Source organism: Barbus barbus (genome assembly GCF_936440315.1).
Source record: "Barbus barbus genome assembly, chromosome: 8".
Lineage (NCBI taxonomy): Eukaryota > Metazoa > Chordata > Actinopteri > Cypriniformes > Cyprinidae > Barbus > Barbus barbus.
In genome coordinates, this window is record NC_136736.1 from 29,174,729 (window position 1) to 29,296,399 (window position 121,671).

The following is a 121,671-nucleotide window of genomic DNA, read 5'->3' on the forward strand; positions in this document are numbered from 1 at the left end:
GAGAGTTGTGAGCCGGTCGACCGGGCCCTTTCTTCGTGTTCTCCTTTTTGCGCCATTTAGCTCGCCGGTTTTGAAACCACACCTAAACAGAAAAGGTTGCGAATTCTTTACTCAGTTTTATAAGCAGGTAGGCTAACACTTTATTTTAAGATGTAGGTCTACTTGTTACACGCTACATGTAATTACTATAATAATAACAATAAATTATGCATAATTATATGCAAGTAACCCTAAGCCAATCCCTAACCATATAGTAGCCTAAATAGCCTACATGTAGTTAATTAATATTACTCAGTACTTAAATGCACACCTTAAAATAAAGCGTAACCGGTAGGCATATATCAGACTCATGTAGGCTAATGAACATCGATAGGCAAAATTATAATGACAAATTTAAACAAATGTTTGAATAAATGCACCTGAAATCTATAAATATTTCGATTCTTTATCACAGTATGATCATGTAATCACAAATGACAGAATGGTGTCTTTATATTTAATTGTATGCATTTATTCAATTAAATAAAACAGCAATAGCCGATTTCTCTTCTTTTTTTTTTTTTTTTTAAGAAAGGACTGACAGTCTGACAAGATGCTAGGTTTCTGAATCGTCTTGTGTTTCTGTTTGCTATACAACCAAGGTTCTCCAAAAATATGCCACGACTTGGACAGAGAAAATGTTTTCATCGAAGCATATTTCATAAAGCCCACAGCCACAGATGCGCTTGCCTTAATTGTCAATTGATTCAATGTAATGGCTCACTCTCAGTCTTTCAATTAAGCCTGGTTCTTGCGTGGCTAATTTGGGCCTGTTCCCCTAAAGTTCATTTAGGCGCGTATAAGCGCTAGGACAGATTTGGCCCAGAAGAGGCAGAGAGCAGCAGGCTCGCACCTCACACCCAGGCCCCTCACATGGCGACTGCCGTCTGTTCAGCGCTGATAACAGGAGAGTTAGCATCCACCAGCAGGCTAAGACGCATACTAACATAGAGACATCGAGGCTATGCATGACAATAGCCGTGTATACACATAAAATGTTAATGTCGTTAAAATCTGTGAGCACACAAACCTAACGATAACGCAGGCTAATCTTCCTTAAGAAATAAGAATAATACAAAGCTAAGCTTTTAACTCCCCAAACAAGACTGCTTCTCATCCAGCGTCGAGTTTCTACAAAAAGAGAAAATGCAGACAAAGGCTGTACGTCCAACGCTTACACAGTGTCATTTTCAACACACTGGCCTAGTTTAATTTAGTATGAATTGGTAAAAACTGATCACAAGTAATTGTATTAACTAAAATGTGAATGTGTGTTTTAATATATCAGGCAGTAAAACAGGATATTAGTAGGCTATCGTTTTTAAACGTCAGTCAGAATTTTAGCAGAATGAAATTGTTAAATTGTTTATAATAATCTGCTTTAGAATTAACATACATTTACTGCTCACCTAGTGATCAGTCAACATGAATAAACTGTTATGATCTATTAATGCTTTTAGGGCAGATGAAATATTGGTTTAACATTTAACATGTAGACCGTACCATTATTTTTAAATCTCTATCCTGTTGTCATGCATTTTGGAAAAAAATAACTAGGCCTATTTAAATTTTTAGCATTTCAAATATTACATTTTCAAATACATAAAGCTAACACTAAAACAAAGTATGATACATAAAACGTGACTATAGCAAAAACTGTGTCTAATGAATAATAAATAGGCCATTATATAATAAGGGTCAATGAAAGATTTTGTTATGACAAAAACAAACCATCATTTACCTGAACACGTGACTCAACAAGGTCTAGACGTAGCGCGAGAGCCTCGCGCATGAACACGTCCGGATAATGGCTTTCGTTGAACGCTTTTTCTAGTTCCTCCAGCTGCCAGCCCGTAAAATTTGTACGCGTTCGCCTCCGTTTACAACCAGGGCTTTCCTTGTCGGGGTCTCCGGCATCTAGGACCACAGAGTCTGTCAGAACACGCGCATGCAAACATGAACATGCACATACACCCTCCAGCAGTTCCACTTGGAACTGTAGGCTATACCCAACATTTTGTTGACATCAATTATTTAAAACATTACAATTATAAAACTACCCAATGGTTGTCAAATAAAATACTACAATAAAATGTGCCTGGTGTAGGCTACTAGCATAACTAATTAACCCGTCAAATGTACTTTTAAAAATATAGGTCACAATATCCTTTTGATTGCTAATAATGATTCTTAAAATACAATGGGATTATTGTTTAATGTCGCATTTTATTTCACAGTATTTTAAAGACGTTTATGAAGTAGCTATTTTATTATATGCTTATTTACAAAGTCAAGAATTGCAAATGGAATTTACACATAAATCAAACGGATTTAAACACACGAAAAATAATCTGTGGTTATCATGAGAAGAATGGGGCATTATTATCAGTCCTAGTAAAATCGGCTTACTTTCCAGTTTACCTGAACTCATAGTGAAAGCTATTTATAAAGTGTGCGATTTAGAAAAAAAAAGCATTTCATATTTTTTGATGAGAGGCCTCGTGTAAATATTTTCCTAAAACTATTGACAATATAACTGTATAGCCTGCATGGAATAGATGAAGCCGTCCGATAACCATTCACTTACCGCTGAGTTTATACTGATTATCCCCGTTTACACCACAACCAGATCCGAGCAATGGGTTGGAGTTTGCAACAGACGCCGAGCATGATCCGTTAAGTAATCCGTCTATAGAAAAGGGTACAGCGGCCGCCGACTGTAGCTGGTGTCCGGAGATATCGTAAACATGATGGTGGCCGAGGTGATAGGGGAAACCCATTCCAACCATGCCTCCCAAAGAGCCTCCAAACTGGGCATGAGGATGCTCGAGGATCCGGCTATCCATCATTGCATCTCCGGAATCAGAGAAGCGTTTGTCTGGGCAAAACAAGCTCCAACTCTTCCCTCAGAACGCATGCAGCAGCCGTGAAGGGACGTACGGCGTTGACATGCTTTGCGCTCCCGATTTAGGAATAAGGAGACCGAGGCAGGCGCGCGAGGTTTTCGCTCTCTCCTACTTTGTCAACATCAACTCTCCTCTTGTCCAAATAACTAGCTCTCGCGCTAGGGAATTCGCGACCAATAAGGAACGTTAATCGTCGGTGACGTCAGAGTCACGACACAAACGTTTTCCATATCGATTGCTAATTATACCTGACATCCACCTCAATAAACAATGCCAGGGCTGTCACAACACGACATGAGACATCACAACTAGGCGAGAGGGAGGAGAAAGAGGAGGAGGCGAAACCGGCAAATTGATTGATTCCCGACTAAATTCTAAACAGCCGCTACATAAAAATACAATGATTCTGTTCCAATAGCTAATTGTTCTGCTCTGAACGTCACATTAGTTCTATAAAAGCAGAATAAACATACTAACAACAGACCCCGTGTCTGATAGCTACTTTTCAAGGAACGTCTGGCTCTCTCTGAATGCGTAAAATGATGCTCTCCTATTACGCGGAGGCATCGTGCCCTGAATAGAGTGGTCCTAGAACGGACCAAGCATGCATCACCCACCCTGTTGCGAGCTGTCAAGATGAATTTAAAACTACAAGCACCTCAGCCTTTCTAATATCTACACGCCAGCGCGCTTCGCATCGTTTCAACTCATTTCCACAGTTCTGATTACTGTGGCCTTGATCTTGGCAGGTGTTATGAAAAAAAATATCTGAAGGTGGAAACAAAAGTGAGTCTGACAGAATATCTGTGAGGGGGGAAGCTATATGAAAACAAACGTGTTTTCATAGGCTATTTCAGTATAGGGCTTTTATTATTGGGCCACTGAGTAAAAAAAAAAAACTGACATCACTGACATTTAAGCCATTTCGTGCAAATAATCAATTATGTTTTTATTCCACTGATTATTTGTATCTAAAAGAGGGAGCTGTGTTGTGAGAGGGTCATAAAATAAAATTATTCACTTTTAAAAGAATAAATTAAACACTGACTTCTTTTAAATGTAAAGGACAATATTTCATATAAGAAAGAATGTATGTGAATTATTGCGCACACACGTTAGTGTATACGGTGTACAGAACAATAATATTAAATGTGATTTTTTATGTATAACGAAGGTCCCCTGCCAATATAAATGGTATATGTAAACGCTGTCCAGCACTTGTCAAGTTTTTTTTTTTTTCTTTTTGTGGAGAGTGGTGGTGTGTGAGCGAGAGAGAGAGAGAGAGAGAGAGAGAGAGGAGAGAGATGGTTCTGAATACAGGATGGTAATCAATCCTGTTCATGTATAAAGTAAGTACACGGGTCTTTCCCTCTCCCTGCTCTCCTCCTCCATTACCGAGAATTAATTCCACTTTATTTATCCAATTTCTCCAGCTGCCAGAATGTTAATTTGAGTTGAAATTTCTCACCACTCGCTCGCTTGCGCTGACCCTCAGCAGCACCCGGATGACGTGTAGTAATAACCTAAATCTTTCAACAGAGAGGCACGATAATTGTTACCTTATTAGCATGCAAATTGTTTAATTAATATTATTAAGAAGAAGCATATAATCCGTTCGTCACTTGACCCCGCAGTCTGTTGGCTGGCCGCCTCTCTGCATTTCAATGTGTTCATTTCAAACCGGGGGGGGGTCTCTCTACAAGCTCTAGTCGTTTTCAAAGCACATGTTCCCTGCGTGAACGCGTGTTTGATGCTACTTGGTTTGTATCTCTCTCCTCCACTCTTTATCCCCAAACATTTCATCACTTCGCATACAGGAATTATGGAAATCGTTTCATTCTGCCCCTCCAAAGACATCCAAGTTCAATAATTGGCTTCTTGTCGTTTGCTTTTTGAAAACCGCTTCTTGAAAGGGCACCCCTCCAGTTCTGAGCAAGCTGTATCCGCTAGACGCACGCGGCTCCTGGGTAGACAACCCTTGACATGCGGCCCCTGCGAAGCGTTGCGAGGCGCCCGTTGTTTTTAATCCGGCAGAGTGAGTATGTCAGATGTGTGGTCTTTAATTAACTTGATAATAATACGTGCCCAAGCCACACAAGGTCCAGGGTTCAGTGCGTTTCCACTTTTAGCACACTTTCGCTATCTGTAGGCCTATATCTTATGGCGATATTATAACAAAATAAACTAAAAATTAACCTGTATATAGAATCAACACCTGTCGAAATTAATGCAACGCACTGTTTTTCCTGAAGATTTCATTCGCATGTTTATATGATCTATTCATTCGGCATATACTGCATTAAGAACACTTACACTTGGTCACAGTAGGCTATAAAATACTTTCATGTTTACACGTATGAATAAAATCCATTTAAATAAGTTAAAGGGTCCGGACGTGTTTATAAGTATAGCCTGTTAACTTCAATACAAAGTTCATAAACTCTCAGCACCATGAAGCTTGAAACAAGGTATTTTTAAACGATAATCATAAGGCTCGAATAAAACATTTTAATTAAAAATCAATATACTACTTTTGAAGGTTTTAATTACTAAATTAACTTAATGTGAATTCATTTGTAGCTATCAAAACTGAGCAGCACATTAGTCGATGTACAGATAATTAGAGTGTGGAACGTAAATTAATTGTTGAAAGTTATTTGATTCACAAACGGAACCAATTAAAGTGTAAAATGATTTTCCTTTCTGTGTTTGTGTTTCATTCAAGCACAGAGTTTGGTGTTTTAGTAGGAAACTAGGCTATCCCACCAGGCACATTTCCTTCTAATCCCGCTCAGCTAATCGTGCAATTAAAACTTTTCCGCGCACTAATTATCTGCGATTGTTGGGCTGACTGCAGAGAAAGCAGAAGCTTTAAAGCGATTGATTCAGACTTTGAATTCACTGCATTCCTGATTGAGAGAGAGGGAGAAAAACGTAATTCCCCTTCAAATTACCTTATTCAGCCTTGACAACCTACAATGCCCTTCAGAAATCTTACCTTAGTCTTCATTTATGAGGTTGAGCAAAATGGAATCATTTTAATAACAATAACTCAAACTTCTATTAGAGTAATAATTTCATTTCAATTAAAACTGACTTATCACCTTTTGCTAAAACGTGCTTCATATGCCAAAAATGATCAATGCTTGACGCACCCCGAGCAGGGATTGTCTAATCGAAGGTGCTTGTCGCTTCCCGTTGCCTCGCGCTGGTATGCACGGAAATAGAACTAATTTACTTGCCTCCCCAGGGAAATCCACTGAACAGATTAACATTTTCAAAATATAGTAATGATATCATTTGAGCAATGGCGATGACGCCAATTTTTTCGGAGCCTTTGTGAGAGTAATTTACATATTTTTACAGTCCACTATTTTCCCCCGTTAATCACTTTGAAACTGAAGGACACATTAATGTAGCACTTGCACGTGGGAGTGCGCGCTCCTGTGCGTCTTTGTGCCCATGCGCTCGCGTTCGTGCTAAAAGCATATTGATTCTATCCATCCCCATGAAAAGTGAGGAAAAGGAGCAGAAAAGACCTGTGACACGACTTGATTGATGATCAAGCACACAGGTATTACAGCTGTCAAAAACTTCAGCTGTCGTGTGGAAAAAGAAACCATTCGTTTATCGCCACCTAGCGTCTCGTGTTTTTATAAAGGCTAGTTTAACTTCGCCTACTGTAAAGTGCCATGGGGTCAAAACGCAAGACCAGGATCGGTGACAAATAAGGATGACCAAGACAACAAAAAAAGACACACACACACACACGTTTGTTTCTGTGAATTGTGAGGACTTTCCATAGACTTTTATTACTTTTATACAGACCAAACGATATTTTCTATCGCCTAACACAACCCTAAATCTACCCCTTACAAAACCTGTTTGCATTGTTAAACTTTCAGATAAACGTCATTTACTATTTTTAATAATTGTTTCCCTCGTGGGGACTGCACAATGTAGCATAAACAAGCACACACACACACACACACATATATACTGTATATATAATAAACAACAGATTTTAAAACACGTGCAAGTTTCTCGAACTGTATTTTGTGTCCATGTTGGTTTCATACATTTTTTCAAAAACGTTTACAGTATTACAAAGAATCAAGAAATGTAAAATGATTTAATAACAACCTAATAATTTTCAAAAAGTTTCAAAAAACAAATTTTAGATAAACTACTTTAACAAACAACCTTGCATTTTTGTTTTCTTGCCCTGAACAAAACCTGCCTTTTCATTAAAAAAATGAAGAAAAGAAAGGAAGTCACCGTCGGGGTTTTAAAGGAGTGCTCTCTTACATGACAACTTTTTTGTAAGTGGTTACAAAAACTCACTTTTAAAGAATGAATAGCCTAAATTTAAAAAAATAATAATAATAATAAATGTAATAAAGGGTTAAATGATAAACTTCCATCTCATATTTTTTTAATCTGTCAGTAAGATTTATTGATGGTGACAAGAAATGCTGGGAGACATAACAATCTAGATTATTGCAAATAGTTCTTGGATTACTCGGGATCACCCATCTCTAGCTCTCTCTAAATAAACAAATCTCATACATGTCATGTGACTCGTGTCATCCGCCTGGATATCAATCAGGGTCTTGATGTGTGCTGACCGCGGTCTTTCATGAGGGCCCTGAATAGTTAAAATCTCTTTGTTATCCACGCTGTTCTAATCCCCCGGTGGCTCACGGGCTCACGGTTGTTCGGGTCTGGTACAATGAGGCATGGGAGGAGGAGCGTCAACTATTATTTTCGGCCGGCGCGGCCATCTGCTGCGCGCAGGAAACCCAAAACCCCAGAGACGCCCCAGTATCCACACTGCAAACTAGCGAAGATGTTTTAATTAAGGCGAGGCAGGTTAACTCTGCTGCTTAATGAATTGCCTTCGTTGGCCTCCCCTTGTCGTCCAGACGTGATTCTGGTCTCGGCTTCCTCCAAAAACACTACAGTCTTCTAATCCTGGTCCATGAGTAGCCTACCCTGAGCATTTGGGATTCTTCCTTATTTAATTAAGGCACCTTATTTATATAACAGCCTCAGCAGAGGTTCTCAGACTTGGTGTGTCCGTGCAGGAGGCACCCAAAATGTGTAAATCTTTTTATATATTTATTAATGATGTCCACACTTTAGAATACAGTGGGGGAAAATGCCAGTAAATTTCACAAATAATTACACATAAATGGCAGGTAACATAATAAAACGTGAAATTTAGTGTACCAAATCTCGCCAAAATAGCCAAATATAAAAGTAGCCTATATTTTTAGTAAACTTTATATAATCAATACTAAAATATTTTTCAGTAATTTGTTCTGCAAACAATGTTTGCTCAGTACCAAAAGATGGTTCTCAGAGACGTTATACTCAGTTAAGCAAATTAAAGAAGATGTAAATTGTGCGACAGAATAATTAGACGAGCCTATCAATTAAATACATAATTGTGTTTATGGAACCCAAACCTAATTAAATATACTTGCTTAATTAGGCGACTTGCAGAGGACTCTCATGGTAATCACAGCGCTTCCTAGTGGTGATCCGAGTCATCCTCCATAAACTTTAGATCTTCCTATAAATTATGATGATATTGTTGATAGACTTTATAGCAATGATACCATATGATAATACTGCACACATTTATCCTGCTAAAACGTGGCATAAGAATACAATTAACAGCTGTGGGAGTAAGTATTTTGCCCAAAACTCGTTGAAACAAGTTCTACGGAAAGTCAAAGTTGTTTTACATTAAGCTTTTTCTTGAACCACCCACTGATGGATGCATTTGGCCGTCGTGCTCCGATCTAACTGGTTAATTAAAAACAGCTCATGTTTGCTCAAGTTAATAAAAGGACTAAATTATTCACTTTGGGGACCCGAGTCCCAGAGCGCCTTAAATCATCCCGGGACAATATTGTAACTCTCTCTGCGCTCTGATGAAACGCTGAGGGGTCCTGTCACTGGTCGGAACCCCCTCCTCACTTTCCATCTGTCCCTCTTTGTCCTCCCTATAAAGCGTGTGTATTTTAGCTCATTGTCTTTCACACATTTATTGACACCTTTTTTAATTTGGCGCTTCTGTCGGCCTTCTCAAGCCGCGGGTGCCAATCTCTTCCGCTCCATTAGCTCATTGAAACAGGAGTCTGGTTAAACAAAAGAGATGCAATCTGATCCTCTGTCCTCTCTCTCTCTCCGTCTCTCTCGGAGGCCATACATGTCTCTCTCGCACACCACGGGTTTTCGCGCCCTGTTTGTCAGGGAGACTGGTCTGTTCGTTCGCAAGCCAGCGGGGAGGGGGATCTTATTAGCATTAAAAGCCTACACCGTGAAATTCATTTATAATTGCTAGAGAGAGAGAGAGAGATAGCGAAAGCATATGCGTCCCGAATTACGTTTGAATAAGTTTGTGATATGTTAACATGGAATGGAATGCGACAGACTGCAATTATGACGCCTTTGTGACTGTCAAATTCGATTCATAAGAGGCTCGTTCCACGGCGAGCGCCCGTAGAGAAGAAGGTGCGGTGAATCTTAATGTAGCTAAAGAGAAGGCTTAGAAATCTCCTCTGGAGGAAACGAAAACAGACCGAACAACGTTATAAAGTCGATAAAATGGCCTGTTTCGTGATGCTTGTTCAATCTGTGTGAAATGGACACTTTAAACTCTTGTCTATCATTCATATCATAGTATTAGAGACGGACCCTGGTTGGTGGTGATGATGAACCAGGTGTGCAACCATCTGGCAGATCTGGTCCAATGCTCACTCTCTCTCTCACAACAAGTTTCTCCCCTCAACAAAAAGGTTTGAGATGTGCTAAATATGCAGTGCTGGACCAGGATTGAGAACTGTTGCACTATATTAAGCAAAAAACAGTTGACAACGACCAAGTGTAACATGTTTTAAGTGTCACACTCAATTGCACTACATTTGAAGGTCACAGACTTCCACAGAAATCCTTATTAAGATTTTAATCTTATTTTTGTCATATCTTTTGCAAGGCATGACCTCAGGTTCAAATTATCTTTATTATCTGGAATTTAGAACCTGTCAATATGCCAGTTTCTCTTTAAAAGTCACTTTTTTAATTATCCTAAAAAAGTGGTAGCACAACAATTAAACTATTTAAAAGCACCTCATTTATCCGATAATGATCGAGACCTAAAATGTTATTAATTAAAAAAGTTATTAATGTGACTGTCATTTTCACAGACTTTATCTGCATGTGTTCTGACGCCCACACCCCAAATTAGCAGTTGAACAATAACCAATTACATTCGGTTTTAAGAAATTTGCTGCCATCTACTGGTCATCTACTGGTCACCTTCACAACCAAACCACAGAAGCTTGACACTAAAAGCGTTTCCTTAAACAGAGGGTCAATGTCAAAGCAGAAGTCTGGACTGGATCAAAATCAGACAAACCTGAACCATTTTTTTATACAATACACAATGATATGTAATAATTTTAATATAATGTTAAATGTAATGGATTATTAAATGTATTCATTTTTAAGGGTTTTTCATTCTTCAAATCGTAAATTTAGAATATTTAAAGATAGAGAGAGCTCTTTCTGTTTGAGTGAAACAGTATCTTAGAGCATAACCACTGCAATGCATATCTTGCACTTGCAGTGCATGCATTTAGCAGTCTTATCTGTAAGTATTTAGTGGTGAATGCCTGTTAACTTCAGAGGCCCTGACAGTATCCGTTCAGTACCACGGACAGCGCCAGTGTGTCGCTTCTGCGCGATAGCACTGAGGACATCACAAATTCAAGCAGCCTGGTTAAGAGCAATACATGATGCCCTGTTGGTTTCGAGATTTATAATGGAGATATGGCAAACGAGAAAAGGAGGATTTCGTAAACTCAGCAGTTTATTAGTAGGCTATTGTTCTCCAGCCTCACCTGTTAGTATAATCAGTTTAACCACATTAAAACGTGAGACAACATGATTAAATGTAACAGTACAATATTGTTCCTTTCCTAATGAAAAATTCAGGCGCAGGATGATGACGACTAGACTGACTAGGCAGTGGTCCGTCCAATAAGAGCAGTGAACGGTGATTTTGGAAATAGTTGTGGGTGTCCATATCAGTGATGAGATTTCTCGAGCAAAAATGCATCGCTGCTAAAATCGTCAATACTACATCGAACACAAAGGCTTGTGATCCAAGGTGAACCATCGGCCAATCCATATTGGAGATAAAAACCGACTCTGTCCTATTTGCGCCTTGCATCTGAAAACGACAATTCTCCATCGCCATGATAAGTGCAGCGAGTGCTTTGTGGAGAGTATTGTACTATCGGCGAGAGAACGGCTGCGCGAGACACCGAGGGCCGCGGAGATAGAATGAACCCAACGCTGTTGCAGACTTCATCGGAACATGGCATATCAACGATTCACCTTTACATGACATGGATAAACATCCGTGGTATGTTTTATTTAGAGCTCTTTCTACAGATGCGGTGTATCTATCAGTAGTTTCCTAAACCGGTTCCAAAACACACAGATACCCGTTAGCAAGCATAACTGTGCTCTAAAATCTATTAAGTCGTAAATATTTTGTGCTAACGTTTTTATCAATATGATAGATAGAAAATATATTTTCACTACGCCGCAGTTGCGTCACGCGATGTTTTAAAAATAATAATAATTAATCTCACTTTTACGTTGTTATAAAATGTTTTGCCACAGGCCTGCATCTTTCAAAGGAAAGAGTTTACCAAATAAACATGGGGAGAAGTATAGGTCACAAGTTGTAAAAGTTATACCTACCAAAAAACAATATCTGCGCTTTATTTATTTTTTTAGGTATTGTGGGATAACATCTACTTTCATATGTGAATTAATTTGTAGAAGCTGTTAATTTCTCGTGAGGTTAAAAAAAATAAACAATTTAAACAATTTCCGTATGTTACATTTTTGGTAGTTGATGTTGACACACACACACACACATATACATATATATATATATATATATATATATATATATATATAGCCCGACAAATGTTATGTGGTTGTTTACTTTTGGATTTTGAATCACTTCAAAAACACGTTTGGCCAAGTTTCGTTTTCAAAACACGTTATTGATGTTTTACTCTACAAAAATAACAGCAACCAACACGTCATTTAGCCCACTTCCCCTCGTTGTTAGCCCAGACCTGAAGAGGTTTAGTCAGTTGAAACGTGCAAATAGTTAAGTGCAGGCCTCCAGGAGCGTGGGGTAAACGCTGCGTGCGCTTTTAAGGACGGAAAGTAACACTCAGTTCAATTGGCTTCACAGGTTCATAATTAATCAACCAAACGTGCACCTGTTCCGGAAGAATCGCGGTGTGTTGCTGTCGGTCTGAGCGATGGCCGCTCCGAGAAGAATTCATCTCACCGCACTCTCAAGCAATGTACGCTTTCCTCTTCCCACCGACCCCAATGCCAGGGACCAGCCTGTCAAACAGGGCTTACCTGCACCGGCGCCAGCTCCGCATCCCGCAACAAGACTGGAATTAAAACTCTTCCAGTCGGATGAACAACGCTGCCCGGAGTTTAGCTACCCGGATTTGATCAGCGCAAAAGTAAACAAGCATCGACTCTGATGTATTTTCTGAATTGATCAGTTGTTATGGAAATCATGATTTTTAGGCATTACAAGCAAAAATTAAAAACTGTATGCAAGAACAAAAAATACTGCAAAATATAAATGCTTTGAGTTTGCATTTAATAATTTTAATAATTAATTTTGTGGGGAAATGGTCTCAAGTTAAATACTTGCTTTTGATCCAGAAGTGTTAGCAGCAGTGTTAAAATGAGCATCTACCTTGTTGTTTACATTTAGAATTAAATTACATTTTTAATATGTAGGCCTATCATTATCTAACGGTGAATTCAGCAACTGAGATGTGTATTTTACCAGTATTCAGTTAAATTGGTTTTAATTGCTTTTTCAAGTTTTTAGTCAATTTGCCTACAAGTCCTTGAGGATTAAACCAGTTGTGGTAGATTTATGAAAATCAGTCTTGTTTTCTCAAGGAAACCACTGAGAAAAGGAAACCACAAACATTAGATGAGGTGGTGGAGGACACGGAGAGATTTGAACTGGAGGTGCTTGCAAAAAAGTTTGAAGCAAAATATGTGAGTGTGAATTCTGCCAAGATTATATTTCTAGCTTTATCATGTCAGTGCTGTGGAGAAAAAGTACATTTTAAAAGTCCCTGCACTTATGCATATGGTGTGATTCAACAGGATTACGTATATATGTACATTTTAGTGATTTGTGTGTGTGTTTAAAGCTATATATTGACATCCACCATTTTCTTGTTTAGGGCGGAGCTGCCAAAAGAAAAAAAGACAGGTTACAGGATCTGGTGGATATGGGCTTTGGTTACGATGAATCTGATTCATTCATTGACAACTCTGAGGCTGTAAGTTTAGGCCAGATGATAACATCACCTTTATCAAATGATTCCTTTTATAGAACACATGAATGTTTTGCTCAAGTCTCATTTTCTCTGCATGCCGCAGTATGATGAGCTTGTCCCAGCTTGTCTCACCACCAGATACGGAGGCTTCTACATCAACTCTGGAACTCTGCAGTTCCGTCCAGCCTCTGACGAGGAAGAAGAGAACGAGAATGGTTTTGAGGACAGCGGTTTTAAACCTAAGGTGTGTCCTTTCTTGCAAAAATGGCAGTTCCAGTTTGTCTGTACAGCTATCTTCAGCTGCATGCAAAAGATTAAGGCATGAATATATTCATTTGTCACCATACATTTGGTCTGATTCCTTTCTCAGAAACGAAAGCTTAAGCAAGGAAAATACAAGAAGATTGGGAAGAAAAAGAAAGAGGAAGACATGCTTGCTAGAAAGGAAGAGGAGGAACCCAGAAAGAGGTTTTTGCTGCTGGTTGGATTACTACTGAATGTTTACTACTCTCAAGAAAACATACATTTTTCACAACATATTTTATGAATAATCATAGTTTTCATTGATTCTTTCTTAAATACCCTCATTATTTGCCTTTTCCTTCTTCTCAGCACCCCGCCAGACAAATCATCTGCAAAGAAGAAGAAAAAACACAAGAAGCCGCTAAGTATCGATAAGATGCTGAAGAAGTTCCACAAGGAAAAGCTTCAGCAGCTACAGATGTTCAACGCTAGAGAGAGCGATCCGCATGCTCTCAATGACACCATGCAAGCTGAGGTTCAAGAGCCGCCCATATCAGCTGACCCTCTTCTCACACTCATTGGTTCTGCCAGTGCAGATGACCTCCTTCAGGCGGTCAAAGCAGCAGAGCAAGACTTTGACTTTGATGGACTCTTGGGGGAGCCACAGAACGTCTGCTCTCCAAGCCTAGAAGATAATGGAGAGGCTCTGATGGTGTCCGTCACTGAGAAACCCACCACATTACTTCCCGATGGTCTGCCACCTACATTAGAGCAACACATTAAGGAACTTTCCCAGGTATTGTTTGCACTTACAACTTTAGAGAAGAGTTTGCAGGAATATGCATTACTCATGCATTACTTATGCTCTTTAGGCTGTTAAGAAAATTGAAGGACAAAACAAGATGGAGATTTTGTCTTCAGAACTCAACAGTGTTCTCCTAGAGTAAGTTACATTACATTTATTATATAACAGGTAACATTTTGCAAAGCATACTTTGTATTTTAAGCCAATCTTATATTGATTCTCTTTGTATGTTCAGTGTGGAGGTGAACTCTAAACAGCTTAGTGGGAAAGTGCGCTCCAGAATCTTCTCATACTTGGCTTCACAGCTGTCCTGCAGCAAAGGCACTCTGGTTAAAAGAGCCAAAAAACTCCACAGTCTACAGCAGGTCTGTGAACTTACAACACTGCATGACCCTTCAGCATAGTGACATGACCCTACTTACTTCATTCCTTTCTTGTTCCTGGTCTTATTCTACATGATTCATCAGTGCAGGTTATTCCAAAATCTTTATCTTTGATCATAATTACAATTTTATAATAGATTTTTTAAAATATTATAAAATATACCGTTCAAAGGTTTGAGGTCAATAATGTTTTTTAAAGAAATTATTACATTTAGTTTGCAAGGATGCATTGAATTGAAAAGTGACAGTACAAAATTTGCAAAAAAATAATATTAAGCTGTTTTCAACATCGATAATAACAAGAAATGTTTCTCAAGCAGCAAATCAGCATATTAGAATTTGGAAGGAATTCTGATTTCTGAAGGATCATGTGACACTGAAAACTGGAGTAATGATGCTGAAAAACAGCTTTGCATCATAGAAGTCAATTACAAATGATATATATTTGAATTTCAAATAGAAAAGTTATTTTAAATTGTAATGTTATTTCAATATAGTACTGTCTTTATTTTTGATTAAAGAAATATAGCCTTGGTGAGCAAGAGACTTCTTTCCCGAGACTACTTTCAAAAATAATATATATATATTTTTTATAACCGACCCTAAACATTTAAATGGTATTGTGTGTATAACTGAAATCCAGTTTAATGTCTCTGTAAGCTTAATGTGCTGGTCATGTGTTTTATCAGGATGAACAGCTGCAGGAGCTGCTGAAGAAGCTGGAGAATGCGGTTGTCAGGTCCATGCCAGAACAGATCACCCGTTTCCAGAATCACTGCCAAGCTCACTCTGAAGCCAGAGCTGCCAAGTAATCAGTTATTTTTAATGTGCAAAACCTCGATCACTTTCACTGTATTTTTACTGACTTTTTAATTGGTTTGCAGTTTTCTAATAGAATGCAACTTCGGTTTGTATGTTATTTTTGCGTTTTAAGACTCGAGGCTGAGAAAGAGAGGGTGATTGATGGCTCTGATGAGGAAGAAGAGGAGAGGAGTGGAAAACGAGTGTTTGGGCCTCGCAAGAGGTTCAGATGGAATGAAGAAATCAGGTCGGGTCTCTCCAGTGTGTGTGCAATGCATGATTATTAAAGCTCTCTTGATTGCTACTAGTAAATGCTGTACATTCACATTACATAATCTTTGAATTTAATGAATACCAGATCTTGTAAAATTAAGTATTATTCAATTATGTAAGCACTGATCATCAGTATAAACAAATATCACTGTATGGACTTTTACAGGGAGTTGCTCTTTGAGATTGTCAATTTGAAGATGATAATTTATGATTCGGAGTCGCCCACATGCTCTAGTTTGGAAGAGTATCTAAAAGCATTCCTAGAGGCTGATGTTAAACCACTTTGGCCTAAAGGATGGATGCAATCCAGGTATACAAAGCAAATTATTAATACTCTGAAATCTCTAGGGCCAAGTTGTTCGTCATATACAAGTGACAAGTAATTCAAGACTGTTTCTCAAACACTGGAAAGCTGAGTTTTCAGCATCATTACTCCAGTACTTCGGTGTCACATGATCCTTCAGAAATCATTCTATGCTGATTTGCTGCTCAAGAATAATTTATTATTAATATTAAAAACAGTTGTGCTGCTTAATATTTTTGTGGAAACCATCATTCATTTTTTCTTCTGGATTGTTTGAATAGAAAGTTCAAATGAACAGCATTTGTCTAATGTCTTTTGATCAATTTAATGCATTGAAAACTGCATTAAAAATCTGATCTTTTGCTTATCAGACAAGCAAATAAAAAAATCAACTCTGTGTTCAGGCCTTAATAGGCATGAAACCTTGCTTGGAGAAAATCGTTATTAATAATTTGATAAATTTCTGTCGTGTTCTTAATAGGATTCTGCTTATAGAAACCCGAAAAGCACATGGCCACATCACTGGTGTTGTGTAAGTGTGATTCTACATTAGGACACTCTTCCTAGATACTATATTACTCAACCCTTCTGAAGAAAATTATTCATAATTTTTTCTAACTCTGTTATCAGAAAATACAAATTAACATATGGAACCTTCCTAGTTAAATACTTTAAACCTAACCAGAATTCATGTGAATAAATTGCCCTTTTTCTTCATTTTACAGGGCAAGGAAGAAGACAATAGGTACAACAAAACTAAAAAAGGTAAATCAGAAAAAAACTGCAAACCCCAGTCTTGGGGTAGAGTCTTGCATGTTGCTTTCTTTAGGAAAATATAGGTGGAAGTCTAATCCTAAACCTTGCTCTTTCCAATGTTGAATGCACAGGTCAGCGCCGCCCCTGAGGACAGTAAGAATAACCCAGAAATTCAGGGCCCACCAGCACTGAAACGCAAATGCCTGAGTGTACCTGTGAGCATGCAACCTGAAGCCACGCTGAGCACCACAGCCAAAACGCCATCAAACACACAAACCTCTGCCACCTACTCCACCCATCCATCTAATCAGAACCACAAGGAAGGTAACAAGATTGAGAACCATCATACCAGCACTCAGAGAAGTCCAGTGACCGCAGAGGGAGTTGGATCAGTCCAGATGATGTGGAACAGGTCTGTTATGGATTCAGATTCAAAGTGGCTCCAGACTGGAGAGAGGGCGACTCCAAAACTGACGCTGGTGGCGCCGCCAGATGGTGCTGAGGGTGACTGTCCATCGGTGGTACAGGGAGTGGCCAGGCTGCTCACTACAACCTCAGTGGGTGACACACCGGTTTCTATGGCAGCAGTAAGTCATTTAAAAGAAAAATGCAAAAAAGACACACTTTGGTTGCTGCTTAGATGTAGATCATATAATTTGTGATATCATAAAAATCCTTCCTAAATATTATTGTGTCCAATGTGGGATATTATCTTTTTTTTTTTTTTTTTGTAATGCCACTTTGTAATAATAATAATAAAAAAAATAAATAAATAAATATAAATAACACGCATATATTATTACAAAAAACTATTTTAATATATCTTCTGTATCTTAAAGTGCAATTTTCAGCATCATTACTCCAGTCTTCAGTCTCACAATTCTTTTTGAATTTTTGTTTAATTATTTTTAATGAATTGAAAGTTCAAAAGAACAACATTTATTGAAAATCTTATATAACAAATTTTAAATTTCTTTACTGTCTGTTTTGTTCAATTTAATGCATATTTTATTATATATAACAAAAAGCTTAGTCAAATACTTTGGAGCCTAAGAGGGGAAGGATTTGTTTTTAAAGCTTTTGTTTATAGTTGGACTGAATAACACTTATATTTTCCTTTGCTTGTATTTCAGGCAGCTGGTGAGATCTCCTGTGGAAACCCAGCGCTTCCCACTCCTTCTCTATCGCTCCTTCCATCCTCCTACCCCACCACAGTACAGCCGGGTGTTTTACCGAGCTTTGCCCCCCTGCATGCTCTCCCGTTCCCTGGGCTCAGCCCTGGCACCAAACTCCCTGGACAGCCTCAGGCCTGCAAAGGAGCTGTTTTTCCTGGCCCAGCAACTGGAACTTTCCAGCATGGTCTTGCACACGGTGAGCAGATATTGATCCTGAAAATAACCATGGAACTTGGTAAGCATAATCTCCGTTTGTTTAAAGGTAGAGTGTGTTATATATGCTCCAATTACTGCACAAAACAATTGATTCCAGAACTATTCTAGCATTTAAAAATAACACACTTCATCCTTTAAACTACATACAGGGGCTTAAAAAATTCATAATCTGTCTCATATACATCAAAGATTTAGTACTCTTGTCTTTGTGTGCAAAGGATAGAATGGATGAGCTGAAGCACAACTCTTGTGTTATGTTTAAAGCACTTTGCTCCATCGCTGTAATGTTACATTTGTCATCCTGGTGTTTTCTTCTTCCTCCTCCTCTTTCCTTTTTCAGGTAACTCCATGCTGTGCTCTAGCACGCTTCATCTTCTGTCTGTCCCTGTTTCTTCTCCTGCTCCTCTTCATTCTTTAACACCATGGCTCTTTGGTTTAGGTAAATCTACACACCTTTGGGAAAGCCCATAGGGACAGTTGAAACGCCCTCACATTGTTCATGTTCATCTTAATTAGGGCTGCACAATATATTGAAATAAAAACGATGAAAAGAAAACACTTTTAAAGTATATTTTACAGTATTATAACTATTATCATTTTAATATTTTATTTATAATAATTTTAATAAATTTTTCAAGTTTTTCCAAAATAAAATATTTTAATGTCAGTTTTTCCAATATTGTGCAGCTCTTGTTTTGATGTTTGCTTGCTCTATGTATCTTAAAGCTTTTTCTTTAGATGACTGTTTTAAGTTTATTTTTTAACTTTCTTTTGAAGTGTGACCAGTAATGCATGAGTCTGAGTTTTAGTTTAGATGATCATCTGTAGTGTTTCATATACAGTGCCCTCCACTAATATTGGCACCCTTGGTAAATATATAAAGGTGGCTGTGAAAATAAATGTGCACCGTTGAAAAAATTATGATATAAATGAAATGAAAAAAATTATCAAATTCTAAACATTCATTGAAGTAAAACAATTGAAAGTGGGTAGGAAATCTCATGATGAAATAAATGTTTTTCTCCAATGCATGTTGGCCACAATTATTGGCACCCCTAAAAATTCTGGAGTAAAATATCTCTAAAGTATATTTCCATTTTTTTTAGCACACCAGGGTGACTAGGAGCATGAAATTGTCCAGCCATGACTTTCTGTTCCACAGGATTATAAATACAAGGAACACAGAGGCCAAATTCCCTTAATTATCCATCACAAGGAATAAAACCAAAGAATATAGTTCTAATGTGCAGAACAAGATTGTTGAGCTTCACAAAATACAAAGTGGCTGTAAGAAAATAGCTAAAGCATTGAAAATCCCCATTTCCACCATCAGGGCAATAATTAAGAGGTTCCAATCAAATAAAGATGTTACAAATCTGCCAGGACGTGTCTATATCGTCCTAATGCATGCTGAGGAGGAGAGTTTGAGTGGCCAAATGACTCTCCCAAGAATCACAACTGGAGAATTGTAGATTAGTTGAGTCTTGGGGTCAGAAAACCTAAAAAAAAAAGTCAAACAGCACCTACATCGCCACATGTTGTTCGGGAGGGTTTCAAGAAAAATTCTCCTAGCTCATCCAAAAACGAACTCCAGCATATTCAGTTGTCAGACACAACTGGAACTACAAACAGGACTGGCTTCTATGGTCAGATGAAACTGAAAAATAGCTTTTTGGCAGCAAACCCATCAGATAGGTTTGGTGCAAACAGGAATAAAAATTGCCCCATGCCCACAGATCTTTAATGCCTGTTTTTCTGCCGGAGGTCCTGGACATCTTGTTCAGATACATGACATGGTTTCTATCAAATAAAAACAGATAAAGCAAATCTAAACCTGGCTGCCTCTGTTAGAAATCTTATAACGGGCCGTGGGTGGATCTTCCATCAGGACAATAATGCAAAAAACTAGCGCAAATATTTTTCACAATGAGATTCTTCCACCCACTTTCAATTGTTTTAATGATAAGTTCGAATTTTGTGAATTTTTTTGAATGAAAGATAAAAAGGATAAACAATGCAGATTTATTTTCACAGCCGCCTTTGCTCATATTTACCAAGGGTGCCAATATTAGTGGAGAGCACTGTAGTAAATACAAAATTGAAATTGACAAATACAAAGGTACACAATTTGGTTAAATGATAAACCATTCATTTCATTTTAGGTTGTTTTTTTTGTTGTTGTTTTTTTTGACATCATAAACTAGACTGTATGATGTCATTGTTCTAGTTTTGTAGTGTTTTAAAATCAACATGAAATCCAAATGGACTCCATTTACTTGTAATACATTTGCACGTTTCAATAACTTGTTCCGGTTTTACTGTGCCTTATTCATTTTCCAAATCGATAAATTCATTGAATGAATTTAAGTCCTGCCATACTTTAAATGATGAAATATTCTGTCATATGAAGGAATTGTCAAATTATGGAAGTAAAATGGGTCATGAGTGTCGTTTCATGTTGATCGGTTAAATTAAGCCAGCATTACGTCGAACAATCACATTAGTGTTATTTTGAGAGATAAAATAACATTTTGTTTTTATGACAGATGGAAGCCAGATCCACACAGATGGTCTAAACGCTCGGAGAAAACTACATTAATGGCCATTAGAATGAAATGGCTGTTACCTAAAGCAAAATTTGCTACTTTTCGTAAGATTTTGAAGACGGAGCTGATGTGACTGAACATGGATTTGAATTCTAATTTAAAAGAGCAGATTAGGAGACATTTCGTTTGTATATTTTAGAATCAAATCTCTTTCAAAACTAATGTTTATTTGGAGGAAAAAAACTTACTTCTTGAGAATGGACATAAGGACTAAGTCTTTTGGTTTTCACAGTATTGATTATAATTTGAATATGACCAGCCATGTGACCTCAGTGCAGTGATATGCACTTGTAATGCACTTACTTTTAACTTCTAAGGCGGATACTTGAGTAAATTCTTCTGTATTCATATACCTTCTTAATTGCCATTTCTCTCTCTCAGAGGAGATCTACCAGTGAAGATCCACAATCCTAGCTTATGAAATGAAACAAACGATATTCAATTCCAGGTGGTGTGGGTTTCCACACTACAGTGTTCTTTCCAAATACATGTTTGCAATGAAAATGTAAAGGAGCTCAGAATCTATTGTACTAGTCAAAGCCAGAGACTGCAGTTTTTCTTTTGTTGTTGTTGGACTGAGTAATGAAAATGATGCCAGTGTAATGATCTCAGGGCTGTTTAAGTACAGTGGCCGAGTTATTGAGTAATGCTGCAATATATGTAGAGAACATGCACTCGCTTTTGTTTTTGAACATATTGAAAAATGACTTTGAAAAAATATTTGAAGGTATAATGTGGAAATAAAGTTTCCTAAAATATTCCATTGTTGACATTGTATTGTTGGAGGTTAGATTTTTTTCCGTCGACATTTTTGTACATATGAATGTTGAGTGAACACTGTCTTGTCAAGCCTATGCAAAGTTAAATTGCTGTTCTTTAATTACCTCTATACAGTATGTTACCTCTGCTGAACAAATGTGAGATACTGAAGAACTTTATTTGATCTGATAGCTGTATATTGTTTTTACCATGTTATTCCTTTTAAAGTGGTACAGTATATCTAAACATTACATGTACAGCTGCTTTGTAAATCTGTAAAAAAAAAAAAAAAAGAAACTATACACTTTTTCCCTGAATTATTCATTAGTTGCAACATTTTAACAAAAGTAACCTGAAAAATTATAATGAAAACTTTAAAGACAACTGATACACTGACCAAAGCAGATGTTTAAATCATTTCCAAGAATCTAATCAGATAAATATGTAGATATGCTGAAGACTATTTTTCAGTCAAGTAGCATTTAAATGCTAATCTGGCCACTGCCACAAATTGAGCTGAACTAAAATTTTAGCATTTCAAATTTATTTTGAAATACTAAAACTTTGTAAAATATTAGCTTGGGTTATCTTAATAATTCACTATGGTTAGGCAATTTTAGAATATAGAAGTTAGATTTATGAGTAAAAGTTCTGTGGTTAGTATGTGATGTGTTTGTTGGGAACAGGAACAGACAACGGCCTACAGCAAGGTCACCAAATCAGACAAGGCAGCATTACAGGTTCCTGAAATCCGTTACCACCTTTATTTCACACAGAATGGCTTTAATGTAACCCAAATTCACTCTGGTAATGTTTAAATGCCTCTGCTGTATTTTAGAAATCATTTTGTTTCAGTATTTCAGTGTCAGACATACAGCTATCACTGACTTTCAATGAACAGTGACCTCTTTTCACACATATGTCTAGGTTACTGATGTTTAAATTTACAGTCTTAATGGAGTTCAAACTTTAGTGTGATGCCTTTGTGCATAAATCCGTGTAGTAGGCTACACATGGCAAAGCACAAGAAGCTATTGTTCTGTTACCCAGACTGTTAGACTTTTATCTCTCTTCGTATTGGCTGTCACTTATAGACACACTGTCACTGATATCACTTATAGACACACACCTTTTAATGTAGAGCTTCATACATTCTCACACACTCAAAGGTCAGACAGTCTGTTTCAGCTTCTGAAGGCAGTATGAAGGTGTACGTTAAGCTGTGCCTGAGCTTGTGTGTGTTTACACCAAGCTCTGGCGGAGAGCGATTCTGATGCAATCCTCGAGGACAAAGATGTTCTAGTGCTGACAGAAAGCAATTTCGAACGAGCTCTTAAACGGCACAACCAGCTATTGGTCCATTTCTGTAAGTATATCTTCTTGCATGTGTGTTTTTATGGCTTCCCTGTCATAAATCCAGCTCCATGAGGTGACAAATCAATACTTCAACTTGAAGTATAACAGTAGGCTACTTTTTTGTGTGTAAATGTATTGCTTGTTTTTCTTTAAGACCCCTCTGATTGTTTCCCTGAGATTTTAACATGAGTTTCAAAGAAACAAACCAACTCCAGATGAATAATGGTGGCGTGGTGTTCTGCTTAAATCTCAGGGCTGGAAATTGGAAAGTTGCTGGTTCGATCTCCATAAGAAATGAACCATGAACTATCACCATTGTGCCTTTGAGCCAATCATTTAACTTAAGGGGGTTGTTTGTTGCTTTGGATAAAAGTGTCTGATGAATGACAATTTACTCACTAATGACAAACTGGAAGGCAAATTAGAGTCAGCCCATCTGGGACTACAACAAAATGCTCTTTTGTACATTTTCTGGTGCGTATTTGTAACAAGGAGTAAACTGTTAAGGCTTTTTCTTGTACCTGCTGTAGATGCGCCTCTTTCTGGCCAGTCCCTTGGCTCCATCCTTGAGTTTAGAGAAGCAGCCGGTGCGCTGAAGGAAGCAGAGTCTGATGTGAGACTGGGAGGAGTGGATGTGAAAAAGGAAAAAGATCTTGCTGCATCCCTTAACGTCACAATAATACCATCACTACATCACTGGAGACAAGAACAACCCAGTGTACTGTCCTGGTAATGTGTAACTTTCTGGGCTTATTTACTGACCCTTGTGCCTTTCCAAACTCAAATATGGGGATGTGTCCCTTTTAGGATCAGTATTCCATAATGTTTGTTGTGTGACTCCACCCCCAGTTCTTAAGAGCTCCGCCTCCATCCTAACATGGCTTAAAAGAAGAAAAGGGCTGAGCGCTGACATCCTTAGTAATCTCACACAGCTGGAAAAATGTATAGGTGAAGATGAGCTTGTGCTGGGATTATTTAAGGTAACTCAGGAATTTATTTCAGTGAATCTGTCTGTTTTCAGCAGTTTTTCATTTTAATATTTATTGATGTTTTTAAAGTGCCAATATAAAATTTTGCCTATTTAAAAAAAAAAAAAAAAAAACGAATTAAATCTTATTTATCCTGCTTTTCAGTGATTATCCTTGTCAAAAAAAAGCAAGCTTTTCTCTTACAGCAGAGTGATATGCAATTGTTTTGCAAATTTGATCAAATTATTTTAAAGGACTCAGCTGAAATGAAGGATTCACTCTTGATTCAGCCATAACTAAAGATTTTTTCAAAGCAAGCATTTAAACATCATTACAAATGTTTTGCAGATTTTATTATTTTAAAAGAATCCGTTGAAATGAAGGATTCAGTCATAACTAAAGATTTTTTAAAGCATTAAAACATCACTATTAATGTATTACAAATTTTTATTCAATTATTTTAAAAGAAGCACTTCAAATAAAGGATTCATTCATGAATCAGTCATAACTAAACCGGTTTAAAACATCTTTACAAATATCTTGCGAATTTGTTAAAAATATTGTAAAAGAATAATTTCAATAAAGGTATCATTCATGTGACATAGCTAAGTATTTTTAATGGATTAAAATATCTCAAAAAATGTTTTGCAAATTTGATCAAATTATTTCAAAAGAATCAGTTCAAATGAAGGTTATGTAACACAAAGATGTTTTTTTTGTATTGTTGTATTACCCACTGTTAATGATGCTCGTCATTCTTTATACGCTACAGGATCTTGAGGAAGGCGTAGTGAAAGTGTTTTATGAAACAGCCGCTGACATTGCTGACCTGCCCTTTGGAGTAACAGGACATGATGAGATCTTCAGCAAGTATGAGATCAGTGGAGATACTGTTCTTCTCATCAGGAAGGTAACAATTTCGCTTAGAAATTCCCGCCTACATATTACTAAAATGACACAATGTCAATAATAGAAATATCCACAGAAATACTGTGGATAGCTACTATGATATTGTTTTTGTAAAACTCTCTGGTTAGGTTCTGTTTGTGATGATTGATGTGAGTGAGCCACGGAATGTCCGTGTTATGGAGTATTTCCGTGTGAGGTCAGAAGAGGCTCCTCAGGTCCGTATGGTCAATCTATCAGACCACGTTCAATACCAGCTGCCATCTGATCAGTTTGACACACACACTCTTTTAGAGTTCTGTCTGAGTTACCTGGATGGGAAAGCTAAGGTGAGTACAGACAGATAAATTATTATTACACTGTAATTTAACTTGAATTACACATAAATGTAAAAAAAAACTTAAAATCAAAATTCTAATAATTTTAATTAAAACAAAACTTTAATTAAAATGAGCTACATAATTAAATTTTAATTGAATAATTAAATTAATTTATTAAAGTTTAATTTAATAACTGTATATAATTACAATAATATGATTCAGTATTTATATAAATATAATATATAATGTATTAGAACTCAAATGGTCTGTATTATTTGTGTTTTATAGCCTAAGCTGCAAAGTGAGCCAATTCCTGAAAACTGGGACACACAGCCGGTGAAAGATGAATTTTGAAAAAGTGGCTTTTAACCATAATAAAAATGTCATTGTCTTGTTCTGTAAGTACCTCAAATATTAGAACGCTTCAACTTGATATCATAGGTTTGTGTGTTTGCACTAATAGTTGGCTTTAGTTTTGTATTTCAGTGTTTATCAAGCATTTGTAAATGAAATTAGAGTATGATTACACCTCTGTATTCTGACATTTCTAGATATATCAAGATAAGAGTAAAAACGTTAAACATGAGCATTTTGAACATATGAACACTGTATATTTTAATAGATGCACCGTGGAGCAGTGAAAGTCGTGCTCTGTTTCCACTGTGGGAGGAGCTTGCTGAACATTTTAGTGAAAACGTTGATGTTGTCGTTACCAAATTTGACATTATGGCCAACGATGTAAACCTTCATCTGGGAGACAAATACCCATCGATCAAATTATTTCCTGCTGTTTATTCAGCGAGGGTAAGCAGTCTCTTACGACTAACTGTTAACTCACATGTCTGAGATTGAAAATTTATCCATATTTAGGATAGCCATGTTATTGTTAGTCTTTGTGCTAAATAAATTAGTTGTATATTGTATTGTTTAGGACCACCCGTGACGATTATATATATAACTATATATGACTATATTTGATATAGTATTTTATAATCATCATACTAAAATGTTTGCCAGGTAGTGCCATATTCTGGCAAGAGGAAGCTGAAACCTATAGTAACATTTATGAAAAAAGAGATTGAAAAAGCCAAGATGGACAAAGCCAAGGTAAGAGATTTCCCTCTCACATTAATAGGCATGGATTGTTTTATTGAATTATTTATTGTGCACACTCATGCTGTGCTTGTGTATATGCTGCAGGAGGAGGAACGGAGGAAGAAGTATCTGAATGAACAGAAGGCTGCTAGAACTAAAGCAGCTTTATTGATTTGTTTGAAAATAAACTTTTATTTGAACATTTTAGGTATAAACCTAATTAAAAGTGTGGAGAAATATATCAGATTCAAACATCTACAAATAAGCCTGCACTTAATCTTAATATTGTCGTAATACAATTGTATTTGTGATATATATATATATATATATATATATCATTAGGAAAACCTTATTAGTATTTGGATGAATTTTTTGTTTTTCCAGAACAGTAATGCTGTGCTGGAGTCTGATGTGAGGGTGTCCTACCAAAACATGTCTTGGACCTGAGATGGAATGAGGCAACCAATTTCAGCAGCATCTGCCTTTGACCATGATGGAAGTGTACTGGTTTGCATAGCTGGGATATGGCCAGTAAGGTTGTGGGGGAATTTGCAGTCAGTGAGGATGGTCCCTGTAAGGAGTGTTAAATCTTGACCACAGATATCCCTGCTGATCTACAGTACACATTCCTCAAGGACAAACAGTACACTACACTGACCTCAACTTAAGAGAGAAAGTGCCCAGCATTAGTCATAGCATTGCAGTCTAAAACTTCCAAAAAAAACATCAGCTCAGTTATCCACACAGTTAGGCTGGGTGGGAAGCTATTGACCAGAAGTATGGTGATTGTGAGCGAATGGGAGTTGAGTGTGACACAGAGAAGTGCAAAAAGTCACTCACCTACATGGTTAGAATCTTTATATGGATCAGAGTCCATAACATCTTACGCACCCAAAATTGGCGAATCTCACAACCAAATCAGAGGCACAATAGAAAATCTCAAATTACTTGTCTGTAAATTGTATGACACCCATAGTAAATGTTGTATTGTCTTGTATATGTTTTATGTTATCAGTTGTGGAATCCAACCATTAAGTACACATTTGAGGAAGGTTTAGCCTACTTTGAGTATTTCCATTTTATGCAACTTTACACATTTACTATTACTCCACTAGGTATGAAATATATATTGTACATTTTAATCCCCTGGAACACACTACAAACACGATGATCTTATAGAACATGATGCATTGCTGTGTCTGTCGTAATTGAATAATTAATTTTGGAGACAGTGGCTGTAAAAAAGTGGCTGTTTTTTGTTTTTTTTGTTTACAGTCTTGCTTTAATGGACATTAATATAAAACAATACTGCAAAAACAGTTTACTGTCAAGCTGTTATACATATGTTGGTATTAATTCAGTGTTTATAATGCTAATACTTGAACCGAAACTGACATGGTTTCTAGAGAGCAAAGGTTTTGTGAAAAAATAAAAAGACAAAAAACAAAAGTGTAGAATAAACTGTTATAAGGATTTGATGATTGTACGTTATTCTGTGCCGTCGTTCATTCAGGTTGGATTTCAGTTTTAATGTACTTTTTAAACAAAGCAGCTGACATTGCGATAGCGACAAGCTAGTGGACTGCTGAGTCGCTTTCACTCCAAAATGACGGAAGCGTAGGACGGCTGCTGGGCGTTGGTGTTGCAATGGAATATTCTATTGGTTTTCACTTGTCAATATAAGTTATTTGATAATATTTAGACAAAGTATGACTGATGGAACCCCTTCACTACTTACATCTTTGTACGTCGAAGGGGGTAAACATGAAACAAGCCCACTTCACTTTTAAAAGCCCTTCAAAAATCATTAATTGGCAAAATATCTATTAATTTAAATTAATATAATTTAAATATTTGCAATATATATATAGTTAGAATTCTAATTACTTCATAGGGCAACAAACAATAAAAGACACCCTTTTTAGTCCCAGGCACTGTTTACAGGTATAAACTCTAGACCCAACAATAAATAATTACCGCAAAATTCTTAAAATACCACAGCAGTGGTAGCTCAATATATTATCCAGAGCAATGAATTTACAACATTGCCTACAAAAGACTCCTCTGCCTGATGGAAATTTGTGGGTTATGACATAACCTTGGCCTCACTTCCTCACGTCCCATTGTCTCGTTTGAAATCCAAAGGTGATGGAGCCTTTTGTTTTTCTTATTGCATCTTATTGCATGCAGGAAGACCCTTTACCTGATCCCAAAAAATAAAGAGTTACAAACTGGGTGTGAGAAAGACTACGTAACCTCTTAAAGAGATTAGGTTCTGTAAACTCTAAAATCCTTTAATTGGGAAAACGCTTAAGACACGTGTGGATCAGATACACTTACTAACGCTTGACAAGCACTTTGATTTACAGTAACATACAGAACTCTAGGCCTGTCTTTTTAATCTTAAATTGCAAAGTACAGACAACAATACACATCCTTTATTGCAGTCAGTTATGCAGGGATTATGTAGGCCTATTTGAAACTACAATGCCAAGGCAATAATTTTTATCACAAAAATTGGGTTTAATCAATGTGTCTAAGACTGTTTGGGGAAAAAGAGGCTTTGTAAATCAATCAACTCTCATATGCATTATTACCCTAACAACCTCACAGTTCAGCAAGAGTGCAACTACTGCAGTGAATGTTTACATCTCAGTCCGTTATGCAACTCTAAACTGCACGTGTTATTAGGCTTACCTTCTCCAGAGGATCCGCACATCGTGCCTTTGCCAAGCCCCTTTCCCAACACCCTATAAAGAGCTAAACTATTCCTGCATGCTATTTCTGCAGTGGCTGTCTGAAGAAAGAAGTGGATGTTGGGGGCTCTGGAAATAACCGGTAGCCCTAAACATGCAAAAGATCAAGTCCCTTTTCTGTCTTGCTACACCTCCAAAACCGAATTCTTGTCCTACGTGCTGCTCTACCTGGTGAAGATGCCTTTCCCGCCTGTAAAAAGACCACGGAGTCTTCCCAGCTCGGGCAAAGAGAAACTTTCAGGACCATCGCCTGTCATTCTGGTCAAGACCGCGGAGGAGAAAAGTTCTGTGAAGGACCAGCTCAAGAAGACCACGCCACACAAAAGCAAGCTGCCCACCAGTCGAGGCCATTCTGGCTTGAGGATGGAGGGTAAAAGCACTTGGATTACGACTCCAAGACCTGCTGATCCTTCAGGTTCCTCGACCCCAACTTCTTCTAAAAGTACTTCTGGCAATAGTACCTACACAACCAATTTGGCAACAACCTCCTCAGTGAAATCCTCTAGCAAGATGTTGTTTCCTGTCAGTGTTTCAGCAACAAATATTCCCTCAAACTCTTGTAGTCCACAGGCTTCATCGGGATCAGGCCATGGACTGAATAGTGAATCTAACTTCTCTCTCAACTTGACTCCTGAGGCCACCTTGCTCCTGCAGAAACGTAGCCGTGAGAAGCAGCTCCATGCCGTCCGTGGCACTGTAACGACACCGCACCAGAAAAACTGTCTGCCTGCCAAGCCAGGTTCTCGATCCAACATCCCACTGGTGAAGATCTCTCTTCTAAATGAGCATCACCGATATGATGACGTGGAATATGAGGAAGCTGAACAGAGTGTGGATCAGAGCGTTCTTCTGAAATGTTCTGAATGGTTGCGAGGGGTGGAGAATGCTGCTGGAGCTACAGTCCTGGGTAGAGTGGACAAAATCAGCCAGAAGAGCATCTAACAGATCAGACGCTCCTTGTCCTGTTACTTGTGCTGACTTGAGAAAGGTGGTACTTGAGTAGTGGTTGGCCGATATTGGTCCTGCAATGGCTGATGTCGATCCCAGCAACTGAAGAGCTGGGTGCCTTATGGCTGATAGATACAATTTATTACTTAAAGTTTAATGGCAGAAATAGATGTAAATATAATTGCAACATCTATTTTAAACAAATTTGAACATCCGATGTTTACATTTCACAATGACAGTGAAAACATAATTTGTTGTCAAGGCTACTGGTATATTTTAGACCTGACGCATAGAAAAATAAATGTCCGTTTAATGGACAGAATAATTGGCTGATGTTGTGGAATATAGCCTTTGCGTTGCTTCAAAAGTGCATGCACTAACAGCCAAGGTCATAGGTTTGATTCCCAGTGAATGCATGAATTAAAAATAAAATGCATTGCTTAAATCTATGGATAGAATCATCTGCCAAATGCATGATGTCATGAAGTCATTGGTCTGGGTAACATATCAGTCTATCGCCATTCTTGTGGTATTTTAGGGAGTTCTGGACAAACTTTGCAGTAATTCTTAAGTGGACAACCATAACTAAATCAGTGTTAGATTTTTCACATTTTGGCTATTGGTTCACAATGGAAGGAACTGTTTTGGGTGTGATCTGACCTCTAAATTATACAGAGTTTAAGTGATATATGCAACCTCACAATGTTATGTATATATTTTTTAATTGTATTGCAAATTTTCTCTTGAAAATAGATTTGCACACTTTAAATTTTTATGGGGATTTTTTTTAATGCATTAATTTAAAAACACTGTCTATAAAGCATTAAATAGAATAAAACAAAAAGATAATTTGCATCATACCACCATTCATTGCGGTCTGTAAGAATACATCAAGCCTTAACTCAGTCGAAGAGCACACATGACTCAGAGATATATTTGCTGTGTTACTATAAGTGGCTTAAGGGACATGGTTTAGACAGACTTAGCAACTAACAACATCGCTCACTCGTAGCACTTCCTGATCTCATTAACAGACAGGTGCCTTCACTTTTAACCAAACAGCAAACACGGCTGGGCACCGGTGGTTATGGTTCTACTAATGCATCAATCCCAAGTAGACATGATAGGAAGTAGAGCTAAGAGCTACTCCAACTTTTTCCCCGTTGCAAGTTGCTTTAGACAACATTTACTAAAATACAGTAAAAACAGTTATATTTTGCAATATTATTACAATAGAAAATAAGTTTTTACACTATATTTTAAAATGCAAATTATTCCTGTGATGGTAATATTCAATAAAATCACACTGACCCTTGAATGGTAGCTTAATGTTAGAATCAAGTGTCAAAAGCAAGACAACTGCTGTAAAAGTTACCGTTTAAATGCTAAAACTATAATTCAATTAAAGAAATCATAAAATATAATTTTTTGGCAAACACACTGACTTGATTATGACTTTGGGGGACATTTAAATAACATTTATGGATGTTATCAAGTTACTACTGTATGAAAAAACAACAAGTAGTCTCGTGATATCACCACAACATTCATTCTGAAGATTATTTTCTCTGGCAAAGACTAGAAAGGAATATTTGAAGCCAAATAGGAAGTTTTGCATGCATTTTACATAGATGAATAGAATCCAATGAGCTAAACATCCCTCCCATTACAACTCACGATGCAGAGAAAGAATTTGATTAACAAAGTACTTTGAATGCTGCATAACCTCAAAAATAGGTGTGTATCTCAATCTCCTTTGTGTAACCCAGAAATTTACAAAAGGAAAAAAACCAAACACCCTCCTCTTAAGTGGAACAAAGCATTCAAACTCAAGCTATTTGCTGGAGGACTCCTGACAATCCTTTCACTTCACTTATAAGCTACTTAACTTCACCTTAGCAAGGTAAGCCAATTGTATATTTTATATTGAAATAAAATTACCTAGCTATAATTTAAAGATAATTCAGCTTTGAGACTTTGACGTAACATTAAAACAAACATGATGGATGGTATTTCAGATGGATGAGCTGGATGAGACTCAGATGAAGAATCATGTGGACAGTCTGAAGCAGCAGCTCCAGTTTAACAGAGAGAAAACATCCGTCTCGATTCCCGAGTGAGTTTCAAACGTAAAAGGTCTACTGCTTTGGTTTGTTTCAAACCAGTGATTTCCAACTAGGGGTTTGTAAACCTTTAACAATTGTCATAAAATTGTGAAGAAATTAAAAATAAATACATAAAAATAATAATTATCTTTTTTTTTTTTAAATGCACAATTGATTTTTTTATCTGTATAGATAATATTCATATTTAAATGCAAACCATTGTGTATAAAAATATGAATACATCTGTTGTGAAAATATTAACAATTATAATAATTTAAGTATGTATTTTGATTTGTGAAGTTCCAAGTTTAGTGAAATAAATTAAGTAAATAATAAGTCTGCGTTAAGTTCTATTCTCCTATTATCCATTTATTTCCAGGTTAATTAAATGGATCGAGGAGAAAATGAACGAGGATCCATTTCTGAATCCAGATGTACTGAAGGACAACCCGTGGGTGGAGTCAAGTAAATGTGTTATAATATAGTGCATATATAATATAATCACTATGGCAGCAGAAGTGACTCCACCCACGGTCATGGTTACACTGCCCAACTTTGACTAGGATGAACAAACATGCAAATCAGCAATCTGCTTTCTTGTTTACGCTTATCATGCCACGACGTTATGAAATAAAATAAAAAAACTGTTGTTATTTAGTGAAAACATGTATTTATAAAAGTGTAAGACAAATATACATGAACACAATAAAAAAACAAAGAGGAACCAGTGCTTTTTTTTTTTTTACAGATTGTAGATGCTTGTGTTTTTAACTTTACAGTACAAGGTTTAGAACATTTGTGATTTTTCATGTATTGATTTAAGATGGTAAATTAACATGGGCTTCATCCTCTTTCTTACTCATATCACTTTAAAGTAACTCCCGAATGTAAATGTTTCTGCGCACTGCATTAGACACACCTTCATTGAAACGAAACCATACGTCACTGTTACCCACGGCTTTACCGATATGCACCACTCCAGCTCCTTTGCCATCTTCCCCTGCAGAAAGTGAGATCAGTTCATTTTTAAGTTATGCAGAAGACCTGTACTGTGATTTATTGCACAAGAGTATGAAACGCATATATCAGGAGTGGCGAACGTCGGTCCTGGAGAGCCGCAGCCCTGCAGAGTTCTGCTTCAACCCTAATCAAACACACCTGAACAAGCTAATCAAGGTCTGAAGGGTTACTAGGAAGCTACAGGCAGGTGAGTTTTTATTAGGGTTGGAGCTGAACTCTGCAGGGCTGCGGCTCTCCAGGACTGGATACATTTATACATATACACAAATAACACACTTGTCGTGGTGACCACAGGCTTCTCCTTGGGTGCAATGGCTCGTCCAAAGAAATCCAATTCAGGCTATAAACATGGAAAGGATAAATAAACGAGTCATCACGTGTGAGCACTTCGACCCTGGTCCACTATTAACCCAATTAATCTTGGACTATTATGAAGCATAAGTCAAGCATATGCAAAGAGAGCCAGTGTGAGAATAATCATATAACATGGTGACACAGAATCACTGTAAAATGGATAAAGGGGAGAATTTACTAAATACTTCTAAGCAAAAACAAACATCTCTCAGGTTTGGCATTTTAAATTAGGTTACAATCAATCTATAACTAGCACTGCAATTTGTAAATATTATTGCATGGTTTTTGGCACATTTGCAATCAGTTTTTTAATGCATATAATATTTACTTTTATCATTTTTTTAATTTTTATAAATTGTAAATATTATCTGCAATAATACAAAACTGACAAGTCATAAAACAGTTTCAAACAATGCCAGAACGAAGTTGTGAATCACCAATTCCAGTATTGAATTTTCTATGGTAATATTCAATGATGGACTGCACTTAAGGAAAATACATTTTAAAATGGGATTTTTATGAGTATAGGAGGTTTAAGGACAGATGTAAAGGATTTAAGGTGGTTTAATATAGATGCTTTACCCTGCTTTCCACCACAGTCTGTTTAACAATGTTCTCCAGCCTCTGCTGATGGTTCCTGCTTGTTTGTTTCTTCACTTCTGTTTTCTTCTCCTCTGGCACCTTATTAACTGCCTCTGTCTGAACACACAGAACAAATACTTTGCAATCTGCACAATCCGGTTTACGATTGTCTACAGCTCTGCATATTATACGTTGCATAGTTGTAACCTTTGTTGGGACTTAACATCTGTCCAAGTATACATGACAATACATAAAGGATTAAATACATGTCTTTCACTACTGTCTAGTGTCCATACTAGATGAAGTCAAGATACAATTATAGTATATAGCTCTGTTAGTCCAACTTCACAAAAAATCAGACTTGCTATGACAATCTGGCGCTTCTGAATCAGCGACTGTATGTTTTGTTATTAGTTTACGTTTTTGCTATTGACTGTTCAAATGTGGAGTTTTGCACGTTGTGTGTGTGTGTGTGTGTGAGAGTGAGAGAGACAGGGTCACATCTCAGCACATCAGCTATCTTAATCACGGTTTGTGTGTGTGTGTGAGAGAGAGAGAGAGAGAGAGAGAGAGAGAGAGAGAGAGAGAGATGGTCACATCACAGCGGAGTGTACAGCCCATCAGAAATAGTCTTAATTGCGGCTTGTTTGCAAACACATACGAGCATCATCACTGTGTCTGTCACGCGACTCTGTTCCCCTCTCAGGCTTGAACTGATGGTAAAACTAACTACATTATTAACCATTACTTTAATTTTGAAAGATGAAGCTCGCGATTATGGAAAGGGGCGTTACATTTCCGATGCGGCTTGTGGTGTTCGGCCAATCACAATGCACTGTGCCAATTGGCCAATCAGAGTAGACTGTGCTTGTTGGAAGGAGGGACTTTGTAGAAAACTAAGTGTTTGAGAGGGGCGGGGCATAGAGGACTTACAGTAACGTACAGTATTTTAAAAATTGTGTTTTTTTGACAATTAAAGCATGTCAACACTGTTACACCACATACACAAAATAATGATAGTTAAAAAAAGCATCATATGACCCCTTTAATATATTATGTAATTTATAAATATTTATAATAATATTATATTAATAAATATTATTTATATTATTATGTAAAAGTGCATATTTGTGCACAGGCTGCGTGTGAATTTTACCTTGTGTGGGTTTCGTTTCTGCTGGGCTTTCTCCACCCTCCTCATCCTCTCCAGTTCTGTCTCCCTGGCAATCAGCTGCTTCACCTGATAGGTTAACTGCCTCCGGGGAGGCAAACCCAGAAAATGCACCACATCTTCTACATTGCTGTGGAAACACACAGGTCATTTAATGTACAACAATCAGAATAAGAATCAGCTTTATTCGCCAAGTGTGCGCAAACACACAAGGAATTTGTTATGGGTTTTAAGAAGCTCTGGTACATACATGTATGCATACATACATACATACATACATACATACATATCTGACATGAGAACAGAAACATTTAAATAAGACTTAACAATAATAATAATAGTGTGTAAGAATCTGGAACAGAAGATTTATGTACAGATTTGTGCCTCATTTACTCTATATATACAGCTGTTTAGAAAAATATGCATATATATTTACAAAGTACTAGGAAGGGAGTCAATAATTAGAGATGGGGAATGAGTTACAGGCATGAATTACAGAACAGGTAATTCCTGTGTTAGTTGTTTAGGCTGGAGATGGCATGGGGGAAAAAACTGTTTTTATGCCTAGATGTTCTAGTGCACAGAGATCGGAACTTTTTCAGTTGACGAAGAAAGTACAATCTCTGCTGAGCCTTTTTCACGATGGAGTCGATGGGAGTATCCCACTTCAGGTCCTGGGAGATGGTGGCGCCCAGGAACCTGAATGACTCCACTGCAGTCACAGTGCTGTTCATGATGGTGAGTGGGGGGAGAGCAGGGGGTTTTCTCTTGAAGTCCACTATCATCTCTACAGTTTTAAGCGTGTTGAGCTCCAGGTTGTTGTGACTGCACCAGACAGCTAGCTGATCAACCTCCTGTCTGTAAGCAGACTCGTCACCGTCCTGGAAGAGTCCGATGACTGTAGTGTCATCTGCAAACTTCAGAAGTTTGACAGAGGGGTCTTTAGATGTGCAGTCGTTCGTGTAGAGGGAGAAGAGCAGTGGGGAGAGAACGCAGCCCTGAGGAGCTCCAGTGCTGATGGTGTGGGTGTTGGATGTGAGTTTTCCCGGCCTCACTAGCTGCTGCCTGTCTGTCAGGAAGCTGATGATCCACTGACAGACGGAGGTGGGGACGGAGAGCTGTGTCAGTTTATTCTGAAGGGTGTCCGGGATGATGGTGTTGAAGGCGGAGCTGAAGTCCACAAACAGGATGCTTGCATAAGTCCCTGGTTTGTCCAGATGTTGGAGGATGAAGTGCAGTCCCATGTTGACTGCATCATCCACAGACCTGTTTGCTCTGTAGGCAAACTGCAGGGGGTCCAGCAAGGGACCAGTAAAGTCCTTCAGGTGAGCCAACACAAGCCTCTCAAATGACTTCATCACCACAGACGTTAAAGCAACAGGTCTGTAGTCATTAAGTCCTGTGATTTTTGGTTTCTTGGGTACAGGGATGATGGTAGAGCATTTGAAGCAGGAGGGGACTTCACACAGCTCCAGTGAGCTGTTGAAGATCAATGTGAAGATGGATGATAGCTGGACAACACAGGCTTTGAGGCAGGCTGGAGAGACACCGTCTGAGCCTTTGGCTTTCCTTATCTTCTGTTTCCTGAATACTTTGCTTACATCTTCACAGATCTTGATTACAGGCTGAGAAACAGTAGGGGGGAGGGAGGGGGAAGGTGTCGATGGCTGTGTTGTGAGATGGTCAGAGTGGGTGTGGGTTGTCAGAGCAGACTTTTGTATTTCAAATCTGCAATAAAACTTGTTCCAAGTCTTCAGCCAGTTGTTGATTGGCCTCGGTGCTGGGGGAGGGGTCTTGTAACTGGTGATGGCTTTCAGGTCTTTCCACACTGATGTAGAGTCGTTGCTTGAAAGCGTTTTTTTTTAGCTATTCAGAGTAGTTTTTCTTCGCCACTATTATCTCTCTATTCAGTGTGTATTTAGACTGTTTGTACAAGGCTTTGTTCCCACTCCTGTGAGCATCCTCTTTGGCCTGGCGAAGCCGTTTGAGTTTTGTACTGAACCAAGGTTTGTTGTTGTTAAATGTTAAGTAAGTTCTGGTGGGTACACACGTCCTCACAGAAACCAAAGTAGGACGTCACGGTGTCGGTGAGCTCATCCAGATCAGTAGCTGCAGCCTCAAAAACACTCCAATCAGTAAGTTTGAAGCAGGCCTGTAAATCCTGCTCTGCTTCAAGCTTCAACAGTCCATCTCTTTACAGTTTTTTCTACAGGCTTAGCAGATTTAAGTTTCTGCCTGTAGGCTGGTAGAAGATGAACCAAACAGTGATCCGAGATTCCCAGTGCTGCACGGGGGACAGAGTGATACGCATCCTTTAAAACAGTGTAGCAATGGTCCAGTATATTGCTGTCCCTGGTGGGGCATGTGATGTGTTGTCTATTTAGGCCGTTCGTGGGTGAGATTAGCTTTATTCAAATCACCGAGAATGATAACGAAAGAGTCCGGGTAACAGTTCTAGCGCGGTGCTCACGCGCGCGTCAGGAGGACTGTACACACTCACCAGAATAAAAGAGGCTTGCAGTTAATAAAGAGAGCTTCCAGATTTGGGCAACACGTCTTCTTTAAAACTGTCACATCTGTACACCAGCCTTCATTGATATAAAAACATAATCCACCGCCTCTCGTTTTCCCCGACGACTCAGTGATGTCGTCTGCTCTGAATAGCTGGAATCCATCTAGATGTAGCGCGCTGTCCGGGATAGATCCGTTCAGCCAAGTTTCCGTGAAACAAAGCGCAGAAGAGTTTAAAAAGTAATTTTTTGTGCGGGTGAGGAGTTGTAGTTAGTCTGATTTATTTGCAAGGGAGCGGAGATTCGCCAGGTGAATACTCGGCAGCGGAGTCCTTAAACCGCGCTGTCTGGATTTCACGAGCGCACCAGCGCGCTTCCCTCGCCTGGAGTGCTTGTATAGAGACACAGCTCCTACAACTAAAATGTCCAGTAAAACGTCCGAATGTTCAAACGTCAGCAAAAGGTTATCTGGTGTGCTATTTCTTATGTCCAAGAGTTAGTTTCTAGTGAAGCTGATCGGAAAAACTTTGCTTAAGACAGGACAAACAAACAAAAACAGAAAAAGTACCAAGGAGCAACAAACCGAAGCGGCCATGTTCAAGTAGTCCATGAAAACAGCTAAATATAATGACAGCACAAACCGTTAAATAACATTTTATTATTGGGCACTACTCCAATGAGAACCCAAACAAGGGAATCTAACAAGGAGGGATATAAATGAAGATGAGATGGTTTAAAGAGTGGAAAGCGGGTGAGCTAAATAATCCGTCTTACTCAGAAGGTAAAACACTCTTCCAGGAATAGAAGCAAATTAAACAATATGTGCAATACACACAAGCAGATGAAAATCCAAAAGCAGGATTAGTTGTGCAGGGTATTCCTGGTCACGTACACAAAGTCATTTCTCTAGGACAGACAAAAAAAAAACATGCTGCACATGTTTGTTCGTTCCCATATATACAGTGCCTATAGAAAGTCTTCATACCCCTTCATTTTTTTCACATTTTGTTATGTTGCGTTATTATGTTAGACTGCTTTAAATTACTTTTTCCCCCCAACATAAATCTACACCCTACTCACTATAATGAAAAAGCAAAAACCGGATTTATCACAACTTTGCAAATTTATTAAAAAAGAAACACTGAAAAAATGACATTGCACAAGTCTTCATACCCTTAACTCAAAACTTAAAGCACTTTGGCAACAATTGAAGCCTCAGGTCTTTTTGGGTATGATGCAACAAGCTTTGCACATCTGCATTTGTTTTTTTTTGACATCCTTCTCTTTAGATCACCTCAAGATCTGTCATGTTGGCTGAGGACCATCGGTGGACAGCCATTTATAGGTTTCTCCAAAGATGTCTGATTGGTTCCAAGTCCCAGCTCTGGCTGGGCCACTCGAGGACGTTCATAGAGTCGTCCCTAAGCCACTCCTGCATTGTCTTGGCTGTGTGCGGAGGGTGATTGTCATGTTGGAAGGTGAACTTTCAGCCCAATCTGAGGTTCTGAGCGCTCTGAAACAGGTTTTCATTAAGGATATCTCTGTATTTAACTGCATTCAGCTTTCCGTCTCCTCTGATCACTTCCACTTCAGGCCCTGCCGCTGAAAAACACCACCACTGCATGATGCTGCCGCCACCATGCTTCACCGTTGGGATGGTATTATGCAGGTAATAAGCGGTGCTTGGTTTCCCTCAGACACGAATAAGGAATTTAGGTTCATCAGACCAGAGAATCTTTTTTTTCATAGAGTTATTTGGGTGTATTTTTGTGAAGTTTCCAATCATGGTTTCATGTATCTTTACTGAGGAGAAGCTTGAGTTTAGTCACTTTGCCATCAAGCCGATTGGTGGAGTGTCACAGTGATGTTTGTCCTTCTGTAAGTTTCTCCCATCTCCATATAAGATCATGGAGCTCAAACAGTGTGACCATCAGTGTCTTGATCACCTCTCTAACCAAGACCCTTCTCCTTCGATTGCTCAGTTTGGCCAGGAGGCTAGACCTAGGAAGAGTTCTGATTGTTTCAAACTTCATCCATTAAGGATTATGGAGGCCAAATGCTCCTGTGAACCTTCAACACAGCAAAAATGTTTTGTAGTCTTCCCCAGATCTGTCTCAACACAATCCTGTTTCTCAGCTCTGCAGGCCATTCCTTTGACCTCATGGCTTAGTTTTTGCTCTGATATCCATTTCAGCTGTTAAACTTTATATAGACAGGTGTGTGTGCCTTTCCAAATCATGTCCAATCAACTGAATTTGCCACAGGTTAAATCCAGAAATATCTCCATAGAAACATCTCAAAAACGATCCAGTAAAACTGGAATGCTCCTAATCTAAATTTCAAGTGTCAAAGCAAAGGGTATGAAGACTTGTGCAATGTCATTTTATCTGTGTTTCCTTTTTAATAAATTTGGGATAAATCCAGTTTTGACTTCGTCATTATGGTGAGTGGGGTGTAGATTTGTGTGTGTGGGGGGGGGGGGGGGGGGGGGTGGAAGTCATTTATAGCAGTTTAACATAACGAAATGTGAAAAATATTAAGGTGTATGAAGACTTTCTATAGTCACTGTATATGTTATTGCTGTTTTGACACTAAAATCAAATGGTTCTTCCATTTCTAGAGAACAAGACAGCAATGAAAGGTTGCCAGTGAAAGCTGGATAAATTCCAGATACTTCAACATCTCTATGCTGCTGATATGCCATTGCATCTCCCATTTGAACATCAAAAACAATTTCACATATATGGAAATGTTTTCTGTGTATTGGCAGGATTGAGCAATAAAGATTTGGATTAAATTGACAACATGGTCTGTCAAAATATCACAATAATTACAAAAGCAAGAAGTGATCGTTTCTTCCATGCAGGTCTCCTCTAATGGAAGCTGGTTTATAATGCTGAACCATTTCTCCTCAATGCAATGAAAATGCAGTTAGCTTTCATGGTCATTCAACATTTGGCATGGGAATAGTACAGTCCTCAGTCCGTCTTGTTATTTTCGAGTGGCATGGCTTCAGTGTGGTTACTCAGCGCTTTCTGAAGCAGAGCTTGATAAGAGATGGCGGGAAGATACAGGAAGGCATAAACAAGCAGAAGTAGCAACAGGGCGACCAGCAGTGGAATCCCCCAATCAGAGGTCACCACAGTCTCCTTGCAGCGGGCCTGCAGGAACGACTGCTGCATGATTCTACCGCACCAATCACAGAGAGAACACAAACACACGTGTATATCAATAAGAAACTTCTGAAAAATGTTATGCGTCTAGATTATATCTCCCTATCTGATCTAGACTAGTAGGGATGGATTAATTTTTATTCAATATTATTCCAAAAAGCTGTTATTTTGAACTGTCTGTTTCAATGCAAAACACTGATTCTGGGGTCATAACAAAAAAACAAATAATAATAATGTTGACAGAAATCTCTACAGCAAAGAATTAAGTAAATATTACTCTATTACATACTATTAAATTTAGTGTAAATTTTTTACTAAAAACAGTAATAAATGAACAGTAAAGAACTTTTATTCAGAAAGGATGTATTAATTGCATTAGGAATCCTGAAAAAATGCATCATGGTTTTCACAAAACTTTTAAACAACACAATGTCATGCGACACTGAAGACTGGAGTAATGGCTGCTGAAAATTCAGCAGGAATTAATAAAATATTTAAATATATAAAAATAGAAATCAGCTTAGTATTTTACAATATTATTATTTTTTGATCAAATACCTGTACATGCCACCTTGGTGAGCATAAGAGAGTTTTTTTTTTTTTTTTTTTTTTTTTTTTTTTAACCCAAACTGTTTGAACAGTAGTGGATGTACCATCAACATTTCATTAGACATTAGCCATATCAGAATCAGCCACTGAACAACTAATACTGATCAAACATTACTAGACTATGCTAGACTGTTTTACAGAAATTCAAACTAACAAACACTGCAAAAACTTGAATGCTCAATGAATAAGAGGCAGACGTACAGGATGAACAGAGATGCTCTTCTGTTCCAGCTTGAACTCACCGTCTGAAAAACAATCCAATAGCCCAAATTGTTCCCTTGCTTATCTTCTCACTCCTGGTTTTTATCCACCTTTAGCTCCATCAAGCAGACGTTTAAAGGTTCAGCAGCAAGTGCTCCACGCATGACTGTCAAAGCTTGTTTGTGAACATTATCAGCATCACTTCCATCAATCAATGTGAGTGGTAGGACACGGTAAGCCACAGAGAGGATTGTAGGTCTTTTTATATACTTGAGTGATGAACATGGGCATACATGCATGGGGCATGTAACAAAGTTCTCATCTGAGAGAATCGCCAAAGTGAAACAGAGGACGGAGAATAATAAATAAAACAAGGGGAACAGTAGGGGAGGGAAAGACAATAATCTGCAGACACAGCCTAATCTCTCATAAATCGTGATGAACAGGTAAACACATACAGAATCTCTCAGCGCAGTGTGTGTTACTGTGTATTCTTGTGATGAAGTCTGAGTTGCATAACTAAAGTGCCAACAGAACAACATGTTGAATGAGTCTGGAGATCAGGGTAACGTTGTTTGTGTATGTGCATGTACTCACGGCTCCAGCACATAAGTGTACTGTCCCTCTGGTGTGCGGTCCTGTCTATAGGTCAGGTTATAGTTGATCATTGTGTCAATCAAATCACAGAGCTGCTGCTTCTCCCTAGTGCTGTAAAGCTGAGGGTTGACCTGTAAGAAACAATCACATGATTAAAAAAACAGTAATATTGAAATATATTGCAATGAAATATTATTTCAATTTGAAATAACTGTTTTCTGTTTTAATATATTTTAAAATGTAATTTATTCCTGTGATGACAAAGCTGAATTTCAGCATCATTACTCAAGTCTTCAGTGTCACATGATCCTTCAGAAATCATTCTTATATGCTGATTTGTTATTGTTAACTTGTTTGCGCGCACACTGGAATAGATTTTCAGAAATTGCTATTAAATTTCACAAATAATTACACAGAAGTGGCATAACACAAACATTAAATTTTTAAATCAAAATATACAATTTTCTTGTAAAATGTACTTTAAAAATCACTCACTGGCCGCAGTTTGGGGGAGATGAGCTCCAGGAGAAGGCTGAGGATGTCCAAACAGAGACTGCTCATAGAAATGCGGCTCTGTACAGCGGGTGGGATCTCATTCAACATGGCAAGCAGGGCGTTCTTGGTGTGCTGACGTTTAGTGAAAGCCTAGAAATGAATTTATATTAATTTATTACCACTTTCATTTACACTAAAAATTATAAATGTTAAGAGTTTATCATAATTATATAAAGATGTCACCCTCTTATATCAGCAAACCGAGAGACACACTCTACGTGGTAGAGTGTTTCTGATTGAATAGTTATCTGAATGCGCTTAAAAATGTGGCCTTTTTTTTTTTATTATTACTTCCTTTTCTTCCTAGAACATTTGAGTTGACTGACTGTCCTTAAAGGGCACGACTGTAGCGTCTTTAACTTTTTAAATAAAGGAGTTCATAAGCATATGTCTTCACTGTAACGTTTCATCAGTTTTAATGAATCCATGCTGAATAAAGTACTAATTTTGTTCAAACTAAAAAAAGATGGAGACAATGGAGACACATGAGGGCTGTGTTTTGAGGTTTTATGGTCAAGTGTGTAACTGGGACAGAGTGCTTTCATTTGATGAAAGGTAGAAAGGGAACGGACAGGACATTAGGGTATTACAGATAAGTGCGGACAGACAGCATGTGCTCTCGCTGTCTATTGCATTCTCTCACCTCATAGTGACTGTGTGGATAACTGATGCGTGGGACCGAGTTTGCCGCATATAGGTGGTGGAAGGCAGCGGGCAGGAAAGGGAAGTAGCGCATGAGCGAATAGTTCTGTCCGTGTAACACGCACTCATTCAACAGGTCAGAGAAACACATCCAGTCAAGACCTGCGCACACACCCAACATCCCAGGGTCCTTCAGCTTCATGCTGAGGAAGTTATCGTACAGGCCCTATGGAAGAGAGAGCGTGAATACTTTTGTCTTATACTTTCAAATGGATTTTGCAGAATATTGAAAGAAAGATTGATTGAAAGGAAGAAAAAGAAAGTTAAAGAAAAAATTGCAAAAATAAATTAGTGAGGTTTTAAGTGACAAAACATATTTAGAGGTCTATAAATAATTACACTTTCTGGTAGTCAAACATTACAGACACAGGACCATATTTATTTGTGATAAACTACTGTGACATTTCGGTATCTTAAGCAAAGAAATTAAAGCATTTTAAGTGTGATTTGTGTGTCTGAATGCTTTTTGTGGCCACGATTCAAGTGTTTCATACTCTTGCTCAAATAAAAAACAGGATCTATCACAATCTATAAGATAGCATACAAGAAATTAGAATAATACATTAAAAACCCACAATCAGAAGATGTACTCTTTCTCAAATGAAGCCCAAAGCAGAGCATGTGAGTTACCTGTGTGAGTTTCTCATGCTCTCCATTAGATGAGACCAAATGTAAGATGTGCTGAAGCCTTTGTGTGCCATCTTTAGGTCCCGCCTCATCAAAACCACCAAAAGGATCTCCACCAATCCGCTTCCTAAATCACCACAATAGCAACCAATTACAGAGGTCATAAACCGAAGGATGCAGTAATTAGTGGCACAATCTAATAAAACATCAAATTTAAAAACATCTAACAAAAAAATACCCCCCCACCCTTGTTTTTCTTTTAAATTTAATATGAATGGAATGAAAACATTTTCAAGTAACATTGTATCGCAAAAACCTGATGAAAATAAGTGAAATAACAAATACATTCTATTTGAATAGAGAAATAAATCAAAAATAAATAAATCCGTGAAACAAGTGAAAACAGGTGAATTTTTAAAAACACGTATATACACCATTACAAATATTACAACTAATCCATGTAGTCCCTTCCATCAATAAGAGGTCATAAATATGCAAGAATAAACAATGTTAAAGAACTTAAAAGATTCTGTTTAAAACAGTAACAAAATATCATGCTTTTATTAAAATAATTAAATGTGCTTGAGTATTGCAGATTTTGTTTTGCAGTACCTTTTCAGTCGAGGAAGCTGAAAGATTTCCTGCCAAACTGTGAAAAGTCCCTTGTTTTGGTCTTTCAATCCCACGGAGACTGAATTGACAGTGCGCTGATCTAAGTGCTTCTGTCCACGACTGTGTAAAAACTGCACACACACAAACATGAGCAAATCCATTTTTTAGCCTATTAGCATAAGCAAACCCATGCTTTTAATTCTGGCATGCTTTTTAGCACACATCTCTCTCACCTGTAAGGTGTTGATGCAAGCACGGATGTCATTGTCAGTTTTCTCACACAAGGCCATCAGAGTGCCATTATCTGATTTCATACCCTGCCGCCTTGTGATCTGCAAACAGAAACAACAGCATGCATGGGTCCACATTCATTCATTTACAAAATCATATTGTAGATATGTGAGTGCATGTGCTTGTCACCTCTGCTAGTCTTTGAGCTAAGCGGGAGGGCAGAGTCTGGGGAAAGGCCAATAGGAAAGCTTGCTGCCTCAGCGGCCTCAGAGCTGGAACATACCTGACAAAGAGTAAAAAAAAATAGGTTTTTATTAAAGTAAAACTCTTCGCATGAAAATACACCATTTTTTGTATTGATTTCCCAGTTGTAATTTACATTGTGAAGGTGATGCACAACAAAAATCAAATGTTCAGAAATTTTGTTGGACATTATTTGTATGTTTCCTGAAAGTTAAACGGGTCACTGAAAAAAATCTAATTTTTAAAATCCTACCAAAATTTGTACTTATGCCACTTAAACATGGAACTTACAGGTCATTGCAGATGCAGATGATTGGTCTAAGAAGCACAGATTGCTTCTTTTTTTTCTTTTTCAAGGCATTAACACCTGACTCCTCTCCTTCTCTGCTATCCTTCCGGTTCAATGTCGCCAATAAGATATTAATAGCAGCCTGAATCAATAAGAAAAAAGTGAGACGCAGCTACATTTAAACAAGGCACTGAATTAAAAGTAAACAATAAAACTGAAAGCAGGTCTTACAGCAGGAGCTCCATCAATTTCATCTATAATAAGGCAGTTGGGCTTTTCATTGGCTCCCAGGACTGACTTCATTTGTGTTGCGGTATCAATACGTTTCTGGAAGAGCTCTGCACTGCGGTCATCGCTAAGAAGAAAATAGCGCTATCAGCTTGTGAGTGTCAACATTTATATGCGGATACTTCTACTTCAAGATTCGTTACAATCAGAGCTTGCGTCCTCTTACCTGGCGTTGATTTCTACTACATTGTAACCAGCATGCTTTGCGATAATGTGTGCTAGTGTGGTTTTCCCAAGTCCAGGAGGACCTGATAACAACGCCACCTGTGTAGTATGAACAACTTACATTTAACATGGTAATAATAAGAATTACACACCTCTTGGCATTACATTCACTACTTCTCTGATGGCGAAACAATGTATCATACAGCTTACGTTCATATTTTACAATGAAAATAACCTATTCACTTTCTATTCAAACATCAAATCAAATAATTGGCAAATAATTTGGTAAATTTAGTGACCTAAACTTCAAAATACTTATCTAAACATGAATTTTAAGTACTTTTCACATATTTATAAGCTTATAAATCTATAAAAATATGAAATATACTAACAATAAAATTTATAAATATATTTCATATTTTAATATATAAAAATAATAAAAATATACATAAATCTTATAAGTAAATCTACACAAAACAATTGAAAAACCATTAAGTCTAAAACTTCTAAATAATTCCAAATGTAAACCATTTGTATGATAATGTCTCATACAAATCTAAACCTAATATAAAAAAATTTTTAATCTGTTGTGACTGCTTAGTTTTACTCGCCTTAAATTTAGGTCTTTTGTACTGGTCGAGCTCAGCCTCTAGTATCTCTTCTGTAATTTGGGACTTGGTTTTGAAACGCTGGGACTGGTTCTGGTTTTGAGCATTCGTGAAATTCGATCTGATGTCTGCAGGGGCCGAACGGGGTTTCCTCTCTCGCCCAAAGACCACAGTGTCCCAGAGCTTCAGCCACTTCAGCAGACAGCGATTAGTAAACTATAGAGACAAATGTAAATATTACAATGCAAATTCATGCCAATATCCTTTATCTTCAATTAGGTTAGTTTTCAAATGAACAGTGTGACTCACATCATCACTGAGTAGATCAGTATAGTGCTGTGGCGAGAACTGATCCACCCACAGCCGCGAGGACGAGCCTTCATCTTCCCCACTATCACCATCCACACCAGAGTCTGCCTGCTCTTCTGCAAGAAGCTCTGAATCTATACCACTAAAACGTCATTAAGAGTAAAAGGGATAGTTCAGACAAATATGGAGATTTGCTGAAAATTAACTCACCCTCCAAGATGAAATAAGTTTGTTTCTTCATTAGAACAGATTTGGAAAAATGGGCTGAAGCTAAGTGACTAATAAAAAACACAAACAAAACGTCACCTATTCATGAGCTCTGTCAATCTTTGGGACTCCTCCATCACTTGCCGATGGCGCTGAAAAAACAAAACCAATTCAGACAGATTTCCTCCAAATCATTCATTTAGTTTTTTTTTTTTTTTGCATGTGCACACATATTCTTACTCTCTCTGCAATTTGTTCTTTCAATACTTCTATGGGAACCGCTAACAGTCCTAGTCCATTCAGCGAGTTACGGAAGGCTCTAGGGTCCGGTGCCTGAGAAAAAGGATTCGAAAAATCAATAAATAAGCTTCACACAATTTATTCCAGCAAGCTGTCAACTAAAATTGCTGGTGGGGTCCAAGACCTTCTCCTCATCCTCTTTCTTGTTAAGGTAGACTCTGTTCCCCATGGAGTCTGTGACTGTTATGTAATCTCCGATTGCAGGGGGCCGTTTCTGGGCATGGCGTCTTGCTGTGGTAACCCGCTTCGGTGACTCCTGCAATGAAGCCAGTTCACTAATATCTAACACACTGGTTGTTATTTTTGTGGCTGCTGGTCTATCTGGACTCAGCGACAGAGAAAATCCAGGCCTGTAAAAAGATTTAAACATACTTTAACACTCAACAATCAATGACTGTAATGTTATGATGAGAAATGTGTTCCATGTAGCAGTACAGTTTAACTGTGATGTGCACAAAGACTTTTACCCATCTCTTGCTGGTCTGTCGTAAACCTCTGGGGAAGATGGAGGGGTGATGTCATCACCATTTTCAACACCAAACTCCAGCTTTTTTGCCACATCTTGTCTCCTTTTCTTAGGTTTAGGAGCTTTGAGAAACCGCAAAACTCATTAGGCACTGCATTACTTTTTATACACTAATTTCACAAAGTTGAAGTATACGCTACCGTTCAAATGTTTGGGGTAAGATTGTTTTGTTTTGAAGAAATTAATACTTTTATCCAGCAACGATGCACTAAATTGATCAAAAGTTGGAATAAAAACTATAACTTAAAATAAAAAAGACTACAATCAAATATAATTACTGTTCTTTTGAACTTTCTATTCATCAAAGAATCCTGAAAAAGACGTCTCATGGTTTCCACAAAAATATTATGCAGCACAACTCTTTTCAACACTGATGATTATAATAATAAAATGTTACTTAAGCCCCAAATCAGCATACTGGAATGATTTCTGAAGGATCATTGAAGACTGGAATAATTCAGCTTTGCAATTACATTAATAAATTACATATTAAAATAGGAAAGTTATTTTAAATTGTAATAATATGTTCACAGTATTACTGCTTTTTTTGATCAATTAAATGCAGTCTTGGTGAGGATACAAGACTTCTTTCAAAACCAAGAAAAAAATCTTACTGACATCAAACTTTTGAATGATAGTGTAGCTCTGAATTATTATATAATTACATGCAAATTCAATGTAATGCACTCACTCAGAGATTCCTGCTCCTCACATACTGGAGGTGAGATGCTCTCAGGACACGGTTTATTTACTGATTTTCTCAATGGCACATCACCGGACACAATGGCTTCCTCAAACGTCTGTGGAATCAGCTTCTTATTGCGAAACTCGGACACTTTTGCACTTGAAGGATCTTCGCCTATACAAATACAGAAACATTCATACATTCATGAACAAACTGTTTTAATTGTCAAGTGATTGTTAAAAATTAAATGACACAATATAGCTCATTGCTTCAAATATAAAATAATAATTGAGCAATAATTTTCAACAATGTTTGGTGAATTCACATTTATATTTACTTATATATATATATATATATATATATATATGCTGCAAAATGTCTTGACATTATCATGGATCCTTTTCAGACAAGAGCAATGGCATTCATATATTCTATTCTATTCTTCAGAGAATACCGTGGAATATATCTTAGACATGACACAGAAAACTAAACTAGCTTTAAATACATTTAGGAGGAGCAGTCATAGCATCAGATAAAGACATTAACATCTCTGTCTAACTTACGCTCCATTTCGGCCATAACTTCCAATTCATCCGCGAACTGTTGTTCAAAATCATCTTCAATCCCGTACATTTCATCATATTCGTCCATGTTTGCGGTCTCTTGAATGTTCTGGTAGGTAATTTACAGGTAACCTGACATATGAATAAACAAGTAGTAGAGCGTACAAAAATCCACAATAGAAATTTTCGCGCAAAGTTTTTGTGTACGTAAATGTACTTCCGGTTCCGTTGTAAGACCTACATCCGCTTGATAAAAGTCCTGGATGGACAATATTTCTCTGGCAATTGGAAAATTAAATACACAAACGAGAATACAATAATTTAACATTTCTATTAGAAAACAGCCTGTTTGAAAACTCTATCATCTGCATTTTTTTTTTGAACTATCATTTATAAATGCATTATAATTGCACATTTAAAATAGATTAAATTTATATGAAATAATGAAATTACTGCATGCACTAAAACAATGATATGCATGATAAACAGCCTTTAATTGATTTTTCATCAAATCTATCATTCCTTCGTTTCCCTTGCTTCTGATTTGCAGACAAACTGAGGGGGCGGGGATTACGTAAACATTGACAAACAGAAATATCCAATCATTTCGCTAGAACGCACGTGTTTTGCATATGTCCCAGAACGCGCGCACAAAAGGAGTAGGGTCAGGTAAGTAGTAACATTAGCACATAACGTTATGCTATTTGTTTTCTTTGTTTAAAGAAAGAGCTTATACTTTTGTGTGTTTGCTAGCTATTTTGATTGTTATCTCTGTTAAACTCGTCTATGAAGAGGTTTGAGCACATGTATAAATCTTTTTCACATTATTTTATATCAGCTGTAGTTTATCTTCTGTAAGTTAGTTCTTCGTTTCATATTTGAATGGCAAGTGGTAGTCTGCTTAATTTTTCCTTTTACTCTCACAGGGCAAAGACATGGACACTGCCACCATGCATGTTATTGCCACAATCCTCTAGCTTACTCTCCAGTGAGTATTGAATACATAAATCATACTATTTGACATCTACCATAAGTCAGAAGTAAAATAAAAGGTATTCTTTATTGGTGTTATGTGTGTTTTTTAGGATAATGCTTTCACGAAGGATGCCCTTGTGTTCCCTGCATGAACACAGATCATTATCTGTGTTCTGTGTAAGATTTTACATGGTGTAGCTCATAAGAGTATAGTAATTATTAAACATTGTGGTTTGGGGGGATTGATTTTTTATGCTGGTTTTACGGAGGGTGATTTTACCCCAATATAATAAGGCAAAGATAATGCAAATGTGAAATGGATTGTCATAACACTTTTATATGCATCCCTATAGATACAGAAGCCCCTCTGAAGAGAGATCCTCCTTCTAGTCTCCCTGTATAGTCATCAAAGCCTGGGTTTGGAGATGACCAGCACAGAGACATCTTTAGGTCCACAGCTAAGGGACGACTGCCACGTTCCTATGGCATATAATGTCAACAGTATGCCCTCTACACCGGGCTGAACACTCCAGTCAGTTTCCCTCAGCTGAGCTTTTCTGTTTTCTTCATTAAAAGGTTGCTAGAAAGTTGTTGTACTTTATTGCTGGTCATTGAGTTCTAACAATAAGATATGAATACTAATCCTGTAACATTTCAATTTCTGTTAGCTTGACATTCCTGCAATCAGAGTCTTATTGAGCAGTTTGAGACAGAGTATGTGTACTAGTTTCTGAACATCTCAGTTTGTTGTTTCATCCTTGAAGCCAATGGAAATAACTGACCAAACTGAAGCAACACAGCACAGATGAAAAATGCAATAAATCATCAGTATATTCATAAGGCATCAATCAATCATGCCTCGTCATTGTTTTCATAATCACCTTAGTAAAATTCCCACATGGCAATACTTACATTTCTATTCTTGATAACCAACATTCAAACAATTTAAATGAAATTTAAAAAATGTAATTATGAATCTGCCTGTTTAATGTTTACTGAGTCGTCGTATTGGGGGGTCAGCAAATTATAATGTTTTCTTTCATTTGAAAGGCAAGGCATTGGCCAAAAGAATTCAAAGTGGCATCCAAGCATTCCTCTGAGTCACCTGTGCCGATATACACTGAAGATCAGGAGCAGATGGATGCAATCCACTCTCACCTGACTTCAATTCTGGACAGCACACCCACAATGACCACATCAAATTCATCATGAATGTACTTTTTTCCAGAGGTTGGTCTCGTGTGTTAGCTGAGCTCTGCATTATGTCTGATTCACATTGTTTTAAATGTCAAATAGTTTATCCATAATGTGAGACCATTGCTCTAAAAACAGTGTTTTTGTGGTTATTATATTATATTGTTGAAAAAAGCTAAACATGTGAAATGATACTTGGCTACTTGGGATGTGTGATCAATCTCAATTCTTTCTCTGGTAGTCCATTATCTGTGCCCTGGCTTTTGTGGAAAATCTGTCCATCCTGGAGGCTGAGGAGAAATTTCTGCAAGGAGCTGTCATTGGCATAAGGTACTGTAAGGATACTATAAAAGGAAAATGTGGTCAAACATGACATCCTGCCATTATTCACAAATTTCTTTCTACAACTATCCAGCTTTAGTTTTTTTACCAGTGAGTGGGAGAATTTTGACAGGAGGACTGAACAACAATTAAAACAGAGTCATCAACCGGAGTCATCCTAGTTCATGTTTTTAATAAATGTTGTTAATAAATAAGATTGTTGTACACAAAAAAGTTGTCTTTTTCTTCTCAGATGGCTAAATGGCCCTTGGAATTTTAGTACTGTGTTTGTCTTTATAAAATGCTTTGTAGGACACTGTTCTGTAGCTGTATGACAACCAATAGTGAATACTAAAGCATAAATAAATATTAAATAATTAATTGATGGTCCATATGATTACACTGTAAGTCTGATGGGCTGAATATGGTTAATATCTGAATGTAACTTTATATATAAATTCAACAACATATATATATCACTCCATCTCCTGTATGAAAACCTGAATATATAGGCTACAGTAGATCATGTACCACTGCATTGTCCATTTGATCCAAATATGTATATAATTAGGTCTCTTGCGTAAAGACGACACGCGTAATCGTGAAGCGTATCCTACCTTTTCAATTTTATTATACGTTCATGCACTAAAGAGTGTTTAATAATTTCTGAAATCTTCATCCGTATATCGGCGAATATAAAAAAACTATTATTAGGAGCGAATAATCTTTCTATAGCTTCTTTGTGATTTTATGTCAAAAACGCACAATAATAAAATTAGCCAATAATAAATTTTCTGTTTCATTAATTTCAAAATTACTGTTTGATGAGTGTACATCAATTACATACCAAACAGCAAATATTAATTCAATACTTAATGGGTAATATTTAAATTATATATATATATATTTAGTGCAAAGACAAACACCAATTCTTTTATAAGCAAACTTTTAATACACATACACAGGCTATTTTTTTACACACACATAATTAAAGTGTCTTTAAACTGTATCAGAGTCCTTTTAAGGATATCTTGCACAAGAGTGCAGCAAAGCTCATGGTATGTCAATGTATTTTCATAAATTTTGAGGTTATACCACATTTTATTAAAACAGATTTAATTGGTTTAAATGTTTTATTTACATAATTTGCTGGCCATAATAATATTATGATATTTTTTGTCACCCTGTACATGATTTTTGTTTTGTTTTATTTATATATATATATATATATATATATATGTTTGTTATTTTTTGCCAGAGCTTTAATGGATGTGTCTACAAATAATTTATATTCAGTTAAGTAAAGAGACAGCTAGCCCAGGTTACATTATCACTCTGTGGCTTGGTTTCATAGCTTAACCCAGGACTGGGCTTTAGTTAAATTAAGATATTTAAGCAGCTTTACAAAAATGCCTTGGAAGAAAACATTAAGGTGTGCATCTTGACAAAGAACAATGACACTGAACTAATTTAAGATATGTCAGAGCAAGATATTTTCAGCTCAAACATGCATTTGGGACTAGATTAAGCCTTGTCTGTGTATGTTGCAATCTGTTTAGTTATACAGGCTAGGTAGACTGCATCATTCTTATACTTTAAATAACTATGTTGAGAAAACGACTGAACATAAAAAGTCATGTTTCGGTAGTATTTCTTAATTTTAATGAAGTAATAAAACCGAAGACACTAAAATTGCAGAAAAATTTATTTTGCCAACAGAGAATATTCTATGTTGAACCTCGAAAGTAAAAGAAAAAAGACAGAACGTGTCATCAATTGTCAGAGCCGAGCTGTTATTGTTCCACGTGTTTTAAAATGACATCCAGTGTTCTCGAAACTCCGCCTTTCATCTGAGCGCAGCGAGACGCTATTGGTCAGACGCGCTGTCAATCAAACAGTCATGGCCGTGCCTTCTAGTTTTCTACTGTAGTCTCTTTGATTTGATCCGTCCCAACGCGGAAATGTGCAATATTTGTTATTATAATATAGGATCAGTTGTCTGGCATGTTACTGAACCGTAGCAGTACCGTAAGTGATTGAGTGAAGTTTTTCCAGTACTTTGTGATAATGGCGTTTTGTTGGAGGAGTTTCGACCTTAGTGTATATTGACTCACTCGGACCGAGAACACGCCGCAGCTTTAACCACAGACACATCTGTCAGATTCAAGGAGAAATGATGGACTGGAGACATTTGCTGCTGTTGTTGCTTAGCTTGGCTGGAAACCTGTCACAGGTAAATAGGGGGGAATGGATCTCATGTGTTTACCACTTCATGTTGCTGGTCAGGGACGGGGATATGTGTTCATCTATTTTTGGCTAAGTTACTCAGAGGCGGGGGAGGTTCCTGGAATTATAGGCTAATTAAAAATAATAAACAAGATATATAATATTGTTATATTATACTATTGTATTATAATTTAAAAAGTAATATAGTGAATTTATTAATAATAATGAAGTGTGCGAGTCGGATTCATATTGGAGAATCGGTTCATTTGAACGAACCGATTCACAGATTCTTTAGTTATCGCTCAAAAGTGCAGGTTTTAACATTCATTTTGTGATGAGATAGTTGGTGTTTTATATTATGGCATTTTTGCGGATATTGCATTATTTTAGAAAGTTGTATAATGCGATTGATAATACAAAAAAAATATTAAATTAAATAATACTAATATTACTATAGTTTTTTCTTATATTGTTAACTACATTATATCTGCCTCACAGCTTTATTCCTAAACAAAATTATCCAGTGCATTCGAGGGCTTTGACAATTTGTGACTCGTTTCGTTTCGGAAGAATTTGGAAACACAACCCTATTAACTGAGTTTTTAATCTCATTTCAATTCGTATTCTTACAATAGTGTCATATTACCAGAGCCTGAGCACGAGACCTGCATAGGCGCGCGCTTAATAGGCTTTGTGCTGGAGAGCTCGCGCAATCCATGATGCATTATTATTGATGTGTTATTACAAGAGTTCCCATGAATGTGTGAGAAAACAGAGTAGTGCGTTTTAAGGTATGTGGTGCTATATGATCATTTATTTTAATCACTTACTGGCCCATAATGTCTGTTGGCAGAGCTTCAGGTTTAGTTTGAGCTGAGGTAATAATACCATGCCCTCTGGATGAATCATTGAAAATGTAAAACATTGCATCCCCTCAAATCAATAATGACTGTATGCTTTAATGAAATAACAGCCTAATTATGTCATGCTACAAGTAAATTGTATATCTTTCCTACTGGTGTATTTTAGTGGAGCATGACAGTTTTGCAATATTTCTGCACGTTCTACACAGTGAACTTTATTATGCATTACAGGATGGATATGGAGTCAGTAGGGGGTCAGATAAATATCTTACAGCATATGTGACAAGATTCAAAAATGTTATTCAAAACCAATGCACAAAAAAAAAAAAAAATAGGGAAAAGACATTTGAAACAAAACATGCATAATACTGTTGAGTGATATTGACTTGTTCAAAGTTGTCATTCTCAGTCATATAATGTCAGGCAGTTTTTTGGTAAATATAGGAGTGGCGTTACAAAGAAGGATATCCTGGTTAATAGCCGTTGACTGTTAACCATGCTCTCTAACACAAACACACACAAACCTCTGAAGCTATCTTAGCAAGGACCTCGTATTGACATGGTTCTTCGTAAATAACATATTTGCTATACACTCCCCAGAATGAGTCTGACTCTTACAGACATGTTGGCATTATTAGATTTAAAGCTAATCGTGATTTTAAAAATCTTGGCCTTCACAAGTATAGCCAAAACACACACACACACACACACACACACACACACACACACACTCAGTCAGTCTCAAGAAAACACACTGTGGGTATTTCCGGAGACATATCAGGTATCAATTAGTTTTAAATAGTCTGTGATCTGCAGTGTGGTGTGTGAAATGGTGTTTTACTGGTTTCAGTGTGAGGGAGGAAGTTCAGTCTCTCTCCCAGAATCCCTGCTCTTTGTTTCTACACTGGATGGAAGTCTGCATGCCGTCAGTAAACAGACAGGAGACATCAAATGGACACTAAAGGAAGGTGTGTGTGTTTATCTGCATGCATGTTCATTAATGTTATCAATGTTATCATGCTGTAGTGCAGTGTTGTAGCATTAAGACAAACATTGTGTTGTTACAAAATTGTTATTCCATGACATATTTTTAAGAGTAGTGTAATTATTGTAGTATTATTATCTGCCAAACAACTTCCATAACCATTTTACTCTCTCTCTCTTCTAGATCCCATCATACAGGTTCCTACCTATTTCCAAGAGTAAGTGTTTAACAGCTTCAGAAAGTAAATGAATGTACATTGCTACACGTTTAGAAATGTTTTTAAAAGTCACTTCTGCTCACCAAAAAAAAACGTATTATAAACAGTAATATTGTGAAATATTATTGCTGTTTAAAATAAACATTTTCTATTTTACTTTGAATTTAAAATATATTTTTAAATAAATTGAAATGTCATTTATTCCTGCGATGGCAAAAATATATATTTTTTTTGTCTGCCATTACTCAGTTTGCATTATGTCACATGATCCTTCAGAAATCATTCCAATGCGCTGATTTGTTGCTTAAGTAACGTTTATTATTATTATCAATGAAAACAGTTGTGCTGCCTGATTTTTGAATATTACAGGAAACCTTGAAACCATGATACATTTTCTGGATACTTTGATGAATGGAAAGTTCAGAAGAACAGCATTTATTTGAAATAGAAATCTTTGGTAACTTTATAAATGCTGTTATTGTCGCTTTTGAACAGTTTAATGCATCCTTGCTAAATAAAAGTAAATATAAAATCAAATGTTAATAAAAAAAAATATATAAAATGACATTTTACTGACCCCATACATTTGAAAGAAAGTATCTTGGTCAAAATGTAATAACTTGCTTTTTCTCTGAAACAACATTCTTTTATAAATAACCTCACTTAAGCCATGCAGGCCATAGGATACTATTACCAATAGCCAATAAAATAATCGGAGTGTCTATTTACACTAAGTGCAAATAGCCCATCTTGTTGGCAAAGGCTATTTACACTAACTCCGCCCACTAACGTGTGATTGGGTTAGTCAACAATAAAAAAAGAAGCTAGTTCAACATCAGTTTCAGTGTCGTAGATGGTAAGGCGCATGCTTTTTGACGCGATCGACCCGAGTTCGAGCCCACCTTTTGCCAAACATTTTTTTCTCCCTTTTCAAATCTCATATCGCATCAGAAAGGCATTTATTTTCAATAAAAATGAAGGAAATAATCAAAAAGTTGAAAATAAAGTATCGGGTAGGTGTAGGGAGGGCTTTATTGTCCCAATAAGGTGGCATCCATTTAATACATTTGAATTAAAATTATAATTTACACTCAGTACGTTATTATTGCGTACTGTTTTATAATGTACTACAATACTGAGGTGCAGATAATTGCCACTATTTGCAATAAGTAGTATAAATAGCAGAAAATCTTGCTATTTTAACAGTGTAAATAGAATCCATCACTATTTGCACTTAGTGTAAATAGCATCTGTCACCAAAAAAATATGCTATTTGCACTTGGTTCAAATAGCCGCTGCCTAAAATAATTAAGGGATTGTTTTAAAATTGCATTCAGGTCTCACACAATTCCGGTATGTAATGCCCACTTTTATGATCCAACTTTAAAGTTGTCTGTTTCCTCTTGTAGGCCAGGCTTTTTACCGGATCCCAATGATGGCAGTCTGTATGTACTAGGAGGCAAGCACAAAGAGGGCCTGATGGTGAGTGTCATTCGAAGGGGTGTGAGTGTGTTTGTCAGAAAGTTACAGCTCAGTCATTTATATGAATCTTCTCTGCAGAAACTCCCGTTCACTATTCCAGAACTGGTCCAGTCTTCTCCCTGCAGGAGCTCTGATGGGGTGCTCTACACGGGTAATGTCAAACACGTTTGTGTGTTTGTAATATTTTTGGTGAAATCGGTGTTTGATAGATGTATTTCAGGTTTCCCATAGACATTTTGTTTTTGTAAAAAAAAATTCCAGCTCAGTGTGATCATTTCAAATTTGTGAAAATTAATAAAAGCTTAAACGTCATGCATATTTGCTGAGTGAAACCCTGATAGCATGTTCATACAGTGATCTGTGAAAAGCTCCATGGCCTTGCACATGCTCATTTATTGTATTGTGTATTTTCTCAGGTAAAAAACAGGACACTTGGTTTGTGGTTGATCCTCAGACAGGTGAAAAACAGACAAGTCTAAGCACTTCCTCTTCAGACTCCATTTGCCCTTCTGCCCCTCTGCTGTACATTGGTCGCACAGGTCCGAACACACATACATGAACTTTCTCTTTATTATAACAGCTTGAGTCATTCTGTAATACACATGTTATACATCATATACACACACACACATTTTTTTTTTAAAGAAAGTAATAATTTTATTCAGCAAGAATGCATTGGATTGATCAGAAGTGAGAGAAAAGACAAAAATGTTAAAAGAAAATTATCAGAACATTTCTAAAAAAATTTATAAAAAGTGTTCTAAAAAACAACAGTATAAGAAATAATTAATAAGAAATATTTAATGAGCAGCAAATCAGCATATTAGATTGACACTGAAGACTGGGGTAATGATGCTGAAAATTCAGCTTTGTAAATTACTTTTTAAAATATATAAAAATTTAAAATATATATATGTATTTAAATTGTAATAATATTTCACAATATTACTGTTTTATCAAATTAGTGCAGCCATGGTGAGCATAAAATCCTTTTTTCAAAAACTAAAAAATCTTAGCGAACTCAAACTTTTGATTGGTTGGTTATGTGATGCATGTATCCACATGTATGTCTGCAGAATATATGATCACCATGTATGATACAAAGACTCAGGAACTCCGCTGGAATGCCACCTACAACGACTACTCCGCGCCTCTCTATGATGACAAAAAATATGAATATAGTAGGTCCTTCACCATGCATGCACAGATTTTACAAGCCAGTCTATTGAATTTGTGAATGTGTAAGTATGTTGTTTTTGGATTTCATCACATTTGAGTGTGTCTGTGAATCACAGAGATGTCACACTTTGCGTCCAGCGGGGACGGTCTGGTGGTTACGGTGGATCGGGACTCTGGTGAGGTGTTGTGGATGCAGAAGTTTGATTCTCCAGTGGCAGGGTTTTATTTATGGAGTCAGGACAGTCTGCGGCGAGCTCCTCATCTGACGGTTGCAACAGAAACCCTGCGTTACCTGACCTTCACTGCAGAAAACACACAGTCCCACACCATGAAGTGGACCTATCAGTTCACAAAGGAGAACCACAGCACTAAGACTCAACTAGTGTAAGACATTAGTCTTTAAAAACCCATTTATTTAAAGGGATAATTCACCACCACCCATTATTTTGTCATCCTTTACTCACCCTTGCGTGCCAAATCTGTATGCCTTAAAAGGCAATTAACTATAAAACAAATCAAGTGATGATTACCTTATTATAAAGTAATATTTTAAAGTAACGATGTTTTCATGTGTGCATATTTTGATAGTCCTACTCTCTATGTTGGCAAGACGGACTCTCATCTGTATGCTTCTACCTCTCTTGTGCACAAAGGTGTGGCAATAGTGGTAAGTTCTGCTATCCATTTTTCTAAACCAACAGTAAAACTTCCTTCTTAATAACTATATCCTGTTCCCATGGCAGCCAAAAGGTCTTACACTTGCACGCATTGAGGGGCCAATCACCGCTGGCGTCACAATGGGTAATGGGCGGCCCGAGTGTGAGATCACGCCCAGCACTGACGTGAAATATCCACTAGGAAGCAGCAATTCCTTGCAGAATCAATGGCTGCTGATTGGTACAGTCAACACCTTTGCACATTTAGCTTCATATATGTACAGACACTCTAAATTTTACTCACTTACATTATTATGTGTACTTCAAGATGCATGCATGTGCAATGCTATAACACCCACAGTTTAAGTTCTAGTTCAGTAGTTTCAGAAGTGAGATGTGTACAGTATATTTGAGAAAAATAATCCCTAAAACTGTTCTAAAACTGCTTTAAAACTGGTGTATCTCTGTAAATGGTTAAAAATTGAATTCAAACACATATTATATTATAATCAAGATTTAATTTAAAAACAATTCATTAAAAGCATTTATATTATATTATTATATTACATTATATCATTTGATACATTTTGACTCACTGTTTAAAAATGTAGTTAAATAATGGTAAAAATTAAATTATAAAGAAAGAGCATTTACAAATTGCATTTCTTAATGTTTATTCAATCCATATCAATTCTGTTTTTAGAAAGACTGTACTATATTTATGCATATGTAGCTTAATCTGTGTGTGTGTGTGTGTGTGTGTGTGTGTGTGTGTGTGTGTGTGAGTAGGTCACCATGAACTCCCTCCTTTGGCTCACACCACAATGTTGAGAGATTTCCCAGAGAACCTGCAGCGCTCTGGTGATGTCATCCCACCCCGAGGTTCTGGTTCTTTCCGTTCTCCCTCTCACCCAGTGAGTCCAAAGCACAATTCACTCAGAAATTAAAAAGTCTGCCATTTATTCACCTCCATGTTGTTCGAAGCCTGAATTATGTTATTTCTTTTATTAAAACACATAAAGTGATATTTTGCATTATGTTCACACTGCTATTTTTAATAGAATGTCAAAAAAAAACCATAAAAGTTAACTATACATAAACGTACCATAGAGGTAATCTCTGCAGCTTTTGCCATGCCTTACATTCATATGTACATTAATGCATTTAGCAGAAGCTTTTATCCAGATCAATTTACCTTGATATTGTGATTGATTAATTTTATAATGGCTGTTTCTATGAAGTAAACTATATGGGGGAAATACCGTATTAAGCTAAGTGGGGGATTAACAAATGTTAATTTGTGAGCTGTACTGTACATTCTTCAAATAAATTGTTAAATAAATTGAAATTCAGAAGACGGCATCTATAACAACTTTATAATGGTTGTAGGCCGTTGAATCTCATGCTTGATGAAATTGCAAGCGTTCCTAACAGCCAAGTACAAACTTGTCATCTTGTGTTTACAGTTGCCTCCAGTAACAAAGCACAGCTCCTCCCCTGTGTTGCCAGACTCCTTGACCTCTGACCCCATGACCGTGCTGGTGGTGACACTGCTGCTGGGAGCATGGATTGCCTTCCTGCTAACACACAAAAGGGTTTGTAGTAGAGAGTGTATTTTGAATATTTATAATATACATATAGAGTGGGGGAACTATGACGTCACTTTGTAGGCGGATCGGCTGTTAGCATGAAACTGGTTCCCTCGATAAAAAGCCAATAGGATTTTTCCATAAGCTTTTGGATATGGTTATTTTGGATTATCGCAAAAAATAAGTTCAATCATAGTTCATGAAACTTGCACGTTTTGTCCATCTTCACAAAAAATATAACTTTGAAGTCTAAATTAAAGCGCCAGAACTGAAAAGCTAAACTTAGGCTATAAACGAACTACAGCACCACGGTCGCTCGCATTCAACGTCACAACCACCGCGCTCCCAACAACTTATTCAAACTTATTTTTAACATGTTCAGTGAAACGTATTTACTCTGTATATGAATTTTAATCCACGCTACATGAACCTTTTCATATAAACTGGAATAAATGCAAAACTAAAACTGAAATGAGACAGTAGTAATAAATAGTGTAATGAAATAATCTTAACTAAAGGACATTTAAAACCACGTATTTCTGTAAATTTCGAAATAAGGTGCATTAAAAGTCAATAAATCCATGATTAATATTTTAATTAAAAACGTATCCCTGCGTATTTAATCTTGTATTTAAACAAGTGCTCCAGTTTTTGGATATGGTAAGATTAAACTTATTTTAGTGAACAAAGTACCACATTTCAGCTCTCGTTTTCTTAGGGTGGGTACACAAAATGTTATTTTATCCTTGCTTCTAGGAAATCCTCAATATATATGCTTTCTAACAGTTTCACGTGGCTGGAAACATTTAATTTTAACGTGACTTTAAGCAGTATGCATCATTAAAGTTTCACTTTCACCAAGTAAAGCCGGTAAATGTGTGTCATGATGAAATGAAGAGGAAGCAATCGCGGTTAAAGATGACAGTTTATTGTAGCGGGATGAAAACACAGACAGAGATGTTGCAGGGCTGAGTGACGCAGGAACTGGATGGGCTAAGCTGGAGGATGGTGAGGTGAAGAGTCGGGTCCGTGTTGATGATGAAATATCCAGGCAGACGAGGAACACAGAACAACCAACGCGGGACAACGACAGGCACATCCGACGGCAACGGCGAAGACACGAGAACTGGACCAACGCAAAGACAGCACGGGAAACATCCACAACGATCTGACAAAGGACAGGAAAAACAGATGAGTATTTAAGAGGTGTGGTGACGAGCTGCAGCTGGCCTCGTAACGAGGCACAGCTGCGTCGCTGATGATCGGTGACAGCTCGACCACACCCACACAACAAACGCACATGGTACAGGACGAGAAGGAAACAATGAATGAGCGAACCGTGACAGTACCCCTTCCCCTAAGAACGCCTCCTGGCGTTCCCAGGTTCTCCTACCTGGCGATTGTAATCATCGATCAGGGAGTGATCCAGTATGTCTCTCGCAGGTACCCAACTTCTCTCCTCTGGACCGTAACCCTCCCAGTCCACCAAGTACTGGAATCCGCGTCCCCTCCGTCTAGAGTCCAGTATACGATTTACCGAATAAGTGGGTTCCCCGTCTACGAGTCGCGGCGGGGGGGGAACCGGGACTGGCGGATTAAAGGGTGAATGAAACACGGGTTTGATTTTGGATACATGGAAGGCGGGGTGAATTCTCCTGTACACTGGAGGAAGTTTGAGGCGGACTGTCACCGGACTAATGATCTTGGTGACAGTGAACGGGCCAATGAATTTGGGAGCAAGCTTATTGGAGACGGAGCGGAGAGGAATGTTCTTAGAAGAAAGCCACACTTTTTGACCCACGACGTAGACGGGAGGCTTAGACCGGTGGCGATCGGCTTTAGCCTTGGTGCGCGCTCCCACTTGGAGTAGAGTCTCACGGGCTCTCGTCCAAGTGCGATGACACCTCTGGACAAAGGCGTGAGCGGAGGGAAGCGCGACCTCGGATTCCAGACTGGGAAAGATAGGTGGCTGGTAACCTAAACTACACTCAAACGGAGACAGGCCCGTGGATGACACTGGTAATGCATTGTGGGCGTACTCCACCATAGACAGTTGCTGGCTCCAAGAGGAAGGATTCTTGGAGACTAGACATCGCAACACTCTCTCCAGATCTTGGTTGGCTCTCTCGGTCTGGCCATTGCTCTGGGGGTGAAACCCGGAGGAAAGACTGACAGTCGCCCCCAGCAGTCTACAGAACTCTTGCCAAAATTTGGACACAAATTGGGGACCCCTGTCGGAGACCACGTCTATCTGGAGGCCATGTAAGCGAAAGACGTGGTCTACGACAGTTACCGCTGTCTCCTTGGCTGAGGGTAATTTGGGCAAGGGGATGAAATGGGCCGCCTTCGAGAACCGGTCCACCACGGTTAAAACAACCGTGTTGCCCTGAGAGGGCGGGAGGGCAGTAACAAAATCTAGCGCAATGTGGGACCAGGGTCTCGAAGGGACAGGCAGCGGTTGGAGCAACCCATCTGGGGGTCGATTGGAAGTCTTACCGGTGGCGCAAACCGAGCAAGCCAACACAAAACTGTGAATGTCGCGAGCCATGCGAGGCCACCAGAATCGTTGCTTAACCAAAAAGCTGGTGCGATTGACTCCTGGATGACAAGCTACGTTGGAGCAATGCCCCCACTGGATAACGTCGGACCTTAATTCCTCTGGCACAAATAAACGGTTCGGTGGGCAAGCGGGCGGAGGCGTTACCCCTTCTAGGGCCGTCTTGACCCTCGATTCGACCTCCCATGTGAGTGTGGAGACGAAAAGCGTCTCGGGTAAAATACACTCGGGAGTAGACGGGCGTTCGGAATGGTCAAAAATACGAGATAAAGAGTCGGGTTTGATGTTCTTGGAACCCGGGCGGTACGAGAGAGAAAAATCAAAGCGACCGAAAAAAAGTGCCCACCGAGCCTGCCTGGAATTCAATCTTTTGGCAGTTCTGATATATTCTAAGTTCTTATGATCGGTCCAGACGATGAAAGGTACCCCCTTCTGTTTGGAAAACGCTGCCTCGGCAGCATTAGACCACCTGAACGTAGTTCTGGGGGAGGTCAAAGCTGTCAGAGGCGCGGCTAGTTGGCTGAAATTGCGAATGAAACGCCGGTAGAAGTTGGCGAAGCCCAGAAACCTCTGTAGGGCCTTACGGGAATCTGGATTTGGCCACTCCACCACAGCCTTAACCTTGTCAGGGTCCATGCGCACTCCCTCGGACGACACAATGTACCCTAGAAACGGAACAGACTGTGCATGAAACGCGCATTTCTCCGCCTTGACAAAAAGCCCATTCTCTAGCAACCTCTGAAGCACTCGCCGGACGTGCTGCACGTGCTCCTGGAGAGATGAAGAAAAAATCAATATGTCATCCAGGTAAACATATATGAACTGATCAACCATATCTCGCAGCACGTCATTGACGAGTGCCTGGAAGACTGCTGGGGAGTTGGACAGCCCGAAGGGCATGACCAAGTATTCAAAGTGCCCCCTAGGGGTGTTAAAAGCAGTCTTCCACTCATCCCCCTTCCTGATGCGGACCAAATGATAAGCATTACGTAAATCCAATTTCGTGAAGACGGACGCTCCCTGCAACCTCTCGAAGGCTGAAGACATCAACGGCAAAGGATAGGTATTCTTTACCGTGATGTTGTTCAACCCTCGGTAATCAATGCAAGGGCGCAGGGATCCGTCCTTCTTCCCCACAAAAAAGAATCCTGCCCCCGCTGGAGAAGAGGAAGGGCGGATGAATCCGGAAGCTAGGGAATCAGAAATATATTTCTCCATAGCCTCCCTTTCTGGGACAGAAAGCGAATATAATTTGCCCTTAGGCGGAGACATACCTGGCAGTAAATCTATAGCACAGTCGTAGGGACGATGCGGAGGAAGAGAAGCTGCTCGAGACTTACTGAACACTTCCCTCAGGTCCTGATACTCCGAAGGCACGTTTGACAAATCCACTGCCTCCTCCTGAAAAACAGAAACAGACACAGACGGACAGGCAGACACAAGACAGGACTTATGACAATGATCACTCCAGGCTAAAATGGTGTTTAAGTTCCAGTCAATCTTGGGGTTATGGGAAATGAGCCAGGGGTGTCCGAGGACGATGGGGGCAAGAGGGGAGTCCATGATCATAAAAGAAATGCTTTCAGTGTGATTGCCTGAAGTGATTAACGTGACCGGTTCAGTGACAGTGGTAATGGTGGGCAGTTCCTGGCCACTGAGGGCATGAGCGGAAATACTGTGAGTGAGGGGTCTTGTGGGGATCTGAAGTTTGTGTGCAAGAGCAGTATCCAAAAAGTTACCCTCCGCCCCGGAATCCAGAAGAGCTTGACAGTTGAAAAAATGGGTAGCCCATCTCAGTCTTACCGGGAGGAGGGTAGATGACGTGGGTGAGGTCTTTCCTGCGGAGATCCCACCCGATAGTAGCCTCACACTTACTATCGGGCTTGGTCTTTTACCGGGCATCTGTTCAAGAAGTGTCCTGCCCTACCACAATACAGGCATAGTCCCTGGGATCTCCGCCTTTCCTTCTCCTCCCGGGAAAGCCGAGCCCGCCCTACCTGCATGGGTTCGTGATCGTAGACGGGGCTGACCGCGTCCCCGTCGCTACCCTGCTGACTCTCCGACCCACCAGGGACTCGGTTGGCCTGGACGCGTCGTTCGACCCTGGCGAGCCGTGCGTCCACCCTTAAGGCCAGGTTGATCAGTCCGTTGAGCGTGGTGGGGAGGTCCAGGGCGTAGATCTCCTTCTGGACGCGGTCAGCCAGCCCATGCAGGAACATGTCCCACTGCGCCTCCTCGTTCCAGCGGCACTCCGCCGCCAGGGTGCGGAACTCGATAGAATAGTCAGACACAGATGATTCACCCTGGCGGAGATCGGCGAGCATTCTGGCCGCCTCTCTACCGGCGACGGCACGATCGAATACTCGCTTCATTTCCTCCGATAGTGCCTGGAACGAGGTGCAGCACGGATCTTGATTCTCCCACACCGCCGTTCCCCAGAGTGCCGCCCTTCCCGTAAGCAGAGCCAGCACAAAAGCCACCTTGCTCCTCTCCGTGCAGTAGGTGCGTGGCTGGAGGGCGAAGTGCATCGAGCACCGATTCAAAAAGGCTCTGCAAAACCTGGGTTCACCACCGTAATGTTCGGGAACGGGCAGGCGAGGCTCTGGTTGGAGGGGAATTGGCGGTGTGGGTGACGCAGTGGGAGCTCGTAGCTGCTGGAGTTGCTGGGTGAGCTCGGACACCTGCGTCACTAGAACCTGAATAGCGCAACCTACACTATTCAGGCTCGCCTCCTGTGTTTCCATCCGCTCACTGCTCCTGGCGATGAAGCTCTCCAACGTCGTGGCAGCGGCACCCGCTGCTTCCATGGGGAGGTCAGATCGTTCTGTCATGATGAAATGAAGAGGAAGCAATCGCGGTTAAAGATGACAGTTTATTGTAGCGGGATGAAAACACAGACAGAGATGTTGCAGGGCTGAGTGACGCAGGAACTGGATGGGCTAAGCTGGAGGATGGTGAGGTGAAGAGTCGGGTCCGTGTTGATGATGAAATATCCAGGCAGACGAGGAACACAGAACAACCAACGCGGGACAACGACAGGCACATCCGACGGCAACGGCGAAGACACGAGAACTGGACCAACGCAAAGACAGCACGGGAAACATCCACAACGATCTGACAAAGGACAGGAAAAACAGATGAGTATTTAAGAGGTGTGGTGACGAGCTGCAGCTGGCCTCGTAACGAGGCACAGCTGCGTCGCTGATGATCGGTGACAGCTCGACCACACCCACACACACACACAACAAACGCACATGGTACAGGACGAGAAGGAAACAATGAATGAGCGAACCGTGACAATGTGGTGTTTACATGGAATAATCGTAATATGAGTTTACCTTATGGTACGAACCAGAGTCTCTGTATCAGTAAGCGATAAAACGAGCATCTTCCATCCGAAGGCTTGTGTATCGCATTTCGGGGCAAAGCAAAAAAAAACATTGTCGAACAACAATATAAAATGCTGGAAACTATTCGTTGGTTATTCTAAAATTAATTGTATTACAAATTATACAACAACTGGAAAATACTGTAAATTGATGAACTGTTCGGCGTGATGATGTTGAATGTCTCCGACAGCGCCTGTAGTCCCATTTAGCAACTTGTTAGCAACCGTCTTTTTTTAAGAAACGTAACAGCTTAAAAAAATCACGAGTGTGGTGTAACTAGTGTGTTTTATGTCGTAGAATAAAACGTGAAAGTATCTTGAGCGTGTGTGAACCACGGACCTTATTTAAGGGATTAAGGGAAACTCCCATTCAAAAATCCCATTGACTCTGGGACGTGCTAAAATGCTAACTCGCTTCCGGGTTTTCGCCTACAAAGTGACATCATAGTTCCACCACTCTATTCATATATATGTTTATAAATATAAATATGTATATAATATAAACAAACAGGCATTAAGAACAGTTTGTTTTTCTCTTTTTGATCAGCCTGTCAAAAAATCCCAGAGATCTGAAGAGCCAGTGGACTCTAACCCTCTTCCGGTGTTGACCAATCAGAGCACTAACACAGAACCCAGTGCTCCGCCCTCAACCTCGTCTTACAACAGCAACAGCCATTCAGAGAAGACTAGTTCTGTGGCATCCAATCAAACTCAGCCATTCTCAAGCAAAGACTCAATAACGACAGCTGGCCAATCACAGAGTACAGAAACTATTCTATCTCCATATCAACCATTGAGCCTTATTCATGAAACACAAAAACTAATTTCTGCATAAATCCAAACTATTCTTAACAAAACTGTTGCTTTTACAACTGATTATAAGAATGATATTTTTTTATTATTATTTTCTGATTCATTTTACACCAAAATTAGTTCTGCTTATATTTCATGAATGAAGCCCATTATTTTTTTATCTAAATAATCGGTTTATTTCATTTACAAACCTATATGTTGTTCACTATAATTTAAGCCTTTAGATATTTGTGTTTTTTTTTAAAATGTTGTTTAACTCATATTCTTCAGGTGATCAGCCTGACGTTGTGGAAGTTGGTAAAATCTCTTTCAGTCCTGCTGAGGTGTTGGGCCATGGGACAGAGGGAACCTTTGTGTTCCGGTGAGTAATAATGGATTGTAATAATAGTTTGGTTGGTTGGTTGTTCTTTACCTTTAATTCACTGGTGTTATACATGCAGGGGTCATTTTGATGATCGGCGTGTGGCGGTAAAGCGTATCCTTCCAGAGTGTGTGGAGTTTGCAGAGCGAGAGGTTCAGCTCCTCCGTGAATCAGACGAGCATCCCAACGTCATCCGTTACTTCTGCACAGAGCGGGACAGACAGTTCACTTACATCGCCATAGAGCTGTGTGCTGCTACACTCCAGCAGGTGTGTCTCTGTGAATGTGTGTGTGTGTGTGTGTGTGTGTGTGTGTGTGTGTGTGTGTGTGTGTGTGTGTGAATGTGAATGTGTGTGTGTGTGTGTGTGTGTGAATGTGAATGTGTGTGTGTGTGTGTGTGTGTCTCTGTGAATGTGAGTGTGTGTGTGTGTGTGTGTGTGTGTGTGTGTGTGTGAATGTGAATGTGTGTGTGTGTGTGTGTGTGTGTGTGTGTGTGAATGTGAGTGTGTGTGTGTGTGTGTGTGTGTCTCTGTGAATGTGAGTGTGTGTGTGTGTGTGTGTGTGTGTCTCTGTGAATGTGTGTGTGTGTGTGTGTGTCTCTGTGAATGTGTGCGTGTGTGTGTGTTACAACATAAAAGTTACTTGTTTGCCTTTTCACTGTTTTATCGTGATTTGTGAAGTCGATCTACATGAGGAAGGAACATGAGAATTGTATAGTTAGAATTTAAAAGTCAGTTAATGGCAAGACAAAAACTATGATTATGAATTAGACTTGAGTTCTTACTGGACTGTACTGTATTTTCTTTTTTCTAACTGTATAACAACATTTTGTAATTCCTTTTCATTAATAATATTAATATTAGTATAATCAACTCTAATTTCAGCTGTTTAATAATTGATTTGTTTACATGCACCCTGATTGGATTTTTCTATTTTGCATGTAGTATGTGGAGGACCCAAGCTGTCCTTATTCAGACCTGAACCCAGTGTCCCTGCTGGACCAGACCATGTGTGGCCTCAGTCACCTGCACTCCCTCAATATTGGTGAGTCGTCACTATTACCATAGCAATGATTCTAATCATAACTTGCTTCCTGTAACTTCATAAAAATGCACATGGTAGTATTGCATTACACAAATGTTTATTAATTGCTATTGAGTACCTGGATGTTGACGGCATACATGCATGCAAGCAGAAAGACCCACCGTCATTTGTAATTACATGTCCCTCTCGTATTCAGTTCACAGAGATTTAAAGCCACGGAATATTTTGCTCTCTCTCCCGGGGGCATTGGGTCGAGTCCGGGCACTGATCTCAGATTTCGGCTTGTGTAAGAAGCTTCCAGATGGTCGCCATAGTTTCAGCCTACGCTCTGGAATACCAGGAACTGAAGGCTGGATTGCCCCTGAATTACTCATAAATGCTCCAAAAGGGAACCCTGTATGTCCACTAGACATGCATACAAACACACTCATCACATGTTCAGTTTAAAAACAGATACTGTGGTCTATTGAATTGTAAAAACTCACTAAATAAGATATATTCTGTATAAGTCTCCTCTCCCCTCTGTTTTTCTGTCTTTAGACAAGTGCAGTGGACATATTTTCGGCTGGATGTGTGTTTTATTATGTGACGTCCAAAGGACAGCATCCGTTTGGTGACACTCTGCGGCGTCAAGCTAATATCCTCTCTGGAGTCTATAACCTCGATCACTTTTTGGAGGATATACATGGTTTGTGCATGCATGAATTTATTAATGCATGTGTACTTTCTGCTTCAGAAGTGTCTGACTTTGTGTAGCCATCATGGAGATAAATAGTTTTTGTTTAGTTTTTTTGTTTTTTACAATAAAAACATATTATTTGGCCATTTTTTTATTTTTAGCATCAACTAATAACTATGTGGTTTGGCTGATTATTAGGTTTCAATTAATAAATTGGATCTAAAATTTCATCAGTTATGCGTATGCACCGAAAAACTCATATTTGAATAGCTTCCTAATATTTTTCTGGCCGTTTTGGTGTTTGTAGGGGATGTGATTGGCAGAGATCTGATTGAGCGGATGATCAGTGCTGAACCAGAAACCCGTCCTTCAGCAGCGTCTGTCCTCAAACATCCCTTCTTCTGGAGCCCAGAGAAACAACTGCAGTTCTTTCAGGTGTGTGTTTGTGTGTGTTCATTGAAGGGTCTAGTGAGAAAGCGCAGTGCTGAAGTTGTTCTTTGGCTCTAGGATGTCAGTGACAGAATAGAGAAGGAGCCGGCAGACAGCACTATAGTGGCCCGTCTGGAGAACTCTGGCAGATTTGTCGTAAGAACCAACTGGAGGATGCACATATCAGCACCACTGCAGGCTGGTAAGCACTGCCAATTACCATTACAAAAAATACAGTAACATTTTTATTTTATAGAAATATTGAACAAAATGTGGAATGTTTTAAGGTGTATGAAATGAAAAATGTTTCAATTCATGTTTATTCATATGTATATATTTGCATGTCTAATATTAAATGTTCTCCATCTGGCAGATCTTAGAAAATTTCGCACATATAAAGGAAACTCTGTGAGAGACCTACTTAGAGCAATGAGAAATAAAGTAAGTGTTTATGTGTTTTTACATATGAAATGTTTTGCATACAAAAGTGAGTAATCAAAAAAGAAAAATATTCATATTGCACTAATATAATGTAATATAATATATACACTAGCATTAAAAAGGGGTCTGTACGATTTTTTAAATGTTACTGAAAGAACTTGATCAAACATACAGTAACAACAGTTATATTGTGAAATATTATTATAATTTAAAATAACTCTTTTCTGTTAAACTGCTTTAATATATTGTAAAATGTAATTGATTCCTATGACGACCAATCTGAATTTCATCTTCACTTTTAACCTATTTAATGCATCCTTGCTGAAAACCCCCCATTAATTTCTTTAAAAAAATATGCATAGTGACACCAAACTTTTGAATGGTTATAATATAATATAATCAATATAAAGTTTGGGGTTTAATGTTTTTAATGTTTACATCTCATATGCTCATCAAGGCTGCATTTATTTGATAAAAAATACATTAAAGATACAGAAAAATTATTACATATTATTATTCCATATTAATATATTTTAAAATGTAATTTATACATCTGTTGGCAAAGCTGAATTTTCACCTTCAATTTAATGAGTACTTGCTGAATACTTTAGTTTTTTGAAACTTACTGACCCCAAACTTGTGAACAGTTATATAATATAATACCTAATACATTTCTCCTGATGTTTTTCAATAGAAACATCATTATCATGAGCTCCCACCAGAGGTTCAGACAGCTCTTGGTGAGGTCCCTGATGGCTTCGTGGCATATTTTACCTCCCGTTTCCCCCGGTTACTGCTTCACACGCATTCAGCGCTTAGCATCTGTGCCCCCGAGAGACTCTTTCACCCATACTACCACCACTGAGTGTCCACAGAGACATGCTTGTTTGTTCCTACACTGGACTGAAAAGGAAAAGTAAGATCCTTGAGGACTCAACTAAACACTGTCGATGTATACATCTGTACTTCAGAACTGTGAGCACATTTCGTTGTAGAACACTACTGACAATTTTCTCCTAAACATCCTACTGGACTTACTGAACGAAATTTAAAGTTTTTTATGCTTTTACAGAAACAGGTTTTATAGGTTAGATTAACCAAACAAGTTACTGAGTGTATTACTGAGCTTTTACAGAGCTGCCATTGTTTGCTGTTGGTTTTATCATGTCAAGACATAAAAAGGTCATATTTTCTGACGAGTTGACATCAGCCAGTAGATTGGCATATGTTCTACCATTTCCATCAGTTTTGTTTATTTTAATTCTGACTTTTAACACACAAGATTACTGAATCGTCAACTGACTACTTATATTCTTAATAGGTAGAAAGTTAAGTATTTTCATAATAAAGACATGGTTTCTTAAAGGGATAGTTCACCACAAAAGTTTCAAAAAGGGGTGAACAGAAGTATCATCAATGTGGTCCATCTTGTGCAGGATTTCCATATTCAATAACTTTTGTGTGAGAAACAAATAATGAAATTTGGGTGAACTATACCTTTAGCAAAGGTTACATGCTTAAAGAATGATAAAAGCCAGTAAAACATCCATTGATATTTGCAGATATATGACAATATTTGATAATTAGTGGACTCGAAACAAAAAAAATACTAGTTTGTCTGTCATATTGTACACCACGTGTACATGTATATGTATTTGTGTGATTCAGATACATTGGGATTGGGATTTTTTCTTTTGATTTTGCTTTGTGTGGTTTTAATTGCAGCTTCGTGCTACATTTCTGGATCTTTTATCCTCCACCACTCATCGCAGCTTCATCCTCATCTTTCAGTGTTACAGCTTTAAAACCAAATATCGTGAAGCCTGCTGTACACTAGTTTTATACTTCTAGTTTAAAAAAATATGTCTTTTTTATAAATTAAGTGTTGAGGATTTTTGCCACTGGAAATATTCACTGAATGTGGAAATACTATTGCCTGTTTTTCTACCCAGTGAAGATTAAATGTATTTGCCAAAAAAAATCTTTGAAACTATTTGTGGCACAGATCAAAACCTGTTATACTTGATTCAAATTAATGTTGTTATGGATTTCCATTGCACAAAATACTGATTACTTCTTCTGGTATTGACATACTGTGTTAATTACAAGTTACTTCAAAAACACCATGGTATTTCCATTATCTATGTACAAAAATGTGGTAGTACCATGGTACTTTTTTTTGTGCCATTTTATTACAGCATTTACAACAGACACACGTAACCATTTGGTATGTTCTGTTGTAGGTTGCTGAAAGAAATCCATGATAAATCAATCAGCTTTAGTCCATTATTTCGTGGTAAGCTGTAATCATTTGCCAGCTTTGTGATGGCCTTGGGCTTTGTGATTAATACAAGTGGTCTTCTTGGTGACAAATGCAAATGGCAAGCTCAAAAACAAGATTTGTTCATGTGCACATTGGCCATGTAAATAAACACTACCAAAGAGGACATTAAAGTGACACTTCATTAAGATGCAGTGAAGCAAGTACCGGTTATCTTCCTAATGGTTTTCACCCAAACATTGTCGTATTTCCATATGCAGTCTTAATGTAGCATATGCTTCCTTTAATACAGAAAACATGCAATATGTTTGGTGTTAATTTTTTTTTTTATGATTTTGTATGACTTACGCTCACCAAGGCTACATTTTAAATAGCAGTAATATTGTGAAATAGTTCAAACAAATTTAAAATAGCTTTTTTGTATATTTTAAGATGTAATTTATTCTTGTGATGCAAAACTGGATTTTCAGCATCATTACTCCAGTCTTCAGTGTCACATGATCCTTCAGAAATCATTCTAATATGTTGATGAAGAAAATTTTATCAATATGGAAAACTGATTTACAGCTTAATATTTTTGTGGAAGGGATTTTTTTTCCCTCCCACGGCTCTTTTATGAATTTCCAAAGAGCAGAATTTATTTGAAATGTAAATCTTTCATAATATAAAATTTGTTTATATAATGTTGTATATACACACACAAAAAAAATTACTGAGCCCTAACAGTAACAGTAAATTACAGGGAACTCAAAATGAAACAAAAGTAGACCCCATTTTGGTAATATTAAGAAGACTGCAAGGCTTTACATTTGATTTAAAACACTTATTTTCAAGACACTTGCATTTTAATTAAATTCGTAATTATAAACTTCTTATTTAACAGTATCTAACAATCAAAATTTCTCTAAAAAGATCTTTATTTTGGAAAACCAACTTGCTTCAAATATTCTTACATATTAAAAGACTAACGTCCAAAAGCTTTTATACAAAGAACAGTCAAAAGGTAAACAGATAAGTTCTAAAATATTAAAACATGTACAAGAGCATTCACATGATACAGAGAGCTGGTGTGGTCTCAAACTCCCCAACTCAGAAATAAAAGTGATAGTATGAGAGTAAACAACAGATTCAGAGAAGGAAGTCATTGTAGAACCCAGAAACCAGGCAAGTTTGACTGCTGGAATATTTAAGGGTGCTTAGTCGGTGGTGAACTCATAAAGCCATACAATGTGACGTCAGTGGGTTAACGGGCAGAAGGAACCGCTGTGGCGGTGCTTTTGCAGGCCATGAGTTTCTCCACCATGTTGCGAGCATAGCGCAAACGACTGGCCAACTCTTTACAGCACCCAAACTCCTCAATTAAGGTCATCTTATAGGTGTAGAACTCCCGCTTCTCATTGATGTACGTCACTGCGCCCATCAGGGGACACAAAATAAGTTTAGTGTGGTCCTGCAAGGCAAAGAAAATGGTGAGTTCACAGTTTCAGTTTGGATACTTATGTATTTTGACACCACTAGTACCCAAATGAAGTACTTGACCTATTTTAACCATGGTAGGTTCTCACCTGGAAGAAGTTGATCTGCACGGTTCCGTTGCTCAGGTGCAGCACGATGGCGCTCTTTGTGCGGAACCAGTGGCGGAGATAAGGCAACCGGGTCAGTTCATCCCCATCGCGGGGTATTATGTTCGCCCCGGCCTTCAGCAAGTGCTCACTCATGTAATTCCGGAAGTACTTGAGGAGTGTAATCTACACCAAAAAAAAAAAATTGATTTCAGCAACCCTGGAACAGAGAATTTTGAAAGTCATCCGTTGTTTTTCTAGTGCACACAGACCTTTTTGGAGAGTGCAGAAGGGTAGGAGCGAACACTGAGGTAGGATTCTGCTGTGTTGCGGTCGATGTACTGTAAACTGTCACCATCAGCGTACATTATTAAACGTGTGGAATCGTTGAACAGAACGCCTACGCTGTTATCACACAGCTGGTAACCTATGAAGGGGAAAAGTACATTAGCATATGGACAATATTTTTGGAGAGCATGCAAGTAGCTCTTATCACCCTAAGCTACAAATTAGACTTGTGCACATAATTGGGATATAATAACATTTGTAAATAAAGCACCTTTTCCTTCCTGCACGTTCAAGAAATCCTGGGAAACTAGCACAAAATATATGTAATAATAAATAAAACTGCTGCAACCCTGGAAGATTGTGAAGCTCTTCAAATTACAGGGATGCAAAATTTTTTTTTATTATTTACCCAAAAAAAAAACTAAGATTTCAGTCATAAGGATACTTGAAATTTGCTCTGAGGTAATAAATTCCACCATTCACAGTAAAGTTCTTCTGCAAGGAATTACTTCTCCATTTCAACCAAACAAATTTTAAGAAGTGAACCGAGTTCACATTGCTTAAATACAATATTTGTAAAGCACATTTCAAAACAACCAAGGTTGACCAAAGTGCTGTACAGAGTAGAATAAAAACACAAAAATAAGACATAAGAATATACATGATTGCCTGTTGTAGATTATTCCCATTAGGATCACGAAAAACAGACACCGAGTGAAAATGCGTCCGAGAAGAAATGTTAATTATACAGTTTGGGGTGGGGGGGATAACACTTTAGTGAATATTTCCAGTCACTGAAATTTTAGTGCAACATTAATAAATTCCAGTTTGTATATTGGCTTGAGTATGTAAGTGTCAGCATGGTGTCTTACCAAGGCCATATTTATCAGAGTAGTCGACCCATTTACTAATCCAGAAAATAGGAATACAAGCAGGGTCCTCAGCTTCCCCTATAAAGGGAAAAATAAAAAATCATTGCATTGTGCTTCTCAATAGTTTGAACAGGAAACCAAATCATATTTTGTACAAAGTATAGCTTTATTGATTTTTGGCTATTATAGTAGCTCCTACTCCTATTTCCATTAAAATACAGAAACAACCCATCACTGGCAAGATGCAGAAAATCTATGTATTTACCTTGTCTAATAAAGTCTCTCTCAGATGGCCGGGCCGTGTTGAGGGTGGCCAGCTGCTGCAGCATGTCACTTAGATGACAGTCCGGTTGTTCAGCTCCATCCCTGTACAGAACAATGTAGATAAAACAATTAAATACAAATATATAACCCTAAGTTTATAAGGGATGCAAGTCAGTTCACAATTATTAAAAATCATGGTTGAGATACTATTGGCCAAATGCATGTTCAAAACCCATTAGTTTGCTAGTATCTACAACAGATAAAACTGACCTTTGCTGAAGATCTTCCATTTGTGGCTGCTCCATTTTCCCCATTTTCTCAATAGGACTATCTGTCCCTGTACACACAGAAGAAAGATTACAGGCACCTTGAAAGTGAAATTTACTTTAAATAGTTCTGAGTGACAGGATTTTCAATGAAGGAAGGGAACACTGAAATCCAACACAGCTGTGCCAAATTACAAGCTAGCAATGTAAAAGCTGATTTATCTACACATACCTTTATTAAGTGATGAGAGGGGTTTGCGAAGGAGGGCGGGATCCAGACTAGAGGGGGCGATGGAGAACCTGGGAGGTACAGTGAGACAGGAAGTGGGCAGCCGCACAGGTGCATAACCGGAGGTGAAAAACTCATCGGCCAGCAGCTCGGTCACAGAAGGTCTGAGCGTAGGGTCAGCGTTCAGCATCCGACGAATCAGAGCAGCAGCAACTGGATTAATGTGCTAAACAATACAACAACAAAAAAGCATATTGCAATAAGCCACAAATCTGACAAGATTCAATTTAAGTTTGCTTTAAACATTCAACAATATAAAAAGGTACAAAATCTAGCAAGTTGCCAACTTAAATAGAATTAACCACAATATAACGAAAGTGGAGAAAGAATAACATTACAAGCTTAAAGCTTTTTTATGAAACCTACACAGACAAATTGTTCACAATAAGATAGATACAAAAAATATTTTTATTTCATGCCAACATAAGTATAACAGGCAAACTCCTGATGCAAAGATACATACTCTAGGAACAGTGTACTCATTCTTCTTGATTCTGATGTAGGTCTCCTTCAGACAGGATGTCTCAAATGGTGGCTTTCCAACCAGCAGTGTATATCTGATGGACATATTACACCTCCATCAGCAATCACACATGCTCAGTTAGAAAAATTATGCCTTATGCAAGGATGGAATCCCATTAGAGATATAGCCCCGGTTTCACAGACAAGGCTTAAGCCTAGTCCTAGACTAAAATCTAAGTTTTGGCGGTTTCAAATTAAAGAAACTAGCACCGACTGATCTTAAAATATATCAGTGCCTTTTTGTCGTCTCAAGATGCACACCAGTAATGTGTTTGCTAAGGCACGTTTATAAAAATTACTTAAATGTCCTAATAGAACTACGGCCTAATCCTGGTTTAGGCTAAGCCCCGTCTATGAAACCGGGCCTTAGTGTTTTATGAAAATCTACATTAAATGCTTCCATAGTTGTTGAATTAAACATTGGACTTACAGAATGCATCCCAGTGACCATACGTCTACTTCAAAGCTGTGGCCTTTCTTGCAGAGCACCTCTGGGGCGATGTAGTTTGGAGTGCCACACAAGGTCTTCTTTCTCTCTCCATCAAACTCAATCTTAGTGGCCAAACCAAAGTCACCTAAAGAGAGACAAATGGGACATAGTCTTGATTTATATATTTAATAAAAAAAATAAAAAAGGGGCAAACAATAATTTTCCTTACCGATTTTTACATCCATGTCATCATTGATGAACAGATTTCCAAGTTTGAGATCACGGTGGATGACCCGGTTGTTGTGCAGGTACTGGCAACCCTGAATAGTCTGGCGCATGAAGTATCTGGCCTCAGGCTCCGTCACGGCCTTCCTCCGCTTGTGCAACTCAAGGAGAGACTGGAAGGAAAGAAAGAAATGAAGCACCAAAATATACAGCAGACGGGAACGTCAAACTAACTTTTTTTTTTAACTCCACTTCCATCACAAAAAAGGACAAAGCAATAAAAGAATAATTCGCCAAGAACCTTCAGGAAAAACAATTTCAGACATCTGGGGAAAATAACTAAATTAATAAATAAAAACTGGTAGGATTTGAGGATTATATGAATTTACAGAATCAAGAAAAATATGAATGTTTTATAAATATATTAAAATAGAAAAACAGTAAAATGTATTATCGATTATTTATTTATTTTTTCTGACGGAGTTCGTTTTAGACAACAATATCTCCGAGAAACACAAGATCAGCTGACGTCACATCCTCCAGTTTAAAATCCACTAGCGGCTTCAGGGAGCAAGTTGAAGCCGTTTTAGTTTAGATAACGTACATTATTAATAAAGAACAAACATTTGCGTTTTGAAAGAGCACAGTAAGTACCTGTTGCTCTTAACGGTGTAATTATTTTAATGAGATCAGTCTGAAGCGCTGTAATATACTATCAGCCGTTGACGGTCTGTGTTCAAATGTCCCGGATCTTACCCGTCTCCGACAGATCTCCAGCACCACATACACGAAGTCATCATCCTCAAAAAAGCCGTGAAATCCCACGACGTGCGGGTTATCGAGACTCTTGTGAATGGCGATTTCTGTGCTCATTTTCTCTTTCTGGTGCGGCTTGAGTAGCATCGACTTCGGCACCACTTTCCCTGCAAAAACCTCCTTGGTGTCCATATCTGTGATTTCGTAGCATTTCGCAAATCCTCCCTTTCCCAGAAAGCGACCTCGCATGTATCTCTTCGTGGTTCTGGGATCCACCAGAATGTCAGGGATCTCTTTCAGGGGAGCAGATTTGGGGTCGACGTGAGCCGGTGGCTTCGCCGACTTTGCGATTGCAGCGCTCATCGTTGCACGCTTTACAAGACGATTTAAGTGGAATAAGAAACCCTAAAGTCCTGAAAAATAAATAACTGAGGCGAAGCTCCTTGCTTGTTTATCCCGAAACGCACGCGATTCACCAGTCATCCGCTGCGAACTACAGAAATTTACATTCAAATAATAACTCCAACAATTTGAAAACCCACAATATACACGGTGTCTTATCTAAAAGAGGTATAATCGCCGCTCTGAAGCACGCATCGGTAGTATTTCGCTGATAAGGATGAAATTAAACGGGCATAAATGGCATGCACCGGCCCGCTGCTCAGATGGGAATGCAGTGAGTCGCTGCTACTTTTTGAATTGTGCTCGATTCGTTATCTCCGCCTCTGATTGGCTGCTGCGATTTAAATTCTGACCAAACACAGCGAAGCATCATGGGACTCGGCCAGCGCGTTCCGAAAAACTTTATTTGTGTTCTTAGGATATTTAACTTTTGGAAACTTTTTTTTATTTTTTATATTTTGCAAGTAACATTTTTAGTTTGAAAACATACTTTAAGGTACAAAGATATTTGGATTTTAACAATGTGTAAGAACAAGCAACCTATTGCGAGGGATTGAAAGTATCAAACAAACATAAGATATATAAACCAACAAGATAAAATAAATGAAGATAAAGAACAATAACAGATATATAAAATCTGAATAATGAAATGCATAGATAATAATAGCAAAAAAAAAAAAAAAAGTTTACTTTTCGTTTTGACTCAAGTAGGGAGTAAGAAACCTCATCTAAACAATGTATCTCTGTTCACAGACGAATCAATAATCTTATTTAAAATCTGGTGTGTTTTAACTGCTTTTTGTTTATTTTTAAATCACACAGTGAATCAGCAAAGCTTTTTAATTCAGAGCAAAATACTTTGGAGGCTGTAACTTTACACGTGTGAATATGACCTTTTCCAAGCAAGCACAGGATTTTAACAGCATCACTTAAGACAGCACTTTTGGAAACATAAAATAGTTTCCGTATGAATTTAATTTTATGATTTATAACATGAATTATACGTTTTATTAAGTCTCTATGGAGTATACATACTATCCAAAGTCCACTAACTTGTAATAATAAAATTATTAATTAAATGTAAATAATTTATATAAAAATTTTGTTGGGGAATAACAGTTAAAACCCAAGGATCAGGTATGATGAACAAAGACCAGGAGTCAAATTGTGGTTAATTAAAGAAATTTACTGAAGAAATAGTTTGCATCAGCAGAAGTCAGCTTTAACACTCACGATGGAGTTCGTAGGCCGCTCTGCTTTACAATTCAAAAACACCAGCAATTATACCCTAACAGAGGATGCTAATTGTGTCAATGCATAAGTCATCAAAATTCTGATTGGTTCTAAAACCTAGATAAACTTAGACAATTTCCACATATGGACGCAAGCTTGAAGCATATCTTCTGATGACTATTTTAGTGACAAATCAGAGGTCCGACGCAATACGTCTCTCCAAAGACATATATCTGATACGCTGGACATCGGCTGCACTGTCTGAGCTTGTCCCTGTACAGACAGATACTAACACACATACGCAGAGAAACACTTATCTTACTTCAAGGTTGCCTCAGCCCTAAACCTTGTTGGGCATGGTTACACACACAATGAGAGCAGCTTCTTAGAGAGTAGAAAGGCAGACTGAAGCCATATTCAACTTATTCTCTAACATGCATAAATGTAACTGATTAATAATTATTCAAGAAATATTATCATTTATATTATTATGAACGCCATTGTAGATCTGCCATCCACTCCTTCAATTTAAACAACTACATTTTGTAAAAAATAAAAATGACCTGATGATAAATTGCTATATATTATTTGCTCATGACCAATACAGCTAATCCTTTGGTTTTGTACATTGTTCTATTTGTTTAATTATGCCACATGTGCCCTTTTGGGTTTGTATTCATTCAAGCGTGTGTGCTTAAAGTCTCTTTAGTATCTAACCTCGAAAAGTAAATGATCTTGCTCTAGTTTTTAATCTAGCCAGGTTATCCCACGTGCTTTTAACACTTTGTGTATCTTTGGGCATTTGGGTGTGTGAAAATGGTCAAATGAGGGCACATTTTAGCTTGAGGAGGGGAAAAATATCATGTCACCTATCATTACACACGTTTTTATGTTTGTACAAGAGTGGGTGTGAGTAGAGGAGAGAAAGATAGATAAACAGAAAGTTTGCCCTTGTGATACAAAACCAAAACAATGTTACAAGGTCAGTGAGCAGTAACAAACAATGTTATATTATATATATTTTTTGACAATTATTAGCGTTTATTTTAGTGTCTTATTCAATATTCAATTGATGACATTAAACTATTTCTCACAGACTTAAAATTAATAGCTTTCTTCTAAATAAATGAATATAAAAAATAAATTATGCAAATTTATGTTTTTTTTCATATAATCAAACCATTAAAGAGAAGACATGACTTAAATTAGCTGTGTATGTGTTTTTTGAGAGTATATCTGCATCTTTGTGAATTCTGTGAAGTGTTTCCTAATAAGGTTGTTTACTGTTTTTCATGACAGCTTTCTCACTCTCGTGCTCACGACTTTCTCCTGTCTAGTCCATTCACATTTGCACGCGTGCTCTTGATTACAACACTACAACTCTCTAAACTCCCTCTAAAAGTTTGTCGTGGCAGTTAGATCATTTTAGCATGTACATCTCAAAAAATTTGAATGTCGTGAAAAACTGCATTTTTTTGTAACTTATTTCAAAAAGTGAAGCTTTCATATATATTTTAGATTCATTACATGTAAAGTGAGACATTTCAAAAGTTTTTTTGTTTTAATTTTGATGATTAGAGCTTAAAGCTCATGAAAGTCAAAATCCAGTATCTCTAAATATTAGAATATTTCCTAAGATCAATCAGAAAAAGGATTTGCAAAGCAGAACAGTTCTTTAAAGTATGTTCATTTATGCACTCAATACTTGGTCGGGGCTCGTTTAGCACAAACTCCAGCATCAGTGAGGTGTGGCATGGAAGCGATCAGCCTGTGGCTCTGCTGAGGCACTATTGAGCCTTCAGCTCGTCTGTATTGTTGGATCGACTGTTTCTCATCTTTCTCTTGAAAATATACCATAGATTCCATATGGGCTTCAGGTCAGGCATGTTGGCAAGCAAGGAGAACAGCAATGCGTTCAGATGGAAGATGCAGTTTTTGTTCATAATCTGCTTTGAAAATTTCTGGAACTGGTGTTGATTCCAAATAATCAACAATAAAAAGTTGAGTTACCACTATGTTTTAATGAATTATATGGTCAAACTCACACAATTGGCCACTATAATGCATAGATTCACATTTATTTCAAATTTCAGTTTTTGAAGCATTAAAGGAATAGTTCACACAGATGAGTTTGTTTTTGGAGAAATTTTGCATTACAGCCTACATCACCTGCTCACCAATCGATTCTCTGCAATGAATGCGTGCTGTCAGAATTAGAGTCCAAACAACTGATAAAAACATAACAGTAACCCACACATACACAAGTAATCCATACTCGGAATTCGTGCTCTGCATTTAACCCATCCAAAGTGCACACACACCGTGAACACACACCCGGAGCAGTGGGCAGCCATTTATGCTGCGGCTCCTGGGGAGCAGTTGGGGGTTCAGTGCCTTGCTCAAGGGCACCTCAGTCGTGGTATTGAGGGTGGAGAGAGCGCTGGACATTCACTCCCCCCACCTACAAACCCTGCCGGCCCTGAGACTTGAACTCGCAACTCAAGTCTGATGCTCTAACCATTAGGCCAAGACTTCCCCCATCAACTTGATTGATTTGTTATACTACCACGCAGCTCTTCACTTCACAATATGTTAACTGATGGACCAGAGTTGTGTGGATTACTTGTGGATTATTGTGATGTTTTAATCAGCTGTTTGGACTCTCATTCTGACGGCACCCATTCACTGCAGAGAATCCATTGATCCAAGTGATGTAATGCTAAATTTCTCCAAAACTGGCCTGCCAGCAATTATATCTGGTCCTGTTATGTCATGTGGACGTGGTAGGAAAAAAGTTTGCACTCTAGTGTTCCAATAAGTCACTTTGAAACTCTCCTGTTATTTTATTTATTTTATTTTTTAATATACGTGATGAACAGAACTGTGATATTTCAAACATACTGAAATACTTTAGAAGTGGAGCGGTGTTTCTGATATCAGTGAGTGCGGAGTGGGAAATGTAGCAAAAGTGATATTTTCTGTGTGCTGGGATCAGAGCAGCAGGACATAGCCAAAAAGCTTAAGACAGTCTGTCATTGATCTGACCGCAAGAAAAAAAATAATGTCATTACTCTCTTTCATTCAAAGTCATGCTTAGTTAAACTAAGAAAACATGCATGTTGTAGGCTACTTTAGCCCAAGTAGGTCACATTTGGTATTACCTTTTATGGAACAAGGTAAAGAATATGCACAGAGAACATATATTGATTAGAACACAATTTGCATTTATTCACTCATAAAATAACTTTGGCCCTCATTTAGAGAGATCAGACATATGCAAAAAAAAACCTTACATGATTATGATAAAGCATCAGACCCATTCTTGAGACTTAAACTGTCTAACATTTATGTGAAGTCTATTGATCCAGACCACTTAAGCATCAGTATGATGCACAACTATAATATCCCCTGAATGTCCATTAAGACAAGATACAGCTGTTGTTCTTCTTCATTGGAGGCTTTTTCCGCGTTTCTGTAAGTTCTCTGTTCATTGTCTGCGTCCGTCTGCGCAGTGCTGGGCTCACGCGGCTCGGTAACTTCATCTGTTGAAGCAAGTCCCGAAACACACCGGTGACGTTCTCGCCGGTGCGTGCGGACGTCTCCACAAACCCCGCGCCCCAGTCCTTCTCCACCGTGCGCATCACCTCAGCAGTGGCCTGGCGACTCCGGCTGCCCAGGTCCGCTTTGTTCTCTATCACCGTGATTCCAGTAAACTTCTTTCCCTTCAACTCCAGAATCTCCTCACGGAGTCGCTGCACCTCCTCCAGGGAGTCTGGCTCGTCTGCGGCGTACACAAGCGCAAACGCGTCCCCGGTTCGGATGCACAAAGCGCGCATCGCTGGGAACGAATAACTACCGCTCGTGTCCAAGATCTCAATGCGCACCCTCGCGCCGTCTGTGTCGTACTCGAGAGCGTGAAGCTCCTCCACCGTGCGCGTGTATTTGGAGTCGAAGCGATCTTGCAAGAAACGGGTGATCAGGGCAGTTTTTCCAACTCCGGCGGCGCCCAAAAACACAAAGCGCACCGTCCGATGCTCCCGCACCAACAAAGACATATTGCTTCTGTTGTTAATTTTATACATTATAGTTTGCAGAAGAGATTCAGTAAGACTTACAAGTCTAATACCTTTAATGCCCTTATGCCATCGAGACGCGGTACTGAAGTGTTGAAATGAGGCAAGGATGCTGCCCTTATATTACCTGCATGCGTCCTACGTACTACTAGTTATAGCCAATGGAAACGCAAATGACGCGACGCGTGGGTTTCTGTGTTGTAGAGTTTGACGATTTGAAAGACATTGTACGAATTATTCAGTGAGTTCAGCTGGGGTTATAGAACATTTTCGGGGCGCAAACTTGTTGAGGTTCATTAATCTCGCGCAAAAGCTGTTTGGTGTCTTAAACACCAATGACCAAATGTGAAAACGTTTATTAAAAAATAAAAACACTTATAGTTTTTGTGATATGCAAATATAAAGTGATAATGCCAGTGTTTTATAAATGCAGAAAATGCCTGAGCAGAATAAAATTAACCATGGTTTAATAAAACCAAAAAACCATGGTTACCAGTTAAACCACAGTAACCACAAATTAACCATGGTTTTGCTACACTAACCATAGTTTAACCATGGGCTATTTGTGGTAATTTGTGGTTATAGAAAGGGTAATCAATGCTCCAAAATCCATGGTTACTACACTTTTACTAATAAAACCATGGTTCTTTTTTTTCATAATAACATGACTTCTGTTTGCATGAGTTTATTTATCACCACAAGAAATTAATAGGCCTAACCTAATTTGTATTGTTGCTGAAACATTAAAAATATATAAATAAATAATGGGCAAATTTGGTTTATTTATTAAATGCATTTTTTTAAACATATATTTGTGGATCATACTGTATTGTACATTTGCTAAATCTTTGCAAATCTCTCAAATCATTTTTTTACTCTGGCCTGGATAAGTAAGCCTATCTATCAACAGGGTTAATTATTTAACTACTGTGTGAACAAGCCTATATTATTTGATGTCTAATATTTAATCATCTTTATCTTTATGGCAGACCTTTCAAAGACTTTCATAAGACTCCAGCAAACTACCAGTTTAATTACCTTAATTAGTCATGTTTCATCATTCTGTTGAAAGCTTACTGAAATAAAATATGTAAACTGTTCAAAGGAGCATTATATGCTTGTTTAAGCAAGGCTGTAATTGGCATTAAGCAAAGACAGAAACCCCATCCTGAGGTGAGGCATTTCAAATAACTCATGAGCTCATCACGTCAGAGATGATTTTCCATATATTGCATATTAAAATCATGGTGTCAGACGGTAGGCATGGCAATGAACACGGTCACCTCACAGCACCGATCTTTTCCACACAAACACTGTGTTTACGTAAGTCTGAAGGCTAAATGCAGTCAATGTGACTTTATCTGTCTTCCTATTAATCTGTTGCTGCTGTCCATCAAACTATCTGGGACTAACATGAAAGTATGATTAATTTGGCCTTCAGTTCTGCCTTTTCTGCACATTGCTGTCTAGTTTATTATATTTAATGCAGTATATATAGTTATTTTAGTAGGTCTATATTTAGTATTTATAAAAGCAACTTTAAGATAAGCCTGTTTGTGCTGTTGCAGCGTAAGTCTCAGGTGCATGTGACCATCTCTTTGACAGGGAATGACCTTTTCTGTGTAAATCTCCAAGATTAACATTTTAGGGAGACATCCTCTTCACAGCACATGAAGACACATCATAAGATCAGAATCGCCTCTAAGGAACCATCATGTTGGAGACCCACTGTCCTTAAATGGACCCTTGCTGTCCATGCTTGCAGAGAATGAATGTCCTGTCTAACACAAATACTACATAAAACTATTGCAAATCATGCAGATTATTAACATAAGGAGGTTACACCAGTGCCTTTACAATACGGATGAGAACCACTCACATTTTCTTCAGAAATAATACAAATCACAGTGCCTTCCCTTTCAAAGTTTTAAAGGAATATTTCTCCCCAAAATTAAAATACTTTAAATTTACTCAGTATCAGGTAATTAGGTAATGTAGATCTGCTTGTTATTTCTGCTGTGAAAAAGTCCATCCCACAATCCATTCTTGTGGATTATTGTGATATTTTTATCAGCTGGGTTCTCATTCACTGCAGACGATCCACTGGTTTCTCCAAGGAAGAAACTATAATTTATCTTGGACTGCAGTTCTGTGCGTGTGCACTGCAAAAAATGCTTTTCTTACTTAGATTTTTTTATTTTGTTTTCAGCCAAAATATCTAAATATTCTTAAATCAAGAAGGATTTTCTAGACAAGTAAAAATTATTGTCTTGTTTTCAGAAAAAAACAAATCAAAATTAAGTGAGTTTTTGCTTAGAACAAGCAAAATAATCTACCAAAGGGGTAAACAAAATAATATTATTTCAGACAGAAAACAAGATTATTTTGTTTACCCCTTTGGTAGATTATTTTGCTTGTTTCAAGCAAAAACGCACTTAATTTTAACTTGTTTTTTCTGAAAACAAGACAATAATTTTTACTTGTCTAGAAAATCCTTCTTGATTTAAGAATTTTTAGATATTTTGGCTTAAAACAAGACAAAAAATCTACGCAAGAAAAGCATTTTTTATCTCCTTTATTCTGATATATTATTTCATTTAAGGAAATTAATAATAATGTCGCTCACTTAAGTAATGACAATTGTCATGAGCAGATTCTTCATAAAATCTATTATTTGCCACTAATAACACTTTTAAGCTAATTAATTACACGTGATCTTTATATACTTACCTGTTTCTTACAGTCTATAGTATTTACTTTGAAAAACATCCTGAGGCACCATTCCCTTTAATGTAAACAGACTACTTACAAAGCTAATATTTAATCTACAACACTGCTGTTAAGTTTACAGCTGCGAGACAGGGAACACAGTAGTTGAATCAGACCACATGAGTATGGAGGACCAAACCTGCAGAAATTAAATATGAATGAATGAATAAATAAATATATGAATGAATAAATAGATAAATAAATGTAATAATAGGAAAATAAATAAATGAATAAACGACTTGATAAAATAAATATGATTCCTTAATTTATTTTCTGCTTTTATACATTTATAAAAAACAAAAACAAAAAAACGTTTTTTTCACTAATTCTTTTTAAATGTATTTTTATTATTTATACATTTTTAGATTTATTTATATATTTATGCATTCTTTTTTAAATTATTTATTCCCACAATGTATTTATTCTTAGATTTATTTATTTTTACTTTTCCCTGTGTAACATGGAAATGAGGAACCAACCATCCACTGGGGGTCTGACTCTGGACAACGAATTAGTCATTTTATTACTAATTAATCATATTTATTTTATCAAGTCCTTTATTCATTTATTTATTTTCCTATTATCACATTTATTTATCTATTTATTCATTCCTATTTAATTTATGCAGGTTTGGTCCTCCATACATGAGCCCCAGATCTGCTGGCTCATCACTAAATACTCCAGTAGCCCCTCACTGCAGAACAAAGATCAAGGGGCCGTGGTGGGTGGGTTTAGGGATCAGGGGGTGGAGACTGGTAGGTTTAGGCATATGTAAGGTGGGAGGAGTTGGATCTGGATCTTGTGTTCTGCAGTGACGACCATCTCCAATACTAAGAAGAAAACAGACATTACTTAAGAGTCCCGATGAGACGGTTAATGCACATATCATGTCTGTCTAAATCTCAACCCTGATCTTCTGGAGGTCCTTTAATCTTATTATATAATAGGCTACATGTCTATTGTTAAAACAAAGGACCAAAATCGAGCAAAATCGAGTAACACTAACCTGAAGGTCAGAGAATGTGATCTGTTATCGATTGGTTTTGCCTGCAGTCAGAACTCGCGGGACGGTTGAGTGTGTGATAAAATAATATTCCGCAAAACTCGTGAGGATAGAAACAAAAGTCAAAAACAACTTTTGAGCGTAAACTTCTCTCCTGGGTATGTAAATAAATGTTAATTTCATTGAAGCCCATTGTTTGACCAGCCAGATCTGTGTTTATCTATCTATCATGATGTTTATGTGGTTGTGATTATCGTGATGTTTTCATCTCAAATAAATACTTTGACCTGCATCTCTCAGCAAATATAGAAAATACATATTTTAACATATTAGTTTACAGGATGTCAGAGGAGATTCTCCCTAACGAAGATAAAGAGACAGTAAGTTCATATGTTTATATATATATTTGTGGAAGCACTATTTGACAAAAGTTGATTAACTAATAATAACTAACATGGTCATGCTATGCTGTTTTGGACATTGTTTGAAATACCTTGGAGTGTAAATACTATAGTACTGTACTTTATGACATACATGGTGTAGTGCCATGTAACATCTGTACTACCAATAGTACTTTTTTATATAATATTATTTGTATAATTAGCATGTATTCATGTTTTTACTTAATATGACAGACATAAATATATAAATTCATTTATCATTCATTGAATGTTTTAGCTGAGAAGACGATTGGAGCAGCTGAAGCGAGAGTATGAGAAGACAGCACAGAGACTGGAGGTAAAGACATGCCGTATTTGTGGGTGTGCAAGAATTTATCTTCAAACTGATGTTAACACTGTTAGACTGAATTGATTTCTGCAGCGTAACAGCGCTTGAATTGTCATATAATTGAATATTTGTGTGTTTTTCGTTTAGAGAGCAGAGCATCATGATGCCATTCGCAGACTTCTACAGAATGACTCTCCACACACATCTGAGCCATCTTCTGTGGCTTCCTCAATGCCGACATCAGAATATTCACAAAACCATGAGAATCTGCAATTACAAAGCAGTAAGGCTAACTTCAGTGTAAAAACATGAATAGAGACAAACAAAACTGATAATATTATGATTTCTCGCTGTAGAGTCTAGAGCAGGGGTGTCAAACTGTGGAAGGCCACAGCCCTGCATAGTTTAGATTCAACCCTAATTAAACACACCTGATCCAACTAATCAAGTCATTTAGGCTTATTTGAAAACTACAAGGTGTGCATGTTGGAGCAGGGTTGGAACTAAACTCTGCAGGGCTGCGGCCCTCCAGGTATTGAGTTTGACACCCCTGGTCTAGACCATAGCAGACTACATAAGTGTCAATATTCATAGCCTCAGTGGTTTGAGATACCAGTGATGATCACATTTACCGTTCATTGCAATGTAAATGTTGAAGAGAGTTAACTATTGTTAAACTATTTTTAAATTAAACTTGTTTTTTTTTTTGCTGTCTCAGGCCTAGTTGCAGAAATAAACAGCTCTGGTTTTTCCACTGTACCAAAAATCCCTGCCATCCAATCGGATTTTGCCGAAATTATGTCCACACCGCCTCTGTACTCCCCAGTATGCAGACGAAGCCCCGCCCACCGCCTGCGTTCTAAGCGTAGTCGACTGCGTCTACGGAACAAAGAGCGAGAATCAGACACTGATATAAGTCAAGAAAAAGAAAGAGATGGAAGTGGAGACAGTATTTGTGAAAAGGTGGATACTGAAATAAAGGAGGGTAGTGATAACAAGAACAGTCTGAAAGGAGTGAGAAAATATGGTAAGATGGAAGACGAGGACTATGAAAAGAAAAAAGAAAGAGAAATCGAGAAGATGTCAGCTGAGAGGGAGAAGAACCAGGACAGGCCAATAGGCATAAGAAAAGTTGGTAAAATTGCTAAGCCATCACAAGAACTGGAGAATGATGGGAAAAGAATGGGACATTGTGTATTAAACTGTTCTATGAGACAGTCAGATAACAAACTGCCAATGGTTTCAAGTGAAGAAAATCAGATCGTTCACTGTAGCCAGAAAAAGGTTAATGCGGAGCAAAAATCACACTCAGGTTCAGCTGTGTCTATCCAAACCTCATCTTTCCCTCAGTCATCCAAGGGAGTACAGATTATTGACAAATCGCAAGAGATGCTTGAACAAACTAACCAGTTGCTCAAAGACTCAAATAAAGGTTATGATGACAGGATAGACACTAAACAATCTGGCGTTCTGGACTCTTGCACGCTGGTTGAGGGTTTACCCTTTCCCGTGGAGTATTATATTCGGACGACAAGGCGCATGGCTGCATCTCACAGCTCTGTCGATCTAGATGCTGTCATTTACAGCCAGCTCACTGGGGGGCGGGGCAGACGCAGGCTCAGCCAATCGCAAATGAGTGGTAGAGGTCACATGACCCCAGAGCATTCAGTCTGCAGGTCCACTCACCAGACCAGACGCAGAGGAAAAGGTCAGAGAGGAAGAAGAGGCCGTCCAAGAAGCACTGCTTCATGTGCCAAAGCTGATCCTGAGTGTACAATATCACTTCCCCCAAGTGATTCTCAAGCATTTTCAGAATCTCCTACAGAATCAAAGTCCACGTCTCACACTGAATCACCCAGCCAATCAGTACTGGTCCTTGAAAGGCTGGAGGCAGAGTCTCAGGAAGTCCTTTCTCCTGGGCCCACAGTGAGTTTAAAGCCAAGTCCACAGCAAGGAGTTACTCAAGATTTTAAGCATCTTCCAGATTCTCAGCTTTGCTTTGATTCCCAACTCCTCCCGGATTCAAATTTGTACCCTATTTTCAGAAGAAAACATGGCCAAACGGGAAAAGCATCTCAGACAGGTACAAATAAAGATGATGCGATTTTTATATTCTTTTCTTTCTGTGTCTTGTAGTATGTATTTTTAGATTATTATACACTAGCAATGCCACGGTCATTGGTTCGAATCCCAGGGAATGCATGAACATAATGATAATAAATATACATTGAATGCAATGGAAGTCACTTTGGATTAAAGCGTCTGCCAAATGCATGAATACAAATGAGAGCTGTTGTACTTTAAGTGTCTATCATATTACAGGTAATACATGTTTGTGAATGTGTTTTAGATCAGTCACCTCTTCTGCCATCATTAGCTTCACTCATTCACACTCTTCAAGAAAAAGATAAGGAAACTGGACTGCTGGTGGCTGTTGATTTCCAGGATTTCCACCTACCTGATGAGGATTTTGGACAACTAAAGTTAGAAAGATTGTGCTTGTCCACTTCAGTCGTAGAGCCCTTCACACAGCGTCCCCTCGTGTACAATACACGGCAGAGCAGCAGGCGCCAGAGAACGAGCGGGAGAAAGAGTAATTATGAAGCACGTTACTCAGTGGGTGAACTATTTACTCCAGAACCCCTAACTACCTCTTCTCTTGAGGATAGTTTACCTCTTTGTCAGTCAGACCCTGCTGACCAGTCACAGACAGAGATACAAAAGGACCTCAACACTGTAAATGAAATAAAGACCTTCTCCTCAAATGTGATGGACAGTAGACAGATTGGCAAAACTGAACCAGACAGAAGCATAAATATTGAGAGAAAAGTTGAGGCCCCACTTAAATCCTCAGAAACTGAAAACATTAATGATATTCAGTCACAAACAAAGATGCAAAAAGAATCTCACATGCTCCCGGAGAACAACTTGCCTTGCTCTGTGATACTAAGTTTGAGTCCATCTCTGACGTCACATACGCAGAAAGGTCAGGATCCTGTCCTACCATCTTTGGGAATGTCCCCTCTCTTTTTGACTCCAGGTTCCCCATTAGACCTCCGGTCACCTCTTTTTTCTCCCTCTGGTATCCTTAGGTCTCCCTCTTCAATTACACTCATGACATTTGTGTCTCCAGAATCAGTCTCAGTTAAAAGAGGGGACATCAAAAATCGTATCTCTGTAGATCAGGGAGGTTCTGAAACACAAAATCAAACTCAAATTAGTCAAGAAACAATGACAGAAGTTCAAAATACTGTGAAACCACGTATGCCATTCCAAAACAACACTCCACCGGGATATGAAAACTTAAATGACCCAGAAATGAAATCCTCATGCATCTCAGAAAATGAACAGAAACGTGAATGCAGTCTTTATATGGAAAGCAATCTTGATTGTGGAAATAAGATCAATTGCATGCCAGAAAATGAAGTTCAACTCCACAATATTCCTGAACCAGTGATTCTTAAAACTCTCTTTGAGTCTGAAATCCAAACCAAGAACAGTTCTGAAATGGACGTTCAAACCTACAAAAGCTCTGAGCTCGGGTCTGAAACCCAATGTATGGAGTTAAACCCAAATTTGAAACTGTTTCATTGTGGTAATAAATCTGGTGCTGTAGGTCAAACTCCTGTTGAGACAACCTCTTTGGACACTTCCACCTATCAGAGAACAGAAAGAAGGACTGTTTTTGATAATAACAGTACACAGTCAGAGGAACGTAACACTGTTCCATCCAACAACCGGACATTATTGCATGAGGAATCCCTAACTGGCACTTCATTCACTGATGAAGTTCATTGTTCTGGAGTCCTGCAGGAGATGCATACTTTTAAGGTATCTATAAACCAAAATAAATAATTTGTTGAAATGCAATGCAGTGATATGTTCTAAATTGTCCTAAGGTCTAATTACCTGCATATGTCTGTGTGTGATGATTGTCTTTGTACTCAGGCGCTGGAGGGTGGATGTGTGTTGGATTTGTGTTTGGTGCGATGGCCATTGGAGGACTGGTGCATATGTGTGGCAGGAGAATGGAGTGTTTGTCTTTGGGCTCAGATGAAGGGAGTTCAGTCGTGGAGTCTTTTACACACCTGGACATTTGCACAGGTAAACCAATTTGTTACAGCACCTTAGCATAAACGACAGCATAAATTCAAAGAATTGCAAGCTGACAATTCTTTGAATTTATGTGGTAGTTTAAAAGGTTAATTCACCCAAAAATAACAATTCTGTCATCATTTATTCATTCTCATGTTGTTCCAAACATTTAAGACTTCGGTTAATCTTCGAGACATGAATTGAGCTATATCTAAAAATTATATATAAGATATATATAAAATGTGTACCTCTGATTTGACTTCTGTGTTTGTATCTGTAGTCCGTCATGTCTTTGCAAGGGATACCAGACTCTTCGGGACTGCTTTGTGTCACTCTGGGTCACTTGGAAATCACAGAAGCAAGGTAATAAAAATGGTATAATACAAAACAGCAAAATTACTATTGGGTAAACTACAATTATGCTATTTTCGATTCCCTTAACCACAATTGTGTTTTTTTTTTTCTTCAAATTCATCCCTTTCTGAACTCCTAGGGGCAATGCGCTCAGGCATTCAAGATGGTTTTTGTGTTGTAGAACTCAATAAACGCCAATCAAATTCCCTGTGTGTTCTTGAGTACAGGATGCTTTGCTGTCCAAGTATGGATGGGCCGTTCTCTCAGAACGCAGTGTGCAAGGACACGTTACAAGCAGTGTTGGGTGTGTCTAATTGTCGGCTTGTGTATTGCTCCACCCCTGGAGATCAACAAAGAGTCAGTGTGTTAACAGTGACTCAAGAGGGAAGGTAATAAACCATCATGTGCATGTTAAACACCTGTGTCCAACACCTATCGTTCACTTGAAATATTTAAGCAAAACTATTTATGTTTTACTTGCTTCATTCAGGGTAATAAACACTTTTCCCCTGGCCTCTGCTAAGCAGAACATTCGGACCCTTGCAGCTGTCGAGGGTGAAAAAGATGCTCTCATTGGTTGGACAGAATGTAAAACTCTCCTTATATGGTAAAGAATTTGGCGATATTGAGTCTAAAACGTCTTTGCATGTCTTTTTTTTGGAGATTTTTGATGCACACTGCAGAAATTTTTATAAAAACTGTATTAAAATGTTATTATTAATAAAGGAATACTTGACACAAAAATGTAAGTTAAGTCGTGACGTATTGTCAAGTATGGTGACCCATACTCGAAATTGGTGCTCTGCGTTTAACCCATCCAAGTGCACCCACACAGCAGTGAGTAGTGAACAAATGCACACACACACACACCGTGAACACACACCCGGAGCAGTGGGCAGCCATGCTACAGCGCCCGGGGAGCAATTGGGGGTTCGGTGCCTTGCTCAAGGGCACCTCAGTCATGGTATTGAGGGTGAGTTTGTTGAGAATGTACTCCGGCCATCCAAGATATAGATGAGTTTGTTTCTTCATTGTAATACGTGGGAAAATGTAGCATTACATGGACTCTTCCTGTGCTTAATCTGTGCATATATCTTTCCTGTTTCAGATGAGACAACTTTTTCAGTAGAGAACGATTATGGATAGAGGACACATATTTTAGCCAAAAGTAACTGTATAAAGTTAACAACATCTAAATGGATTTGTTTAATACAAACACGCAACTTTTCGCTGACAGTAATTAAGCCATGATGTTTTTATCAGCTGTTTGGACTCTCATTCTGACGGCACCCATTCACTGCAGAGGATCCCTTGTTCAACAAATTATGTAATGCTAAATTTCTCCAAATCTGTCCCAATGAAGAAACAAACTCATTTACATCTGGATGGCCCAAATACATTTTCAGCAAAGTTTCATTTTTGGCTGAACTATTCTTTTAATTTTTGATAAAATGACTGGTATTTTCTGATGCTGTGCTAAAAGGTAGGTAGAATTTGGAGTCAGTTTTGTACATGTTGTCAGTAAATAATTTTTAATACTGTGTATATCATGTTTTGCTTGTATTTTAATTTTTATAATTGATAATCGCTTTGGTCACACTTGTTAATTTCAGGAACATGAAAACAGGCCAGCAGCTGCAGACGATATACCTGGAAAAGACTTTAACCATGACAAACTGCATGAAGGGATATTCTTATAGAGTAAGTGAGTGAGTGTATTGTTCTTGTGTGAGTGAGTGTTAAAAGAATTGAGTATGTGCCAGTGATAACCTGGTGCTTTCTTTCCTGCAGGGTGTGCTGTGTGTGTTGCTTCAGAATGCAGGGAATGTGTGTGATGATGAGAGTAACACATCTCTTTTTACTCTGATTGCCACAAATCCTCTCACTGGCAAACATATCACACTGACCTCTATCAACTGTCCTGATCAACACAAACAGCAGTAAGATTAGAAGTGTTGAATGTTCTAATATAAGAACACATGATGTTAATATATTAATGTCAAATTAATAAATGCTTGTCTCTTGCTCTAGGTTAATAGATGGTGATGTCTCGGGCTCTGGGCTTGTTGGTGTTTTCCAATCGGGTCATCTTGCTGTTTGGGATCTCAGAGGAAGCGTGGCTAAAGTTGTTGGTGTGCTGGATGAGTTGTGTCGACTAGCTCGCTGGGCAGGGCCAGACACACTGCTGACTGGATATCTAAATGGGGATGTTTGTGTGTTTCATTATAAATCTACATAAAAACATCACATCTCTATTCAGCAAAATGTATGCCAAATGACTTGTATTGCTTGTTAATAAAACAAAAATGTGTTGATTACTGCCATTGTTAAAAAATTAAAAATGTTACATTATTACACAAGATATTTGTTGATTACAGTTAATATAAGCAAAACCAGAGAAATATTTGTACTGTTTGGATGTGATATGTAAAATATATTGTACAAAATAAAACATAAATTGCTTAAACACTTTGAATGCCTTTAATATTAAATTTTTTTTTTTTAGATGAGAAAATGTCAAATCATCTCATTTTTATTGTCCCCACGCCCCAGCTAATATGTGACAGTGGACCACAAAACCAGTCATATGTAGCACAGGTAAATTTGTAGCAATAGCCAACAATACAAAATTAATGCATGTTTCTTTTATGCCAAAACTGATATTGTAAAAAAAAAAAAAAAGATTTTGTAAATGTCCTACTGTAAATAAATCAAAACCTAATTTTTGATTAGTAATATGCATTGCTAAGAACTTAATTTGGACAACTTTAAAGGCAATTTTCCTCAATATTTAGATTTTTGTCATCCTCAGATTCCAGATTTTCAAACAGTTTTATCTCACAGCCAAGTATTGTCCGATCCTAACAAACCATACATCAATGGAAACTCATTTATTCAGCTTTCAGACCCTTATGACTGGTTTTGTAGTCCAGGGCCCTAATCAGAATTAAACTGGACATTTTATTAAAAACTGTTTTGGATGATTAACGACTGAAACGATTTTGGATATATATAGTTTTCAGCCAAAATAATATTAAATATCAACAACCTCGGTTTTATAGTTGACACGTCTGGTAATCTAATTTGAACAGTTAATTAATTTTCTTTTATTAACATGAAACAGAGTATATTTATTTAAAGTTAAATATTTACATGTATATAATATCAATTCGAAAGAATTGAAGACAGTGTGTCGCGCATGCGCAGTGGCAGTGCATTGTGGGAGCGGATTGAGAAACATGGCGGCGCGCATCATTGCCCGGTGTGTCCGATCACTGAACCACCGAACTGTGTATTTTAACCGTATCAATACTGCCGTGACATTAACAGCAGCTCCACTCACCCGTGACCGAGCATTATCACAGCTGACTAATGGACACAAGTCTCCTCTGGCGCAGGTGTGTGTTGACTCATGACATCCAATGACCTACCCGTGTCTTTAGTTAGAATGACTTCAACATCCTATACTTTTTAACCAACTGACCTGCATGAACAGTTCGGGATAATGATTCTCAATTTACCTAAGTGTTACCATCTTTATGTAGCATACTAGATCATTAGACTGGTCTGTATGTTTTGTTTTTTTAATTAGCTCTTTTGCTGTTATGATTTACACAGTTATAATGGTTTATATGTTTGTATACATTACATGACAGTATTTATGATCGTTTAAAGGTGTATTTATTTTTTGCTGTATATTTTATATATTCCATATAGTATAATTTCTTTGTTTCACATTGATATTCTATGATATTTAACAAATACATGATTTAGCTCATCATAATACTCATGTATCATCAGTTATTATTGTTCTGAACCTTCAATCAATAACTAAAATTGTTCAAATCATTTCTGGAATATAAATGTATAAATATTAAATGAAAATAGACTATTAAACCCAAATAGAAAGCAAACAAAATCATTAAAGCTTAAACTAAAATGGAAGTTGTCTGTTGAAATCATGTATTTTAAGATGTTTTGTTTTGTAGATCTCCGGCAGTACATGTCAGGTTTTTCAGTGGAGGCAGTACGGTGACTTGCCCCCATTAACCCTGGACACTATCCATGACCGTGTCCTCTACGTCCTGAAGCTCTACGACAAGATCAACCCCGAGAAGGTCAATACTCCATCAGTTTGATCAGATCAAATATACCATATTCTGCAGATCAACTGTGTTTGATGATAATTTAAAAGTGTTTTTCTTAATAGCTTCAGGCAACGTCTCACTTCATGAAGGACTTGGGATTGGACAGTTTAGACCAGGTGGAGATCATCATGGCCATGGAAGATGAATTTGGTATGTAATTGTATTTTTTTATAAATGTAATTTCAAGTGTAATGTTTCTCTCATTATGATCATCGCTTTGTATTTATGTATTCTTATGCTTTGTTCTTGTTGGTGTTTAAGGATTAATAGAAACCGATTATTATACCTGATTATGAATGTGTATTTATCCTCCCCAGTTGATGAAGTGTTTGCTTTCATGCACAGGTTTTGAAATTCCTGATACTGATGCAGAGAAGTTAATGACACCACAAGAGATTGTTCAGTACATCGCAGACAAGAAGGATGTTTATGAATGAGCATAAATAATCATTGTGAGTTTAACTACTGTTCACATCACTTCAGTCATTTCGGGTGAACCTTATTATGAACACTTGTTTGTTCTTTTTCATCCAGATAAAGATGAAGACCATTGAGCTTTTGTCATGAACTCTTTATGTTTCTGCTGTTCTTCGTCATTCTTTATTCTTTTTGTATTTAGATATGTGTTTAAATCGGTGTTCATAATTTAGTTTGTGGCTAACATTACATGCACAAGCTCCTCATTCATACAATAAGAGTGTGCAAATAATGTGAATAAATCATATGAATACTACAAAAAAAATAAAGACTTTGAATAAGTTTAAAAGACTTTATTTTTGTCTTCAGGTACATTATGAATCTGTGCCAATATGATCAGTCTGTTCATTCATATAACTGGTCAGGGGTTTGTTTTCTTGACATTCTTTGTTTTCTGATATTTAAACCATGTACTAAGACAAAATCATAGGGTGCTTATATGAATTATGTTTTAATATGAGGTAGTCTACTATTCAAAAGTTTGGTGTTGGTACAATTTTTATGCAATTATTTGTTTATTGTAATCATTATGCTGGGTTGTATTCAGTTGATCAAATACAGTAAATATTGTGTAATATTATCATAATTTAAAATAACTGTTTTCTATTTTAATATAATTTAAAATGCAGTTTATTATTGTGATGGTAAAGCTGAATTTTCAACACCATTACTCCAGTCTTCAGAGTTACATGATCCTTCAGAAATCACAATACGCTGATTTGCTGCTGATTTGAAAGAACGACATTTATTTGAAATATAAATCTTTTGCATTCATATAAATGCCTTTACTGTCACTTTTGATCAATTTATTATGTCCTTGCTAAATAAAAGTATTCATTTAAAATCGTACTGACCCCAAACTTTTGAATAGTAGTTTATAAAACAAGAACACAAGTTCAGATTTAATAGTTAGGAGTGGCTGTGTTATAGCACCACCTACTGGAGATTGTTTTCAAGTCTAACATTTTACTGCAAGACTTTTCCAGAGTTGGAGCCAAGACAGTTTATATTAGGAAACATTTCTTGTCCAGTATTTAATCTTTACCCCCTGATGTTAATGCTAATAAAACTAATACAATCTTCCACTAATGACCTTTAACTTACCCTAAACAACATTAAGCTGTTGACATTTATTGCAGTGTGGCCTTAAAATGGTGATACTTTCACATTCTTGTTCACATTTGCACATGGATTCCTTTAATGCCATCTCTTAAGTTTGTGTATTTCAGGATTGGCTCCTCAGCATAAAAAGACTGTGTTTGTATTTCCTTCAGAATATTTAAAACATAAAATATTACACAGTCATATATAGCAAAACTATTTGATTAATGCTATATAATTCATTCTTAATTTAGACTTTATAAATAAGCAATCGTCATAAAATATAGTTTATTCAGACTTGGGGTTTCAGTTTAACTTTCAGCTTTGGGTAAAAGAGAATAACTTTGGTTTAAGTTAAGTTCAAAAAGGCTTTAATTTTAAAGACACTCCTATCTTATGGACTTAAACCCTTTCAGGTGTAATAAATCCTTCTCCCTCCCTCTGTGTTAGTATGTCTGTGAACGTACCTCTCACTGGGATGATGAGAAGCTAGGGAGGGACGCTCCAGGCATTTCCTCCTTTTTTCTGTTTGTGTCAGGATTTCTGTGCATTAGGAAAAGGTTAAGCAAAGTTTTAAATGCAGTGAGATTTGCATTTATGAAATTGATTTTTAAGCAAGTTTTATTTAATGTCAGAATACCTTTTAGCATAGTTTTAGTTTTTACTTTGCTTTACAAATGAAGTCTAAAATCTAATCTACCTCACACAAGTAGTATTCCTTAAATTCCTGCATTCAATCCCCTAAAACTGCTGTCTAAAAAGGCATCTCTTGATTATGAGACACAGATACTGTGCCAATGATCTCTGAATGACAAACAAACACTCTGTTTTCTTTCACACAAACACACACAGCCTCGATAATTAACCTAATCTTGAAATCTCCTCTGTCCCCTTAACGTTATATCGCTTCCGTCCCATTTTCCCTCTTAAAAAGATGCCTAATCGTAATCATATGTGTGCCTGATGCCTTGTTTTCTACACCCCTTGGGCGAGCTCGCGCGCTCGTAGAAGCGCACACGCACGCGCACGCGCGAGCTTCATAAAGTGAGCTGAGGTCTGTTCAACGCGGTTTCTGCGGCGGACTGAGGGATGAACTTGACTCTTCTGTAAAGGTCTTTAAAAACAGAAGGAAAACTGAAATTAATCCTCGTTACACATACTTTTTTTGACTAGTTTATATAGCCTATTGTCTCCATCATATTTTAGAATAGTTAAATATTCTTTATGGAATTAACTGCGGGAACGGATTCTTTCCTGGAATGTGTTGGCTCGCAAAATGCGTCGTTTTGTGTATCTTTTCTTATTTATTTTCGCTCCAGGTAAGACGACTATTTCATTAATAGACGAGGTATTTACATGCTAAACACACTATATTATGTTTAAACATGTGTCCATTATAAAAACTATTTAATATAATTTTTAAATAGTTTATGTTATGATTTATCCTTTTTAAAAATGTATCATTAACATTTACTGTAGTGGGCCTGATCATAACATATAGGTACTGAATGTATATGCACCACAGAATCTACACGTGTCAAAAGTACCATGGTACTTCTAGATTACATTTTTGTTGTTGTTGTTGTTGTTGTCTTCGATCTTCTCAGACTCTAGCTGATGCTGAAATCTTAATTCATGCATTAATCACATCACGTCTGGATTATTGCAATTCTCTATTTCTTGGTCTGCCTAAAAAACCTATTGCAAGGTTACAGTATGTCCAAAACTCAGCAGCAAGAGTTCTTACCTCCACCAGGCGTTCTGCTCATATTACCCCTCTACTGCATGATCTGCACTGGCTACCAGTGGCATCTCGTATACCTTTTAAAATATTACTTCTAACATTTAAGGCATTAAATGGTCGTGCGCCTCCATATCTGTCTGACCTACTGTACTCCTACTCTCCACCCCGGTCCCTCAGATCATCTGAGCTTGGTTTTTGTCCATTCCTCGTTATCGGCTGTCCACTGTAGGTGGTAGATCTTTCCGCGTTAATGCTCCTAAATTATGGAATTCGCTACCCCTTACACTTCGTAATTGATCTTCTTTGTCTACCTTCAAGACTCAGCTAAAAACATATCTCTTTAATTTGCATTTTGGATAATGTGGCTTTATTTGGCCTTATGTGTTTGTATTGTGTTTTTAGGTTTGAAAATGTTTTGTATAGCACTACGTAAAGTGACCTTGAGCAATGGAAAGACGCTATATAAATAAAACTTCTTCTTCTTCTTCTTCTTGTTCTTCTTTTTGGACATGCACATTGATAGTAGCCTACTATGCTATTATTGGAATAAAGGTAGCAAGTGACATCCCTTACAAAAAATACTGTTAAAGTACAAAAGTACTGATACTTTAAAATATAAAATGGTATTAAAAGTTATTATCTAACTTTTAGGTAAATATATTTAAAGTTTCTTAACTTATTGAAGGTGATGATGATGATGTTTTCTCTGTAGGTAACACACTGTTGAACTTGAATCAAGACTGTGGAGGTAAAATTCTTGGAGAGAGGAGCGGCTCAATTCGGTACTCTTTAAACCCAAACAGCCTTTTATTGAACAGAATTACCAATGACAGTGCAGAAAAACAGTTGGATGTTACCTGCGCTTGGATTATTGATCCTTATGAAAATCAGACTGTTTGGATAGAGGTCCTTTCTATTGGGAAAGGCGCTCGTATTGGAATTAAATTTGGGAATGGGAATACACTGATCTATGAAAGAGAGGAGCGGGCATTATTCTCTGGCACTGGGAGAACCATCATTGAATGGCGCTTCAGAAGGACAGATGAAACAACATTTGCCACATTACATCTGAGTAAGTCACTTAAGTACCATGCTAATATAATATTCTTTCAAAAACATATATTTTTTTTTACCAACCCCAAATCAGTAGTATATGTGAAAAGTATATGAACAATACTGAGAGAATGTTGTTGTATGTTTGTACATTTCCCTTAGTGTTGGATTCTTGTGTCTTGAATAATCTCATAATTCCTGTTTCCATTCATCTTTGTGTGTGTTTTTCTCAGGATGGAACACGTCAGAGGACAGTCACACTCTTGCTTTGATTCCTTACACCCACTCTGATGCTGACCCGGTGTCTCCCTCTCCAAATGGCTCAAACGGTGTAACCTACACCCCTGACATTCCAGTGAGTAGAAATGCAGCCCCCAAAACACATGCTCTCAGGGGTGAGAGTATACAGCAGGGCGGAGGTGTGTCTGACCTGGACGATAAGCGCAGACCTCTCTTTCCGCAGGAAATCACCAACAATGGACAGGAAACGGCTGGAGCCTGGATCTCTGACCTCGCACTCGCTGGCACACATTCTTATTCTGATACACAGACCAGCTCTGCCCTTGACACACACACGAACACGCATCCAATGTTGTCTAATGAACCTTCTTTGGCTCAGACTTCTACTGAAATCCAATCACCATTGGTGTCTGTACAAACTACACACAGACAGGCAACTGACATGGAAAAAACAAGTGCACTTTTAACCACAAATGATGTTTCACACACTGAACTACATAAAGGAAGTACACAGCACACACGTACACATGCATTTACCAAAATACAGCCCAAAACGACGAAAAGAGATGATCCAAGTTCAATGTTTCCAACTTCCAGCTTTATGACTGTAAGTCCGCATTATATTCATACATTCGACAAAACTTCTAAACACTTTTTTAATGACCATTCTTACCAGTCTAAAGCAACCACGGTGATGCTCCCAAATAGGGATGGGTTTACAATATCAGAGAATGTTAGGACGAGTCAGTTTGATTCGATTTTTTGGAGTTCAAACACAATGACAGATGACAACCAACGTATATCATCAGAGATGGACAGGACAGATCGCTCTCCAAGGTCAACTAATGTAGATCAAAACATTACTAATCAAACAATCTTTGATGATTCACTACTCACTACTAGTACGCCTGCAACAGTATCGAAGTTTCCAAGTGTTAATCAAACCCACAAACTAGAATCTTCTGATAGCGACACAGCTGAATACTCCACGTCTCCGAATGAGCCGCCAATAAATGTTACCACTGAGAATCAGTCAACAACTTCAGGTGAGTTCATGCACTCTTCATATGACTCTCCTATGACTCCAACTTTGACTTCTTTGGAAGCATCAACCACCCACATCTCACACACCATCCAAAGTCAAGACGATACAAGCACCCAAGAAACCAGCTCTGCATCTGCGTCAATCTCTTACTGGACATCACACAACACTAACAAAATCAGTGCCTTCACCACCTTCCCAGCTACCATCCTTCCAGACCTGACCCCTACTGAGAGTCCTAGTACCCCAGAAAAGGACAAGGGTCTGTTACCTTCTGTAAGTGATTGCCTTGGTCTTGCATGCACTTCGTTTTTACCATCTACAGTACAAGGCAAACAAGAAAGCCCTATAACCAACCGTCCATCAATCTCTTTGTCGAGTCCTCAGATTAGTCCTAAAGTGACTTCTGATCTGATGGTTGAAGACAGCACTACAGTGAGATTTGTGAACCATACTGATTTAGAAGAACTTGATGTGTCTCCATCACAAGTCCAAAATACCATCACAAAATCAAGTATGCATACTGAATTCCCTATATACACATCTACACCTCAGCATTCACCAACATCTTCTGAAAACATGCAGAGCAATGTGGGATTTTCCGATGTAACTGATATCAGTGAGATGAGTAAGGGTCAAACAGTAAGTAGAAGTCATTCGAGTCCTACTCAGACTAGTACGACAAGTTTGAAGACGACTCTTGGCTTATCTCCATTTAACGACATTCATACTGGATCAACAGAAAACATTAATGGCTTTACCGCCCACACCATCGCCCCATTGAGTACTTCATCATTGGAAACCACAACTCCATACATCTCTCAGGTCAGTACAACTGTTCCAACAAGCACATCTGTTAGTACGACCACTTCACATTGGGAAACTAGTGAGACCTCTGTGGTTCACACACCTTCAATAACTACCCCGCAGATGAATCCACATGCCACGTCCACAGAAACGACTTCATTCCAAGTCCAGACAAACTTTCCAGTGCATAAACCCAGCACTGTCAGACCTCCCCAACATATGACCACAAGCCCTTATCTAATTAAAACAAAAGCACACACAGTATCTACACAAGCAGTGACTCAAACATCTTGGATCCATTCTACTGCATCCAGCTTTGACAGGAAGTGGCCACATGGACGCCATTATTTTATAGTGAAGGACCAGCCAGCAATCATCAAGGGTGAGTAATGTATATGTAACTTTTGCTTCTTTGAGACCCCTAATTTTTTACTTCTCCACATTCTTAGTAAACATGATTTTTTTGTTTTGTTTTGTTTTTTCCTGAAAAATGTTGTTCTTCTGTTTTCAGAGAAAACATTTCAAGTACTCTTACAGATTGTTCTGGAAGGAGATTATGCCCCTAGTATGAGGTTGCTTGAGGTGAAAACATTTGAATTACTTTATATACACTACTATTCAAACCTTGGTAGGCTGTGTGAATTTTTATGTTTTGAGAGAAGTCTTCTATGCCCACCATGGCTGTATTTATTTGATAAAAACAATAAAAACAGTAATATTGTGAAATATTATTAAATTTGTATCTATTTGAATATATTTTAAAATGCAATTTATTCCTGTTTTGGAAAGCTGAATTTTCAGCATCATTACTCAAGTCTTCAGAAATCATTCTAATATGCTGATTTGGTACTTAAGAAACTGTGAGAACATTTTTGTGGAAAGTGTGATACATTTTTTTTTCAGGATTCCTTGGATAGAATCTAAATTTATGTATGAAATAGAAATATAACATTATAAATGGCTTTACTATCCATTTTTGATCATGCTGAATGTGTCGTTGCTAAATGTGACCCTGGACCACAAAACCAAAGTCGCTGGGGTATATTTTGTAGCAATAGCCAAAAATACATTGTATGGGTCAAAATTATCCATTTTTCTTTTATGCCAAAAATCATTAGGACATTAAGTAAAGATCGTGTTTCATGAAGATATTTTGTGAATTTCCTACCGTAAATAATTTTTGATTAGTAATACACATTGCTAAGAACTTCATTTGGACAACTTTAAAGGCGATTTTCTCAATATTTAGATTTTTTTGCACTCTCAGATTCCAGATTTTCAAATAGTTGTATCTCAGTCAAATATTGTCCTATCCTAACATACCACACATCAATGGAAAGCTTATTTATTCAGCTTTCAGTCAATTTTGAACAATTGACACTTATGACTGGTTTTGTAGTCCAGGGTCACAAATATTAATTATTATTAAAAAAAAAAGTTACCAACCCCAAATTTTGAATGTTAGTGTAGGGACATTCATGTCAGCAGATGGTTGAATGTAATATGATTGTCATTGCTCTTCATCCACTCCTGTAGGTGGAGACATTTCTGCAGAGCCTTTCTGGATTTCAGAATCAACATGTGACCTGGCACAGGTAAAAATATTTACTGACATATATATTGTCAGTTAATTTATTTAGATATATGCACTGTGGGTTAGCTGAGAGACTATATTGCTTTAATGAAATTCATAATTCAGTGAGTACTTGGGAAGAATTTGTAATTGTAAATGAAGTTTTTTTGTTGTTGTTGTAGTTCTGTCTGATCTGTCTAAAATAAAATTAAAGTTTGGGACCCCTAGCCTAGAGGATCATGATTGAAGGGTTCATATAAAGGGTTCATGAAATTGGGAAAAATACAGACTACATTTTATTATTATTATTATTATTATATAAAATCTATTATAAAATTATTAAACATTAATTATTTTTTAAAAATCCAACAGTCAAAATATAACACATTTTAGGTTTAAAATCTCAGAGCGTATTTCAGGCACAAAATTTAAGTCACAGTGGTTCAGCAGAGAAAAAGATTTTGAAAACCTGATCTAAAAATATCTAAATGGTGGATGACTTGTGTTAAATAAGTAGTTTTGATGGATTTTGTGATGGTTGTTTTCATCAGTGGTCCAGTTCTGCAAACATTAGTTCAATTCCAAACAGTGGAAGCACTCTCCTGGCTGGGAAGGGTGGAGTCTCTGTTACAAGAGGCGGGGTTAAACCCACTGCCAAAGAAAGGAATACTTGTGGGTGGAGTTAGAGTGAAGAATATTACTGTGGGAGGTGAGTGCTGAATGATAAGATCTTAACAAGTTACATCTTTTTTAGATATCTCTCGCTTTTATTTCTGTCTCAACCAATCAGACCACCTATCATACCTTAATACATTTGTTTCTTTCCAAGGTTTGCAGACAGATGTTTGTGAATGGTTGTTTGAATGTCCATCTGGGTTCCAGTGTGTTTCTTCAAAGGGCAATGCCACCTGTACATCTGTGTGCCACTCTGAATACTGCAAACATCAGGGCATCTGTGTCCATCGCCTCGGGCAACAGCCTATCTGCCAGTAAGTTCCACAAAAAGTTCCATGCAGTGAAGATTTGCATTGTCAGATTTTTTATTAGCAGCATACAATCTGATTTTAATTGCAACTTGTTCTGGTCAAGACCTGTGCATTTATATGTGCACACTGACTAACCCTGTAAAGCCTGGCATATTAAATAATAGTCAGAAAAATGTATGTATATTTTCTGAATGGAACAGTTTATTAAACCTTTAGATGAAATCTAAAAAAAATAAGTAAAAAAGCTTGTGTGTTTTTGATGCATCAGGCTTTTATGGCTTATATAGTATAAAAGATTATAGAGTTCACACATGATTCTAGTCCGAGGATTTGGTTAAAAAAAAATTAAATGAAATTCTGATAACTTGTAATGTCAATCAACAAGATGTTCATAATAGTATAGCAGACTACATGAAACGCATATTAAGACATGAAATGCATATAGATATAATTTGTCACCCTATATCTCCCAATACATTGATGATTGAGAGATGTACAAATAAACATTCATCAAAAGCCTGTTGCGTCATATTTGAAACATACATTTTAACATGATTTTTCTACAAGATGATGTTTAATCAAGTAAATCTATTAGCATGAAATATTGCTAACAATATAAAGAGTATTTTTGTTTTACTTTATAAGAATCAGTAAAGATTGCACAGTAAAAGGACACATGTACCACGATTTTTAAAGATGATTTTACAATTATACCCAAAGGCCTTTTACTTGCTAAAAAGGTATAAATCAGATGACAGAAAGCATGTAGTGTACAACAGGGAGGTTTCCATCATTTTGATACTCAAAAATGTACATTTCAAAGATGATACAGCAGACTTTATCGTGTTAAAATCCTGCTGACCAAATTTCTTTTTCTGCAGGTGTCCTGTTGGGGATGATTACTGGTTTATGGGCCAGCGCTGTGACCTCCACATGACCCGGCCGCGTTTGGTGGGCGTGTGCTTTGGAGTACTGTTCGCTGTCGCAGCAGTCATGGCTCTTCTGTCTTATCTCACAGTGCGCCGCTTTAAAACTATGCTAATGCAAGCCAAAGTGGAACAAACACGCAGCAGGTAACACATGTTCAATCATTTTATACACACACTCCCACTCACTCAGCTCTAGTAGCCTGGTTTTGTTATTGGAAAAAGTTTGCAGGAAATCATTGGCCAGTTAAAACAAACCATGGGTTGTGATAGCGCCACACCACAGGGGTTGAATGTGTGAATAATATTCCTTTGTCTTGTGTGTGTGTGGAAACAGCTATCGCAGATTTAATCACTTTGATGAGCTTTCGGCTCGTTTTTGGGGAAGGTCCTGGCCGGGCTCTGAGGACTCGTTGGATAACCCTGCCTTCACCCGCTCTGATGAATTACTACACCTGAGAGCCCTTGACCGTACCTGCTGCTACCATGATGACAGTCTTTCTGTGGTATCCACATACCACGGTAGTGGAACACACCTCAACACCATATATCCTCACGGGTACCGTAAGATTTGCATATTATTGACTAAATCATGGTTTACCATAAATTTTATGGTACATGAATTTCAGTAGCATGGTACAATACTGTTCAAAAGTTAGGTGTGGGTAAGTTTTATTTTAATATTTTTGAAAGAAATCTCTTGTGCTCACGATGGCTGTATTTGCTTGATTAAAACTGTAGTTTTGTGAAATATTATTACAATTTAAAATAACTGTTTTCTATCTCAATAGATTTAAAAATATGATTTATTCCTGTGATGCGAAACTGAATTGTCAGCATCATTACTCCAGTCTTCAGTGTCACATGATCCTTCAGAAATCATTCTAACAATTTCTTTTTATTATTAGTGATGAAAATAGTTGTGGTGCTCAACATTTTTTCAAGTTTTTTTCTTCAGGATTCTTTGCTGAATATAAAGTTCAATAGAACAACATTTATTTGAAATAGAAATATTGTCCTATATTGGTGATAAATGTAGAATAAAACGAAAAGAAAAGGCTGTTTCATGTGAGTGCAGATCATGGTTTTGTAAAATAGAAATATTGTAACACTAAAAGCTTATGGTAGTGTATAAAGCACCATAGTATTACCATAAGAAGAGTAAGTTGTTCACATGATTTTTGCATGTATGTTTGGGCTTACAGTTCTCAGTATGGTTGGGATCTCAGCAACTGCAGCTTGGCGGATGGGGTGGTGGATTCTGGGAAAGCTAGTGACTTGTCAGTCTGTAGCTGGCCGATTGAGCCCATTCAATGGACACCATTTCCTTTGCTGCAGCAGCTCAACAGGAATACCACCACAGTAAGACTCGTACACTAAAGGCTCTATATCTATATTGTTGTAATGGAATGACACATAACTGTTCTTCATATCCAGGTAAAAGCGTCTCGTCCCCGCTCTTACTGTGAAGGCATGGAACTTGTAGATTTAGAGAAGAGCTGGACAGCTTAATGGAGAGTCTCAGAAAACCCAACACGCTCTGGTCAAGTGAGAGAATATTTCATCTGTTTCAGGAGCACCGTTGTTGTGCCAAACTTAATAAAATGTATTTTAACTGAAAAAAGACTTGTTTGGGATCTGCTTGCAGTGTACTCTACAAAATATACACTACCATTCCAATGTTTCGGATCAAGATTTTTAGATAATTAATACTTTTATTCAGCAATGACAGTAAATTTAATAAAAGTAACAGTAAAGACATTTATAATGTTATAAAAGATTTCCATGTCAAATAAATGTTGCACTTTTAAACCTTAGTCAACAAAGAATTTGAAAAAAATCACAAAAAATTCACAAAAAAGGAAGCAGCACAGCTGTTTTTAACATTAATAATAAGAAATGAGAAATTAATAGAAAATGCTGTACTTATTCTAAAAATAGAACATATCGAGGGGTGAGAACCAGAAGGGCGTAAGTGACATTTTTGGTGAAATGGAGATATATATATATCAAATGAAAGCTCTTAATGAGCGCTTTCTACTGGCAAAAGTACTGTCATCCATTTGGCTCTCCTAAAGTTGGTGAAATGTCACTAACGCCTTTCTGGTTCTCACCTCATATTCTCCTGCTCTGCTTTCCAAAAATGTGACAACAAACCTGGTGTTAGCAAACCTGAACATGCCAAATAATTGAGGTAGCAAGGCACCGTTTTCTGATTGCCTAACATGCAAGCGTAAAAGTTCAAGGTTCAGCCATAGTCATGCATGACCCAGACATTAATGTCACCATTCACCATCTTATTCTGTCCTCATTGAGTCTAAAATCAATCCACTTAACCCCATTCCTCCAGGCCATCTCTCCTATCAATTGTATTGTCAGTTCATTTGTATAAAAATTGTCTGTTAAATTACCCAATCCAAAAGAACAAATAAAATGTAATGTACACTAAAAACCAAATGCTCTACAATGTTTTAACACGTGCTGGAGCTTTTTTGTGCATATGTGTCCACTGGAATGAGAATGATGCATTATATTTTCAGAGAAGATCTAGTAGAGTGGACTGATTTTATCAGTCATAATATGGATCTAGAAATGATGATTTTTTTTATATTTCCGGGGTTCTCAGAAATCGCTGTATTTGGGTAAACTTCTATAGTAGTGAATAGTAACTTAAATGTTTTTTGCATTCCCATTTCCTCCAATAGCAACATAAAAATCACAATAGTGTTTCTATGACTTTACCAAAGAGGGGAACATATTGAGAGATTGATTACGGTGGTCAGAAGAGTGAAATGTCAAATTTGCTGTCACGCCCACACACTAGTTTTCTATAATTTAATGCCAAGTTAATAAAACACGAAGTAGGCCATATCTTTATAAATGTACATGACATTTTTCAAATGAAAATATCAAATGCTTTTCTAGATCGAAGGACAAGGCAGCAGGTTCGCTTCTGCAGAGAGACAGCAGAGGGCACAATAAACAGCACCATTTGTTTTTTCAGAGTCAATCCACTTCATTTAGTTAGTACATAAAGGTAAAAGGCAGTAATATGCACATATTCGGTGAAGGAATTAGCTAATCTTTACTCGTACCGTTCATATAGCATAATATAGCAGTTTAGGTCAAACCATTTTTATTTGTTTTACACTGGAGTCGTTCTTCTTGACGCAGTGCTACTTTTAGACATATATGAGGGCTCTTTTATAGAGTTCTGAACAGATGATTTGTCATTCCCAGAATTTTTCGCATGCACTGGGCTTTTACTGGGATTTACTGAGTTTAGTTTATAGTTCTGCGACAGCGCGACTCCATTTTCAGGTTTGACTGAATTTTGTGCATGTGCATTTGAAAACGCAAAGCCTTTCTCGGTGCTCAACGAGTTTTGTATGTGCGAAATTTCTCTTTCTGATTTCAACGAGTTCTGCATGGTGAACACATGAGGATTTGCAAAGCTGTTATTAGCGATGACAGAGTTATGAAAATGTGCAAAACCACTGCCTGCGCTGAGGGTGTTGTGCGCGAGCGCGTGAGCAGCTGTTGGTGGAAGTCCTCGTCTCAGCGCGTAAAGCCCGAGGTCATTCCCGTGACAGGCCGGAGAGGGCTCGCGCGATCGGGAGTCTGAGGAGCGGTTTTGGGCCTGCCTCCAGCGGTAGCGGGAACGGTAGCTGGTCGAGCGCCGATGCTGTAGGGAATGCGTGCTGGTTTGGAGTGTGCGATGCGAACGCGCTCTCAGCACACGGTGCGTATCGATGAACAGGTGCACGGTCAGGACGCCCACAGTCTCCGCTATGATGAAGGAAAGAGCGCCGCAGTAGAAGCTCCAGCCGTACCAGTGACTGCGCTTCGACTCACTCTGGTTAGGGTCGCCAGCGTTGGATGAGATGTACACGATAATGCCAATAATGTTGCTGAGGCCTAAAAAAAAAAAGATACTGTCAAGCTTCCTTCTTTCGCTCCAGGCCACTTATGTGTGTTTCTAACCTAACCATTGGGGGCAATTTCCAAAGAAATGTCCTTAGAAATTAAATATCCCTAGAAGTTATCATGCAGGATATCCTCTAAATAACTGTAGATTTTATGAAAATAATCTTACGTAAATTATGTAAATGCATTTTTCCAAAATAAAAAAACACATTTTTTTAACAATAAGCTACTAATATTCCAGAATCATGAATTTGCTAAAGACACCAAACAGAAAGTAATACTTTCTCTTTGCAATGATTCTGTAGTTATGTTTATGAAATGTTGCATTGTATAGAAGCCCATTTATGCCACATTCGAAATTATGAGATACCGACTCATGAGATAAAAAGTAGGTAATGTTGAGATGTAAATGTGAAGTCATGAGATGAAAATTTTCACTTTGCATATCATAATCAAGACTTATTCTTTCATAACGTTTACTTTTTGTTGGAAGGGCAAAAATATTGAAGTTCAGCTAATTTTATTGCTTGGCCTTAGTTGAGAGGACATATTATATTAAGTCTACACAAATATATTTGAAAAACATTGAATGAATGTTTATTTTCAAATCCAGTCAACAATTAGCTATGCTAATGTTGACTAAACTAATAAAAACACGTGCACGTGCACAATAAAACCTCAGTAAAGGCTGAGCCAACTAAAAAATAACAATTCAGGCAACACTTTGAAGTCAGAAATTCACTGAACGTAAAATTTCTGTGGAACTAGTTACTGAATAATAATTAGATGAAACCGTTTTAAATTTTTCATAGTGTGTGACTTAGATCATAATTTTAACTGTCACATAAGAAGAAACATAAGTCATAATAATTATAACTTAATATAGGCTAATAATATTTATTATATAATTTTTTTTTGAGATATTAAGTTATAATTATAAGATAAAAAGTACAATAATGAATATTACAAAAAAGTCATAATTATGAAATAAAAAGACAAAAGTATGGGGGCAAATAATGGAACATTTTGGTAAACTTGACATAAAAGGTTAAAATAATGATAAAATAACATGATAAAAAGTCTTAAATATGAAGTAAACGCACAACATTTTGTCATAATTATTACCTTTTAAGTCATAATTTCAGCTGTCTTAATACATCATTTTATGTCATAACTGAATATTTATCATAGTTGTTTGTCATAATCTCTTAGAAATTTTCTCATAACTTCCTCTTTTGTCATAATTAAACTTTTTATCTCATACGTTGACTCTTTATGTCCTACATTCACTTTTGTCATAATTATGATTTACCAAAGCATAATGATTTTTCTTATGTGGCAGAAATTGGCTTCCATATTACTGTCATAAGAATGCCACTTAAATTCAAAAGCTAAAAAGTTACGAGTAATACAAAATCTGCTTTGTTATGATCAAACAAATCTACTCAACATTAATGGGCTGCTATTGAGGTGCTTCCCCTGCTGTTTGCAGATATATTTATAATTGATACATTTGAAAACATCTATGGTACATATAACCAGGTAAAAGTCTATATATGAGCATATGAACATACCAGCTGAGACAAAAAAGATGCCTGCGCTCAGGATGACATTGTGTCGGCTCTTGTAGAACTCACTGGCGGCTATACACACTCCACCAACGAACAGCAGTCCCACACTCAGTATAGGGAAAAGACTAGAGGCGCGCACAGCACCTGTCACACACACACACACACACACACACACACACACAGATTATAACTAATCTCTAATAGTGTTTTTTCTCTAATCTATATACTTATTATTTTACTTATTATTTTATTTGAGGTCTATATAAGGGTTCCTACATATTTTCCATTTCAAAATTCCATAATTTTCAAGCCACATTTATCAGTCCTATTATTTTTCCATAAATAGTTCACACAGCATTATTTTCAACATTATATTTAGTATATAATATTGTCATCTCTAAATATTATTTGATCTTTTTTTGCCATTGGTTTTCCTGAAGTAATAACATGTGCTACATGATAAGAAGAATCTGCATGTATTCACCTGATGCATCATATGATTAGCAAAACTGAACACAATAACAAATATTTTTTCATACATATTCACACGTGGAATCAAATTCAGTATACTTTTCCACACTTTTCTAAAATGTTTATGAAGGAACCTTGTTTTTAGCAGTGATTAAATGGGAAACTACAGAGTTTGCAAACGCTATTTTTATAGTAGGTTTTTATTGCATGTTTTTTACCTTTAACTGAATGTGAAACATTTGTAGATACTCACGCAGTAGATATTCCGCAGCATCCTGTTCATAATCTGCATCCTCTGGAAAATGATCAATGTTCTTACAAACCCCTTTAAATAGGCCTGTAAGAAACACCAGATACTTTCACAATCACACATGCCTCAGTTAAAAGCCAATGCTGTTTTCCACATGATTGGACTAATGCTTTCAAATCATTAACAATATCAATATCCTCCAAACTAATTAGACATTCTCAAAACACACATTTCTCTTTTATCCAGGCAACACATTTTCTTTTTTGCTCAGTGTCATTCCACATATCAGATATGAGCCAAAGTAACTATTAATAGAGATTCAAAGCAAAATATAGACGCTAAAGTGTCAATTTAAACTGGGCTTCCGTGGCTTTATTTTTGTTGTTTGTAATTTAATACAAAATTGTCACTGCATGTGCATGTATGTGAGTGTGATGTAGATGCCACATACATGCATTTTTAATAGCTGGATTTCTATCTCTTTGTGTGTATAACTGATTTTAGAGAACATCAGTTTTAGAGAAAGTGTATGGTCTGTGCCAACCATCTTTCATAACTGTCTACTCGTGCCCTAAATATCTCTTGCATTCACACGCGTAAAGTGAACGCCGCCACTTTGATGCCCTTTTAACAGAGTGAACGCTTCATTACACTTTCCATTAAAAGAATTGACGTTGAACTGATATAGGTCAGAGAGTGTGTGACAGATGGGTCGAAACTAGAGGAATGCGTATTGTGAGAGAAAGTAAAAATAATTAAATCAATAATCAGATAAATAAATCAAACCACAGGAAACAGGAAAGGGGTTGGATTCGGCTCCAACTTTTAAACATAGTCATCTAATCCACAAGCTTTAGAAAAACGTGATGTGTGGTAAAATGACAGTGACAGTAAGGTCATTGTAAGATAGTACTATTATAGTGAATGTGTACTATGAGTAGGGTTGCAAAGGGGTGGAAATTTTCCGGTAAATTTATGAAAACTTTCCAAAAATCCCAGAAAGTTTCCAAAATTCCCAGTAAGTTTCCAAAATTTCTGGAAAGTTTCTGAAATTTACTAGAAATTTTCCAACTTTTTTGCAACCCTAACTATGAGTAATTTAAAGTACTTCAATTACTAGTATGGTACATGTAAAAATAAAACAGTAAAACTACTGCACAATGAAAAAACAGCAAGGATACTTTTTTTTTTTTACTTTTTTGTACACTGTAAAAATGGAAACTTAAAATTATTATATTAAATAGCAATTTTTACCTGATTTAAACCTTAAACAACAGTTGGTATAAATTAATATAATGTTGTGCTATTTTGACTTGAATAAAAGTTAATTTAGTCACTTTAGATGTTATTTTTTGGTGTAATTATTCAGTGACATTAAATCTCAACCGAATACTTTAAGGTTTCAGAACCTTTCTGTCATTTAATTAATTTGTTTCGTTAAATTAATATCAATTTGTCACAGTTTTATTGCAACAATAATAGCTTATACCATAGTTATATTGCAACTTCAATCATAAAATAAAAATCATAACAAAATCATAGTTTGAGCTAAAATATATATTATAGTGTTATATGTCTAAACATGCAATAAAAGGCATTTTATCACAGTTTTGAAGGAAAAAAGTACCTTCCATGCAGCACTGTCTCCAGAGCCCCGAGTGCGTAAGCACCTCTTCATTCTTTCGGTTGGTGTCATTGTCATTCACGCTTTTGGTCCTGCAGACTCCACGCGAGTACAGCCAGTAGTCGGTGCCCACGGCGATGGTCATCAGGCTGAAGGCCGCGAAAGCCCCCGCCGTGGTGAGGAGCATCTGCACTCCACGGTTACACACCTTCATCCTGCACCCGGCTCTCTGGCATCAGTGTACACTTAGCACGGCTTATCCATATGCACGCGTGTTGATGAAGTCTCACATGTCTGCGACCGTGACAGTGAAGTTTTGGCACGCGTTCCTCATGCTGTGCGCTTTTGCGCGTAAAGTGAGAGAGATCATTGGGGTGTATCTCCTTCATTAAGGTAAATCCTCACTTTAATGCTCCAAACTTACCTTATACATTCAAAATCAACTCCAAGAAAAACTTTCTCCCAGTGTTAGCGTTTTCTCGATATTCCCTCAGATAAAACCAGTATGCCCATGACTGATCTGTGTGCATTCCCATATGGATCAAACTGAGGTGGGCTTCGGTTGAGCTTCTGATTATGGATGTAAAGAACCGCCTCTCACTTTGCGCTCGATAGTGTTGAACAGCACAGATAAACTTATGCAATAAAGGATCAGTACATTTTAAAGAAGAATATGCACAGATTTAACCAACACATTTATTTAATTACCCTGTCATTTGCATTTTATTTACAAACCGTAAAATTTGGTGGGACTTTTACTAGGCTAATATTAGCGCATATTGACAGAAAACATATATGTTTATGAACACTTAAGGTTTAGTTCACCCAAAAATGAAAATTCTGTAATTACTCACCCTCATGTCATTTCAAACCCGCGAGACCTCCGTTCATCTTCGTAACACAAATTAAGATATTTTTGATGAAATCCTAGAGCTCTCTGACCCTCCATAGAAAGCAAGAGTCCTTACACAATCAAGGTCCAGAAACTATCGGTAAAATAATCCATGTGACATCAGGGGTTCAACCGTAATTTTACGAAGCAACAAGAATAGTTTTTGCACAAAAAAGAAAAAAAAAAAAACTTTATTCAACAGTTCATATCCTCTACATCAGTTTAGCGCCATTCTGGATGAAGTCCGCTAGACAAAACACCCCTCTGTGTCAGCCACACCGCGCCGATACTTCTTTTACGTATATTTATGCTTTGATTTGAATGACAACAGCACATTGGGTATGAGGCTATAACATAGAAGAGCATACATAGTTTCTGTCCAGTTGATATTCTCCAAAATGGCGCTAGGGTGATGCGGAGGAGACGAATTTGAATAAAGTCGTTTTTTTTTTCTTTTGTGCACAAAAAGTATTCTCATAGTTTCGTAAAATTACAGTTGAACCGCTGATGCCACATGGATTATTTTACCGATCTCCTTGCTATGTTTCTGGACCTTGATTGTGTAAGGACCCTTGCTGTCTATGGAGGGTCAGAGAGCTCTCAGATTTCATCAAAAATATCGTAAATTGCGTTCCGAAGATGAACGGAGCTACGGGTTTGGAATGACATGAGGTGAGTAATTAATAACAGAATTTTCATTTTTGGGTGAACTATCCCTTTAACGTTTCTGAAATACACATATTGAAGTTCCCTTCCAGGAACTCCAGCTGCGTCGAAATGCTAGGGGAATTTCTCCAGCGTGACCGCGCTCTGAATTACGTGTAATCTGTCCAATGGAAGGGCGAGACGTCACGGGCGGGTGACGTAATCGAGCAGGAAACATCATTATAGCAGTAATCATATCAGTATCATCAGTTCACTTTGTAGGCTCACTAAAATCAGAATAGGAAATGACAAAAAATATATTTTCAATATTATGAATATTGGGAGATGTGCCCCCCACCCCCCCACTGTGGTCCAGCATGTGGCAAAGTTAAGCAGTAATAATTTTAAATAGAAAAACATCTTGACATTTTTAGGTAGCCTACACATTTCTCACTTTCTTGTGAATGGGTCAACAATCTTAGACCCTATGGACTCATAACCTCATAACAAACGCTAACAAAAATTACAAACGCACAGATTGGCATTTGAAAACTTCAGCTTTAATGATCCACATAGCATAAATAAATAACATGCAAAATATCTCTGCAATCACCAGCTCCCCATAGCCAACCACTGCTGCTGTCTGGATGTTATGTTGATGTGTCGTTGTTGACATGCATCTGTCTTGCATAGTATAAAACTTGTTTTCGGTGGATTGATTCTTGTACAGGAAGCCCTTTAAAGCCTTCATCATTAAAACATGATAGAAAAACTAAAATAACAACCGCCTACTAAACAGGGCCAGGGTTTACAATATTACAATGTGCATGTTTGTTCGAGGTGTGACAATTACCATGATCGCGTAAAGGCCACATCATTCATTTACAATTACGCACGTGCTGAAGAGATTTAGTTTAGGACAGTAATGCCAGTAAGGCCGTTAGCTACAAGCTATTTTATCTGCACGTTTTTGTTTTATTTTATTTTGTTTATAAATGTCCAGTTAAAGCAAATGCATGTAGTTCTGTGTATTTTTTTTTAAGTTAAGTGTTAATTTAAGTCGTAATTACTCATGCATTTGTTACTGCCGTAAAGCAATCCACCTTTTTCGCAGAATTTCGTACCAGTTCAGCAAACTTAGGCTACATATTCCCAAAACACACGACTGAATGGAAAAAGGAAAAAGAAACAAAAGCCATTTGCATTATTAAAAGTCAGTGAACCATCTGAATGATTTTGAAACTGTAGTTCAAGATTATTAAAAACATACAGTTGCTTTAAAATAACAGCTTTTCAATCTTTCTTTCCAGCTTTTACATCTTTGTAGTTCAGGCTACATGTCTTCACAAACATTTAACCCTCCATATACACTATACAATAAATATTATACAATATCTTTATACATTATCCCCGCAGGTTTCACCTCAGGAAAAGCAGATTTTACTTATATTGTCACTGTTTACATGATCACACAATGTGTTTTCATTTGGAAGACTAGAATACTTATATTTCTATTTCATATATCTAATTACAAAATAAAACGTAAACAAATAGAAATGTTCACACACACCATAACCCTTATAAGGATCTATGCTACAACAGATCCAGCCATTACTGACACACTTAGTAAATAAGTTAACACCGAGTAAAAGAGCAAGGGCTCTACCATGCATGCATAGGGTAGACTAAAACTCCTCGTGGAGTCTGTTTAACACAGACACATTGCACATAACAAGTTCCCCAAACACTGCAGATGCCTGCACAAAAATATATGGCACATTAGGGTTTCAGTCAAGACTGGTACAGTAGCTAATGTTGTATTTTTTCAGCTCATACAGTATGAATCACATTCTCTGCAGCCAGTGATATGCATGGAACAACCCCTGATGCCAATTCAGTAAACAGCACTAATGCACTTCATCAAGGATTGCAACCGCATGCACTTGTCAACTGTTCAAAAACAAATGAAAAAGAAATGGTGAAACTCAATGCTTTAAACACAGTAAAGGTTGAAAGTGCATTGTAACATTTTCCATTCAGTATTAGTAATTCTCATCGTATTGCACATCAGAAGTCTGCATTGTTGTACGATAGCACTTTTCTGTGCCCTTAAAGATACGTCTCTCCTAATTCATTATCCATTTTTGTTTCATAAGCATATTTTAAGTTCATGTTATTTGATTCTACAGTCACTGCTTTTTGCATTTTATTCTCTTTGCGTCATGCTTGCAGAAGGTTTCCTTCTCAAATAGTTTTTAACCCTAAAATGGGCATTATGCCAACTTTTCTTTAAAAAATCCAATTCCACCACATAAGGGAAAATCATGCTTTGGTAAATAATTATGACATGAAGTCAAGTCAAAATTGACATACGAAGTCATTAAGATATAAAAAGCTGAAATTGAGACATAAAAGTAAAACTTATGAGAAAAGTCATAATTATTAATTAAAAAGTCATCACTTTTGAAAAACTGAAATTGAAAGTTGAATTTTTTTTAAATAGAAATCATGTGTTTAATTAGGATTTTCATCTCATAAACTTTTTATGTCATAATTATGACTTGTTATAATTACCCCTTTATCTTATAAATATGACTTGTGTCAATAACAAGAGCACAACTGAAAAATCTCTAAAAGCAAAATTAATATGATGCTCTCACAGTTAAGCTCATATGAGATTTTTAATATGATTTAATATGAGATTTCAACTGATCAGCAATAATGAAGGCAAACAATCAACATATTTCTGGCACTGCAAATGTCAACCGTTTTCTTGTAAAATGTTGATTTTCAAAGCTTTATCCATGTGCTTTTGAGTTGCATGTAAATTATAAATCAACCCTGTTGTCTTATGTTCTTTCCTCAAGTTATCATGACACAAATAATGAATTTTAAGAGCATCTCATGAACAGAAGCCATTATGCTGGGAGCAAACTGAAGGCCATATGGATGTCATTATTTGAATGTTTTACTGTAATGCAAGCTTGCGCTGAGAATCTCAGACCAAGCTGACAGATATCAACCATTTAAACAAACATCTAGCAAGAAGTGCTTGAGGATATTTGCTTGTCTATCACTTACCGATGCATGGGAACATGACTTTGAATTGATACCGAAATGCTTTACTAATTTAGATCAGATTGTAACTTAAACTGTTCAAGGTTGCATAAGGCCTAATTAGCTCTGGAAAAAGCCATTAGTGCTGTATGTTGTCAGGCTAATTCATTTGGAAACGAGGGGCTGCAGGAAAAAAACTGACTGAATCTATGGAGAGAATGTGTAAAAGAAAGAGGTAGGATATTTCTCATGGAGATGAAAAGACGAGACATTCTCATGGAGACTATGAATACACTCTTTTATAACCGTTCTCTCTCCTCTGGTAAATGCATTTCAGAGTTTCTGAGGCCTTGGTTGAGACTGAGTATAATCCTGGTTTGGTTCTGTATGAACCTGCTGGGTTTGTGCCTTTTTAGGTGAAGAGAGAGGACAATCAAGATTGCACAGGGACAAAATAATGCTTTCTGGGTAATAAGACCGTCTTCTGTTCTCACACCTGTATGGAGCAATCAACTGGAGTTTGGTGTTAAACCTGAATGACAAACTCAGGGTTGGTGTAGGAGAAGCCTTGGAATTCATTTTGGTCCAGATTCATAATGAAGAGTTTATCCGTTGGTGTCAGCTCAGCCGCCATCTTGGTGAACTCCTTGTCAAAATTACCTGTGTCCCGTCGATTTTTCTGAAAGAAAAACAGGAAGAGAGTTATGAGTGTGACGATGAATGTGCATAATGTTTCGCATACGTCACTAATTGTCTAGGTTATGACTAGTAACCTGAACTCAAGGTGTTAAAGGTCAAAGATCAAGGATATTACGCATTTTTTAAATAAAGTGTTTTTACCACAATACAGTAAGGCTCTACATGTTTACATTAGTAAATTACATACACTACTGTTCAAAAGTTTGAGGTTGGTAAGAAATATACAAAAATTTTTTTATCAAAAACACAGTAAAAACAGTAATATTGTGAAATATTATTAATCTCTAAAACAACTATTTTCTATTTAAATATATTTTAAAATGTAATTTTTCCTGTGATGCAAAGCTGAATTGACCAGCATCATTCTCCAGTCTAGTCACATGACATTGTGCTGCGTGATATTTTACAGGATTCTGATGAATAGAAAATTCAAAAGAGCATTATAAATGTCTTTACTATCGCTTTCGATCAATATAATGCATCCTTGCTGAATAAAAATGTTAATTTCTTAAAAAAAAAAAACTTACCGACCCAAAAGTTTTGATTGATAGTGTACATTTTAACATTCATTTGTATAAAATTAATATTACTTAATTACTGTATAAAAGATCAATGAATATTTATAAATGGACATTAACAAATGCTGGAAAAATATTTTTTTGAGCCTTTCTTTGTACATTATTACACTTATTGTGAGGTGTTACCACTTTTTTACGGTCTCTTTTTTTTTTATCAAAAAAAAAAAAAAAATAGGATTGTTTTTTTTTTTTTTTTTTGGGGATCAACAACTTTTCCATATCTTCAGCAAAGGTTTTTGTTGGCATGTTGCATTATGCATCACTTCAATAAGACCATTATTCTTAATATGCAATTAAAAGTCAACACAAAATTGCATTTGCAACCTATTTTACTTTCACGGTGTGGCCTGTTTCTGTGATAAGCAGGATTTTCAACAAGAAAAACTTGAATTTGTCCACTGGAAATTTCTCATGAAAACTGCTGATAAGTTAACATGATCCAATAGCCCAGAAAGCCTTAGTAACATCAGCAGAAAAAATGATGAATTACAGAGGCACTTTGGAAAAATATGCCAAATTTCTTATTAAGAAAGCAAATAGGAACCATTTTGATTTTATGTTGACTTTAAATCAGACATCTGTGATTATAATCACATATCAACTGTAAAGACAACACAAAAAACATCACAGAGGATCATCAGATACAAGTCAGAAACAGCAAAAAAAGACCAAGAGGAAACTGATGAAGAGGAACCCACAGCTTGAAGTTACATCAGAATCAAAAACTCAAGACAAAAGAGAGTCAGGAGGCCACATTAAACCACAAATAACATGGAGGGA

At 37.6% G+C, this 121,671-nt stretch overlaps 11 protein-coding genes and 1 pseudogene across 17 annotated transcripts in view; 7 read left to right on the forward strand and 5 right to left on the reverse strand.

Moving 5' to 3' along the window:
- The window catches only part of LOC306873595 (homeobox protein unc-4 homolog), a gene marked incomplete at both ends in the record, with an annotated part of 3,775 nt that extends 887 nt beyond the window's left edge, over nt 1-2,888 (reverse strand). Inside the window, 3 exons of the mRNA XM_079423011.1 lie at nt 1-82; nt 1,781-1,971; nt 2,627-2,888. The exon at nt 1-82 is cut by the window's left edge and continues 887 nt beyond it. Coding sequence (XP_079279137.1) covers nt 1-82; nt 1,781-1,971; nt 2,627-2,888 — 535 coding nt within the window. The remainder of the gene's footprint in view (nt 83-1,780; nt 1,972-2,626) is intronic.
- A 9,151-nt stretch (nt 2,889-12,039) lies between these two features.
- LOC306873596 (ubinuclein-1-like) lies at nt 12,040-21,680 on the forward strand. The gene is made up of 16 exons (XM_079423012.1): nt 12,040-12,523; nt 12,978-13,079; nt 13,271-13,369; nt 13,470-13,610; nt 13,737-13,834; nt 13,979-14,405; nt 14,482-14,552; nt 14,650-14,779; nt 15,487-15,605; nt 15,732-15,845; nt 16,038-16,181; nt 16,657-16,707; nt 16,901-16,940; nt 17,063-17,518; nt 18,065-18,302; nt 20,869-21,680. Exons 1-16 carry the CDS (start codon nt 12,308-12,310, stop codon nt 20,919-20,921), a joined length of 2,499 nt encoding a protein of 832 aa, XP_079279138.1. The 5' UTR covers nt 12,040-12,307; the 3' UTR covers nt 20,922-21,680.
- A 1,209-nt stretch (nt 21,681-22,889) lies between these two features.
- On the forward strand, nt 22,890-27,000 carry LOC306874335 (protein disulfide-isomerase-like; annotated as a pseudogene). Its single transcript has 10 exons — nt 22,890-23,053; nt 23,574-23,772; nt 23,893-24,023; nt 24,784-24,921; nt 25,049-25,246; nt 25,526-25,635; nt 25,860-26,041; nt 26,255-26,344; nt 26,438-26,507; nt 26,933-27,000. The product of its transcript is annotated as a protein disulfide-isomerase-like (transcript).
- Nucleotides 27,001-29,120: 2,120 nt separating this feature from the next.
- On the forward strand, nt 29,121-31,807 carry LOC306873992 (uncharacterized protein). Its single transcript, XM_079423633.1, has one exon. It carries the CDS (start codon nt 29,146-29,148, stop codon nt 30,028-30,030), a length of 885 nt encoding a protein of 294 aa, XP_079279759.1. The 5' UTR covers nt 29,121-29,145; the 3' UTR covers nt 30,031-31,807.
- LOC306873991 (chromosome transmission fidelity protein 18 homolog) lies at nt 31,579-49,500 on the reverse strand. The gene is made up of 22 exons (XM_079423632.1): nt 49,269-49,500; nt 48,712-48,879; nt 47,962-48,082; nt 47,619-47,844; nt 47,435-47,527; nt 47,294-47,346; nt 46,988-47,129; nt 46,682-46,894; nt 46,072-46,169; nt 45,849-45,972; nt 45,620-45,759; nt 45,275-45,368; nt 45,088-45,186; nt 44,855-44,985; nt 44,246-44,369; nt 43,557-43,781; nt 42,854-43,003; nt 42,359-42,489; nt 35,254-35,398; nt 34,098-34,214; nt 33,438-33,501; nt 31,579-33,141 (listed from the first exon to the last, which is right to left on the reverse strand). Exons 1-22 carry the CDS (start codon nt 49,354-49,356, stop codon nt 33,011-33,013), a joined length of 2,877 nt encoding a protein of 958 aa, XP_079279758.1. The 5' UTR covers nt 49,357-49,500; the 3' UTR covers nt 31,579-33,010.
- A 4,134-nt stretch (nt 49,501-53,634) lies between these two features.
- LOC306874411 (serine/threonine-protein kinase/endoribonuclease IRE1-like) lies at nt 53,635-71,863 on the forward strand. The gene is made up of 22 exons (XM_079424443.1): nt 53,635-53,991; nt 55,698-55,815; nt 56,016-56,049; nt 57,459-57,531; nt 57,610-57,682; nt 57,948-58,070; nt 58,608-58,712; nt 58,827-59,094; nt 59,299-59,377; nt 59,454-59,607; nt 60,156-60,280; nt 60,833-60,961; nt 67,448-67,661; nt 67,984-68,074; nt 68,154-68,343; nt 69,019-69,118; nt 69,315-69,514; nt 69,659-69,806; nt 70,105-70,232; nt 70,305-70,428; nt 70,600-70,667; nt 71,362-71,863. The coding sequence occupies exons 1-22, from the start codon at nt 53,932-53,934 to the stop codon at nt 71,530-71,532; spliced, it is 2,775 nt and encodes a 924-aa protein (XP_079280569.1). The 5' UTR covers nt 53,635-53,931; the 3' UTR covers nt 71,533-71,863.
- A 1,398-nt stretch (nt 71,864-73,261) lies between these two features.
- Nucleotides 73,262-79,153, reverse strand: LOC306874420 (serine/threonine-protein kinase PLK1-like). The gene is made up of 11 exons (XM_079424457.1): nt 78,423-79,153; nt 77,671-77,839; nt 77,442-77,586; nt 76,953-77,046; nt 76,433-76,655; nt 76,205-76,271; nt 75,936-76,036; nt 75,671-75,748; nt 74,783-74,937; nt 74,514-74,696; nt 73,262-74,398 (listed from the first exon to the last, which is right to left on the reverse strand). The coding sequence occupies exons 1-11, from the start codon at nt 78,783-78,785 to the stop codon at nt 74,192-74,194; spliced, it is 1,785 nt and encodes a 594-aa protein (XP_079280583.1). The 5' UTR covers nt 78,786-79,153; the 3' UTR covers nt 73,262-74,191.
- A 4,323-nt stretch (nt 79,154-83,476) lies between these two features.
- Nucleotides 83,477-84,112, reverse strand: LOC306873603 (GTP-binding protein Rhes-like; the record flags this gene model as incomplete). Its single annotated transcript, XM_079423020.1, has 1 exon — nt 83,477-84,112. The coding sequence occupies one exon, from the start codon at nt 84,110-84,112 to the stop codon at nt 83,477-83,479; it is 636 nt and encodes a 211-aa protein (XP_079279146.1).
- A 3,588-nt stretch (nt 84,113-87,700) lies between these two features.
- LOC306873816 (uncharacterized protein) lies at nt 87,701-95,554 on the forward strand. 2 transcript variants are annotated; one of them, XM_079423308.1, is made up of 13 exons: nt 87,701-88,060; nt 88,243-88,282; nt 88,581-88,640; nt 88,779-88,914; nt 89,350-90,714; nt 90,982-92,462; nt 92,580-92,735; nt 93,007-93,089; nt 93,308-93,469; nt 93,571-93,687; nt 94,694-94,781; nt 94,872-95,020; nt 95,112-95,554. In XM_079423308.1, the coding sequence occupies exons 2-13, from the start codon at nt 88,244-88,246 to the stop codon at nt 95,317-95,319; spliced, it is 4,044 nt and encodes a 1,347-aa protein (XP_079279434.1). In that variant the 5' UTR covers nt 87,701-88,060; nt 88,243; the 3' UTR covers nt 95,320-95,554. The 2 variants fall into 2 exon arrangements, with proteins under 2 accessions (XP_079279434.1, XP_079279435.1); XM_079423309.1 differs by having other exon boundaries at nt 88,236-88,282; nt 95,112-95,552.
- A 713-nt stretch (nt 95,555-96,267) lies between these two features.
- On the forward strand, nt 96,268-98,551 carry LOC306874427 (acyl carrier protein, mitochondrial-like). Of its 2 annotated transcripts, XM_079424467.1 has the most exons (5): nt 96,296-96,478; nt 97,070-97,198; nt 97,291-97,378; nt 97,574-97,680; nt 97,763-98,546. In XM_079424467.1, the coding sequence occupies exons 1-4, from the start codon at nt 96,320-96,322 to the stop codon at nt 97,663-97,665; spliced, it is 468 nt and encodes a 155-aa protein (XP_079280593.1). In that variant the 5' UTR covers nt 96,296-96,319; the 3' UTR covers nt 97,666-97,680; nt 97,763-98,546. The 2 variants fall into 2 exon arrangements, with proteins under 2 accessions (XP_079280592.1, XP_079280593.1); XM_079424466.1 differs by having other exon boundaries at nt 96,268-96,478; nt 97,574-98,551.
- A 1,287-nt stretch (nt 98,552-99,838) lies between these two features.
- On the forward strand, nt 99,839-109,010 carry LOC306873717 (uncharacterized protein). Of its 4 annotated transcripts, none has more exons than XM_079423199.1 (12): nt 99,853-100,125; nt 101,263-101,622; nt 101,837-101,958; nt 102,067-104,074; nt 104,204-104,274; nt 105,229-105,287; nt 105,817-105,974; nt 106,095-106,254; nt 107,133-107,324; nt 107,515-107,699; nt 108,383-108,539; nt 108,615-108,795. In XM_079423199.1, exons 1-12 carry the CDS (start codon nt 100,083-100,085, stop codon nt 108,616-108,618), a joined length of 3,519 nt encoding a protein of 1,172 aa, XP_079279325.1. In that variant the 5' UTR covers nt 99,853-100,082; the 3' UTR covers nt 108,619-108,795. The 4 variants fall into 4 exon arrangements, with proteins under 4 accessions (XP_079279322.1, XP_079279325.1, XP_079279323.1 ...); XM_079423197.1 differs by having other exon boundaries at nt 99,872-100,125; nt 107,515-107,736; nt 108,615-109,010; XM_079423196.1 differs by having other exon boundaries at nt 99,839-100,125; nt 101,837-104,074; nt 107,515-107,736; nt 108,615-108,997.
- Nucleotides 109,011-110,322: 1,312 nt separating this feature from the next.
- LOC306874336 (voltage-dependent calcium channel gamma-3 subunit-like) lies at nt 110,323-115,237 on the reverse strand (the record flags this gene model as incomplete). Its single annotated transcript, XM_079424302.1, has 4 exons — nt 115,024-115,237; nt 113,400-113,483; nt 112,679-112,819; nt 110,323-111,095 (listed from the first exon to the last, which is right to left on the reverse strand). Exons 1-4 carry the CDS (start codon nt 115,232-115,234, stop codon nt 110,323-110,325), a joined length of 1,209 nt encoding a protein of 402 aa, XP_079280428.1. The 5' UTR covers nt 115,235-115,237.
- Between the last annotated feature and the right edge of the window lie 6,434 nt (nt 115,238-121,671).

Bases quoted from the DNA above. Each gene is read 5' to 3' on its own strand.
- LOC306873992 (XM_079423633.1), top strand. From the start codon at position 29,146: ATGTTGGGGGCTCTGGAAATAACCGGTAGCCCTAAACATGCAAAAGAT.
- LOC306873991 (XM_079423632.1), bottom strand. From the start codon at position 49,356: ATGGACGAATATGATGAAATGTACGGGATTGAAGATGATTTTGAACAA. The intron at 44,370-44,854 runs GTACTGCAAAAC...GTGGTGATTTAG, and splicing joins CAGCTTCCTCGACTGAAAAG to GAAGCGGATTGGTGGAGATC. The intron at 43,004-43,556 runs GTGAGAGAATGC...ATTCATTTCTAG, and splicing joins ATCCACACAGTCACTATGAG to GCTTTCACTAAACGTCAGCA.
- LOC306873596 (XM_079423012.1), top strand. From the start codon at position 12,308: ATGGCCGCTCCGAGAAGAATTCATCTCACCGCACTCTCAAGCAATGTA. The intron at 13,611-13,736 runs GTGTGTCCTTTC...TTCCTTTCTCAG, and splicing joins ACAGCGGTTTTAAACCTAAG to AAACGAAAGCTTAAGCAAGG. The intron at 16,708-16,900 runs GTAAGTGTGATT...TTCATTTTACAG, and splicing joins GGCCACATCACTGGTGTTGT to GGCAAGGAAGAAGACAATAG.
- LOC306873816 (XM_079423308.1), top strand. From the start codon at position 88,244: ATGTCAGAGGAGATTCTCCCTAACGAAGATAAAGAGACA. The intron at 88,641-88,778 runs GTAAAGACATGC...TTTTTCGTTTAG, and splicing joins AGACAGCACAGAGACTGGAG to AGAGCAGAGCATCATGATGC. The intron at 92,736-93,006 runs GTAAACCAATTT...TTGTATCTGTAG, and splicing joins ACACCTGGACATTTGCACAG to TCCGTCATGTCTTTGCAAGG.
- LOC306874427 (XM_079424466.1), top strand. From the start codon at position 96,320: ATGGCGGCGCGCATCATTGCCCGGTGTGTCCGATCACTGAACCACCGA. The intron at 96,479-97,069 runs GTGTGTGTTGAC...TTTGTTTTGTAG, and splicing joins ACAAGTCTCCTCTGGCGCAG to ATCTCCGGCAGTACATGTCA. The intron at 97,379-97,573 runs GTATGTAATTGT...TTTCATGCACAG, and splicing joins GGCCATGGAAGATGAATTTG to GTTTTGAAATTCCTGATACT.
- LOC306874420 (XM_079424457.1), bottom strand. From the start codon at position 78,785: ATGAGCGCTGCAATCGCAAAGTCGGCGAAGCCACCGGCTCACGTCGAC. The intron at 77,587-77,670 runs GTAAGGAAAATT...GTCTCTCTTTAG, and splicing joins TGACATGGATGTAAAAATCG to GTGACTTTGGTTTGGCCACT. The intron at 75,749-75,935 runs GTAAATACATAG...TTCCCTTTATAG, and splicing joins GAGAGACTTTATTAGACAAG to GGGAAGCTGAGGACCCTGCT.
- LOC306873717 (XM_079423196.1), top strand. From the start codon at position 100,083: ATGCGTCGTTTTGTGTATCTTTTCTTATTTATTTTCGCTCCAG. The intron at 105,288-105,816 runs GTAAAAATATTT...TGTTTTCATCAG, and splicing joins CAACATGTGACCTGGCACAG to TGGTCCAGTTCTGCAAACAT. The intron at 108,540-108,614 runs GTAAGACTCGTA...CTTCATATCCAG, and splicing joins TCAACAGGAATACCACCACA to GTAAAAGCGTCTCGTCCCCG.
- LOC306874411 (XM_079424443.1), top strand. From the start codon at position 53,932: ATGATGGACTGGAGACATTTGCTGCTGTTGTTGCTTAGCTTGGCTGGA. The intron at 59,608-60,155 runs GTACAGTCAACA...GTGTGTGAGTAG, and splicing joins GAATCAATGGCTGCTGATTG to GTCACCATGAACTCCCTCCT. The intron at 60,962-67,447 runs GTTTGTAGTAGA...CTTTTTGATCAG, and splicing joins TCCTGCTAACACACAAAAGG to CCTGTCAAAAAATCCCAGAG.